The sequence below is a fragment of the Sciurus carolinensis genome, chromosome X (assembly GCF_902686445.1).
Source record: "Sciurus carolinensis chromosome X, mSciCar1.2, whole genome shotgun sequence".
NCBI classification, from domain to species: Eukaryota; Metazoa; Chordata; class Mammalia; order Rodentia; family Sciuridae; genus Sciurus; species Sciurus carolinensis.
Window position 1 is genome coordinate 56,126,651 of NC_062232.1, and position 144,179 is coordinate 56,270,829.

The following is a 144,179-nucleotide window of genomic DNA, read 5'->3' on the forward strand; positions in this document are numbered from 1 at the left end:
TGACTGTTGTCTGTTGCTCTGAGGTCTGAACCCTTCATTGGATGCCTTATGAGAACAAATCCTGAGCTAATTTAGGGCCTGACAAAGACAAGGCCCTTTCCCTGCTCTGTGCTCAAAATTCCCCTGAAAACGCTAACGTGAGTCACTTTCCCCCCTTGAGCGGGATTCCTCACAGGTGCAATGGCAAGCATAATGCTTTGCTCTCAGAGCTGTTGTGAGTTTGTATGTGCTTAGCACAGAGGGAGCCCAGAGTAAGTACGAGGTGCTGACTCTCCCTCCTGTGTCACCGGTCCCTCAAAAGTAGGGCCTGGGTCTAATTCCTTTCCCTCCTTTGACTCTTCTTGTCCAGATTGGCTTCGGTTTCCCCCGCTGTAAAATTCACCACGGACTAGAATTGCACTGGCTCTCTGACAGCCAAGGTTGTCCGGCATGGATGTTTGTTCTGGCCACCAATAGGGCTCAAAGAGGAAACCCGAGCTGCTGTTCACACACTGAATAATTTCACTTAGAAATCCAGCACCCCGTCTTCCCTTGAAACAAGCAGTTGGTTGGGCCACAATGAGCCCACCTTCTTGTGCGGCAGCCCTTGGCTAGGGCCAAGCAGCGCTTGCCCCTTAGGTAGAGCATGCACTCTCACTTGGCCAGAGCCCGCACTCTCACCTGGCCAGAGCCCGTCTGGCCTCTGCTCTACTCGTTTACCCCACCTGCCTGATCCTGAAGGCACGGTGATTCGTGGCCCTCCGGACTACTGGAAACAGGCTCTGCCAGGCAGAGGGTGGGCACTTCGTCGCCCACTGAACAAATTTGCTACTCCTTCCCCTCTGCCATCCCCTTGTCTAGCCTTGTGAACACCCAGCTCTCGAGTGAAGGTGACTCTCACTTTCAAATGTGAACTGAACCAGTCCATTAGCGTCAGGATAGTCTAGGTTATACTGTGGTAACAAACAACCCATATTTCTCAGTGCCTTACAACAACAAGGGTTTATTATTTGTTCACACACACAAACCTAGACGCAAAGTGAAAACATCTTCCTGTTTCCACATGCATGGGTGCGTACATGGGTGCACAGGTATGTGCACAATCACAAGACACATGAAAACACTGGCATATGAACCCACTCAGAACCCCACTGACAGACTGATTGCACAATCCTGTTTTTATGGGACACATAAAAAGGCCCCAGCATCCACAGGAATAAGGGATGGAGGTACAAGAATATCCAACCTCAGTCAAAGAGTTGCCCCACATCATAAAAAGGGTCTGAAAGCTTATAAAACACCTGAAGGCTTAAAAAAAGACGTTAAGCATTTTGAACATTAAACATTTTGCACATTCAGAAACAGGATACCCAAATAGGCAGTGCTGTGGCGAGGCCTCCTCCTCGGGGCTCTTAGGTCAAGAGGGAGATGCACCCCAGATGTCCGATAGGCAGTGAAACCGAGCTGGCCGGCCTGGGTCGCAGAGGGGGGCTGGGAGGCTGGAGTCCTCTATCTCCCGCAGGAGCTTCAGAGGGAAAGGAAGGGGGCGGGGCAGGTCACATGCGGGTCTGCTCCCAGCTCTCCCCTCCCTTTCTGCCCAACCCGATCAAAGATGGGCCTCGGGGACCCTGGCACTGGCCCCTCTTGGTCTGATTTCCCGACCTCCAGTCTCGCCGCCCACCACATCCCACCGTCACAGCCCCCACATCTCTTTGGGGTGAGCATGGGGTGTCCGAGTATGCCCCTCCCAAGGTCAGAAACAGTGCCTGGCCACTCTGCGCTGGCCACACTCCCAAGTCCAGCCTGCCAGACCTGTGTGATCGACAACCTCTCCAACTCCACAGCCTCCCCCCCGCCCACCCACCCCATTCCAGCACTTCCCCCTCCAGGGTCACTTCTTCACTCTCACACCGTTTTTGTGCAGCATTGCCCAGCCTTCCCTCCCAGGCTCCCTAGGTGTTTAACCCTCCTCTGCGCTTCTCCAGCCCTTCCTCTCTGGAGCATGTCATTGATATTCTGCCACAAAACACAGCTTGGGCAGGCATCCGGTCTCCATGTCCAGGCTGGCATTCCCTGAAGTCAGGGACCAGATCTCCTTCCAGATGAGAGGCCCTTGTCACCTCTGTATGCCCTCCTCCCCAGACCAAGGCACACTGCAGGGGAGTGCGGAGAGGACCTTGGGCTGGGAGGCAACAGACCCGAGCCTCCACTTGATATGCCGAACATCAAGGCAAACCCCTGCCTGCCACCCTCAGGGCCTAGGTGCTCCTATCTCCTGACATCAAGGCTGTGACCATTTTCCGAGGAGCAACAAAACAAAACGAAACAAAACAATACAAAAAAATTCTCCTTCGCCTGAAGACTCACGGGGCAACCCTCGAGCACCTTCTCAGGCTTCAGACTGGGGCGCTTGGGTTCCTGGCCCCAGGGACATTCGACCCACCAACCCCGCCTTCCCAGTTAGAACAAGCTCGCCACAACGTGGCCCCAGCTCCATTTCCCAAGGGTGCCCACCTCGTGTTCACCCTTCAAGGAGCAAGCTACCTGGTGGGCTGCAGGGCTGGTGCAGGGAGATCGATTCCGGGGGGTCCCAAGAAGAGTTTTTCAGGGCCAGCAGAGCCTCGGCAGCCTCCAGCTTCCGCTGCCACTCTAAGGCGGCAGAAACCGAAGCCTGGTCGGAGGCATTGGGGACCTGCAAAGGAGAGGGTGTGAGAGCAGGGGGACTGGGAAGCCACACCTCCTCCCACCGGGACAAGCGCCCCTTCAGCCCCCAGTTCCCTCCAGCCCCACCCCCACCCCCAAGGCCTTCTGCCCTTCCCCTCCACTAAGCTCGGCCCCTCCCAGGGTTCTGGACCCCACTTCTTTCCCAGGACCTGTGACTGCAGTAGAAGAGGGTCAGGGGTGGCACAGGGCTGGAGGATCAGACTTGAGCATCTGGAAACAAGGAGAGGAGAGGCCAGGGGATTAAACCCTCTGGCGGACACGCACCACCAGTTGACAGAGAGGGCAGGACTTTGCAATATTGGCATGTGGGAATCTGAACGACTGCGGGGGCCATGGGTCCTCGTGGCTTGGGCAAGTCCTTTCTCCTGCTTGGCCTGTTTTCCTTCCCGCACGCCCTTTTCCCCAGTCACAAACTCCTACGGGCCTTTTCCCCCCAGGGCCACAGTGAAGGTGGCTGGGCATCTCAGGTGTCTGCGTTTTCACGTGCAAAGCAGCTGGGGAGAAGGGATTACTGTTCCTTTTCAGGCGGGGGCTGGCTCTTGCCTCCACCACACAGCAATCCCCATGGGTCTCCAAGGGCAATCTTGGCTCATCTCCAGGAAGGCTTCTCTACTGGCCTCTGGACTTGCCCCTGGGCTTCTGCGGCCCTCACCATCACGGCCCCCGTTTTCTGGCCAGTGGACCGGCTCTCCCACCCGTCTGTTTCACGTGGAACCGCAGTCCTGCATCTTGCAGGCCTACCGTGTGGCAGGTCTCGGGCTAGTCCTCTTTTCAATGCTATGGGTGTGGGGCATTTTCCCAGTATGCCCACTGGGAAACGGAGGCTCCAAGCCACAGTGTCACTTTCCCAAAGTGTCACAAATAGGAAATGGCAAGTCTGGGGGAGTCCTGACCTTGCCGGTCAGCCTGAGAGTCTGCCTTCCCCTTCTCCCCCTTCCCCTCCCCACTGCCCTCCTCCTTTCTCACCCTCCTCCTCCTCCTCCTGCCTCCCATGGCACGAAGCACGACTTTGGGCACACGACAACACAAGGCACGGCTGGCTCCGTGGCCCTTGGTCTACTCACATGCCGGGCAGGACAGTGGGCCCGTGGGGCTCCCCCGACAGAGAACCCGTCAGCTGCTGGTCCAAGGTTGCTGCAGCGTAGGGCACAGACGAAGGTTCTGGGGGCCCGCTGAGTGGCAGAGGCCCTTGGGAGCTCTCCTGCAGGGGCAGTGATCACAGGAGGGAATCAGGCACCAGGCCGGCCATGGGGAGAGGAGGTATGGGCATGTTTGGGGACAGAGACAGGAGCCCAGCATGTCAGGGCTCCAGAGACCTTGAAACACCAGCCCATCTTACCTTACGTGTTACCACAGGGGATACTGAGGCCCGGGGACTAGTGATTTTTCCCAAGGTCACACAGCAAGTCAGTGGTAGAGCTGGAGATGGAACCCACGGCCTCGGGACCCAGCGGTGGCTGGGTGGGGGGCTCCCTGACTGGCGACAGCCTCTCCTTACCTCCTGCGGGGGCGTGAAGGGACGAGCCTCAGGAGGGGTCATAGAGTTCTCCTTCCCAGCTATAAAAGACAAGGGACGGCTTTGATGAGCTGGCCAGACCCACCACTACCCTGGGCAGACCCCGATATGCCCCAGCCCCCCTCTGAGGTCACCTCTCGCCATGGGCCTTCTCCATCCACCAGACCTGCCCTTCCTACAAACACCCGGCAGATGACGTGGATGGGTCTTATCCTCAGACCAGCGAAGGCCCAGGGACTCCCCGCCCCAGGTCACGCTGTGATTTGGTGATAGGACTGGCCACCCAGCTGCTCGTGCTTCCTCCACCCAAACTCAGACCCCCCTCCCTGGCCGGAGACACCACTCACCGGGGATGCCTGCTTCGAGGGACAACTTCTTGACGTGGAGGTGGGATCTGGGGGCTGCAGCCATGGTCTTGATCAGTCCTTGAGCCAGGTGCCTCTTTAGCCGTGCCCCCCGCTCCCTCTTCAAGGCACTCAGAGCAGGCAAGGCCCTGCGCTGTTCCCTAGAGTGGGGGATAGAAGGCCGAGGGTTAGTCGCATGCAGAGGAGGCCTGACCCCTCCCCTTGTCAGACACCATACTCACGAGAAGAAGGCACAATTGTGACACTCGCAGGCCCGGAAGAGGCAGAAATGCTTTTCGCCCCTGATTTTGGTAGTGATGCCATGGTTGTGGCAGCGGTCACAGCGACCTATAGCTCTTCTGGGGCCAAGTTCAATCCCCCATGGGGCTCCGGTCTCACGCCCTGTGGTACATTTGGAGTCGGAGGGGCAGCAGGGCACAGCAGGTATGTCTTTGGGTTCCATGGTTCTAGGGTCAGGAGCGGAGGTCAGAATGGCCACACCACCCCCTATCCCTGATGTACTCGCTCTGCCCTGGGAGAACCCCGTCTGAGGTGGCTGGATTCTTCTTCTCCATCCTGCTCACTGCTCGAATCACTTTGCCCTCCCTTCTTTCCCCATGGAACTCTCCAACCTTCACCCTGACCTCCTTACTCACACAGCCTCCTCCCCAGGAAGCCCCACTCACATGTCGCCTCCTCTCTGCAACCTCTTGGCACGGGTCCCTGACGTGCTCAGTCTGATCATGAGTGTCCTTTCTTACCTTCACTCCGCCATGCATCCCGTTTTCAGGCACACACATGCACACCCATATCCCCTCTCGGGACAGTTACTGCAGCCCCTTTTTATGCATCGTCCATCCTGCGCTCTGCCAATCCCAACCCACAGGATTCCTGAACCCATCCACCGCAACCACCAGTTGTCTTCCTAACCTCCTGTCTTCTTCATTCCCTCCCCACACAGGACCTTACACCCCCTGCGCTCAACGCATAGACTCGTGGATGCCCAACGTTCAGTTTCCCCCTCCCCCGGACCCCATTCTGGTTTTTCTTGCACCCCACCTTAATCTTAATTATTCCCCTGCTCACCCTTTAAACTGATCACCCCCTTGTGCCCCACGAAGTCATGTCGTTCTCCTGAACCCCTGACCCTCTTTCGACTGTCATTTTCCTATACCCTTCATTCATTCCCAACCTTCTTCATTCAACAGATGTTTGCTGAACCCTCCGTGGGGTGCCAGGTCCTGATCCAGCCCACAGGCAGCCCCTCTGGGCACTAATGGTCCTCTTGCACCCACACAACCGCTCTGCTTTCATTCAAACCCATGCCGGCCTTCCACAGCCCCCCACCAATCTTCCACTCCCCTCTCCACAATTCAACAGTGGTGCTCCAGCCCACAGTCTTCTCCTCCCTGCCTCCCTACTTGCCCACTCTGGTCTCTTCAGAGAGCACCATCGCCTCACCAGCCCGATCATTCTGTCCCACCTCAGAATCAAAGGCACCTGGCGTTCGCCCTGCCCCAGGGGACCAGATTTCGGGGATGGGGTGCTGGGACAAGGGATCCCCCCCAAATGGGTTCTGCCGGGGGTTTGCGTGGATGGTATTTCGGCAGCCGATGGGTTACCACCCGCTGCTCCCCGCTGAGGTGGAGGAAAGGGGAAGGAATTGGTGATCTCGAGCAGCAGGGAGTGAGAGGAGGGAAATATAGAAGCAGCATGGAGGGGGAGGGCCATATTCCTGATGCCAGCCTGTGGTTACCCGAGGCTCCAGAAGGTCTGGACCGATCAGATGTGACAAGAGCACTGAGGGAAGACGCAGGCCCCTCTGCTGCTCCAGCTCCCTCTGCGTTCCCGCCCTTCCACAAAGGCCAATGAGCTTCCAGCAGTGCCTTCTGCCTCCCACCCCTGTGGCCGCCGGCCAATGAGCTTCGAGATCCACTGATGTTCCCACTCCACCCACCCACCGCGGTCGCGCACCCTCGCCTCCTAGTGGCTTCTTGCACTCACTTCACCAGGCGGACCAGTCGCTCCCGTGCTGGGGTTGACCTTTGTGCTCCCTGTGGCTGTTTCCCAGACTAGCCTCCCTTTGGATGTGACACAGGTTGTGTGCATGCATTTTTAACTCGTCTGCTTGTCATGCTGTGATTCCCTGTCTGAGAATGCGGCACGTGAGCTTGACAGTCGCCCACATTCCCTTGTCAGCTTTTCTCCAATCCAGAGCCATTCGTACGCCCCCTGGGAACATTTGCCAATGCCTGGAGACTTCGGGATCCATGCCGTGCGTCTCTGATTCCAAGCATTCTGTTCTGTCCCATAGAGGAACGTGCCTAGTCCTGTGCCAGTACTACACTGTCCTGATTCTTTTGTCACTTCATCCCGCGACTCGTCCGCTAGGGCAAGAACCCACATCTTATCCATCATGTCCAAACACATCTTTGCTGGTCTTTGTCTTTTGCTCTTCTATGGAAATACAAGCCAAGCTCTGCCTGTCAGGCTCCCCTGGCACCATCGATCTGGATTACATTTTGACAGAATCTAGGGATCAACTAAGGGGGAGCGGAGAATCTGTAGGATATCCATCCTTTCCACTCATCAACCGGGATGGTTTCTCCTCTTATGTGGGTCTTCAACCTTTTCATCGTTCAGGCTCCTTTCAATTTTACCTTTTGTACATTCACATCTCTTGCATCATTTATTGTATTTGTCCCCAGGATGCTCTAGAGCGTTGCCGTTCTGGTGTTTGGTACCTGTTTACAGTGACGATTATTTTTTTGGATCGAGATGGTAGAAATGCATCTGAATTTTTAACAAGCATATTGATCTTAAAGTCAACCACCATACTAAACTCTATTGAATCTCAAAGTTCCGGTAGAGGTGTTCTGGGATGTCCCAGGAATATGTGAGTAGTGGGAATTCAATTAAGCCTGTGGGCTTCCTACACTACCGGCTTTGTCACCCGGAACAACATCTAACAGAGATGACAGATTTGGGCTTCTACAGATTGGTCCAGATTTTACAGATAACATTGCCAGTGTTGTCATATAGCAACAGTCTGCCTTTGTTTCCCTCTTCATTAGGTCATTCTTGTCACTCTTCCTTCCTTCCTTCCTTCCTTCCTTCTTTTGTCCCTCCCTCCCTCCCTCCCTCTCTCCATTCCTTCCTTTTTTTGCCTCCATTTCTTTCCCTTCACCACATTCAGGAATGTTCCTTTCATTCCTCAGTTCAAAGTTTCATCCTAAAACTCGAGTAGATCCTGCCTGTATGGAAATCACCGAAGCAGTAGTCATTTAATTCATGAATACCTGGACTGACATGGATAGGTTTCTTTCCCCAACCTGAAGCAAAATCTCCCTTACGTTTGACAAAAGTACAAACACCATAAGGGTATATCAAGTGAGTTTTCAAACACTTAGATGTATGCATCTAATTAGCATCTAGAGCAAGCAACCCAATGACTGCATTAGCAATGCAGACCTCTCTTATGCCCCCCTACTTCCATCTCTACTGTCCTAATGTTGTGCCAGCTTTGCACACGTAGGATAAAATGTCACTCGGCTATGCCTACATTATCTTTGGTATACGCTGGGTGGCTCAGTTTGCTAAAATCTTGCTTAGGATTTTTGTGTCTTTTGCTCATGATCGATGTGGAATTTCTGTCTCTCATACTACCTTTGTCTGGTTCCAGAGTCAAGGTTTCAGTCTCAGAGACTGAGTTGGGGAATAATCCCTCTTCTCCATCTGAAAGAGAGAGAGAGTGTGTGTATGTATGTGTGTGTGCGTGTGTTTACATTTGGGGTTAACTATTTTGAAACTTTACTAAGAATTGTTCTGTAACACATCTGGGTTTTGTTTCCTTTACGTAGAAGCTTATGTTCTTTTAATTTCAAGCATATGTAAATAGAAGGTATACATGCCCTACAGACAATCTCCAGGTTCACTGCACTAGACCAGTCATCCTGGAACATGAGTCTGCATCGGATTTGCCTACAAAGCTTGTCAAAAAACAGATCACAGCAGGGTGTGGTGCCACACACCTGTAATCCAACCCAGCAACTCAGGAGGCTGAGGCAGGAGGATGGCAATTTCAAAGCCGGCCTGAGCAACTCAGTGAGGTCCTCAGCAACAAAGTGAGACCCTGTCTCTAAATAAAATATTACAAAGGGCTGGGGGTGTGGCTCAGTAGTAAAGCACCCCTTGGGTTCAAACCCCAAAACAACAACAAAAAAAAAATAGGAAAAGAAACACACTAACTAAAAACAGAGATCACTGAGATTCGTATTGGTAGTCTCAGATGGCAAGAACTAGGGTGGGACCCAGAACTCATTCTTTTAACCATGTCTCTGCTTCTCTGCTGCGGGATCATATAAAGAGTCACTGCACAAGAGAGGACAATATAAGAAATTTTCCATTACCTAGCTCTCAACTGCAACCATGAATTACTCAGGGCCGATCTCAGCTCAGATAGAATCTTGCCCCTCCTCCTCCTCCACCTCCTCCTGATTATTTTCAAGCAAATACCAGGCACTACCTTATATGATTTGTAAATGCTTCAGTATGTAACTCTTAACATAAGATAAATTTTTTTCAACTTCTCATTTGAAAACACACAAAGCTGAAGGGGGAATACAGCGAACATGCTTCACCTGCATTCCCATCATCCTATTGCTTTCTCTCTCAATTTTGTTGTTCTAATTGTTGTTTTGCTTAACTATTCAACATTTCCAAACACTTCACCCAAATACTTCGACATGCATCTCGTAAGGACTACGGCACGCTCGTACGCAACCACAGCACCGTTATCGCGTTGAAGAAATTTAACAATGATATGGTGATATTATCCAAGACCATATAAGGTTCATATTTAAATTTCCCTAACTGTCCCAGTAGCATTTTTGAGACATTATTTTGAGGCTCAATGATGGATCAGGCAGCACACATTTCACTCGGTTGTCACGTCTCTTCAAAGATGATGGCGAAATAAAGGTATTTCTTGATAATGGACATACTCATAGAAATTATTGTGGGCCGATCTTCCCTGTGAGAAATATCAAAGGGAAATCTCAGAAAAAATAGTAACTCAATTTGCTCCCCGTGATGCAATGAGAGCAACCACTGAAGGAAACTGTGTCAACATTAATAAAAGGCAGTATGAATGCACTGTGCTTGGTAATGCTTTTCTTCCTGCATGGTTTAAAGGGCAATTGTTGCATAAAGCAGTTGTTATATGAAACCGTCTGGATGGGCTTTATGTGAATGGAGAAGTAATTTTGTGCCAACAACAGCAGAAGGGGCCAGGAGGGTCTGGAGCTTTATCGGATCCAGGTTTTGTAGAATATTGAGATTAAGTGGGCATTAATCGGAACCAGATTCGTTTCAGCTAAACTCTGAGTTGACACCTGTGGGGCAATCATTAAGAAAATAACTCAAAATTATGCAATAAGGAAAACAACCAGGAAATTAAAAGCAGATTCTGAGAAGATGCCTGATAAGGACAAAAGAATGCCTGGGCAGTGGGATGGAGGAAGACAGAACATAAGGTAGAAAATACAAACCTGGCAGGCTTAAGTCCTACTGAATTGGTAACTACTCTAAATATAAACATACTGCAGACCACGGTATCAAACAAACTGCATAAAAGACATGATGGGTCTGTGTACTATTCACAACAAATCCATTTTACGTTCACAGATACAAGCAGCTGGGCTGCTGAAGGCTGGAATAATGTAGACTATGATACTATTATGTTACTTGACATGAGGAACCTAAAAGCTGTGAATTCATAGGAGCAACATGCACCACACTGGCTCCCAGGGGCTGGGGAATGAAGAGATATTATTCAAAGGTTACAGACTACCAGGTATGAGGAGAATTTAAGGGTGACGGACTAACTGATCTGGCGCAGGAAATTATGAGGTAGTATGGCGTTCAGGCAGTGTCGTGGCTTATCGCTGGTGACTTTTAACCAAGCGTATTGTCACCATGAAGAGCAGAAAGGATAGCGGAAAGATTTGAAAAACCTGCAGTTTGTGCAGAACAGTGAGCACAAAACCAGGGCTAAGAGATTGCAGACACTAAAGAAATGCTAAATACTTGACCCAGAAATGATAGGAAAGAAGGCTCGAGGGCAGCTCAGGAATTGGCAAGACCACACCCTTCTCAGGCTCAAGAGTATACGAGAAAAATTTCCTTTGAGAAGGTATGATGGTGACACCCTGCTTGCACAGGAGGGCACAGGAAGATTATATTTTACCATGCTGAGCTGCACAGGCACTGAGTGGCTGTTGCAGACTTGATCCCAGGAGGCTTGGCTACTAGACCTTGGCCATGACCACCGTGGTGCAGGTTATGCAGAAATGCAGGATGCTGGAGTTTGGGGTTCTCGGAGGCTAACACTGAGATTTCAAAGGAAGGCCTGGGGGGGTGAGGTAAAATGTAGAGGGTCAGAGTCCCTGCTGTCATCCCCAGAAAGGGCCACGGGTGAAGATTTTAGAAGGACACCAAAGCTGCAATGGAGACCCCGAGTTTAAGAGATTTGCCAGTAACATGGGACATCAACCAAGAAAACCATCAGAAATCGAGCAGAAACAAGCCTAGAGAGCAGTCAAGTGGACGGCAAGGAGCAAAGCCATCAGGGTGGAGCCACACAAGCCCTTTAGAGAGAACATCAGGAAGCCACATGCCGCACATGCCAGACTCAAAGCTACAGGACTTGATCATCCGGCTGGATTTCAGTCTTGCTCGGGTCCCATTCCTTTCTTCTATGCCCTTATTTCTCCCTCGTGGAATGGAAATGTTCACTCTGTGCCATTATATATTGGATATATGTAACTTGCTTTTGATCTTTACTCTCACAACTAAGAGGATGCCTCACACCCCAGATGTGATTTGAGGCCTGGGCTTTTGGGTAACGCTGGAGCCCTTAAGACTGTGGGGACACCTGTAAACGGACTAAAGACAACGTGCATTGTGAGATGGGCATGAACTTCTGGGGGCCGGGATCAAACGCTATGGTTTAGATATGAAGTGTTCCCCAAAAGCTCACATGTGAGACAATGCAAGAACGTTCAGAGGTGAAAAGATGAGATCTGAGATCGTGAGAGCTATAACATGCTCAGTATATGAATGCACTGATATGGAGTAACTGGGTGGTAACCACCGACACGCAGGGTGTGCCTGGGGGAAATAGGTCCTTGGGGGCTGTGACTTTGGGGTTCATATTTTGTCCGTGGTGAGCAGAGCTCTCTCTGCTTCCTGGTGGCCATATACGAGCTGTCTGCCTTCCCCCTGCCCTTCTGCCATCATGTTCTGCCTCACCTCCAGCTCAGAGACACGGAGGCAGTTGACCAGGGACTGAGTCCCTGAAACCATGAGCCAAAATACACCTTTCCTCCCCTTAAGTTGTCCTTGTTGGGTCTTCTGGTCACAACAACGAACAAGCTGCCTGAAACACAGTAGGTGGTGTCATTAATAAATAACGTGTATGGAAATTGAGGTACATCTATTATTGGGTATCATTCAGCCTTTCGAAAAGAGATTCTGTGTTTGGGACAGTAAGCGTATGCCCGGATGGCATCATGCTAAGGGAAATAGGCCGATACAGAAAGAAAGATACTGCATGGTTTCACTTTAGTGTGGCATCTGAAAATGGTCAAGTACATAGAGGCAGCAAGTAGAATGTTGGTTACCAGGGACAGGGAAGTCAGGAGAAATGGGAGATACTGGCAAAGCATACACAGTCGCAGTTCTCAAGAATGAATAAGTCTAGAGGTCTAATGTACTGCTCGAAGACTACAGTTAATAGTAATATCTACTAGAATCGTACCAAGACAGTACTGCCAGGTGCTCACATCACACACATGAGAAACCCTAACTGTGTGGAGTTTACTTTCTTGCCTGAAATAATCAGTTCACTGTGTACATGAATGCCTGATGTATACCTTAAATGTATACAATTATTTTTCAAATGAACAAAATGAATGCTCTCTCACACCCACAGGCACAATGACATCTGGGCTAGAGTTCAAATCATGTCAGTGATTGCCTTGGTGCTTCCTCATGCCAACCGATCACATATTTCATGTCCGCCACTCTTTCTGGGTACTAGGGATACATGAGCAGAAGAAAGAACGAAAAGCAGACAGGGTCTCTTCCCTCGCACCGTTCACACTCTACAGAGGGTAGGTCTAGCATTTTCTCATCTAGAATAGTTGTTTGCAAGGCCATGGTGAGGACTGGGCTTGTACTAAACACCAATCTCATCAAGAATAGGGACTGTGTCTTCCTTCAACAAACTGTTTTGAGTGCCTACTATGTGCTGGCACCAGGCCAAGACAACAAAGAAACAAAAATTAGCAAGGGGTCCTCATGGATCTTTCTGTATAGGCCGGACTCAGGCTGGGGATGTGCTAACATTGGTAAGTGCTTGCCAAATCCCTGGCACTCCCTCATTGTACGTGACGTTTTACGTACGCCAGACACGATATTAATATAATTTTGACAATACTCAAAACAATAACCCACGAGGAAAGAAACTCTCATTGCTCGTATCTTCCAGATGGAAGCAAGAGAAGGAAGGTGAAATGCCTCACCCGACGCACAGCGCTACCTGGTGTGAAGCTGAGATCAGAACCCAGGCAGGCTGCCTCTGATTCCCCAAGCTCAACCGTCAACATCCTGTTTCCTCACGAAGCTCCATGGCGAGTTCCAATGCTTCACACATGCCTGGAATGTAACTGGTACTTAAAGAGTGCTAATCTCCAGTCAATAGTAAAATCACAGCTCCACAAGCAAAAATTAAGTATGAGAAAGGTTTTATGTTTCATGTGTGTTTCTCCAAGGACAGGGGGACCCTTTACACCCAGCTAATGTGCTGCAATCCTACCTCATTCTGCCTTCCTAGGGTGTGCCAGTATGCACATTTTTAAACTCAACCTGTTAAGAGGGCGGAGGAGAGGGAAGCAGGGTCTCTCACAGCTCCATGACACTGGACCCCGGCAGCAGGAATACTGCTTCTCTGGGAGGTGGGTGATAAAGGGACTTCATTGATACTCAATATTGGACAGAGAGCCATGGAGACTGGAAAATTTGGGGTAAATCAGACAAGGAAAAAGAACAAAATTGGAGCTGAGCTCCCGGCGGTACCAGGGGACATTAGTACACAAGGTCAGAAAATGCTGCAAAGTGCTATGCACTATCTTGGCATGGAAAATCCTGGGAGTGGAGGGGCAGCCCGCCCTGGGCCGAGCAAGAGGCCATTCGGCTCATTAAAGTGGTGCACGAAAGACACCCCGGGTCTGCCAGTTGTACCAGGAGAGCCGAAGCAGGAGCCATTTGGGGACATCCCTGTTGCAGCAGCACCAACAGAGATCGGGAGCTCAGATCCGTGAGTTCTGGGCTGAGCCCAGTACAGGAATCCAGCAGATGCCAACTGCGGGATATAGACTGAGCCCTGGAAATCTGGAGAAATTCTGGCACAGACAGAATTTTCCTTGGGGGTAATATAGGTTGGAGAGACCTGAGAGAGCCCGCCTCCCTCCCCACCTGTGGGTCCAGCAGCCCGAGAATTCAGATGGGCAGGTGATAGTGATGGAGCTTGGGCTTAGACCCTGGGAGACCAGAAAGGGCCATATCTGGGAACAAAAGCCTCAGCAATGGATTGGCTTCCCAGTCCCACCTTGGAGCCCTGAAGAGACTCCTGGGGTGCGGTCCTGCAAGTGCACTGATTTAATAATGCCTGAAAATTCCCCAGGCAATAAAACACCTGGGGCCACACTAGACCTAAGGCCTGCCTCCAGGAACTTCATCTACAGAAACTTGTCTCACACAACCCAGCAGCATCTATCCCCTGAGAGTGGAGGACATAGCACTTTCCACTCTTCTCCACCCCACAGCATTCTGCGGGGAAGGGAAGCAAAGAAACGGAAAGACAGTTTGGCACAGACAGTGAGCATATACTCTCATTGACTTGTTGGGTTTTTTTTTTTTTTCGTTGTTGTTATTTTGAAGGTGGTGGTTTGATTGATTGTTTTTGACTGATTGTGTACTGGCCAATACATGGACATTTATACATGGACATATTTACTTCTGCTTTCTCATTTGTAGCATTTGTTAATGGTATTTATTTTTCTTCAATCAGTTTTTGAAGGTTCAGGTTTTTGATTAGTATATTTGTTTTTTTTTTTTTGCATGTGTGCTGTCTGTTTCACAACTGTTTCCCCTGTTTCTCTCTCTCTTTTCTCTTACAGCCAAACTCTAATGTTCTCTTTTTCACTCTTCCTTCATATTTTACTCCTATTTCCTCCTCCCACCTCATAAACAACACATCCTTTGTCACCTCTGCATCTGCACTATTCGCCTCTTGAAACTACAAACCCTTTTTCACCCTCCAATCTCTTCTTCTTTCCTCTTAATTAACTCTGTTCTTACCTTCTTTTAACAGTAATTGGTTTGTAAAACCCCACTACTAATGTTATAGCAACAATTAATACAGCAGAAGTCATAGCTAACACATAGTGTCCAATTTTATGCCAGACGTAATTCATGGTAACTTGCTGCCTTTATCGATACAAATCGCTGATCCTAACATTTCTGTTTATTATGTCAATGAACATTGTAGATGTCATGATAGCAACTAAGTACTTCATTTAGTACTATGCCTTGCATGCAGAGTCGGTTGCTGTTATTTGACTTCCCCTAGTCTGTGAGGCACGGGAAAGATACAGGATCACCAAAAGCTCATAGAGTAGAAGCCCCGCTGCTTCAGATCCATTGAAATAGATGGGTAGGCACACAAACAATGTAAAGGAGCAAAGGAACGAACCAACCCAAATAAGCCAGAATGACTCAAACACAGACTCCACGGACACCACAGTGGAGGAAATGTCAGAGGAGAAACGTAGAAAGTTTGTAGTCAAACTGATCTACGGGATAAAAGATGATGTAAGGAGTGACAACAGAGAGAAAATACAAGAAGTGAAAGATCACTTCAATAAGGAAATAGAAATTGTGAAGAAGAATCATTCAGAAATTCACAAAATGAAGGAGTCAATAAGCCAAAGTAAAAGTTCAATGGAAAGCATCACAAATAGGCTAGACCATCCAGAAGATAGATTTCTTTCCTGCAAGGAAGACAAAGTACATGATGGGGAAATAGAGTTGGTAATGGAGAAAAGATGTTAAGAGACCATGAACACAATTTTCAAGAAATACGTGGTAACATTAAAAGGCCAAATCTAAGATTCGGGGGCGGGGGTAGATGAAGGCTCTGAAGTACAGACTAAAAGAGTGCACAATCCCTTCTAAGAAATAATAACAGAAAATTTTCCACAGCATAGGAATTAAATGGAAAATCAAATACAGGAAGCTTATAGGACTCCAAATATACAAAAATACAACACGCCCACTCCTGGACACATCATCATGCCAATGCCTAACATACAGAAAAAGCATACAATTTGAAAGGCTGCTAGAGAACATGGCTGGTCACATTTAGGAGCAAATCAATCCAGACCTCAGCTGATTTTTTAACCCTGACACTAAAAACTAGGAGGTCTTGGAATAATATATATCAGACTCTGGAAGAAAATGGATGCCATCCCAGTAAGCTTCAGATTTGAAGAAGAGGTAAAAACTATTTACGATAAACAAAAGTTAAGAGAATTCACAACTAGAAAGCCGGCACGACCACACATACCCAATGAAACATTTCATGAAGAAGAAGTGGAGAATACCATGAAATGAAAACCAGCAGAGGGCAAAACTACACTAGAAGAATGATAGATCAAAGGAGAATCTAATTTGACGTAAAAAACTAGAAATAAATCAAAAGGACCAGAAATAAAAATCATCTCTTGATAATACCCCTGAATGTTAGTAGACTCAACTCATCAATTGAAAGACATAGGCTGGCAGAGTGGATTAAAAACAAGACCCAACAACATGCTCTCTTCGTGACACTCACCTCATAGGCAAAGACCTCCACAGACTGAAGATGAAAGGATGGGAACAAAGACTCATCATTCACATGGATCTTGTAAACAAGCAGGGGTTCCTATCGTCATATCAGATAAAGTGGATTTCATACCAAAGTTAATCAGAAAGACAAAGATGACCATTTCATAGTGCTTAAGGGAGTTCTACAACAACAAGAAATAGCTGTCGTCAATATCTATACCCCAAACAATGGAGCATCTACATAAATCAAACAAACCCTCTTCGATATCAAGAATCAAACAGACCACAACAAAATACTCCTGGGTGACTTAACCCACCACTCTCATCACTAGGCAGATCATCCAAACAAAAATAAAGAAGCTACAAAACTAAAAATTAGAATTAATAATTTAGAGTTAACAGATAGCAATTCGTAGCAAAAAAAAAAAAATACTAGGAAAGAAAAAATAAAAGAAACAGATAAGCTGTTGTTCCAGAAATCTCTGAAGGGATTCTTCCTGTCTTAGGGTGGCAACCAAGTGACGTGCTTCTATTTGAAGTGAAGTCAACAAATGCTTTTAACTGCACTTCAGAAGAGACTGAAATGATACAGAGTGTGTTCTCTGACCATGACAGACGTACATGAAAAAACTGACACCACAAATATTTCTGAAAACCCAAAACTGTTTGGAAATTTAAAAAGGAACATTTTAAATGGCTCATTGGTCAAAAATAAATCACAGCTGGGAATGGTGGTACACACTGGTAATCCTAGAGGCTCGAGAGCCTGAGTCAGGAGGATCATAAGTTCAAAGCCAGCCTGCCTCATCATTAAAAGAAAAATGTAAAAGGGCTAGGAATGTGACTCAGTGGTTAAATGCCCTCGGATCAATCCCTGGTATAGGAAGGAAGGAAGGAAGGAAGGAAGGAAGGAAGGAAGGAAGGAAGGAAGGAAGGAAGCAAGGAGCAAAGAAAGAACCAATCCAAAAAGAAAGAAAGCATAAAAGGAAGAATGAAAGAAAAGAGAAATCATGAGGGAACATAGGCCATACTTTAATCTGAATAAAAGTGACAACACAGCATCACAATTTGTGGGAGGCAAGAGCAGTAGCTCAGAAGAAATTATTTAATGTATCAATTCCTTTAAATGACTTAATTAAAAAGAGCAAAATGCTCAACTCAATGGCAACTCTCCAAGTTTAAAAGTCAACAAAGAATGAATAGCAGGGTAAGACCAAAGGGAGCAGAAGGGAAAGGATAAGTATGAGCAGAAACCAACATGATGGTAACTGGACAAACCGTAAAGAGAACCATCGAAATAAAAAAGTGTTTCTCTGAAAAGATGAAAACTGCTGAAACAACTCTAGATAGACTAATCAAAAATGAAGAAGTCACTCTCATTATCAAAAGTAAAAGTGTGTCCATCAAGATGGCTCCTACAGACACTGAAAGGATAGTACTGGAAGGCAGGTGAGGTGGTATGTGACTGGAGTCCCAGCATCTCGGGAGCTTGAGGCAGGAGGACCACTAGAGCCCAGGAGTGGGGCCGCATAGGAAGACTCCTGTCTCCAACTGCAAACAATCACACAAAAGTGTGATCATGGATTACTCTGAAAAGCCTTAATCTCGGACAGTTCAACAACCTGGGTGCACAGGTTGGGCAGACTTCTTAACAAGCACCAAAGAGCAAAATGGAAGAAAGGAAAAGTAAAATCTCTACAAGGTCTTCTATGTATTAAAAATGTAATGTGTGATCATGAGGAAGATTAGTTTAATGGCAGTCTAGGATACTCAAACTCTCGTTATCTCATGGAAACCTCAAGGCAGAAAACCCAGTCCCCAGCTGGAAAATCTTTGTAGGAGGACTGGAAAGCAGTCAAAGAGCTACAACAACCAAGAGAATGCCCAAGTCAGAAAAAGTCAGCGTTGGAGCTGGGGCTGTAGCTCAGTGGTTGAGCACTTGCCTAGCACACAAGGGGCAATGGATTCAGTCCTCAGCACCACATAAAGGTACATAAATAAAATAAAGGTATTGTGTGCCTCTACAAGTAAAAATAAAACAAAATTAAATAGCCACCTTGTAAACTGCAGGACATTAAATGGGATGGACTTTTTATCTCAGCTGCCCCTATTCTCCCAAGAATGGCATGGGGCGGTGCTGAGGAAAAGACCCAGGTAAGACTGGAGAAGAAGTGTGGAAAGCTTCATCTGCAAGATCCTAGCCTCTCTGTGGGCTCTGTCTTGCCTGACTCAGGGCTCAAACCCAAAAGAGGAGCATTTGACTCTCAGAATGGTTGGCGTGGAAGGTAGAGGAAGGGCCCAGGTGTAAGAAAATGGCCAGGGGACAGCAAAGTCAGGGATGCCTGGAGGAAAGGGACTAAGTGCACAATATCCATGATCCCCAAAGAAGCTCCTAGGAGTCTCTTTGGAAAAAAAGATTTCTTTGTTACAAAGAAATCACACTCTTCTAATAACTCTGTGTAATTAAATGATGATCATCTCTAAACACCTTGCTAAAGTTAAACACAGAAAGGTCATTAAAAGATCTCTAAAACTGAGTTGTAATTCCAAACCTCCCCATAAAGAAAACTGGATCCTGGATGGCCACACTGGTGCACAGTATCTGACACTGAAACAGAAAGTCCTAATGGTCTGACAAGAACTTTTTCAGAAAATACAAGAGGGAATACATCCCAATCCTTTTTATGAGGTCAGCATTACTTTCATGCAAAAACAAAAGAACTGGAAGAAGACACAAGAAGATAAAAGTTTGACCACCTAACATTCCTAGTGAATATACATGCAAAGCTCTCTAATGAAAAAAAATTTAGCCATTTCAATCCCTCAGAATAAGAAATATTCGATCCATTTCCAAGTTCAGTTTATCCTAGGGATGCAAGGTCATTTGACCATCAATGAATATGATCATATTAGTGGAATAAAAGATCATCAATTTACCATCAATGCATTTGATCATGTTAGTGGGATAAAAGTAAAGACCAGTAATCATCGAATGGTGTGCCCAGAAAGTCATTGAACAACATAGAACACCCTTTCTTCATTAACATACTGATAAAAGATGTGATGACACTGGAACATAAAGGAGCATCCTCAAGTTTATGCAGCACTTCTATAAGCGATCTGCCTCTGGCATCATATTCGGTGGAGAAAGACTGAACGTTCCTGTTGTAAGATTAGAAAGAAGGCAGAATGTCTCTCTGCTTAGACTCTTGTCATCTGTATGCAACATCATACTCGAGGCCCTAGCTAGCGCAAGGAGGCAAGAGAAAGAAATAAATGGGCTTGCAGAGTGAAAAGGACAAAGAGACTGCCTTCATCTGCAAATGGTAAGAGAGTTTACATAGAAATACTATGTATTCCAGAAAAACAGAGTCTACCACATGCCACAAATGATTTAGCAAGTCACAGGATAGAAAGACAGTCCCCAAGAAACAAGCAAGTAGACCACTCTCTTCTCTCTTACTAGGAACAAGCCATTGGATGTGAAATTTGGTTTCAATGTCATTTTCTGTACCAGTGAAGTGAAATGTCTGTTGAGAAATTTAATGTAATGTATGGAAGATCTGCTTGGAGACAGCTTTAAGAGATTACTGAGAGACTTTAAGGATCCAGATAAATGGAGACAGATGACATTCATTGATCAGAAGACTCGCAAAGATAAAGGTGTCAATCAATCCTCTGGTAGTCGATCTATAGTGTCACCATCATCGTATTTACAAGGAGAATCCATCTCTCAAAGCTCCATGGAAATGCACAGAACCTCGGATAGCCAAAGACATTTTGGAAGAGAACAAAGAGGGAGGACTTACAATCCCCAAATACCCGATATGACATAAAGGGATGGTAAAGACAGCAGCATGGTTTTCCCTCAGGACGAGGTCTATGGATTGACGCATGAAATGGAAAGTCTAGAGATAGACCTACGCATACACAGTAAGTTGAATGCTGACAAAGGCAATAAAATAATTCAGATCACTAGTGGCCCTAGAAGAAGTGTACCTCCTTAAGGTAAAAGGTGAACAAACCTCAATACCTCACACTAGGTCCAAACACAAAGTCAGAGGAAATCAGAGGTCTAAGTAAAAATGGCAAAATTTGCAGACCCACAGAATCCATAGGAGAAATTCCTTGTGTCACGGGAGTAGGCCAGACTGACTCAGTTGGGACGCAAAAGCATGAATCACAGTGGTAAAACAGTCAATTCACCATTATCACAACTGAAAACCATGAGCTTTTTCTGCTCAAGCATCAGGGGTCAGCATCTCTGTTGTAACCCTCTATGGGAACTTTGTGACTGACATTGACTTGTCTCAGCTTCTGGGACAGGAGACTGGGTGTGCTTACTGTCAGGTGGAAAATCTCACCACATCATCCTGTGTTCTACCCGCGATACTCTCCCTTTCTTCCTTCCTTGGCCAACGTCCTTCTTCGTCCATTGGAGGCATGCCTACCCTGGGAAACCTTCAGAGCTGACTCCATTTCAACTCCCAGGGACGAGGTGGCGGCCCCTTCTCAGTCCTCACATAGCCCCGTATACTTCCTTCCACCACTCTCTGCTACACACATGCCTTTCTTGACTTCTCCCTACAGAATGACTTCAGGTCATAACTGAGTCTCATTTGGACATGGTCGAGAGAAGAGAAGCTCACGGACCAGATCAGTCCTGTATCCTCAGGGTGAGGTGACAGACGCCTTTCTAAAGAGCATCACTACTTGAAGAAACACCCAAAGGCTCGGGAGGCCACACACTTCCCACTTGCACTCAGGGTACCCTTCGCAGGGAGTACAAGGGAGGATCAATGGGGAAGAGGCAGAAGGGCTGGGGGTCAGTGGTGCAGACCCCAAAGATAGGGTTGGCAAGCAGGGCATATAACTTGGCAGCATCTCCCGAAACCCAAGCTTCATAGATGGAGTTTGATAGAGTAGGATTAGGCAACAGGAAGCTTTCACTTCTGTGGTTGCGTCTTCAAACGCTGGCCCGTGCCCTCCATCTCTCACATTTGGCAAGCCCTCCAGGCCCCCAGCAACTACCCACCATCCTTCCACCAGCTCACGACGGACAATCTCATAGCATCTCACATAACCCTGGAGAGGAAAACGTCCACTGTCAGACTGGATTCTGCATGAGGTCACCCAGCTCACCCTCCTTGTTTGACGACCAATTTGGAAGATACTCCTCCTGAGGACCATGAGGTACTTCATCTTCTGAATCGACCTGGTGGGGGGCACGGGAACACTCCTGTCTCTGACATCCCAACCAAAGGGGAACTCACCAGCAGCCTGAATACCTCTGCAATTTCTGCTCAGCCAGCGGTAACCTGCCTCAAGCGTGCTGCGAGGCCAGAGAGAAGAAGAAAAGGAAAGAAAGAGAAATTGAAGAGGTGGGAGTAAGGGACACAGGGGACGGACGTCACATGTGAGAAATGTATCCAGTGCTTGAGCACAGTGTACTGGGCAGTGGAAGGGAGGAACATTGGGGCAGAGGCAGAGGGGCTGGGGACCAGGAGGGGGTGGGCCCGTGTTCTCTCTGCACCCAGCAACACAGGAGCTTAGCGGGTCTCTCCAAGGAAGACCTGTCGTTCCCCTCAGACACATCACACGCTCCTGGAAGCATGAACTTCACTCCCTTTCTCCCACCTGCTGACCTGGTGAGTCTGATTTCCCTTCAATGTGTGGAGTGCCCTCTGAGGGGCACTGCAACTGTGGGAAACTGAGGCAGTGTGGAGGTGGTGCAGGTCCCTGCTGTGGTCCCAGCACCTGGAAGGGGGTTGGGGCAGCACATCACAGTTGCTAAAGGAGGTAACAGACGCCAGCGATGGCAGGGACGTTTGGGATGAGGTGGTGGGCACTATTTTGCAGAATGTGAAAGGCCCACGAAAAAGTCTGCGGGGAACTCATCTTATCTGACACCATGGAGAACCCATCCCATGACCCAGGCAGGTCCAGGGATCCAGCTCTTACTTGTGGGTCCTCCGGTTCCACAGACTGCTGGCGTTTGTGACCAAGTCTTTCAGCAGAGAGCTCAGACACGTGCCCTGCCTCTCTGGCTGCTCATAGTCAAGCCCCCTGTCTGCTCTGTCTCTTTTCCTCTCCCACCCTGACAACTCCAGTTGAGACCTGGGATCCCCAGGTCTGAGTTCCAAAGGGGCCACTTGTCACTCTGCTTTTCTTCCTAGAGGGGGATACCAGATACTGCAAAACTGAGAACACAGAAGCTGCAGAAACAGAGCCATGATTGGTGACCTAGCTCCCTCTGCTGTCCCCACCCCGCCCCTGCTCTCCAGGTTCTTTGGTCACCAGGCCTGAAATAAATGCTGGCACTCTTGACTGGTTTTGCTTCCTGGTATTTGCTCCGTCACTTTCAACACTGACGCCAGCCTTGGGTGCCCTGGGGTGTTGGCTTTGGTGGGAGTGGGTCGTGGAGGGAGAGAGCGAGCATCTTCCTCAGCCCCGTGAATCTGTCCACGCTGCTCCTTGGGGCATTGCTGCGTGCTCCTCCCTGGGTCCTGGTTGGAATGCTTGGAGGCCAATCCACAGTGAATTTCCCACAGCTGGTAGTTCCGACCTCCGGGGGCACTTGCATGGAGGAATGAGGAGGCAGTAACATGGCTCTTTCCCCTGCAGTGCACACCATCTTCACATCCCAGGAAACCTGGGCAGTGATTATACATGGGAGGGGCAGAGACAGGTGTTGGAAGAACCTGTGGATCCTTTTGACCCTTAACCTTACTACATGGTGGTAGCCCTGCTAGAATATGCAGCTTCAGGAATCTCCAGGCCAATGCACCAACAAATGGGATGTGCGTTCTCTTCTAAACAGCCTAATGGGACAGAGGAGCATTGAAACATCCTTCCGCCTATTTCATTCAGCCCTTTCACAAAGCCAAGAGAGTGACAAATGTTTGACCATGGTCTTCTTTCTGAACTCATTGTCTTGTCTTGCTCAGAGGGCCAGTGTCGTTAGGCACTAATGACGTGAAGGTGATGGTCAGGCAGGCAGCTGCAATTCAAGCCCCATAACCCTCTTCCTATGTCTGGAGGGCAGCCAGGGTGGAGCCCACAGAGGACAGACAAAGCTGTTGATCCCAGTGTGGTCTGTTGCTCTAGATATGCTGTCTTGGCAATATTTTTCGTGGCCCAAGCATCACCCATCTCCCTGCAAGCCTTCTGTTCTGGGCCGGGCCCTACGTCAGTGGGGAAGCTCAGCTCCATGTCCCTGCTCTGCTAAAAGTGGCTGGATTCTCACATTTTAAGGCCAAACCCTGGTCAAAAGAGGACCAGAACATTGACTCCCAGGGTCCAAGGAGCCTGTCAGGTGGCTCATAGCTTCTGCCCCATTGCATGATCTCAGTCACTGCCCTCAGCTGGGCATGTCAGGGAGAGTCATGCTTGAGTGTTTTTGGATGCAGGTACTTGTGCATGTGAATGTCTGTGTGTATGTGTGTGTGTGTGTTCCTGCGCTTAGGGTGGGAATATTTGTTGAATCAAGGAGTCTTATGATGACATATGATGGAACATCCTAGGGTATGACTCCTCGGCCCCACCGGAAACCCAGCGGTGGTGATGGGATTTAATGCAGAAGGACTGGGCTGGAAGGAGCCTGCACCACCCCTCCTCCCCCATGGCACCACTCACCCTGTCCAGTGTTCTGCAATATGTTCCTAGCCATGCCCAAGCCAGACACCCCTGCCCACTGCCCACCAAAGGCAAACTGGTACCAAATGGCACTACACAGCTTCTGAAAAGAGTGCCTCTGCTGCTGCTGCTGTTCTGACTTCTATCTCTCATCATGCAGCACAGGCCTCCTTGGCTTTTTTTTTTTTTCCTTTATGATGTTTATTTTTTTTCCTTCCCCCCACCCTTCCCACCCCTCTTTTCCCTCTACACAGTCCTTCTTTCCTTCATTCTTACCGCTCTCTTTATCCCTAACCCTAAACCTAACCCTAAACCTAATGCTAACCCCTCCCACCCCCCATTATATGTCCTCATCCGCTTATCAGCGAGATCATTCGTCCTTTAGTTTTTCGAGATTGGCTTACCTCACTTAGCATGATATTCTCTAATTTCGTCCATTTGCCTGCAAATGCCTTAATTTTATCATTCTTCATTGTGGAGTAATATTCCATTGTATATATATGCCACAGTTTCTTTATCCATTCATCAACTGAAGGGCATCTAGGTTGGTTTCACAATCTGGCTATGGCGAATTGAGCAGCAATGAACATTGATGTGGCTGTATCTCTGTAGTATGCTGATTTTAAGTCCTTTGGGTATAGGCCAAGGAGTGGGATAGCTGGGTCAAATGGTGTTTCCATTCCAAGCTTTCGGAGGAATCTCCACACTGCTTTCCAGAGTGGTTGTACTAATTTGCAACCCCACCAGCAATGTATGAGTGTTCCTTTTTCACCACATCCTCGCCAACACCTATTGTTGCTTGTGTTCTTGATAATCGCCATTCTAATTGGGGTGAGATGAAACCTTAGGGTAGTTTTGATTTGCATTTCCCTTATTACTAGGGATGTTGAACATTTTTTCATATATCTGTTGATTACTTGTGCATTGTCTTCTGTGAAGTGTCTGTTCATTTCCTTAGCCCATTTGTTGATTGGATTCTTTGTATTCTTCGTGTAGAGTTTTTTGTGTTCTTTATAGATTCTGGAAATTAGCGCTCTATCTGAGGTATGGTTGGCAAAGATATTCTCCACTCTGTAGGCCATCTCTTCACATTTCTGATAGTTTCCTTTGCTGAGAGAAAGCTTTTTAGTTTGAATCTATCCCAGTTGTTGATTCTTGCTTTTATCTCTTGTGCTATGGGAGTCCTGTTAAGGAAGTCTGATCCTAAGCCAACAAGTTGAAGGTTTGGACCTACTTTTTCTTCTATAAGATGCAAGGTCTCTGGTCTGATTCCGAGGTCCTTGATCCATTTTGAGTTGAGTTTTGTGTAGGGTGAGAGATAGGGGTTTAATTTCATTCTATTGCATATGGTTTTCCAGTTTTCCCAGGACCATTTGTTGAAGAGGTTATCTTTTCTCCATTGCATATTTTTGGAAACTTTGTCTAGTATGAGAAAATTGTATTTATTTGGGTTTTTGTCCATGTCCTCTATTCTGTACCATTGATCTACCTGTCTATTTTGGTACCAATACCATGCCGTTTTTGTTACTATTGCTTTGTAGTAGAGTTGAAGATCTGGTATTGCAATACCCCCTGCTTCGCTCTTGCTACTGAGGATTGCTTTAGCTATTCTAGGTTTTTTATTCTTCCAGATGAATTTCATAATTGCTTGCTCTATTTCTGCAAGGTACATCATTGGGATTTTAATTTGAATTGCATTGAATCTGTATAGCACTTAGGTAGTATGGCCATTTTGACAATATTAATTCTGCCTATCCAGGAACATGGGAGATCTTTCCATCTTCTAAGGTTTTCTTGAATTTCTTTCTTTAGTGTTCTGTAGTTTTCATTGTAGAGGTCTTTCACCTCTTTTGTGAGATTGATTCCCAAGTATTTTATTTTTTTCGATGCTATTGTGAATGAGGTAGTTTTCCTAATTTCTCTTTCTGAAGATTCATCACTTATGTATAAAAATGCATTGGATTTATGAGCATTGATCTTGTAACCTGCTACTTTACTGAATTCACTTATGAGTTCTAAAAGTTTTCTGGTGGAATTTCCAGGTTCCTCTAAATATATAATCATGTCATCAGCGAACAGGGATAGTTTGAGTTCTTCTTTTCCTATTCGTATCCCTTTAATTTCTTTGGTTTTTCTGATTGCTCTGGCTAGAGTCTCAAGGACGATGTTGAATAGAAGTGGTGAAAGAGGGCATCCCTGCCTTGTTCCAGTTTTTAGGGGGAACGCTTTCAGTTTTTCACCATTTAGAACGATATTAGCCATGGGCTTAGTGTAGATGGCCTTTATAATGTTAAGGAATGTTCCCACTACCCCAATTTTTTCTAGTGTTTTGAGCATGAAGGGATTCTGTATTTTATCGAATGCTTTTTCTGCATCTATTGAAATAATCATGTGATTCTTAACTTTAAGTCTGTTGATATGGTGAATGACATTTATTGATTTCCGAATGTTGAACCAACCTTGCATCCCTGGGATAAAACCCACTTGATCGTGGTGCACTATCTTTTTAATATATATTTGTATGCGATTTGCTAAAATTTTGTTGAGAATTTTTGCGTCGATGTTCATTAAGGATATTGGTCTGAAATTTTCTTTCCTCGATGTGTCTCTGTCTGGTTTAGGTATCAGGGTGATATTGGCTTCATAGAACGAGTTTGGGAGGGTTCCCTCCTCTTCTATTTCATGGAATAGTTTGAGGACTATTGGAATGAGCTCTTCTTTAAAGGTTTTGTAGAACTCGGCTGAGCTCAAAGACTTGGCTTTCTGAAAGCTTTGGTTGTACCTAGCACAGTGATGGTCACTGACAGTAAAGACCGAATATTAATATTGGTAAAGACCAAATATTAAGCAAGATTCATCATAGCACATTATGCTATCTTTTATGAAATATGATTGTTTTTCTTTCTAATAAGAGATATTAGGTTGTTAAATAAGTGACATAATAGTCTTAAAAGCTGTTAATGCATATCTTTGTAAAGAAGTCTTTGTAGATGCTTAATAGTCATCTGAAATTTAATAAATACCTCTTAAGACAAAGATGAAAAAAATTCAATGTAGACTGAGTCAGGAATACCACAAGTTCTAATCCAGCCTTAACAACTTTTTGAGGGACCCCAGCAACTTACTGAAACCCTGTCTCAAATTAAAATATAAAAAGGGCTGGAAATCTGACTCAGAGGATAAGCATACCTAGGTTTACTCCTTGGTACAAACAATTTATCATGTGTCATAGTAATATTTTCCCATTTTTACCTCATCTTGCAGTTTTCAGAGGTTGTATCTTATTTGATTTTCATTTTTGTCATCTTATGAATGGTCAGATACATATTCAATGCTCTAAATTTTTTGGTAAATTCAAATGGGAGGATTGCATAACAGTAAAAAATTCCAGCCTTCCTGTAATGGTTAATTTGAATTATCAACTAGGTTAGATTAAAAGATGAAGATGATTAAGAGGATTTGGGTGTGTCCATGAGGGCATGTATAAGAATGATTGGAATGTGGGATAGTTAACTGAAGTGGAGATGCTCCCTTAGCATGGGCAGAAATACCCAATAGGATGGTAGTTTGGATGGAATAAAAGTTGGAAGAACAAGGAAGCAAGTTTGACTCATCCTGAATGAGTTCTTGATTGTGGCTTCAGTTGTCTGAGGATATTGGACACTTGCTTCTTACTCTTCCAAAGTGGACTCTGCCAGCAATTCTCCAGGTAGTTTCCAGAGCCTTGGTCTCAAACTAGGATAGCACTGTTGCTCCCTCATGTTCTGGGACTTCCACGCCTTGGACTGCACAGCTACAGGTTCTTCCAGCTCTCCAACCCACAAAGACCAGGTTTCTGTAGTTCTCCAACATCACATCTCTGTATATTTTCTACTGAGCCAGGCCCAGGCATTCCCATTCCTCCTGAGAGAAATCAATGGCCACATCCCGGAATGTCAATGGTATCATTTCCTGCTCTTCACTCTGCCCCGCGTTCTTCCTCTGAGTCTCTCCTTCCCTGTGTCACACAGAAACTTGGGGTTTCTGAGCACAGGAGGAAAAGCCAGAAGTGGATCCCGAGAATGGAGGCCTCCTTGACTTTGATGAACAAATGGAGGACTTCCTCCCTTTCATCTTGCACAGGTCCTAGGCTTCTGCAGTCTCATAATAGAAGATATTTTCCTTCAGTGCTTGCGTGCACACACTCACGTCAATACACAACACACGCACACGCGCGCGCGCGCACACACACACACACACACGGAATTCGTTGTATGCTAGCCAGTAACTTTGCTTTTCTCTCCAACTTGGGGACATCGAGGTCTAGGCCTGACTCAGGGCAAGCACTGACCCTTCTTAGGCTCAACACTTGAGGAATTTCTACCAGAGTTCTAGGAAAGTCATCTCCTCTTGTGTGTGTGGGTGTTTTACCCACAGCTTTCTTGAGACATAACTGCCAAATACAAATCTTACATACTCAAGGTGTCTGTTAGCATGATTGAATACAGGATGCACTGTGAAATGATTGCCATGATCAAAGTACATAACAAACATATCACCTCACAGAATCACCACTGACTGTGTGTGGCGACAACACCTAAGGTGTACACTCTGGCAAATTGCAAGGATCTAATTAATATTAACCAAATGGACGTAGGTACACATACATATACATGCGTGGGTGTGTATATTTGTATCCGTGTTATATACATATTTATATGTGTAATTTATGTATGAACATATCCTCCACATTTTACGTCATTCATTCTATTTATCTATAAACTCTATTATTCATAAGGCAGAGAGTATACATTACATAGATCAGGTCAAGTGGCTGTAAAATATACAACTAGATACAATCTAAAGCACCGTACCCAACGCTGTATATTAAATTCTCATGCCCTATTCATCTTCTAAATCAAAGTTTGCACACTTTGACCAGTGTCTCCCCATTTGCCTCACCCCACATCCTCGGTCCCTGGCAAACTCTGTCATCTACTCTCCTTCTCTGCTTGGGGGCTCTTTTAGATTTCACATGGAAGTCTAATAATAGAGTATTTGCCTTTCTGCTTGTAGCTCATTGCACTTGGCCTAATGCCATGCATGTGGCTGCAAATGGGAAGAAATGGAAAACAGGATATCCTTAGTTTTGGTGCCTGAATAATCTTCCACGTGTGCATGTCTGTGTGCATGTGTACAGACATGAGGGATGAACACTTTCGTGGGAAGGAATGTATCTCTTGAACTCCTGATTTGATTCCATTTGGGTACTTATCCAGAACGGGGATTTCTGCACATGTGGTAGTTCTGATTTTCATTTTCTCAGGGGCTTCTATATCATTTCCCACAGCGATGGCACCAATTCACATTTCCACCAACAGTGTGCGAGGCTTCCTTTTACTCCACATTCTAACCGCTTCTTCTCTTGACCCTTTGGATTGTAGCCATCCTGACAGGTGATATCTCATTTTGATTTTCATCTGCATGTCCCTGAGGACTAGTTGTTGAGTGCCCCTTCCCATACCTGTTGACCATTCGTAGGTCATCTTTTGAATAATGTCCATGCAGGTCCTTACCAGTGTGTAAGTTGGGTTGTCTGTGGACCTCTGAACGGTTGAGATGTGTGAGTTTTTTGCATCATTGAAAGTCCATCCCTTCTCAGATATATGTATGAAAATCACAATGATACTGACCACACCTGCAAAGTGAGGAGGATTGCCACAGGTATATCATATCCCCTTCCCTTGTGTCTCAGCTGAGATCAAACACTCACCCTCGCCCCCAACACTTGCAGCAGCAGCTCAGAACTGTTGTTCCTCATTCAGAGCAGCAGCCAGGAGAGAGTCAGTTACCCATCTGAAGTCACAGTGGGTGGTGCGTCTGGTCCTGACCCCCCAGATCTCCTGACATTATTATGGTGCTCTGATCCACAAGCAGGCCCATATTCATGATCCCCCTTCAGTAATAACTCATCCTGTGCAGTGAGTCGTAAGCACAACCCTCCACGCATGGAACGGGGCTAGTTTTGCTATGTACTTCATTGTTTCTAAGCCTGGGAGGGGACAGGTTTTAGGGGACTTAATGTTGGCCTGCAGTGTACCATGGGCCCACTAGGGGCATAGCATTGCGGCCTACCTCGAGATGTTAGGCTGCAATCCGAGGGCAGATCCCTGCACTGGCTCGCAGCCTTGATTTCCACGTTTGAAAACAAGGGTAAATCTGAACGATCTGACATGGTTTGGTGATGACTGAAAGAAGCCACGTGTCACACTGAATGAAGTGACCACACAAGAAGATACAGGAAACCAATGGCAAACAGAAGCTAGAGACAGGGAGCAAACAAGTTCTTCAATTGATTCAGACTAAAGAGTCATATGTGCAACGTAGCAAGGTCTCTGAAGAGACAACTCAGGAAACATACATAAGAACAAACAAAGAACAGGAAAGTTGATGAAGAATGAGAGCGAGACATTTGTAGAAAAGTGGTGGCCAGTGCACCAGGAGTAGGAGCGCCATGGCACACATTGTAATGGAAATGCAGCAATGATCAGACTCCAGGTTCCAACTATGAATTGGCACTCCTCTTGGATGTGTCTAATGGTGGCAACGGGGCAGCACATACCGGAGTTCTGCTCTTGGTGTTGTAAGTTGGTGCAGATCCTACGGACTGCAATTGAGCAGGGGTTAATGGGGCTGAAAACATTTACCATACGGTGCACCTCCAAAGTCTCTCTCCCTTCTGCTCCACATGAGAACCAGAAGCAGGGTGGTGAAAGCTGATGCGCCTGCACCTGAGCCCCAGGTCTCAGATGTCTCTGCCTCAAGACCATTGCTGGGTTCTACAAAGCTTACTTCCAGCGCCATTCGTGCCAGGGGGCATCCTCAAGGTCAGGACCTCGGAGAGTTCCCAGGAGCTGAGCCTGTGCCCTGACTGAGGAGCCCGATGCAAGAATGACAGTGAAGGGCCTCAGGGTCTCTGTGACACACAGGTTTCTACAACTCTGCTTCCTTCTACTCATACACGGGAGAGAACCCCGCACCGTGACTGTGGATCCCTTGCGGAGTTGGCGCTCTACTCATTAGGAACTTAGGGGCCATTTCAGGAATCATGCAGAGCCTCTCTGTCTGCTCACTGAGTTTGTGGACCTGAGGATGGAGCTGGGGAGTGGAAAGTTATCACTGGCGAGTAATTGGGTTTGAATTTCAGGAAAGCTTAACGTCAGCAGTGTGCAAAACTGTTTGCCCTAAGGCTTCAGGCTTGTATATTCACCAACAGTGCAACGTAGACACGAGAAACCATTGTGTCCAACTAGTCACCTGGTCATCTCCATTAGAGTGGTATGACGAGGCAGGAAACCCGGTTAGAATGGACTCGTGGCAGGGTGGGGGAGAGGAAGGGAAACAATGACATTACTCAGTGAGGCATCTCGGTGCTTGCAGTTGTCACTCAGCATTATCAACTGCTTGAACAGAGTGTACTCATCTGCAGTACATGTGGTGGGAATCTAGGCCAGGGACGAGGGGACGGAAGTTTCAAAGGGGGCAGGTCCATAGCCTCTTTTGACCCAGTGGAATGAAGAGCTCTGCTGGCCTCTGACAATAAGTCCTTTCTGATAGTACACGCACGTCACACTGCTAGCAGATACCAAGTTCTCTGGCACCCTGCCGCTGCTGAATCCTGGCCTTCCTGCATGAAGAAAGCTGTGTGTCACTGGAGCCCTCGGGTGGCATTGCTCGGTGGGCAGCTCGGACTTTCATCCTTACCAGGGGAGAGCCAACTTGAGGGCCTGTGGAGTCTGACTTCCCTCCAGTGTGACAGATCACTGACCTTGTGGGCGGCTGAATCTAGGTGTCTGGAGGTCACTGCTCAATCCAGCAAACCTAGATCTCAGCCCTCTGTGCACGTAGTAGGTCCTCAATAAACACTTGAGGAATGACAAACAGTGCCAGGGCTAGCCATGGTGGATTTTCTCCATTTTCCCAGAGGAGGACTGGCTCAGAAGATGACAATGCCCTTCATTTATTGTCATCATCACAGAGAACCCTCCCATTGACCCAGGCAGGACCAGGGACCCTGTTCTTCTGAGGGTCTTGGAAGAATGGCTTCCAGAGTTGCTGCCATTTGAATAAAGGCCTTCAGAGGAGAACCCGGGGCCAACCTCTGCTTCACTCCCTGCTTCCGGCCAAGCCCAGCCTGCTGCCCCCTTCCTTTCCTACCGAGTAAACCCCAGGTCAAGCCTGAAGTCCTCAGGGCTCCCGGTGTTCCACTTGTCACTCTTCTTTCCTTCCTAGGGGAGGATCCTGGACAGGCAGAAATCAAGACCATGGGAGCCAGAGAGTCAGCGACTTTGAACCAGCCCCTTCTACTGCCCCAGTTCCTTTCTTTCCCCATATCTCATCCTCTGGGCAAGAGATAAATGTGGCCACAAAACTCTGCTTCTCTTTTGTACTCCTTGTCCCTTTCCCCAGGAATAGCCACGTGCAGTGCCTTGCGGTTTGTGGGCTTGGGTGGAGGTGGCAGGGAGAGAGGGGGTCATTAGGCAGGCAGAGCACCACCACAGTAGTTAGCCATCAGCGTCAGGACCCCTGGTCAGGGGAAGAGCACTGCAGATCCTGAGTCTCTGCTGCTCCACAGCCCACTGAGCTCATCCCTGTGCTCAGGGGATGGCAAACCTTCTGGTTTCAAACATTTCCTGCAGAGTGGCTGATGGGTGTGCACTGGTTATATCTGTAGTGTTGGGGAAGAGGGTCGTGGGTTGAGGGACAGGGAGGTGGGGTCAGAAGGATGAAGGGTGTTCCAGAATCGAGAGGTAAAGCTGTGGAGGAATGAAGTTTATTCTGACCACAACAACCCCCACCCCACCCTGGGAGAGACACCAGCCAGCACATGGAGTCACCCGTCACCTCAGGTTGTTGATCCCGTTTTAAGATACCATGCCCCTTGCCTTTATATGTCGCCCTTGTTGTTTATCCCAACAAAACACCCGACTCTGCCTCCTGGTGCTGAGCAAAGCCCAGGCTTCCCCCCGACTTCTTGTCTGCTCCTGGCTAAGGCCATCCAAGGGATGCCACCCTTTGGTCGCCTTGGCTCACGTGCCCAGTGGATCTGCTGGATTCCCGGGAAACTCCCCAGTCCAGCATGCCCCTAGGCTTGAGGCACTTTGGCCCGGAGATCCACCAGGGAAACGGGGCGGGGGGCAGTGGCATTTCCGGCCCCGCCTTCTCTTCTGCTTCCACTCCGAGAAGAGGATTTTTCTTCTGTGATATTTAAAAATCCACAGCCAAACCAAGAGAATAATAGCAGCCTCCCTCCACCCCTTTAAAATAACACCTTACTACAGACGTGCTTCAGATCTCCTGTAATTTTCAGTGAAGTAGTATGGAGACACATAAAGCATCTCTAATCTGTACTTGCTCCTCTCCTCCTTACTGGAGGTCCCCCAGCAAGGGTGTCTGAGTACTCCCAAAGGGGCCCAGCAATCATTTGCTGCATCGAGATGGTGCACACCTGACGGGCTCCCCGTACCCTGGAGGGTGTGGGAGCAGGAGTGACAGGCAGTCTTCTGCAATGCTCCCAATGGTCCCCGCCTCCTGGCTCTCATGCCCCTGTGAAATGGACTGGACCTCGTGGTGTGCTTCTAACCCGGGCCTCTGGCAACGGCGACGGCATGCCATTTCCATCCGAGTTTAGGCTGTACCAAGACTGTGACTTCCCTCTTGTGGGCCTCCATTCTCTCTCTGGCTCTTCCTGCGTGCATGCCTGACGGAGAAGGCCAGCTGGCAGGGAGCTGGTGGCAGTCTCCCTTCCTTCGCCAGGCAGAGAGGAACCGAGGCACTCATCCTACACAAAACCTGTTAGAGGCTGCTGACATCACACGAATCCTTCCTCATCTGGGCCGACACCTTGACGGCAGCACCTTGTAAGTGACTGGGAAGTAAGGGCCCCGGATAAGCCGTGCCTGGGCCCCTGATCCAGAAATCTCTGAGGGAAAATCTGTCCATTGTTGGAAGCTGCTGTTTGGGGGATGATTTGCTAGGCGCCAGTCAATGGTATCCAGGGCAGCAGGAGTACAAGGGGAGGGGGCGCACACTGTGCAAGAGATGGAAGGCCCAACTCAGGCTAGGTGGTGCCCTTGGGTGCCAGTTGGCACAGGGTGCGCCCAACTTTTAGACTCAGTGTCAAGTCCCAGCTTTCTTGCCAATCATCTGTTTGACTTTGAACAAAGCACCCGAGTCCTCTGGACTTGCACAGCGCTTCTTAGAAGCTTGATGGGCACTGCACAAGCAAGACGGACTTTTTTAACATAAGCACCCGTTTGTGTAATTCACACGACAGTTTCTGGCAGCCAGAATATAGCAGCCGTGCCTATGAATGTAGTTGATCTGGAACCCCGAACCGTCTCTTGGGAAATTCCCAGGGACTCAGGAGGCTTCTAGTGCTCAGCAAGTACATGCTGCCAAAATATGTTCTAGCGAGTGTCGTGAAAGCATTTGTTCTCCGGGAGGGAGGCATATCAGAGTGCACCCTTGTGTGAAGATTTCTGGTGTGAGCGAGGCAGCCCCGGCGGGATGGGGTATGCTGCCATATCGTTTCTGCAAAGACCAGATGCACGTTTCTCCCTTCTTCCTTTCCTCCCTCTTTCTCCTTCCCTCTGGACCTCCCTTCCTTCCTCTTTTCACGCCCTCTTTCACATTATCTCTCCCAGGATCTCCAGTCCAAAATCCTTCCACAATTCTCCCTCTTGTCCTTCATTTCATGCATGCGTGCTAGAAACCCAGCCGTTCCTGGGCTCTCTTCTACAGAAAGCCTTGTAAATGTTGCCATCATGCACTGGTCCCCATCCCTGCCCCCAAGCCCACAGAGGATGCTATATGGGCATAACCTTCTGAGGGAACCGCTTGGGTGGGCATCACCCCAGCATTGCCATTATGCCCCAGAGACAGTACATTTAGACAGTCCAGGGCAGGCACAGGGACAGGGGTCCAGGACGACTTACCCTGGAGACTTCCTTCTGCATGAACCACATCATCAGGAGATCATTCTGTAAGAGCGCCTCCCTGTCTGGGACTTTGTGTCTCCTGCCTCACACCTTCCATCTGAACGTCTTGACTCCCCCTCTCCTACAGCCTCAGTCCTCTCCACTGCACGCTTAAACTCTGCCCCCGTTCCCCCAATCCTGCCCTGCCGCAGGGCCTTTCCATTTGTGACTCTTCTCTGGAGTCACCGTTTCCTGACTCGGCCTTTCCCTTTTCCTTTCGGTTTCTGATGTCCCCCCAGATCACCCCAGCCCTTGGGCACATGCTCGTCCCTCTGCCGTGCACACACACATACCGTGTACTCTTCTCCATCACAGCTTTTTCCACGCTGAACTGTCACTTCTGATGAGATCATTGTCATGGCCGCCCCCACTCAGACTCCTCACTGGGGCAGGAGCTCTGCCTTGTTCATCCTGGAACAACCGGTCCCTGACACAGGGCTCCACGTACCAAATATTTGTTAGGAAAGCGAGTCACGAGCATGCGTCCACAGAGGTTGCGAAGCACCTGGACTCTCTGGTCTGGGACAAGGTTGAGCAGTATCCTTTTGTGTCCCCTACTTGGAGCCCACAGACTCCCACCCAGCAGGAACTGGATGTTTCCAGAGTCAGAGCAGGAACAGCCATCCTGGAGGCTCCTCTGCATTCCAGAAGTGAATCTGGGATGGCCAAATACAGGTAGGACAAGGGGCATGACTCTGCGCGGGACACAGACATGGAAAATTCTGCCAGTGTTGCTTAAGAAGTCTAGGCCCTGGGAAGAAGGTGTCGCGGCTGGTTGGATCCCTCCTTCCCTTCAGGACCGTGCTCAGAGGGAGGCCACTTGCCCATGATGGCACCACCCTGCAACCAATGAGATGGGTAAGGGGAGGCATGACATGGCACACACCAATAGAACCTCAAGTGACAGGGAAGAGGTTGAATGGAGCAGGTTGTGGTGACAAGGAGCTGTCTCCTCAATAGCACACACACACAGGCCAGGCCCAGAACCCCTCACTCCCTACACAGCAGTGGCTGAATACACAACGACACAGCCCAACACACAATGTCCTTAGTGGAACTTCGTGCTGAGGCTTTGGGCCCTGGCCGCCACGACGTTCCTCAGACTCTCTTTGCCATGATGACACATTTGCTCAGGCCCTTTGTTTCTGGTCCCTTTCAGCTCCAGCACTAGACACGCTTCATCTGTCAGTCACAGTGCTAATCACAGTGTCTCACTGGACTGTCTTACCGGAAGGGTACATGTCATCTCTGAGACCTTGAGGAAGTTGGCATACCTGTCTGAACTTCCATATTGCCTTCTATAAAATGAAATCTTTGAGTGATCACCTACACGTTCAGTGACCCCATGCCTCAAGGGACAGGTACACTCACAGGTAAATGCTGCCAGCCCACTGCCTAGTGTCAATTCCCCCAGGGCACTGCTGCCCTTAGGGCCATGTCCCGACCCACATCCTATTCCATCTCCTAAGTCACTGCCTGACACCACTGTCCTCTCATTCTGACCAAAGCTGTGTCCTTTCACAGCCCAGAACTACAAAATCGGTGGGCTGACTAGAATCCCATGGCCCAGGGCCTTGGGGGACAATATCACTACCTTAAGACCCAGGACAGACTCCACAGGCTCCAGATCATCCTGTGCACACCCGGGAAGATGCTTGAGACCTGGACACTGGGACACGCAACTAGTTTCCCATGGAGTTTCCTCCCTCTGGAGATCCAGGACAGCAGTGATCAACTATCTGTGGGACACAGCTTTATGTCCCGGTGTCCCGGGCTGCCTCCCGGGAGCCAAGCTTAACTTCTGCCACTGCATAGAACAGAAGCTGGGCTCTGCTTCTTTGCAGTGACCAAGTCCCCACGCTTGCCTGGTCTCATGCTCCTTCCCTCTGCCCCTTTGCCAGTCTCCCTTCACTCCTTAATCCTCCCAGGAACACTTCCCTGGCTCCACTCTAATCTCCAGGGCTGGCGGGCAAGACCTCAGACTGAGCACTGTCACAGCCCTGAGTCTTCTCTCCTGTCACTGTCACTCTCACTGAACTTGTGCCTTTCCTGGCCTCTCCCCAACACAGACCTGGAGACCACCTCTGAGTACAGGCTCTCAGGAATGACCAGCCTTGGGCCCTCACTGCTTACAAAATGGATTCACTTACACAGCACCTCTCGTATTTCAGCCCTCAGGTGGGCCAATGTTTAGGGCACCAAACACATCGCGTGCCATGGTGGAGGACAACAATAGGATCCTGTGCTGCTACTGTGGATTTTTGCCCCCTCCTTGGAGACCCACTCATGGGTGGTTACTCAATGTTTAACGGCATGTTGGATTTTGACCCAAATTCCACTTCCGGGTACTATTTCGAGGGAAACACGGCTCCTGGCAACAAGGATACTAAAGAAACATTTGAAAATGTTGAAAAGCATAAAGAAAAAGTAATAAACCTGCACGAAGATCCTTTTGTGTGGAAATAATCACAGTGAGGGAGACGTGGAAAGGGCTCAGGCGGCCGAGGCAAGATGGCGATTGAGGGGGCAGGGCCAGAACAAAGGAGCATGAAGAGGGTCTTGTAAGGAGGTCAACTTCCTGGTTGACAAGAAGTGCTTGTGCACACGGTGAGACAGACACTTTGTGCCCGTTCTCTTAGGCAGGAGATCCAACAGAAAAACTCAAACACATGGGTAGACAGAGGGGGCATCCATCAATAACGGTGAGGAGAGTGTGGACAGGGCAGGGGGGAAGGAAAGGAATAAATTCCAAAGATCACACAAAGAAGAAGCAAAAGTGCCCCCCGGCATTTCTGGCTCTGGGGCTCCTTCACCTCAGAGAAGTCTGTCTCTGTTGCTTTTGCAATCAACCTGCTGCTTGCTCACTATCTCTATGTCTTGTTCTTCGGTCCTTTGCGGAATGGAGACATTGAGCCCAGCACCCCTACAGGGTAACAATGGCACTTTGTTGAGAATGCTGTGCACAAGTTAAAAGTGATGGGATAGTTCTCCAGGAACTGATGGGAAAGGTTCACCTGGACATCCTGCAAAAGCCAAGGTGCAACTTCCCACACTACATGCGGCATGATCCTTAGATGTATGTGAACACTCAATTGGGGAATTCTTGAAGAAACACACTAGGCTGATCGTCAGGGGAGTGGTGATGGAGTGGGGTGGACAAGGAAGACCACCGTTTCATCTGTGTTCTTTAGTGGCGTTGGGGGAGATTGCATGCAGGGGTTATTTTGTGTAAGCAAGACAATATTAAAAATGTATGGCAGGTCTGTAAAGAGTAGTTGTGTTATAAAAGGAAACTGTTACTATTGTCAATAATAAGAACCACAACCCACTTTGAAGAGTTTCTGAGAAACTGCTTGCAAGACAACAGAGTTTTATTGAGACCCTCCCACGTACCTAGTGCTTCCCCGTAGATCATTACCTGCAGTTCACCCTGCGGATTCTCAGGGCTGACGGGATCCGGCTGGGCCCTTCACCCTGTAACGTGCTCTCCAAATGAAAGTTCCAATTTCCATCCCTACGTTCTTTGCATTTCTGCACCTTATGAGGTTGGGGGCTGTCGTGGTAAGTGCTTCTTGATGTGAATCCCACCCACAGTGCAAGAGTCTGCTCAAGGATGCTCGTGGACCCACCCGCACCCTCCTGGTCCATTGGAGGCACTTGCAGAGAGGCAGTTTATGTTCTCCAGGAGATTCAGGAAGAACAGGAAACCCAAAGAGGTTGGGCGGGGTTGTCAGCCTCACCCCACACTGGATTCTGGGGCAATGGGCTGCCTGACCACCGCGAGCAGCCCCAGACTCATTGTTAGTGAAATCCCAAGTGGCTGCCATAGTCTGCTCCAGCTGCCTCAACAAAATAGCACAGACCGGGTGACTGCAACAACAAAAATTTATTTTCCCAAAATTAAGCAGGTTGGCGACAGCAAGGTCAAGGAGGTTGGCAGCTTGGTCTCAGGCTTTGCCTCCTTGCTAAGTCATCGTGTGACCTTCCCACCATGGGTGCGTGCATGTGCAGAGACACACAGCTAATTCTCTAGGGTCTCTCTGTAGAATGACATTAATCCTATCATGTCAGGGTTCGCCCTTTAGGACCTCATTGAACCTTACTCGCCCCTAAAGGCTCTGCCTCCAAATGCAGTCACACTGGGAGTGAGGGCTTCACCACATGAATCACATGAATTGGGGTGGGGCGGGGACATGTGATTCAGTGCATAGCAGGTGGGACACTTTCTAGTGTCCCTGCTCCCCTGCCATCCAGATCACAGATGTCACTTCCTTGAGATACTGAGAGATACACCTGGTCCCTCATTCAACCTTGAAAGCAGCCAACTACTGCTGACCAGTGTCATCAGTGGAGTGGGGGAGTGAGTAACCCTGCCCACGCATCGCCACTGCCTTTAGCACCACCAGTGATGACAGAAACCATGGACCTGGCCCTGGGCACAACCTAGAGCATCTCAGAGGACAAGACCTGGGGATGGATCCCCAGGACTGATCCCAGGCCCTGAGAAAACTCACTCAGAAACTGCAGCATAAAGGGGCTCAGGGGCTCTGTGGGGGGAGAGGGGTGTTTTCTGGTCTTCTTCTGCCACCTGGTGGTTCCTCAGTATGTTGACATGGGCACAAAAGGAAACCTGGAGTTGGACTTTGGATCCTGCACAGAATGGGGCCTTTCTCCCTGGGAGGTAAGGGATCCATCTGCCCAGGAACTAGGAAGAAACTCCCCACTTACCAGTCCAGTTTCCTCACATGAAGATTAAAGTTATGCTGGGAAATGACAGTGTAGTGATTTGGGTCTTGGTTTCTATCCATTATCTTTTAAAATAGCAATTTAAAGCAAGCTTGCTCTTTAGCACGTAAACACAACTCACACAATGTGACTCTATTCACATAGCTAGATGCAGACACAGTAAGAAACATCTCTTTCACTTGTTCACTGGTTCCCGTTCCACAAACGCCACCATTTCCATGAAGTGCAGTAGGAGCAAGCCTCATTGGACTGGATTCACGGAAAGGGAGGTGTGGAGGACAGACAGGGAGACCATTCACTTCAGGGAGGAGTTTCTGAGCATTTGGCACAACTTGCCCAGAGACTCCCAAGGTTTTGGTCAAAAGTTGTGTGTAAATCAGGTACTCACGTACATGACAGCCCAGGGCTCTTGTCCGTCTGATTTGCACAAGATCCCATGGAGGACAGAGCTGCCTGGTTCCGTTGGCACCCTCCTCTCTAGGCCATCCCCTTTGCATTAGGGCTTGGTCAACACCTCTAATGTTGCTAATGATCTCCTTTTCAAGCCAGTGACCGCCCCCTGGTGGAAGGAGTTCTGGACGTGAAATCCCACCTGCAGTTTCAGGGAGAAGTCTGGCTAGCATGCTTTCAGAATCCTTCCCCAACCCAATCTCTAGTACTCTGGATCCGTCTAGGATACTGATGTGACATACCACAAACAGAGGTGCTGGCTGAGGTCCCACCAGGTTTGCAGTTGATAGGTATTCGGGGGGAAAATAAATCTCCCAGCAGTTACCTCTGCTCTTTGAAGGTGTACACAGCCTGAGCTACCCGTCCACTACTTACAAATGACTCATTTTATACATCAGAAACACATCATCCATGAGGCTCAGCTGTTAAGTGCGTGGAAACCTACGTAGAATAAAACGACAATAGTGCTTGCATGAAGTCAGGTGACCGGGAACACCCAGCTTGCCTCGTACTGAAGGATCTTCCAGGACATAGTACTGGCAGTAAGAAAAGCGCAGTGGTCTGGGACAGTGAATTACCACTGTGCACAGGGGAAGGTACTTTGTCAAACATGGTGAAGTATCCCTAGATGTCTGCACATCCTCTTCTCCCAGGGGGCCCCTCCTTGCTTTTCTGCCCAAGCAGCAGAAACCTGGCTTGGGCCTGTTGGGATGGCCAGGGGAGATAAGGAAAGGAAGCAAAGACAGATTGGAGGGCTGGGAGTAAGGGATACAGGAACACAGGGGATGTCACATGCGAGAAATGTATCCAGTGCTTAGCACGGTGTACTGGGCAATGGAAGGGAGGAACAATGGGGCAGAGGCAGAGGGGCTGGGGGTCAAGTAGGGGACAGGTCTTTGTTCTCTTTGCACCTAGCCAGGAGAGGAGCTCAGCAGGTCTCTAAAAGGCTTGGTTCCTCCAGGTACATCACACACTTCTGGAAGCATGATCTTCACTCCCTTTCTCCCACCTGCTGACCTGGTGAGTCTGATTTCCCTCCAATGTGTGGAGTGCCCTCTGAGGGGCTGGGGGTAGGGTGGTGCAGGTCCCTGCTGTGGTCCCAGCACCTGGAAGGGGGTTGGGGCAGCACATCACAGTTGCTAAAGGAGGTAACAGAGCCAGCGATGGCATGGACGTTTGGGATGAGGTGGTGGGCTCTATTTTGCAGACTGTGAAAGGCCCACATAAAACCTCTGGGAAACAAGTTCCGTATGAAAATGTGCAGAGCCCATCCAATGGCCCAGGTTGTCCAAGGGATCCTGCTCTTGCACGCAGGCCTTGGAAGAGCCAGTTCCACAGACTGCTGGCATTTGTGACCACGTCTTTCAGGTGAGAGCTCAGAGCCCGCCCCTGGATATGGCTGCTGGCAGCCACGCCTAGCTGTCTCTTTTCCTCTCCCATCCTGACAACTCCAGGGCAGGCCTGAGTTCCAAAGGGGCCACTTGTCACTCTGCTTTCCTTCCTAGAGGGGGATACCAGATACTGCAAAACTGAGAACACAGAAGCTGCAGAAACAGAGCCATGATTGGTGACCTAGCTCCCTCTGCTGCCCCCACCCCGCCCCTGCTCTCCAGGTTCTTTGGTCACCAGGCCTGAAATAAATGCTGGCACTCTTGACTGGTTTTGCTTCGTGGTATTTGCTTCGTCACTTTCAACATTGACGCCAGCCTTGGGTGCCCTGGGGTGTTGGCTTCGGTGGGAGTGGGTCGTGGAGGGACAGAGCGAGCATCTTCCTCAGCCCTGTGAGTCTGTCCACGCTGCTCCTTGAGGCAGTGCTGCGTGCTCCTCCCTGGGTCCTGGTTGGAATGCTTGGAGGCCAATCCACAGTGAATTTCCCACAGCTGGTAGTTCCGACCTCCAGGGGGCACTTGCATGGAGGAATGAGGAGGCAGTAACATGGCTCTTTCCCCTGCAGTGCACACCATCTTCACATCCCAGGAAACCTGGGCAGTGATTTTATATGGGAGGGGCAGGGACAGGTGTTGGAAAAAATCTGTGGATCCCGAGATAAGGTGTCAAAGTCCTGTGCTTCTAAACTGCTCCCAAGCACTCCCTGCCCCTCAAGACAGAGCCCCTCCCACAGAGAACCTCTTCTGTGAGTGGACTGTTCTTTGTCATATGATGAGATACATTAGTCTTCCTGAGGTGGCCTTGATGTGTCCTGTAACCTATTATCCTCCAGGCAAACATATAAGGGAGGTCGGAGCATCATTGTCCTTTGAATCTAGCAGAGTGTTTGAGGCCATGATTGGAACTGGGACACCAAGAATCACTAGTCTAGCAGAGGGCCAGTGGGTCCTGTGGACTCACTGGAATGTGAGATTGGATGTCACAGAGGCCCCATCGGATCTCGTTCATCTGTTTTCTTACTGAATGGGGAGTTGGATCTTTGGGGCTCCTGGGGCGGGTCCCTCGGCCTCCCAAGGTCAGCAGCTTCACTGTCTCTACCTCCTCCAGGGAGAACCCCACTCTGGAGCAGCCTCCCCCAGCTGCCTGACCCTCCTCCCTGCTGCCACATGCTCTGGCTTTCTCATGGTTCCCTCCCATTAAGAAGAAATCAATCTAGAAATATTTGTTGACTTTTGCAGCATTGACTTTCCTACTCCTCCCCAGAAGGACATTCATTTCATTGGCATGAGAATGGCTTCTGGGGAAGGGGAGGAGCTTGAGAGCTAGCCACGTGGTTGGACCTACACACTTGGTCCTTGTCAAGCAACAGCAATGCTTCCCCTATGTACCTGTTAGGGTACTATGGCCTGCAGATATTGCTTTTCCACAGATGTCTTGTAATGACTTTGAGGACAATCCAGTGTAAGAATGAGCAAAGGTATTCTCTCTCCCCTATGGTGCCCTCATGTCTGACGGTGGTTGTGGGCTGCAGAGGGGGAGTAGGTGCCTTGGGAACCTGAGGAAAGGCCTTAGATCGATGTACGCCCAATCGGCCTCAACCAACCACGCCTCAAAGGAACACACAGCGCTCCCCAAACACTCCTCCCCTTTCCTGCAGACTGCACGCTCACGTATATGACCCCTCACCCCCACCAGCCTCTCCTTGACGTCAGCAGAAGAAAGCGAGCAAGGGGTTAGAGTGCAGTGTCCTCTTGACTCTATGTGTCCTAGAGGAGGCCCTGAAAATACTGGTGCCAGATCCCATGCCCTATGTGTCTAGGGCCAGAAGGCTTCCCAAGGCCCACAAGCGGGTATGTAGAATGTGCACATCAACCTCAAGGACCGAAGATAACACAGGCCAATTTTTATGATCACTGTAGCCACCAGGCACCATTCTAAGGCATGGAAAACACCCATCCTGGAAAAACCATGCTATGTTGGCCATTGTAAGTTTGGCAGGGCTGTGCTTTCGTCAGATCCCCCTGCGCAACAGCCCTCTGTGGCATCCACGGTCAACCAAACGGGGTTTAAGTTCCTGGGTCTGACCGTCAGGGCTCTTGCTGGCTGCACTGCAGGCTGGTATAGAATGTTCCCTCACCCCTCCCAACAGTTTTCCTGGGACATCAAGGGGATCCCTTATTGCATCCACACACCCAGGCCTTTGGTGCTTTAGAAACATAGCTGTAATTGTGCCAACGCCTTCATTATGCTCTGAGCTCCAGCCCTCCCAGAATATAGGGGAGAACCTCTAAGCTCAGCAGTTTCTGGGGAACAGCTCTCATGAGTGGACCCTCACCCCTCACCTGTCACTCCTTAGGGATGAAGAATCAAAAGCACTCGGTGTGTGCAGTGTGCAACCTACACAGGGACCGGAGTCCAGACCTGCTGCAGCTGGAGTCTTCTCCCTGGCTCATCTCAGAGCCAGGAGCAGCTGCTTTCCAACAAGTCTTTTTCCACTCGGAGTTCTTCTCTCGGTCCTAAGGTCCGCCAACTGAGCATCCTGGCTCCTCACTCCCAGATCATCTCTCTCACTTTCCTCAAATTCTACCCTTCCAGTTCCACCCAAGAACATGGAATCCTCCCAGTGCCTGCAGGGACTTTGTATTTACTGTACTACTCCTCTAAGTGTTTCCAATCTCACATGGCACCTCATGACAAGGAAGCCCCCTGCCTCCCAGGTGCCCACCTCCCGGGGTTAAATTTCTCTCCTCTGGGTTCCCTCACCAGCTGGTTCACATCCTCATCCCAGCATTTCATACACCAAACTGCCACATCTGACTGCTTCACTTCTGTGACAGCCCCATCTAGACTCTCAGATGTGGGACACAGGCCCGGTCTGGTGTATTCTTGTGTCTCCGGTGCCCAGCACAGTGCCTCACATATCATAAGCGGTCAGTAACTGCATGTTGAATAAATGAGTCCATGAGCAAGGTGTCTCATTCATGAAATTTTTATTTTCCCCTACATTCCAGAAAACTGTGCAGATACATGTAAATATCAGTTGTTTTGTGTACGTCAGACGCTGACCAGTTCTTTATTTTATCTTTTTATATTTGGACGGGGAATCATTGTACTGTCAATCCTTCCAACTTTCAAACTACGGCTTATTCCAGCACTCTAATATGTTCCAGACATACAATGTTTATAGTCTCTCACTTTCTTTCACACAACAGCAAATCTCTCCTAAAACTGGAATGAAGAAGAGGAAAACATTTGAACCCAGATGCTCAACTTAAATGCTCGATGGAATGTCCAGAAAACCAAGGATTTTGAAAGACTGGTTATGTCTGACTTTCGTTTCAACCGTGGTCTAACGTTTTCATCCTTTAGGTGTTTTGGCTTTTGCTGTGGGGGTGGGGACGGTACCCCAGACCTGGCGCATGCTAGGAAAGTGCTTCCCCATCCAGCTACATCCCCAGCCTTTATCATTTAACTTGAACCAATTTGTGCCTGTCGGATATTTATCAATAGAAAGGGTGGGCACTAAAGCAAACAGAACTTTGAAATGTGCAAACTGAAAGCTCAGTCACCAAGAACCACAAATAGAACTGGAACACAATTGCCACGGGCACTTTGTCCTCCCTGACTCCACTCTACCCCTGGACTCTTTGCAAGTCAGAGCCCGGTTCTTTTTCTGCTCCAGGGTCTCTTTTTCTACCCACAACAAAACAGAGCAAAGACTTGGCCTGGGCCTTCCCTGGGGGCAGCAGAAGCCTCTGATGCTAGCCTGAGAATGGGACCTTCACTGGCACTGTCCCCGGTACTGATCATTGCTCCCGCCATGGCTCTAGCCCTGGCACTGGCACTTGCTTGTATCGGTACTGGTGCTGATGCTTCCTTGCTTCAGCCATGGCATAGGCCCTGGCTCTGGAACTGGCACTAACACTGGCACTTGTCACATCGCCACCAGCAGCTGTGTCTCGGGCACGGGGTATCTCCTCCTCTTCTTTCAACGCCTCATTTACTGCCACGGAAAGGATCTGGGGTAGGTGTCATTCACCTTGGCCACAAACTCCAGGACTTCCATCTGTCTTGTTTCCTTTGAGAGCCCCACAAGAACACCGAGCACAGGGGCCTGCTGTTGCACACCTACTTGCGCACCACGTACTCTCGTGTTGCACACAAGCTTTGGTGACCAGCTTTGGCGACGGCTCCCCACGGATGAAATGCTTTCTAGGCGAATAAACCTGCAACACCCTCAACACCTCCCAGAACACCTCCTCAGGGACACTTTTTCTCGCCTGCATGAAGATCAGTCCAGGGTAATCATCAGAAGCCCAGTCTGTGGTGGGCCCTGGTCGCCTGTCAGGCCCCAAAGCAGGGCAGCATCGGTTTTCCTGATCAGGACATAGGAGTGCTCTGTCGCATCAAGTTCCTTCACCTAGGACCCAAAGACTAACTCGGGGAGGTCAGAGGCTCTCTTGAAAATCTCGGGGAAGAAGCTCCTGCACCTCTGGATGACACACTTCAGCATGTCTGCCCTTTTGATCGGCACCGTCTTCGCGTTCTGAACCAGCAGGTACTGCACCAGCAGCTCAGCTACTTTCTAGCTCCCGGGGTCTCTGGGCATGCGCACCAGGGATGTTGGGGCCCGCGGGGTACTCGGCGCGGGGGACCCTAGGGGTTGCTGGGGTCCACAAAAGCAACTTGCCGAAGCACCTGGGCGGGGGCTACGTGCCTCAGAAGAAGTGCTCTCGGGGCTGCGGGGAGCAGAGCACTTAGCGGCCCGCTGCAGGCGCCCCCGTGGGGATCTCTTGGGCAAGGAGGAGAGGAGGAGGAGGAGGAGGAGGAGGAGGAGGAGGAGGAGGAGGAGGAGGAGGAGGAGGCCAGGGGGCCTCTGAGACCCGCAGGCCCTGGGTGTCACCTCTACCGCGGACGTTCTCACCTGCGGCTTTGGCTGGCCCAGGAAGCAGGAACTCTGGGAAGAGATGCGCGTCCACGGGCATTCGGCAGCCGGCCGGAGCGCAGTGTGTGAGGCCGCGAGGACTGTGACGTCGCCGCAGATGCTGCGGCCGCCGCCGAGAAGACCCGGAGCCCCAGGGTCTGCAGTCGGACGGAGGCCGCCGCCCTCAGACCCCGAGGACCAGGCGGCGGGGAGGGGAGGGGGCCAAGCCTCCTCTGCCCGGGTCCTCCCGGAGCTGTGGGAACGCGCGGCCTCCGCCCCGCAGTGCCTCTGCCGGCAGGGGACGGTACTGCAGGCTGGGGCCGGAGGGATGCGGGGGCGCTGCTGCCAGAGGTGGGCTGGCCGGTGCGAGGATTGCAGGAGACCGGGAGCCTCGAGGCCAGGCCCGCAGTAAACCCCCAATAACTTGCTCTCGGCTCCTGGGAAGAGTCGGATCCTTCTGGAGGATCGTCGCCTCGCTCTTCCCTTGTGGAGAAGGCTCCCTTGGAGTCGTCTCACGTCCCCACAGTAGTGTTTTCTCCAGCAGTGGCCCCTGACCCTTCAGCTCCAGGTAACCTACCTGAAGTCCCAGACGTTGTTCAGTGCCTGTCCCCTGGTAAGCCCTTAGCAACGTTGCTTTGCCTGCGTTTCATTATTAGAGCCTACACCGTGCCCACACGGCCTGGACCCTGTGGTCACCCAGATGGAGAGGAAAGACCTGGGTAACAAGCGACCTTGGTGCAGAACTGCAGGCTAGTTCTTTTTCTTGGTGAGTAGTGACTCTTTGGAGGAAGTTAGCAGTTCTTTTGCGTATTGTTTCTCTCCTAGTCAGTGCAGGCAGTCACTGTCAATGAGAATCTCACTTTCTCAGTTAATCACCATTCATCACGACGCTTTCTTACCTGTTACTTGTTCCTCTTTCTCCCGTCTTACTGGACCTCGTTCTTCCTCAAGGAACTGCTTTCTTCCACATTGCCTTTCATCTGAGCCTCAGGAACCGGACCGTCAGTAAACTCCTGGCTCTGAGGTCAGCCCCTAGGAATCCCACAAATAACAAGAAGATTTCTCCACCCCAGCAAGTGCGTCCATTTATTATCCTGTCCTGCAGCACGATTGAGCATTCCTGTTTTTCACCCTATCCTTTCTAGACAGCATCTGGTGGAGCCTCCTTCCATATACCTGAACAGTCTCTTTTACTGCAGCGGTTTTTATACCTCAGTATGACATTTACTAAATTTCCGTACTACTGCTTCAGGGCTTTCAGGTTTTCCTCCATTGGTCAAAATTCAATTGCCGCTCATTCCACTATAGAGATTCAAAAATTGTTCTTATGTTAAATCCCCTCTCGTTTTTCTCCCCTTTCAAAAGTTCTTCAAGCACTGTGGTGGCCAACTCCACTAAACCCAGTGAAGATTGGAGGCTGAGACAGGAGGGTGGCAAGTTCTAGGGCAGCCTGAATGACTTAGTGAGACCCTGTCTCAGAATAAAAAAAATAAATAGAACTGGGTATATGGTTCAGTGGCAAAGTGCCCCTGGGCTTGTTGCTCAGCACACACACACACACACATACACACACACACAAACACACAAAGGTAGGGAAATTTTTCAAATATTGTCTCTATATGAATGTCAGGTCAGAATCATTATTTCAAGTTCAAGAAAATCCTTGGCTTGAATTTTAATTTGAACTGTTTAGGATATACCATTGCCTCTGAGGAGAATTAACATTCTTCAATTATGGAGGTTTCTCATGCAAAATATCACATATTCTTTCATTGATTCTGATTGGTAATCAGAATACTTTGTTTTCTCTTTTGTAGTTTGCCTTTTATAGCTTTCTTATGTTGGTCGACAGACTTTTTAATTTCGTTGTTGGTATGAATTAGAGGGTTTCCCATTGTATCTTCTAATTATTTCTGCTATATAGGAAGCCCAGAGGTTTTGCATATTTTGTCTGGTATCCAGCCATCTTAATAAAACTTCTCCATAATTAATAGTACTGCTTCAGTGGATTCTTTTGCACATTCTTGGTAGACAGTCCCGTTGCATATTACCATTACGGTCCTCACTTTCCTCTTTCTTATTCCATTGACAGGACTTTGGTGCCATGTGCACTAATAGGGGTCATGTGCCACTTGCTTTTTGAGAGTTTCTGCTTTTAGTGGAAAGGACTCTATGGGTTTGGGGCTAATAGCTGTATGCTGTGGGTTTCTGGTGCCACTCACACCAGTTATCCACTTATTGTCTGTCAGACCCAGAGCAATCCTTCCTTGTCCTGCCTTGTGATGCTTGCTCAAGCTGATCCCTGTTAACCTTTCTCCTATGCCAGCTAACCGAATGTCAGATGTTGTCCAAAGAGCAGTGGAGTGACCTGACAGATCCCAGCAGGAAAGTACTTCCTGTCTAACTGCAGTCTCCCACTTTTGCTGACTCAGTGCAGGAGGTCAGAGGCCAAAACAGACAAGCTCCAGCACCCCTTCAGGCTGTGCTGTCTCCCTACCGTGGCTGCCATCAACATCCTCCCCCATCCTATAGCGGCGGCCTCTTCTCCAGAGAGGTGCAAGACCCCAGCCCCTGGCACCCACTGGCCGGCTGCATGTCCTTTTGGTTGGAGGAGGTCTGATTCTCAGCTTGGAAGGAAGTGTGGACATCCCTACTCCTCTCTTGGCTGCTCTTTCTCAACCTGCAGGAAGGAGCTCCTTTCTTGTACCCCCTATTTCTGGACCCTTAAAATTCCTCTTTCACTCCTTTCAGCAGTGTCTGCTTTCTGCTTAGCAATTCTTTGCATCCAGTGTTCTCCATCCAGAGAGCCAGGATAGTTTCTGCCTCCTGGTTGGACCCTGACACACCTACCGATTATCAACCTAGACATATTGTCGTTTAAACCAAACCTTCCAGGGGTTTCTTGTTCCATTGGGAAGTACGTTTAAAATGCTATCCAAAGACTTTTCATCTTCTGTCAAGTTATCCACATGACTTTTCTCCCACAACAACTTTCTAACTGTAAAGAAGCAGCCTAGGATAAACACAGAAAGCATGGGCAAAGAGAGCAGCGTTAGAAACCTTTGCAAGTGGGAGGGGACAATACAACTTTCTTTAAAGCTGTCCCTGGTAAATCAGTCACTGTACACTCTCATTAATACACTGCAAGTACCATGCATCACTCTCTTCATCACCCCCTAATCCCAGGCCATTGGCCAGGTGGACGGTCTAGTCAGTGAATTGGAGGAGAACTCTGTTCCCTGAAACATTGCCCACCTGCATTGTGAAACTCACTCTCAGTCCTTCTCTGCTGTCCTCGGGACAAACTCACCCTACCTTTCCCAAAGGCAGAGCCAGACCAGTGACGGTGTCTCCGGGGCAAGATATTGGGGAAATCCCACACCAAAATGTTTCCTGTGTCAGAATAGGCACCACCAGAAAATAACCCAGGCCCAGCTCAGTCTGATGCTGGGCACGCTGGGCTGGGGGTGGGGAGATGCAGTCAACCTGTGTTCCTGCTCACCGCATCTCTGGGCAGCCCCTGGGCCTAGGAGACCTAGTCCTCCACTGGCCCACTCACTGCCGGTGCTGGCCTGCTCTAGAAGACCAAAGAAATTGGGTAAAGGGAAAATCGGATAAGCACACTCCCCCAGTCAGAAATTCAAACAAAAGTAAGAACATCTTCAACTGCTCAGCCCCACTAACAATTCGGGACACATATATGAAAACAACAAACAGAACAAGGTTGTACCCCACAGACTGGCCAAAATTATTTAAACAGATTAATGTTAACATGTTAGGAGACTGGAAACAGGTAAGCCACGTTTATTAAAATTTTAAATGTCCTTGCGTTTGCATTCTGTCACTGTGGCAAAACACCTGAGGAAAACGACTTCAAGGAGGAAGATTTATTTTGGCTCGTGACTTCAGAGGTTTCAGCCAATGGTCACTTGGCTCCACTGATTCTGGTCCTGTGGTGAAGGAGAACATCAGAGTGGGGTCGGTGTGGTGGCACAAAGCTGATCACAACTTGGCCACTCTAAAGCAGGGCAAAAGAGAAAGAGCACAGGTCAGGTAGACCCTCTCGGTCACACCCACAGCAGATTTATCCACCGATGAGGTTAAAGCCCTCCTGACGCAATCACTTCCCCCAGAGCCCCACCTCTAGACATTGCTGTCCTGGAGTCCAAGCCTTCAACGCGAGAGCCTGTGGAGGACATTCCAGATCTGAACCATGACAGCCCTTGACGATAAGAATTCATTTGTGGATGTTCACCCTGAGTATGGTTGCAGGAAAAAATACAGGACACCCAGTTCAACTTGAATTTCGGATCAACAGCAAATATTTTCTTGGTGAAGTGTTCCTCGGCCATGTTTGAGACATTACCCTAAGATAAAGCAATCACAAAATTCTAAACAATTACTCAATCTTTATGTGAAACTCAAATTTAACTAGACAGCCTCTATTATGATTTGCTCACTGTGGCAACCCGAATTCTAGAGACCCATCCAAACCCATGCACAAAGAGATGTACATGAGAATTGTTGTGGATATGTTGTTTATGATAACGAACCATAGTGAAAATGATACAAATATTCACATAGCAGAGTGCTTTAAAATCTATGCAGTGACTGAATACCACCAGAATCTAAAATATCAGGGCATCATTATATTTACTGATACTAAAAAATCCACTCTTGGGTCAAATTTTTAGAATTTGATGTGACTTAGTGAAACCTTAAAGCAAAATAAATGATGCATTCATGTAGTAAAAATTCTGTCATGTAAATGTAAAGGTCTAAGAGGATACTCATCAGCCTGTCAAGAGTGATTGCCTTTGGAGCAATGCTTTCAATTTCGGGGATTGGGCATGCACTTCCTATGGAATAGCCATCATTTCAAGGGTGACTCCAACTGCACATGAATTTTAATGTCACCAAATTATATAAATGCCAGGGTCTATCTCTGGGCTTTGTGATCTTTCCTGTTGATGTATTAATCTTGTCTTGAGCCAATACAATGTTGTTCTAATCAGTACATCTTTAACATAAGCATACCTTATATTATGCCAAGTTCCTCTGTGAATTCTGTAAGGGTAGCTCTATGCACACTGTTGTTTTGCCACAAGAAAGTTTAGTTTCAGTTTGGTTGGAGAAGAAGGACCCTCTATCTGCCTCCATTCCCTTGTGACCATATGCTCCACCTGCTGTTCAGTGAAGCTTCCAAATGGCTACGATCCCTGACTTATGGGCTGTCCACAGCTGACGAAATAAAATGGCATATATAAGTCCTACCGGAAAATAAATCTAGTAAATTTAATTATAGCTCTACTAGACTCACCAGTGAAAGGAGATTCTCAGGTTGGAATTTAAAAATAAGAATCAGTGCTGGGGTTGTATTGAGTGGTAGAGTAAACAGTTACATGTGCAAGGTCCTGGGTTCAGTCTCCAGATCCGTGGAAAAAAATCAGGAGTCACAAATGAATTGAGAATTAAAAGTGTGTAAAACAACATAAAATCCATCACAATTTTTTTGCAAGGGGTATACTTTCTTTTTGATCCTTGCAGCACTTACATTTAAAATTACTCACAGTAAAATACGCAAATCCAGATGGTGAGAGTGGGGATGGCTGGTCTTATGAAACATCCACCTGTGCAGCTTTCACACAGATCAGGATAGCCCATGACCTCAATCACCCCCCGATTGTTTCCTGGTGTTCCTTTGTAATCAATATCCACCTCTCCCCTGGAAGCAACCACAGTTTTATCTCTATCACCACAGAACCCTTTTGCCTATTCTGGACCTTTAACTAAGTTGAGCCACTAGATGGATGTGCTCTCTTTTTTCTGGGTTCTGTTTCTCCACATGGTGTTTTTGAGATTCATCCATCTTCTCATGGGAATCTGCAATTTTTTTTCTTATTGCTGAGTGGTATGCCAGCAGATGAATATGTCACTGTTTGTTGAATCTCTGATCAGTGATTGGTGCACCTGACCTGGTCAGCTGTCATTTTGCATGCTCCCTCCCACTTAAAGGTACATATCTATGTGGAAACCCACTATACACCAGTTCTGCCAATCATCTCAAGTAATTCAAAGTTTTTTAAATCACTCGGGAATATTCAACGTGAGGAGAGTCCCTGGAGGAGGGAGGGTTGGGGAATAAGTAAGTGAGAGGACCATCCTGTGAGACTTTTGACCAGTGCTGAAGCAAGTCCTTGTTTCAGTGTGGCACAGAGGCAGACAAAGGGCAGGGTGCAGGTGAGGTGGCTAAGAGTGAGTTTAGGAAGGTGTGACATCAGGTGGGAATTACCTTGGAGTGGGTCACATGTGAGGTATTTCCCACCAGGTCTTCTAATCGCTCAAGTTCCTTTAACATCCGACTGAGAGGAGGTACCTGGTTATAACTTGCAGGCACAGGAAGCCAAACACGGGTGCTTGCTTTTGAATAGGTGCCTGACCTAAGCTCACATGCCTGGGGCTAGACCTGCTAATGTCAATGTCACACTGATTTGGTCCTAAATTGCATGTGGCAAATCCCAAAGGCTTAAACCAGCAGGCTTTGGTGTGGATGATTTTTGGGGCATGTTTCCTGAACTTCGGTTCAGCTATCATGAGGCCAATAAGGGGGCGGTGTGTTCTTTGGTGCCAAATGTAGGCCTGGTGTCGTGTGAGGCCCAGGTGTTCAGCTATAGCTGCAGCCCTGTATATATCAGTCAGCAGAGGGAGGAACCATAAGCAGTATTCTTGCCTCAGGAAGCACAAGATGGTACATTTTAGCCCCAGTGGGAATGGAATTTGTTCTCCTGGGTGGGTATGGGAATTTCTGGTGAGGATCATCACAAAAGTGAGGTTTATGGTGCACAGAGTGGGGCACCGGGGAGGAAAAGGATAAAAGCCAGCAGTCTAGAATGTGGATGCTGTCTGGGCTGTGGCCAACCTTCAAGATATGAGGGTCGGATGGGAGGCAGTCATCATCTCTGATGTGGTGATGGGCTCCCAAAGGCCAGACTGGCTTTGAGCCAGATCCAGGACATGGAGGACATCGGTCAAGGTCAGAAAGTCTATCATCATAACTGTGCTACTGATGATTCAAGGGTGTACTATGAGCCCAGGGACACATAATTTCTTGTTCATCTTGGAACTGTTCAGCCTAAAGTAATGGCCCATGGTGTTGCAGAGGAACAATTGAACACTACAGATAGGGATGATACCATGGGTGCAATATTGCCCTGGTGGCCTAGCATCATGTGGGGGAAACTATGTCCAGATCCAAGACTTCAGCCACAATCAGGCATCGTCAGGCTTGTGACAGAAAAGTTCCACAGAAACGTTTTCAAGGTTGTAGGGGTTGTTCTGGACATTGGGATCTATCTGCTCATAGCAGTGTTCCAGGGCTGTGACAGGCTGCCCAGACTTTAGCTTTGCATGGTGGTGAAGAGGTAGCCTCAGGCACGTTGTTTTAGAATATTGGCTTCAAGGCCCGGCTTGGGATATTCCTTGCCTTCCTTCAAGATCTGCATGGTGATAAGCAATGTTTTGTGTGCCCATACCCCTTTTTCGTGTCAGGAAGAGCCTAAAATTAGCTGATCTTTAAATACACCATGACTGGCCAGAGTTTTAGGGGCTAGTAGTGCCTGCTTTCCAGAAGTGTGGGAAAGTAATGTTGAATATGAAACTGTTCCATCTATGGACAGTAGTTTCCAGTTCATTATCTGCAGTTGGTCCAGGGTGATTATCCATGGATCCAAAAAGCACAGGGGAATGACGTATAGTGGGTAGCTTCAGAGCTGGGAGTCATTGTTGGGCACGTGTGACTTGGAGTCCAAATGTGTTCATATGGCAACTTTTGCCAATGTGGGAAATTCCATGGGGTTCTTTTGGCTTGCACAACATTTTGAGTTTGAATTAACTTGTCATTCTTTGGATCAGGGCATCCACTGACCACTTATAGGGGTAGCGGGTTTAATGGGTCCGAGACCACAATGAAATCAAATAGAATAATGGGCTCAATGGGGTAAGTCAGGGGAGTTGTATGCCCTTTCTTATGTTGCCTGTAATCCCTCTTAGGGGAATGGAGCCCCCGTGTGAATTGGGATGGACCCCTAGGGATTCAAGCTTCCTGAGAGCCTGTATTGATTCACCCACAAAATGTTGAGTATTATGAGGGATGAATGGACTGCCAAGTTTCTATTTGGCCATGTGACCCTGGAGGGTGAAAGGGGTACCAAGTACAACCAAGTGCATATATTTTATGTTGAGCTAGATGTTATTACTGAGAAAATGGGGGGGCAGGGATCTAGAAATGATATTTATTGGGACAGCCACTGGGAAGTCATGGCCCAAGGTTTGCCCCAGGAATGGGTACCTCGTGGGTCATCTAAATGGTCCATTCTTGGATGCACTCTAGATCTGAGAGAGTTTCCCCTGACATGACATGATTGCAGTAGCCCAAATCTAGATGTATCTAACACCTGAGAGTCCATTCTGGGTCTTGGATGATTTGGGATTTGGGAGGTTTTATCATTTGCCTCATGGGAAGTATTTTGCTTAAAGACCTTATTTTGTTCTTGAATGTGGTGGACCATGGAATCCAGGTGGTCTCATGGCTGACCAGTAGATGTGAGCCTTCCAGGTCCTCTTTCACAGTAGCTATTATTCCAATAGGGGAAGTCTTAGTGATACCCTGCTCTTTAACGAATGGTCCTAGGAAATAGGTGCTTTGTATCAGCATCTAAGGGCCATGCTTGGAGCTAGGAAGGACATTCTTTCCTTCCAGATGTGTACTGAAATATTACATCCATTGGAACTAAAAGAATCATGCACGACTCTGTCTTTCCTCTTCAACTGAGGCCCAGCTGCCAAGGATCCTATCATTAAGTACAACATTGAAATGGTGGGCAATCCACAAGCCTATAAAAACTAAATGTAGGAGTGGAAAGCATAGGGTCCTTCTTTGCAGAATGTTGCATTCTCAGAGAGTCCTTTGAAGAGATCTGGTGGGACCCTCAATGGGTTGTCGAGAGAGAGATCTCATGAAATGCAATCTGATAGACCTCAGTATGGGACAAATTTGGCTCAAATTTAGTGTTGAAGAGGCATAATACCGAAACAGACCCCTTTAGTCACTGGGTTTCCTGGAATACTACATTAAAATTTCAATTTTAAATTAAGATCTGGGAGTTAATTTTTCAAGATTTTAAAAATCAACACAAAATAATTGTCCAAATTTATGGGGTACAGAGTAGTACCCCATATATACATTGTATAAGTAGTACCACTTATATACATTGTATGAGGATCAAATTGCACTAAGTAGCAGTTCCATCTCTTAGGCACTTAATATCTCTTTATCTCAGGAAACTTCAAACTTCTTTATAAAGTAGGTAAGAGTGTTGTGAACTGTAGTCACCCTACCATGTGGAAGAACATTAGAACTTATCCCCACATGTGACTCTATTTTGGAACTCATTGTCCACCCGACCCTGTCCCCCTCCATTCTTTGCCCTTGAATCATGGCTTAGTGTGTGATTACTGTGTGTCTTAGTTAATGTAATCCAACAAATTATCAAACTGGAGAAGAAAAACAAAATGATCGTGTCGATCATGCTGCATGAATCGCTGAGAAAATTTAATATTTACATATGAATAAAAACTCTCAACAACCTAAGAATGTAAGGGAACTTTCTCAAACCAATAACTTTTTTTTACAAAAAGTAAAACAAACAAAAAAAGAAACAAAAAAAAACAACTCATGAAATGTAAGAAGTGCTAATTGAAGCTTTGTCAAAATGAAAATCCTTTGCTCTTGGCAGGACCCTGCTAAATCAATTAAAAGTCTGGGAGGAAATATTGGCAAAGCCTGTATTTGATCAAGGATTTGTATCTAAAGAACTCTCAGTATAAGAAAAGAAGCAACCCAATGAGAAATTGAGCACATTATTTGAAGAAACCCTTGACCAAAGAAGATATAAGGATGTCAGGTGAGCAGAGGACATGGTGCTCATTAAGTAAACACTAACTCAAACAGCAGTGAGCTTCTAGGATGCAGAGGAAGTGAAATTATCCTATATTGCTGGTGGGGATGTAAAACGGTACAACCAATTTAGGAAGCAGTCTTCCAGTTTTTTTGTTTTGTTTTGTTTGTTTTTGGGTGGGCAGAGACTCATATGCTGGACCAGCTGGCCTCGAACTCCTGGGATCAGGCGACCCTCTTGTTTCAGCCTCCTGAGTAGATAGAGCTAAACATGCACACCATTGCACCTGACTGAGCAGGGAAGTTTCTTAAAAATTGGGCACACATTACCAACACACAATTCAACCGTTCTGCTCCTAGGCGATTGCCCAAGAAAAATTATGGCAAATCTCTACACAATAAGTGATTTGTGATTGTTCATAGCTGCTTTATTTGTTGTGGTTCATTTTCACATATAGTACAGCCTTATTTCCATCTAATTGTAGTCATTTAATCATCATCCTTCCCTTTGCCCACCCTAATTTTAACAGTAGCCAATCACATAGATTGTACTATTGAGTCCTCCAATCAGGGTGAAGGGCAGTGCTGCATTAGGTACATAAACAGGAAGACTGCCTATCCAGGTGCAGTTGTTAGTCCGGTTCTGTAGCTCGGCCTTCTTTCACAAGTAAATGTTGGCCAAGCTCGAGCACTTTTGATCATGTTTGATTCTAGCAGCACCTTGGTATTTCTAACATTGAAATGACCAAAAAACAGTAAGAACTTATTACTGACATGCCTCCCATTTTCCAACGTGGATATTCTCTTTTGTTTGAACTAGGAATACACCAATTTTGTTTAGAACTACAGGAGGCCTTCTGCTGACGCTTCTCTGGAAAGTCTTCACGCAAACAGGATTTCGACCAGGATTCCACTTGTGAATCCACTTGTGGGACTCAACTCAGTAAAAGTGTGTATGCCTGAGAGCCCCTGTGTCTCACCAACCAGGAGCCAGACCAAGCCACCTGATTCTGTGCAAATGAAACTTGTAAGGGTGCCATCTTATTCATGGCTGGTGGAAAATTCATACTGAAATCAATTCTAATATTCTATTGAATCCCTTCCTCCTTAGTTTCATTTTATTTCCTTAGGAATTGGGTCCCTTAGTTTTATGGTTTAGATATTAGGTGTCCCCCAAAAGCTCACATGTGAGACAATGCAAGAACCTTCAAAGATAAAATGATTGGATCAGGAAAGCCTTAAACTAATCAGGCAATTAATCCCCTAATAGGGATTAACTGAGTGCTAACTGAAGGCAGGTAGGGTGTGGTTGGAGGAGGTGGGCAGTGGGGGCATGCCTTTGTGGTATATATTTTGTATCTAGTGAGTAGAGCGTCTCTCTCTTTCTCTCTCTCTCTCTCTCTCTCTCTCTCTCTCTCTCTCTCTCTCTCTCTCTCTCTCTCTCTCCCTCTCCCTCTGCTTCCTGATCATCTTGTGAGCTGCTTCCCTGTGCCACACTCTTCTGCCATGATGTTCTGCCTCACTTTGAGCCCCAGGAATGGAGGCAGCTGTCTAGGGACTGAGACCTGTGAAACCATGAGCCCCCAGATAAACTTTGCCTCCCCTAAAATTGTTCTCGTCAGGTCTTTTAGTCACAGCAGTTAAAAAGGTACCTTAAACATTTGGGAATTATTGATTAATAATCAGATTTGTGTTCTTCCTCAGTGAATTTATTTTCTGGCCTTCTAACAGCTGTTCTTATGATGAGTCTGTGCTTCTAGAGTCCTTGGTGTCATCTGTCTATAAGATGATCCATCAATGAGGGAGGATAGATATACCCTCAGTAAGTCTGTCCTCCGGCCATGTGTGGTGGTACACACCTGTAATCCCAGCAGCTCAGGAGGCTAAGGCAGGAGATTATAAATTCTAAGCCAGCCTCCGCAACGGTGAAGCACTAAGCAACTCAGTGAGACCCTGTCTCTAAATAAAATACAAAATAGGACTGGGTGTGTCTCTCAGTGGTCCAGTGCCCCTGCGTTCAGTCCCCAGTACAACCCCATCAAAAAAAAAGTCTGTCCTGGGGCTAAGGAGCTCCAAGGGATCCTAAGACCAGTGTCTTTTTCTAAGGACTTTTTTTTTTTAATTGTAAACAAATGGGATACCTGTTGTTTCTCTATTTGTACATGGAGTCAAGGCATACCATTTGTGTAATCATAAATTTACATAGGGTAATGTTGTTTGATTCATTCTGTTATCTATTTCCCTTCCCCCCACCCCTCCCATCCCTCTTTTCCCTCTATACAGTCCTTCCTTCCTCCATTCTTACCACCCTCCTTATCCCTAACCCTAAACCTAACCCTAACCCTAACTCTAACCCCTCCCACCACCCATTATATGTCCTCATCCACTTATCAGCGAGATCATTCGTCCTCTAAGGACTTCTTGAGTCTTGTATCATATCCCTGAACACAGGTTTGTTTAGATTCACTTGCCCAGAATGTGCTAGTTTTGTCTCTCCTGATTGGTGACAACTGGTCTCTCACCAAATTCCACAGTCACTAAATTACAGAAGAAGTATTTATATGGATTAATTGTTCTCATGGGGTCATCTTAATCAAATCTGCCCTTCTTCCAAGACAAATGCCTGTTTTCTTCAGTTTGGTCATCACAATGAGAACATGGGTACTGGTTCCAGACTGACACAGTTTCATGAGGGACAATTTTGAATTGTGCAGCCATTTGAGGAATATTTTGACATAAAATATATTTTTCATTTCAGAGATGAATCAAAACAAGAAGTGAGTAAATCCTCATATGGAGATGGGTTTCCCTGATTTTCTAAAAGGGAGATGATCTTTTGTAATAGAGGAAGCAATCCTTTCCTCATATCTGTCCCTTGGGAGCTTAATCTATATTGTCTTTTTAATTCATAGGCCGTGAGACAATTGTCAAGGTCTGGAGTCTTATAGTGCCACCATTCTCAAGACAGTGTGTTTATCAAAACATTTCTCCATATCTTAACATGTTTTTCTCATTGTGCAGGAACCACTACCAAATGGGTGTAAAACCTGAGAAACTTGAAATGCTTTGCTATTGTCCAAGGAGAAGGGCCATAACAAAAGCCAAGTGTGACCAAAATAAAAATGCTTCATGATACATCTCACAGCATATTGAACCTACATTGATCAAGTAATTTAATGACACTGCCAAGGGTATCTCCAATGCATATCCTACCTGTCAAAGACACCATCTCAGCAAGACTACATAGGTAAGAGATAGAGAGGAACCAAACCCTTGAGGCCCCTTGGAGCACCTGCACAAGGATTTTATACAATCGTTTCCAGCAACAACCTGTAACGATGTTATGATTCTTATTTTTCATTCTTTGGATGGGTGCTCTCTCTTTGCTGGAAAACTAGGGCTTTTAAGGTTTTCTAAAAGACTTTATCTTCTCCAAATTAGGAGAGTCGTAAATATGTACACCTATGTCACCAATAATGGTACCATTATTAAAATAGCAAATGAACACCCATGACTGAAGATTCCACCATCCTTAGTACCTACAGATTTAAGTTTAATAGAGCAAATGGAATCCTCACGTGTAAGGATCAAAGCTCTCAGAAATCCTCAAACTTCCAAGAACCAAGCTATTGCCATTGGCCCTGATGTGATAAGATGCTACACTCAATCTCCGCTAGGAAGCACAAGTTGCTTCCTCCTGAGCTAACATACATTTGGAAATGACTTCCAGCCCTGCATTCAACCACAGGACAGGCTACTGTATCTCAATATCAGACATCATGTGATGCTTCCAGAGGTCTCACCCATTATAGGCTTTGTTTGCAAACCCCTCTTAAACAGCTTCTGCACAGTCTTAGGAAGTGGCACAAGAACATCAAAGAAAAAGAACTCATGGGGTACTTACTGCTCAGAACTAGCACAATAATAAAACAAAGAGGTGTTGAACCTTGGAAACATACTTTCCAATTAGGAAGTCATGCAAAATTTTGCTCTGATGACTGGATGTCCTTTAATGGGGAAACCTCAAACTGAGGATCTTCGAGAATCTCCACGGGAGCTGAAGAGAGAAGTGGACATATTCTGGCTGCCAACGACTGCAGAAGAAGCAATCTACTTTAGAAGTGGCAGCATCTGCCCCAAACTAGGAGACGTGATGAATTTCTTATTTTTCTTCACTCTTTTTCTCTCCATTTATTCTGCTCCCAGTGTTACCTATTCAATTTGGTCACCCTCTACCACACTAATATGTTCTGCCTTCATTCAGCTTATCTTATTTCTGACACAGAAGGAAAAGACAGAAGTCTTTGTACCTTTTTGCCACACTATCACTATCACTCTGAAGTTAATTGATTACTGGATGTATAGCTCCTCTCTTTCCTTAAAAGTCAAAATGTAATAACTGTTTCATGACACAGTTCAGAAGGTAGGTTTCCTTTTACACACCCTCCTTCCCCGCGTAAATGTTCTTCTCCGTAAGCTTCAGTCTTGTAAAACAGACCTAGACTACACATCAACACAATGCTTCTGCTGAGTTCAATATGGTCTTGTCTGCAAAGCCTAGACCTTTGAGATCAGGAATAAGTGGTCTATCCAGAGTCACTGCAGCTGCTTTGTAGGAAATATCAAGTTCCTCTCAAGGAATGTGCCCATATCGAGAAACAAAATATTTGCTCAGTCCCACTGTGGCACGTGATGCTCAGACTCCCAGGGTAGTCTGGACCCCAGTGGGATACTACTTGTATGGACTTCGAGGTTACCCTCATCTGCCTCTGAGTCTGGGGGTTCTCAAAACCGGCAGAGACTATGAGATAGTTATTTCACTGCCTTCCCATGTATTCCTGGGGAAATATCCCAGAAACCCTCACAACAAGGCAAGCACAGGTGCTTGTGAGAATTCCCAAGAGAGACAACTGCCTACCTGTTTTGACACCCTCTACTCACTCTAATTCCCACAGCAGACACAATACAAGGGGAGAACGTGGTCCCAAACACTTCCCTGGCCTCCAGAAGTCACAGATGGCATAATGTCAGCTGTAGAAGCCCCCACACCTCTAACGCCCTGTTGCTGACTTGCTCCATAGTTCCCGTTAGGATGCATCCTCCCTAATACCAGCAGCAACAATCCAACTTTGTTCAACTAAACATATTCCTGGCGACTGTTGGCTGGTGGGCACTGATCTATTGTGAATATCTGTTGGCTTGCCTCCCATTCTCCCCCATGCCCTAGCCTGTGACCTTCTTCAGGGCAGGGAGTGTGGTTTACTTCACCTTTACTCCCCAGTGTAGGTGGTGAGTGAATGCAAGGGGGATAGGTGGGTGGGTGGGTGGATGGATGGATGGAGAAAGGAGAGAGAAAGGAAAACACAGAAGTGAAAGGAAGAAAATAGGAGGGAGAGAGAAACAGTGAGGGAGGGAGGGAGTGAAGAGTAACTCAGGGCTTCCAGCTCTATTCCTTGGCTCCTGTGCACGCTCACTTATTTTGTACATTTTTTCCTGTGGGATCCTGTCACTGGATGCCTGCTGAGACGAGATTTTATTTGAAGGCAGTCTCAAGTCCTCTTGATCCCCCACACTTGCTGTCCACACTTGTTTCTCTAGTCTTCCTCCCTTGTTTGTCTAATGGCTTCTCCCAGCTTTCAGCAGATGCCTTCCAGTCTTTGCCTGGAACCACAGCCTCTTCCCAAAGCTGCAGATCTACGTTTCTGTTTGGACCACGTGGTGGCGCTCAAGCAGAGGGAAACGTGGACTTTCTTTTCCTTTAAGAACTCTCCCATGTTTGTACATGAATGCAGGAGCAGTGTAACTCCCTGTGACGTTCAACCATAGGAATGGGATCCTAATTAGAATAAGGTAGACTCCATGTGTGCCTAATATGTCAACATACACTTTACTGCCTTGTGTATCTTAAAATAACAACAACAACACAAAAGAATTGGAAAACAAGTTCTGGACATTCAAGCCTCATTCCCACTTTTGTCTTCTGCAGTTTTGTCTTACTACACTTCCTGGTTTTGTTCTCCATAGGCAACTGTCATGAGTCACGTACCTCAGAGCAGGAGAGGTTTCTCTACATGGATGGAGGACTCACCATCTGAAAGTAACAACAACCATAAAAACAATAGTAATATACCTGTGGAAAGTTTCCATCTGTGTTAGACCGTTACACATGACCTCATTTACGCTTCGTCCTCTCAACAACTGCAGTAGAATAGGTTTGTTGTCCTTGTCTATGATGGAGGGAACAAACTTAGAAATGTGACAGTTGAGGGCTATCTCAGTGGAAGAGCGCTTGCATAGCATGCACATTGCCCTGCGTTCAATCTGAAAAGAAAAAAAGATAGTAAAAAGAAAGGTGACAGTTGCCCAGATTACACAGATGGTAAGTGGAAACACCAAAATTTGAAACCAAATCTGCTGCTATAGAGCAGGTGTTATTAACTGCTGCATTGAATTAATCTGGGAAACAAAGAATAATGTCTCTGCCCCCAAGTCTACAAACCACATGGGTTATGACCACAAGAGAATCCTCTACTGGAAAACCAGCACTACAGGGCAATAGTGACTTGGGGCAAAAATGGGCAATGATACAAATTTGTCTTCCATTGCTGCAATTGAGACAAAGAGTTAAAGCAAAGACTGCTGTAGAATGCAGCACAGTGCACTCAAGAAGGGATGGATTGGACAGAGTTGGATATGGAGAAGAAAGGAGGCAAAAAAAAGAGACCATCTATTTCATTCCTCTGGAGCAATATCTGAGAATAACAGAACCATGAAGCTAGGTGTCATCTGCCAGCCTCAAGTTACCTAAGAGGAAACTCTGGTTCAAATTGGCCTGTGCTGGTGAAGCAACGTTCTGGAAGGTGTTGGCAGCCTAATGGTGGCAGGTAGGTGGCCATAGCGGAGGCCACAGCTCAGGGTTTAAAAGTAAACTTGAGTGAAAATTTGTATTTCCGCCCTCTGTGAAAGGGGCATCCTGGTTGTGGGGCAGTATTTCAGACATGGGGGCACAAACTCTGGCTGCTATTCCTGTTGCTATATTGTTTTGGATATGTTTGGGGAAGGTACCATACTCATAGATCATTTTGCTTTGCAGTGCCCCTGAAAACAAAAGCCAGAGCATTTACCAGAATGCTCCAAATTAAAGTTTGCAAGATCCCATTTGTGACTGCGGCAGGGAGCCAGTGTGTTTTGGTTTGGATGTGAGGTGTCCTCCAAAAGCTCCTGCATGAAAAAATGCAAGAAGGTTTAGAGGAGAATCGTTTGGGTTATGAGAACCTTAGCCCCATCAGAGTGAGTTCGCTGATGGGATTAACTGAGTGGCAACTGAAGGTGGGTAGGGTGTGGCTGGAGGAGGTGGGACTTGGGGGCATGCCTTTGGGGTGTATATTCTGTATCTGCTGAGTAGAGTCTCTCTCTCTGCCCCTGATCATCATGTGAGCCACTTCCCTCCACCACACTCTTCCTCCATCATGTTGTGCCTCGTATGGAGCCCAGGGCAATGGAGCCTGCTGTCTGTGGACGGAGACCTCTGATACCATGAACTCCCAAATAAACTTTTCCTCCTCTAAAGTTGTTCTGGTCATGTCTTTTAGTCACAGCAGTGAAAAAACTGACTAATACAAGGTGAGATATAACCCTCAAGGATGGTGAATGTATCCTCCCTACTTAGGCTGAGGGTATAGAATACTTATGAGAAAGTAAACCACAGGAGACAACCGACCTCTGAGAGCAGGTCACTGGCTGGATGTGGGATTGGGGAGCAGCATGTGAGCACATTTTCTCAGACATAGCATTGCTTAGGAGAGGAGCTGCTTTGGAGTTATAGCAGAAAACAATCTTTATTTCTCCTAGAAATCTCTGCTTTTTGCTCTAGAATATACTGGGTAGAACTGGCCTAGGCAGCTCCAGTCCCAACAGGGCCAGAGCATTGCCTCTAGGCTCTCATATCTAGGAAGAGAAATTATGGAGGTTGGCGTTTACTCAGTGGTAGAGTGCTTGGGTTTGATCCCCAGCACTAAAAAGAAAGAAAGGAAGGAAGGAAGGAAGGAAGGAAGGAAGGAAGGAAGGAAGGAAGGAAGGAAGGAAGGAAGGAAAGAAGGAAGGAAGGAGGGAAGGAAGGAAGGAAGGAAAAATGACAAATTTGTGTACCCACTCCAAAATAATGGGGGACAAAGAGGCCCTACAGGTTAGAGGACATAATGACCATTTGAAAGAACAGGAGACTTCTCCATACCTACTCTTTATTAGACCCACTTCCTGCCCCAGTTTCCTTGGCCTTAGACTGCAGGGAGGGACTTGGATGTGCAGCAGAGACTGACTGACTACTGAGGTGAGATATGGAATTGCAACCTTATCATCGGCTTGCACCAAGGTTGTGTTTCTAAGTGTTCCACCAGAAGATGATTTTCATTTTGAATTGGATCTCTGGATTCAAACTGCCTGGGTGCAAGTTCTACTTCCATCGTGTGTGTGTGTGTGTGTGTGTGTGTGTGTGTGTGTGTCTGTGTGTGTGTGTGTGTGTGTGTGTGTGATTAATCTCTGTTTCTCAGTATCTTCCTCTGTAAGATGAGAATAATCATAGCAGTGATAGCACTCTTTATAGGATTATAAAATTAAATACATTAATATGCTCAGTTCAGGTTATATTCCAAACCTAGTATACAAAATATGCTCAATACAGTTAGCTAACACAATGATGATCTGGAGAAAGAAACACGTGATACCCTGCCACTCCATGCCCTCCACTGTACTGACCAGCAGAGGCATGTAAAGAAACTACCCTGGCTGGGCAAGAGACACTCAAAGTGGTTGGTAGTAATAGTGTGTGGTGTCCAAAGAAAGCCAGGAGTGGTGTCTATCCTCACAAGCCAGAGTGGAAGCCTTGATAATTCTCAGGGCAAGTTAGAAGATCCTGTGAAAGACCTTGCGTGTCTACTGGAAAAGAATGAGCCCCAGGGTCAACCCAGCTTCCATTAAAAGCAAGACTTGGAATATCAAGCCTTTTGCAAGTACATGAACTATATCCTATAATAACGCTCATGGAAAGTTATAGAATACAAAGGAATTCACCACTCATCAGTATGAAATTCACCATGTCTTGGAATTCAATCAAAATGCAGAAGAAATACAAAGAAGTAGAAAAAGATGACAATAAGGAGGAGAAAAATCAATCCATGGAAAGCGAACTGGAACTGACATAGGTGTTTGAATTAGAAAGGAACATTAAAAGTGAGACAAACTATAGTCCTCGTGTCTAAAAGTTGTCAGCACTTGGAAGGATGCAAAATCAACCCTTTGGAAATAATGTCTTCTACCTCTCAGATGGAAAATACAGCAGATGGGTGTTGGGAGAAATACTGGTTTTTGGCTCGCAGCAGTTAATGTCTCAAGTGTGTAAACTTGCAGGGAGGAGCATTCTGCTCCTCCTACCTAGGAAAGTAAACAACTGCTCCAAATTGACCTGGTGTTACCAAGGGAACCTGAATAGGAACTGGTGGTCCGATTCCCTATAGCACATTGTGATTGGGCAAGTAACTTATAAAATGTATTCCCGTTCCCACAATAAATGAGATTGCAGGCTGCTGGTCACAAGCCTGCTTCTACCCAGCTCCCGGCGTCTGGGGGTCTTGACTCTGCAGCCCTTACCTGCGCCTGAGCTAGGCTGGCACCCCTACAGATGGAATTGACAGTAGATTTACATTGAATAAAGACTAGTGAACTTGAATACAGAGCAATGTAAACTGTACATTAGGAAACAGAGAGAAAGAAAATTTAAGAAAAATCAGCAGGGCAACAGAAAAGTAAAGGACAATATCAGGAAGCCAAATCCATATACAGTTGGTGCCACTGAAGGAGAGAAAATAAAGGACAGAGTAAATTATTTGAAGGAACAGTAGCTGAAAACCATCTACAACTGAGAAAAACTCTCAGCCCACACACAGATCCCTGAAGTTCAACAACCACAAAGCACAAGAAACAAGAGGAAAGCTACATGGAGGCATACCAAAGATAAATTTCACCAAACCAAGGGAAATGAGAAAATCTTAATAGTAAACAGGGAGGGGAGGGCACACACATTATATACAGAGAAACTGAGATGGGGCGTTAGCAGATTTCTCACTAGAAAAAATGCAAATGAACACACTGTCCTTTCCCTGTTTTATGTCCTTGACACTTATTGAAAAACAATTGACCATAAATGCATGAATTTATTTCTGGGTTGTCTATTCTGTTCCTTTGGCCTACGAGTCTGTTTTCATGCCAGCACCATGCTGCTTTGATTGCTACAGCTTTGCAGTGCATTTTAAAATCCGGTGGTGTGATACCTCCAATTTTGTTCATTTTGCTCAAGATTTCTTTGATTATGAGGAGGTTTTTATGGTTCTATTTGAATTTCAGGGTTCTTTTCCTGTTTCAGTGAAAAATGTTACTCATTTTTGTATGGATACTATTGAACCTGTAGATCACCTCAGGTAGTATGGACAATTTAATGATATTAATTCTTCTAATATCTATATATTTCTGTCCTCTTCAGTTTATTCCATCAATGTTTCATAGTTTTCAGCAGCAGAACTTCTATAAACCTAGGTGAGTTTGCCCCTACGTGTTATTTTGAAGCTCTTATAAATGGCATTGTTTTCTCAACTTATTTTGCATAGTTCATTGTTAGTGTATGGAAATGCTATGGGTATTTGTTGATCATGCAGCCTGCAACTTTGCTGAATTCATTGAACCTGCTGATATTTGGTGGAATCTTAGAGGAACTCTGTATGTAAGATGTTGTCAACTGAGGAACAGACCCAATCGACCTTTCCTTCTGATTTGGATGTCTTTTATTTCTTTTTGTCTGCTCATTGCTCTGGCTAGGACTCGTAGTGCTATGCTGAATAGAAGTGGTAGGAGTAAGAATCATTGCCTTGTCCCCTAATCTTAGAGGGAAATCTTTCAATGTGTCGCCATTGAGTATGGTGCTAGCAATTGAGTACAATGCCAGCAATGGGCTTGTCACATGTGCCCTTTACTGTGTTGAGGTACATTTGTTCTACAGCTATGTAGTTGAGAGTTTCATCACTAAACCATGTTGTTTTCTCAAATGCTTTTTGGTCGTCATTCTCTTTTCAAAGTTTATTTGTTCTAACTAGTTGTACATGACAGTAGAATGCATTTCAGCACATTATGCATAAATGAAGTGTAACTTCTCATTCTTCTGGTTGTACATGATGTTGAGTTACCTGGGTCATGGAATCATATAAGCACATAGAGTGATAATGTCCCATTCATTCTACTATTCTTGCTACACCCATATTCTCTCCATTCTTCATTCATTTAATATGATGTGGTGAATCACATTTATTAATATGCATTATGTTGAACAGGGATATAAGGCATTCCCCTAGATCATGATACATTTTCCTTCTAGAGGATTATTGAATTTGGCTTGCAAGTATTTCATTGAGGATTTTGCATTTGTGTCATTAGGGATATTTGTCTGTCATTTTCCTATAGTGTCCCTGTCTGACTTTGGTATCAGAATAAATTTGGCCTCATAAAAGGAGTTTGGAAGTGTTCTCTCCTCTTCAAGTTCTTGGAAGACTTTGAGAAGGATTGTTACAAGATTTTATTTCAGGTTTGGTAGAATCTAACAGGGAGGCCATGAGGTACTGGGCTTTTCTTTTTCTATTTTTTTTATTTGCTTTTTTAATATTATGTTTTAGTTGTACTGTATTCTGTGGAATGGTGCGATAAATTCATACTGTACACAGTGTATAATGATCGAAGCAGGGTAATAAACATTTCAATCTCCTTGAACACTTGAAAAATCTTTTTGAGTCAGGTGAGCTGGCACATACCTATAATTCCAGCAGCTCAGGAGGCTGAGTCAGGAGGATGCAAATTCAAAGTCAGCCTCAAGCAACTTCTAGAGGCCCTAAGCAACTTAGTGAGACCCTGTCTCAAGATAAAGAATAAAAAGGGCTGGGGATGTGTCTAAGTGATTAATTGCCCCATGCTCCTGGTTTCAATCCCCTGTACTAGAAGAAAAAAGAAAAATTGTTTTGCCTAGCATGTAGTAATTGTACAAGTTTATGGGGCACACTTAGATATCAACACATCTGTTGATTATGTACTGATCAGAGAAGGGTAGTTAGCATTCCCATCTCCTTATCATTACTTTTTCTTTTCAGCCTTCAAGCTCCTCTCTTGTAGTCATTCATAAAACATGTAACAGATTATTGTGGACTCTAGACACTGACTCTTCTGTAGAGCAACAGAACTAACTCATTCTACCTAACTCTCTTTGGTTATGCATTATCTAACCTCTCACTATCTCCCCCGAGTCCTCCCCTCTGGGCCAGGAGCAATCACCTTTATTCACATTCCAATTGATTTTTTTAAAATATCCACCTATTGAAAGACAATATGTAGATGTTTTCTTTCTGCATCACACACATTTCCCTTCTCATAATGATCTCCAGTTTCATCCGTGTGGCTGCAAGTCATAGGACATCATCGGGGTAGGGACTCTGATCAAAGCCTGGGCTTCATGCATGCCAGGCAAGGGACATAGCACTGAGCTGCACTCCCGGCCTGGGATATCATTTGGTAAAGCAGGACAATATTTGTGTGTGTATAATATTTTCATTATCATTTCATCCATCAATAAACACCCAGGTTGTTTCCATATCTTAGCTATTATGAATAGAGCAGCAACAAACATGGCCATGCAGGTGTCTCTCTGATACACAGACTTCATTTATTTGGATGATATACCTGGAAGTGGAACACCTGGATCCTATGGTAGATCTATTTTTAGCTTTTGGAGGAACCTCTGTGCCATTCTCCATCATGGCACAAATAATGTACATTCCCACCAACAGCATATGAGAGTTCTCTTTTTCCATATCCTCACCAGCATTTTGTATTTTTCACCTTGTTCATAATAGCCATTATATCGAGGGTCATATGATATCTCATTTTGGTTTTAACCTGTTTCTGGGATTTTCATTGATTGGAGAATATGTTTTTATTTATTTATTTCTGCAGTATTTGTGATTGAGTCCTCGGACACTCTATCATTTAGCTACTTTCCAGGTCATTTTTATTTTTTATTTTTGAGACAGGGTCTCACTAAATTACTGAGGTTGATCTCAAACTTATGATCCTCTTGTCTCCACCACTTGAGTAGTTGGGATTACAGGTGTGCACCACCATGCTCAGTGACAGAAGATTTTATTACTGATTCCACGTCTTTACTTCTGATTTGTCTGCTCAGATTTTCTAGTTTTTTCAAGATTCTGTCAAAGCGGGTTCTGTAATTCTAGAAGTTTATCCAAATATTCCAAGTTATGAAGTTTATAATTGTTCTTATTTTCGTGATATTAGTTTTAATGCCACTTTTTTCTTTCTCGTTTTGTTTATTTGACTCTTCTCTTGTTTTTTTCATGGTTAGTCTAGCTAAATGTTAATCTTTAAAAAACAAACTTCTAGTCAGAAAAAGCAACTCTTATCTTTGTGCATCTTTTGCATCTTTTTCTGCTGTGATCTTATTGATTCTTCCCTCCAGCAACCTTTGGGCTTGGTTTATTAGTTCTCAAGTTTCTTGAGTTGCAGCATTACAGTGTTTATTTGCGATCTCTCTTCTTTTATAGTGTGGGTGTTTATTACTATGAACTTCCCTCTGAGAACCACTGCATCCCATAGGTTTTCTTATGTCGTGTTTCTATGTGTCCCAAGGTATTTCTAACATCTTTGTTTTTTGTACCAGGGATTTAAACCAGGGCAGTTAAATGATTGAGCCATATCCTCACCCATTTTTTATTTTGAGGCAGAGTCTCACAAATTTGCAGAAGGCCTTGCCAAGTTGCTGAGGCTGGCTTTGAACTTCCTATCCTCCTGCCTCTGCCTCCTGTGCCTTTGGGATTACAGGTGTTTGCCGCCAAGCCCAGCAACATCTCTTTTAGTTTCTACATTGTTCAATGTCTTCTTAGGAGCATGTTTCTTAATTTGCTGACATTTGTGATTTTATTCCAATCACTTCTGTTTGTGATATCCAGTTTTATTCCACCATGGTCGTAATTGATGCTTAATACAATTTCAGACTTCTCAAATTGTTAAGATTTTTTGAGGGCTAACATATGACCTATACAGAAAAATGGTCCATGTGTGGTTGAGAGGAGATGTGTATTCTACTGCAGTTGAATAGAATGTCCTATGTCCATTAGATGCATTTTGTTTAAAGCACAGTTCCAGTCCAAGGTTCCCATATTGGTTGGAGGTCTGGATGATCTGTAATTGTTGAAAGTAGATTGCTGAAGTCTGCTATGATTGGAATGTTTATGTCCCTCCAAAATTTATGTTGAAACTGAATCCCCGTGAAATAGTTTAAGAGGTGAGGTCTTTGGGACATTAGACCATGAGACCTCTACCCACATAGATGGGATTAGTGCCCTATAAGAGGGCTTGAGGGAGCCTGCTTGTCCCTTTGGCTATGAGGATGTAGCTATAGTGCATCATCTATGAAGCAGAGAGAGCCTTCACCAGACACCAAGTCTCCAGATGCTTTAGTCTTAGACTTACCAGCTTGCACAACTGTGAGAAATAAATTATTCAGACCCAGGTGTTTTCTTATGCAGCCTAACAGACTAAGATAAAGTTCCCTACTCTTAAGTCACTGCTGTTTGTCGCTCTCTTCACCTCTATTAATATTTGCTTATACAGGTACCCTGATGTTGGAGATCCAGATAAATAGAGAGATGTGCACATTTGTTATATCTTCTTGAAGAATTGACTCCATTATCATTATATAGTGACTTCTCTACCTTCTGTGACAGATTTTGAGTTGCAGTCTGCTTTGTCTGATGTTAATACAGCTACACTTGTACTCTTTTGACTTTGATTTGCATGGATTACCTTTCTCCATCTCTTCACTTTCAGTCTCCACTTGTCCTTAAGGGTAACAAGAGTTTGTTTCAGGCCACATGTAGAAGAGTCTTGTTTGGTTTTTAATGCATTGAGCCACTCCCTGTCTTCTGATTGGAAATATAGTCTATTTACATTCCAAGTAAATATCAAGAGGAGATCCAAGTTGGCGATTAGAGGGAGTCTGCATTTCTCCTTGCTCAGTAACTGAGGATTCAAGCACAGGAAATGCTGTTTCTCTGCCAGGCAGTCCTCGCTGCCCACTGATCCCTGCTGTTCACCCCATTACTCCACCAGGATCACCTGCCCTCTGCCAGTATATCACCTGCTTTTTAAGTGCAGATCGCTCACTGACTAAAGTAAATATCAATATGTAAGCCCTTAATATTGCTTTTTCGTTTATTGTTTTCTTAGTTTCTTGTGGTTCCTTCCTCATTCTTTTGCTTCCTGCATTGTCATGTTTATATATTTTGTATTTTGTAGTCATGTCCTTTGATTCTTTTCTCTTTTGTGAGTCTACTCATGGATTTTAAATTGTGGTTAACATGGGGTTTGCATAAAACACCTTGTAGTTTTAATATTCTACTTTAACATCATAATGACTCAATTCCACAAGCAAACTGCACACTTTTAGTCCTCACACCCATACACTTTATGCTGTTGATATCACACTTTATTTCTGATATTTGGGTACACAGGTGATAAAACGTTTTGGACATAGATTGTGGCGATGGGTGCATAACATTGTGGATGGAATTATGTCACTGAATTTCACACCTGAGATATATAAACTGTCATACTCTGTATTATGCCATTTTACCACAATGAAAATTTCAAAAACAAAAGGGAAAGGGAAAGGAAGAAATCCAGGACCAGGAAGTACATTCTTGGAGTATACCTCCCTGCCTCCATCTTTTAGAATGTCACAAGTGGAACCCAGGACAGTTCTGGGAAACCTTAAGCCCATTAAGAAGCCACACTTGGCAGAAAGCATTTTACAGTCGCTGAGTCAGCCTGTACTTTTCCTCTCTCCCTCCTCTACTTCCTTGGTTACAACATTACCCTAACAACCTCCATTTCCTGCCCTGCTAGCATGCTGGAAGTTTTTCAACAATAACAGCCCTTGTGTAAATCCCCTGCCTACCTTTATGCCTCAATCTACTGGCCAATCTATGGTCTAGAAGAGATCACTTAGCCCTGTTCCTCTTTAAGTCCCACCCCCAGCTTGACAGTACTGTTTGGTCAGTGTCTGAATGATGGTGATTGACTCAGGCGCTTGACATTAAGCACATAATTTGCCTTTATCTTGGCTCTGCATGTGACAACCAACCTGCCATGAAAGGCACCATCCTGAGTTCAACCTTGTCATCACTAAGATAAGAATGGCATTATCTTCCCACAGGAGCTGTTTCATTAGTGTTAAGACTGAAACATGGAACAATTGAGTACACAAATCATCTAGGTAAAGTGCAACCTTCTCCTTCTCCATAACATGTCAGCAAAATAAACTGGGATGTGTGGGTAGGTGTAGCCTGTATTTCTAACATTTTGAGGATGACATCAAGGGTGTAACCTTATCTTCAGACATGCTGCTATTCATTCCTCCACCAAGCACCAATCCTGAGAGAAGGAGAGGATGGGCTTGCCTTGTTATCTCAAGTTTGTTCTTCTGCAATAAAACCTTTCCTATTTAGAAACCCCTCTTGTGAATAATTTCACCAATTAGCTACTTGATAGTTTGAAACAAACTTAGATCTTTTCAGTAAAGCTGAGTTTTCTTATATTTTGTATATTCAACTTGCATAGAGTGAGACCCAGCTCTCCATTAAAGGACAACAGTATTGACAATGCGGAATTATCCTTTGTCCAAAGAGTCATTCGTTCATTCAAGTATCTATACATTTCTTATGTACCACTATGGGCCATTCCTGGGGATACACAGATTTGGAAAACACACACATGACTCCTATTCTATTGGAGTTCAGAGTCTAGTAAGGGAGATAGACAAATCATTAGACAATCAACACAGTGCCCTAAGTGCCATGATTGAGGGGAATTTTAAGGACATGGCTAAAGGAGATGACACTGGAGTAGTCTTGAAATTCATGAAAGAAATACAAGAATACACCCTATGCTTATGATTAGAACTTTTTCAAAGGTTCTTTCTATGTATGCAAGTTCAAAGAAACTGGAAGGATGACACCAAACCTAACATTCTTAAAAATCAAATTTATGATTACATGGGAACATAGCATCATAAAAATCACGCATTGGATGATTTCATGCACATATACCGTGTATAATTCTTCAATCTGACCAAGCGTATCTGTCTCCTCAAAATGGATAATTTCATTGTTAAAAGTTTTTCGAAAAATTTCCTTCATTTTGGATTTCACAGTGTGTTATTGGTTTTTTGTTTGTTTTTTAAATATAATTTATTTATTTTGATTTATTGTAAACAAATGGGGTTCAACTTGTTTCTCTGGTTGTACATGAAGTAGAGTCATACCATTTGTGTAATCATACATGTACGTGGGGTAATGATGTTTGTCTCATTCTGTTATTTTTCCTTCCCCCCACCCCTTTCACCCCTCTTTTTCCTCTATGTAATCCATCCTTCCTCTATTCTTGCCTCCCTCCCACTTCCAATTGTGGATCATCATCTGCTTATCAGAGAGATCATTCAGCTTTTGTTTTTCTGTGATTGACTTACCTCACTTAGCATGATATTCTTCAAATTCATCCATTTGCCTGCAAATGCCATAATTTTATTCTTCTGTATGACTGAATAATATTCCATTGTGTATACATATCACAGTTTCTTTATCCATTCCTCAATTGAAGTGTATCTAGGTTGGTTCTACAATCTAGCTATTGTGAATTGAGCAGCTATGAACATTGATGTGGCTGCATCACTGTAGTATACTTATTTTAAGTCCTTTGGGCATAGGCCAAAGAGTGGGATAGCTGGGTCAAATGGTGGTTCCATTTCAAGCTTTCTAAGGAATCTCCATACTGCTTTCCAGATTGGCTGCACTGATTTGCAACCCCACCAGCAATACATGAGTGTACCTTTTTCCCCACATCCTCACTAACACCTATTATTGCCTGTATTCTTGATAATCGCCATTATAATTGGGGTGAGATGGAATCTTAGGGTAGTTTTGATTTGCATTTCTCTTATTACTAGAGATGTTGAACATTTTTTCATGTATCTGTTGATTGCTTGTAGATCGTCTTCTGTGAAGTGTCTGCTCATTTCCTTAACCCATTTGTTGACTGGGTTATTTGTATTCTTGGTGTAAAGATTTTTGTGTTCTTTATAGATTCTGGAGATTAGTGCTCTATCTGAAGTATGAGTGGCAAAGATTTTCTCCCACTCTGTAGGCTCTCTCTTCACGTTTCTGATAGTTTCCATTGCAGAGAAAAAGCTTTTTTAGTTTGAATCTATTCCAATTATTGATTTCTGCTTTTATCTCTTGTGCTTTGGGAGTTACATTAAGGAAGTCTTATCCTAAGCCGACATGATAAAGATTTGGACCTACTTTTTCTTCTGTAAGGTGCAGGGTCTCTGGTCTGATTCTAAGGTCCTTGATTCATTTTGAATTGAGTTTTGTGCAGGGTGAGAGATAGGGTTTTAATTTCATTCTGCTGCATATGGATTTCCAGTTTTCCCAGCACCATTTGTTGAACAGGCTATCTTTTCCCCATTGCATGTGTTTGGCATCTTTGTCTAGTATGAGAAAATTGCATTTATTTGGGTTTGTCTCTGTGTCCTCTATTCTGTACCATGATCTACCAGTCTATTTTGGTACCAATACCATGCAATTTTTGTTAGTATTGCTCTGTAGTACAGTTGAAGTTCTGGTATTGTGATACCCCCTGCTTCACTCTTCCTGCTAAGGATTGTGTTAGCTATTCTGGGTCTCTTATTTTTCCAAGTGAATTTCATGATTGCTTGCTCTATTTCTGTGAGGTATGTCATTGGGATTTTAATTGGAATTGCATTGAATTTTTATAGAACTTTTGGTAGTATAGCCATTTTGACAATATTAATTCTGCCTATCCAAGAACATGGGAGATCTTTCCATCTTCTAAGGTTTTCTATAATTTCTTTCTTTAGTGTTCTGTAGTTCTCATTGTAGAGGACTTTCACCTCTTTTGTGAGATTGATTCCAAAGTTTTTTTTTTTTTTTGAGGCTATCGTGAATGGGGTAGTTTTCCTAAATTCTCTTTCAGAGGATTCATCAAATATGAATAAAAATGCATTAGATTTATGAGCATTGATTTTATATCCTGATATTTTACTGAATTCATTTATGAGTTCTAGAAGTTTTCTGGTGGAATTTTTCAGCTCCTGTAAATATAGAATCATGTCTTTTGCATATAGGGATAGTTTGAGTTCTTTTTTCCTATTCAAGTCCCTTTAATTTCTTTGGTCTCTCTAATTGCTCTGGCTAGATTTTCAAGGACGATGTTGAATAGAAGTGGTGAAAGAGGATATCCCTGCCATGTTCCCATTTTTAGGAGGAATGCTTTCAGTTTTTCTCCATTTAGAATGATATTGACCGTGGGCTTAGTAGAGATAGCCTTTTCAATGTTGAGGAATGTTCCCATTATCCCTATTTTTTCTGGTGTTTTGAGCATGAAGGGATGCTGTATTTTATCAAATGCTTTTTCTGCATCTTTGAAATAATCATGTGGTTCTTAACTTTAAGTCTGTTGATATGGTGAATTACATTTATTGATTTTCAGATGTCGATCCAACCTTGCATCCTTAGGATAAAACCCACTTGATCATGGTGCACTATCTTTTTAATATGTTTTTGTATGTGATTTGCTAAAATTTTGTTAAGAATTTTTGCATCTATATTTATTAGGGATATTGGTCTAAAATTTTCTTTCCTCAATGTGTCTCTGTCTGGTTTTGGTATCAGGATGATATTAGCTTCATAGAATGAGTTTGGAAGGGTTCCCTCCTCTTCTATTTCATGGAATACAATGGGGAGTATTGGAATGAGCTCTTCTTTGAAGGTCTTGTAGAACGTGGCTGAGAATCCATCTGGTCCCAGACTTTTCTTTGTTGGTAGGCATTGATGACTTCTTCTATTTCATTGCTTGAAATTGATCTATTGAAATGGTGTATGTCCTCCTGATTCAGTTTGGGTGGATCATATGTCTCTAGAAACACATCATAAGTTTTAATGTCTTTGAGATTTTCTGGGTTTTTGGAGTATAGATTTTCAAAATAGCTTCTAATTATGTTTTGTATTTCAATAGTGTCTGTCATGATATTTCCTTTTCATCTCAAATTTTAGTAATTTGAGTTTCCTTTCTCCTTTTCTTTGTTAGTGTGGCTAAGCATTTATCAGTTTTGTTTCTTTATTTTTTTTTTGAAGAACCAACTTTTTATTTTTTCTATTTTTTCAATTGTTTCTTTTCTTTAAATTTCATTGATTTCAGCTCTGATTTTAACTGTTTACTCTCTTCTACTTCTTTTGGTGTTGATCTTTTCTTCCTTTTCTAGGGCTTCGAGATGAAGTGTTAGGTCATTTATTTGTTGATTTTTTCTTCTTTTATTGAATGCGCTCCATGAAATGAATTTTCCTCTTAGTACTGCTTTCATACTGTCCCAGAGATTTTGATATGTTGTATCTTTGATCTCGTTTACTTCTAAGAATTTTTATTATTTCCCCCTTGATGTCTTCTGTTATGCATGCAACATTCAATAGCACATTATTTAATCTTCAAGTGTTGGAGTAGTTTCTGGTTTTTTTTGTCATTGATTTCTAATTTCATTCCATTATGATCTGATAGAATACAAGGTAGTATCTCTATCTTTTTGTATTTGCTAAGAGTAGCTTTATGGCATCACATATGGTCTATTTTAGAGAAGGATTCGTGTGCTGCTGAGAAGAAAGTGTATTAACTCATTGATGGTATATTCTATATATGTCTGTTAAGTCTAAATTATCGATTGTGTTATTGAGATCTATGGTTTCTTTGTTCAATTTTTGTTTGGAAGATATCTCCAGTGGTGAGAGAGGTGTGTTAAAGTCACCTAATATTATTGTGTTGTGGTCTACTTGGTTCCTGGAATTGAGAAGGATTTGTTTGATGTACATGAATGAGCCAAAGTTTGGGGCATAGATATTTATGATTGTTATGTCTTGCTGATTTATGCTTCCCTTAAGCAGTATGAAATGTCCTTCTTTATCCCTTCTGCCTAACTTTGAATTGAAGTCCACTTTATCTGACATGTGAATGGATACGCCCACTTTTTTGCTGAGTCCATGTGCGTGGTATGATTTTTCCCATCCTTTCATCTTTAATCTGTGGGTATCTTTTTCTATGAGATGAGTCTCTTGAAGGCAGCATATTGTTGGGTCTTTCTTTTTATTCCAATCTGCCAGTCTGTGTCTTTGATTGATGAGTTGAGGTCATTAACATTCAGGGTTATTATTGACATATGGTTTGTATTCCTGGTCATTTTAGCTTATTTTTGGTTTTTGACTTCACTTGGTTTCTCCTTTATTTGGCTATTCCTTTAGGGTAGTTCCTCCCTTTGCGGACTTACATTGTTGTTTTTCATTTCTTCCTCATGGAATATTTTGCTGAGAATGTTCTATAGTGCTGGCTTTCTATTGTATATTCTTTTAGCTTCTGTTTATCATGGAAGGTTTTTATTTTATCATCAAATCTGAAAGTAAGTTTTGCTGGGTATAAGATTCTTGGTTGGCATCCATTTTCTTTCAGAGCTTGAAAAATGTTGTTCCAGGCCTTTCTAGTTTTTTGGGTCTGGGTTGAGAAATCTGCTGATATCTATATTGGTTTCCCCCTGAATGTAATTTAATTTTTTTTCTCTCACAGTCTTAAAATTCTATGTTTATTTTGTATGTTAGGTATTTTCATTATAATGTGACTTGATATGGGTCTGTTGTAATTTTGTATATTTGGTGTCCCAAAAGCCTCTTGTGTTTGATTTTCCATTTCATCCTTCAGATTTGGGAAATTTTCTGATATTATTTTATTGAATAGATTGTTCATTCCTTTGGTTTGTTTCTTTGTGCCTTCCTCAATCCTAATAATTCTTAAATTTGGTCTTTCCATGATGTCCCATAATTCTTGCAGATTCTGTTCATGATTTCTTACCATCTTCTTGGTTTGGTCAACTTTGCTTTCAAGATTAAATATTTTTTCTTCAGTGTTTGAGGTTCTGTCTTCTATGTGTTTTATTCTATTGTTTATGTTTCTATGAAGTTTTTAATTTAGTTTATTTTTCCTTCATTTCAAGAATTTGATTTTATTCAGAATCTTTGTCTATTTATTGAAATGATCCTTTGCTTTCTGCATTTGCTCTTTTAACTGTCTATTAGTGCAATCATTCAATGCCTGCATTTGCTCTCTTATCTCATTGTTTGCTTTTCTGATCATTTTAATTATGTACATTCTGAACTCCCTCTCAGACATTTCTTCTGCCATGCTGTCATTGGATTTTATTGATGCAGCATGTAGGTTTGTTTGGGACACTTTCTTCCCTTGTTTTCTCATATTACTCATGTATCTTCCCCACTAGGAATGCAAATCTGAGGTATTGCAGTTCCCCCCTATAGACTTATAGTGGCCCTGCAGGTTTCCAATAACTCACCTCCTAGTCTTCTGTAGCCTGAAGTCTTGGAGGAACTTCATAATGCAGTGACCCAAAAAGGATGCTGCCCCTCTAGGGATGGTGGCCTCCAGGTGGGGTATATTCCCTGCTAGTGGGCAGAGGTGCATCGACATGTTGACAGAAGGTCAACCGCAGGGGCACTAGACTGCGGGTTGGGTCCAGGCTGGTCTGGTCTGGGTCTACCTCCCACACAGTGTGTTATTGTTAACTACACTCACCCTACTGCATAATAGCACATCAGAACTTCGTGTGCCCATCTATCTGTAACTTAGTTCCCACTGGTCATCCTTTCTCTATCCCCTCCCCACCTCTTGTCTCCCAATTCTATGCTCAACTTCGTTAAAATTTCACAAAGACCACATGGCACTTGTTTTTCTGGGCGTGCCTTATTTCACTTAACACAATGATTTCCAGTTCCATCTGTGTTTTGCAAATGACAGGATTTCATCCTTTTCCTGACTGAATAGTCCTCCTTTTTGGTTATGTACCACATCTTCCTTATCCATTTTTCTCTTTGTTAAGTTTCTCTGTCAGGGACTGTATTATTTCTCTGTGTTTTCTTCAATCTCATTTAACTTCCTTAAAATGACTGTTGTAAATTCTCTTCTGAGTTATCTCCTATGCTAATACTCTCTTGACAACTCCTTTGTTAATTGTAATTGGTATGCAACATCGTCTGGGCATGGAGAGATTTGATATATCTACAAGTAGTGCTATTCTGGTTTTGTGCCTTTCTTTGCAGAAGTTCTAAGCAGGCTGCCTATTTTCTCTGAGCCTATTTCAGGGCTGGATGGCATGTGGGTCCTGTTTGGTGGGAACTTGCCACTGGTGCATTATCACTGTTTCCACAGTAGAGGGAGATCCAAGACCAGGTTTGTCCCCTGACCAGAGTTGTGTGGTTCAGAAAGAACCAGCATCACATAGAAGAGTAGTGTATCGCCTCTTGCTCTCCGTGGTGTGGGGCCAGGGTACACCCAGATACCACATCCACAGTTGGGTCAGGCACTCCATGATTCTGCCTGCACTGGGCACAGTCACACTGGATGAACCAGTCCCAGGCTCACAAGCCATGCCTGTGGCTCAGTTGACCTCAAACCATAAGCCCAGAGCCCATCAAGACCAACACAGCCCTGGGGAAGAACCAAGGCCCACATTGCTATGGTCTGCCTATTGCTAAGGTGGGCTAGCAGCCTAAGACAGCTGCAACCAGACACAGGTGATGCTAGATGGAATGGAAGTTCAGGATATTAGAACTGCCTGTTACTGGAGCTGTTCCAGAATCTCAAGCAGACCTAGGATGGAGACCATGAAGATCTGCTCATTGCTAGTTTCCACCAGCCCAGCACTGAGTGAATTCCAGGGCAAGGTTCTGAGCTTACGTCCCTCTCTTTACTAGAGTGAATTAGCTCTTGCTCTATGCTATGTTACCTGAGATTGGGGTAGTACTGATGAAAACAGATCCATGCTCACAAAGAGTGATGCTAGGCCCATGCCCAAATTTCACAGCTGTAAGGATCTTCACATTTTGAAGTGCATACTGTGTCCCATGCCACAGGTTGCCCTGATACAGGCCAAAACACAGCTCTGTACAAGCACAGTGCAGGTCTCTTTCTTGTGCCAGGGTAGTTCTAGAGCTCCATCTGGGAGCCCTGACATGATGATACGTGTGGAGTTGGTGGTTGGGGCATGAGTGGTGGAGATAGGAACTTGGCACACCAAAGTGGATGCTTAGCTGGATCCTCACCTGAGTCTCACAATTGAAGGGACCAGTACGGTACTGGGGAGGGTTGTGTGTGCCACAGGTCCCGTTCAAGGTTGGCAATGATGTAGCTGAAGCAGAGACTATTCAACTGGCATGCAGGACTCTGCCTGACATAGGGTCATGTCTAGAGGCTCCATCTGTGAGCCCTGGCCTACATATGGGGCCTCTGGTTTCTACCCAGTGCTGGGTCTCACCATATCAGGCCTGGCACTGAGCTCCAAGACAAAGACCTATGCTAACTTTCATGCCCTATTCCCCAACAGAAAGAGTCTTGTTCCTAGCTCTGTAGCCCAAGGTTGGAGGGGATGCGTTGGAGGCAATTGGCCTTCTTGTGCTCATGGCTCCAGTGGCTCAGTCCATAGGTATTGCCTGGTGGTGATCTGTCCTGGAGCAGCTTTCACTGTGGTGGACCTGAAACTGAGTTTCAAGCCTTACCCCTGAGCTTAATTCTCTCTTGGTTCCCCAAGGAGTGGAATGATGTTTGGAGTAGAGGGGGCGCTGATGTGGGCAACTCCTCTCTGCTTTCTTCAGTGGATTTTGTTTCTTTTTGATGTGCCAAAAGCAGGCAATATACACACTCCCCTGGCTTCCTTAGCCCTTGTGAAATTTACTGGGTGGAAGCTGTTCAACTTCGTTTATTTGTAAGACTAGGAACACTGGGAATCTTAGATGCCATCTTGCTCTGCCCTGATCTGAACATTTATTCAACAAATGTTTTCGGAATGCCTACCACATGCCAAGTGCTATTCTAGGCACTTGTGATACATGACTGAATATAACAGACTGAGATCCTTGCCCCACTTGGGGTTTTTATTTTATCAGGGGGAAAACATACACAACGTCTCTCTCTTTCTCTCTCTCTCTCTCTCTCTCTCTCTCTCTGTGTATGTATGTATTCTGGATGACTAGAGGTGGAAGGATCACTGCAGGATTTTGAGATGAGAAATTATGTATTATCTAATATTTTAATATGATAAGATTTAATGTTCCATCATTCTGGCTCCTGGATACCAGTGTGTCCTGGTGGAAAAGAGATAAGTGTGGAATCTTGAACCCCAGTTAAAAGGTAATAGAAATGACAGATGGAATTGGTTTGAAGCAAGGTGATATCAATAAAGGTAATAAAAAGCTTGTTTCTTGACATATTTGAATTTTAAGTGGCCAGGTTTCTGAAGAATTTGTGCATGGGTGGGAGATAAAGAGAGCAGACAAACTGACACCGAGAATTTTGGCTTGAATAATTCAAGAATGGTGTCACCATCAACTTCAATGAGAACTCTGTGTATAGGGCAGGTTCGAGGAGGGTAGATCAGGAGTTGAATTTTGAGTGAACTAAATTTGAGATGTCTATTTCACTTTCAGGACGGGAAGACAAGTAAGACATTGAATGTATGTTCTGGAATTTGAGATAGGTCTCTTCTGCAATAATACATCTGGAAATTGTCGCCAAATGGATGATAGTATCTAACATCTGAGATAGAATGGGAGTACCAGGCCACAGATTGCTCTAGTTAGAGAAGAAATAAATGATTCCAAGTGTAAGGACTAGTTCACTTCAACTTTAGGAGTTTGGGGCAAAGAGGAGAGACGAACATAGGAGAATAAGAAAGACAACTGCTGTGTAATTGGAGGAAAATCAGGATTGTTTGGAATTCTGGACGTTGAGTGAAGAAATTAAATCAAAGAATGGGTGATGAAGTGCAGCTGTCAAAGACTCCTGATATGTCAGGTAGGATGATGACTGAGATGACTACTAGATTTAACAGGCTTAACCATGTAGACTGGGTAAAAGGAAATGCTCTAGGAAGAGGGAGTAAGCAGCTTGAGAATGCACAGTAGTTTCAGGCAACTGCAAGAGAGTGAAAGCAGGATCATAGCAGGAGCTAGAGTAAATGCCTCCAGATGTATATATCCCATGTCTTAATTAGGGTTTTGAATGTATCTTAAACGTCACAAAAATCCATGTGAGAAATGGAAACTCAGGAGGTGCATAGCCTCATTTACATTGAAAAATCAATTTGGCAGCAGAATGAAAGATGGGGAAAAATATGAAGGCAAGGAGACTAGTTAAGAGGCTGTTAGGATAGTCTGGGGAGATGCTAAGGCAGTGACATGTGGACCAAGGGGAGAGGATGGGGACTGGGGATGTGCCTCAGAGACAGCATGTATGCTTAGCATGTGTGAGAACCTGGGTTAGATCCCCAGCACCAACAAAAGAAAGCAAAAACTTGAAGAGGAAAAGAAAAATGATGAGATGATGGATGTGATAAATATTAAGAAGTAGAGTCTTTAGAACTTGGTGGCAGCTTCGACATGTTGGAAGGAGGTGTTAGAGAGAGGCAGGAGTTCAGGATGATCAGGTTGTGGTGTGGGCATGTGTGTAGGGACCGGTGCCATTCAGAGAGTGGGGCAAGAGCATGGTTGATCTGAAATAATCACACACTCACAAGAGGTGAAGACCGTAGCCCAGCACCTTATGCTTATACCATATATCACACACAGGTTTGCTTTCTAATCTGTTAATTAGGGAGGTGGAAGAAAACAGGCTCTGGGCTGGGATTGTGGCTCAGTGCTTGAGCACTTGCCTCAAATGTGTTAGGCACTGGGTTTGATCCTCAGTGCCACATAAAATAAATAAAAAAAAATAGGCATTGTGTCCATCTACAACTAAAAAATATTTTTAAAAACTTTTTAGAAAAAGAAAACAGGCTCAGAGAGATCAGATGATTCACTCAAGATTGTAAAGCCAGCATGTGAGAGTCTTGACCAGAACTCCATTCCCTGATTCACGCTCACCATTCATTCCACCTCTCCAAAGCTGCTGTGCCAAAGTCTTTGGGGCAAAGAGAAAGAGTATTTTCCAAAAGCACATGAAGGCCAGTAGGTGTGGAAAAGATAGACCATCCAATTTTTAGGACAGGTTTCCCAAATGCAGTTTTCTTTGAGCCTGTGTGGCAGATAACAAATACATTTATCAGCAACCTAGTTGGTTTATTAATTTGAATGATATGTAATGTAGGGAAGGCCACAACCTGGTACTTTTCCCTAACCTCTAGGTGCCTTGTTCTCAGCATCCTGGGTTTTTCTACAACTGCTGCAGGGCACGGGGCTAGTGCCAAATGGGCTGGGTTGTGGCAGTGCTCAAGTACAGTGAGGGAGAAAAACACATAATTATAATACGGGGTGTCCATAATGTCAGTCAACATAACTTGGTCTTGGGGATAATTTTGGGTTCACAGAAATGTTGAAGAGGTAATAGAAGGAACTGGGCATTCCTTGCTCAGTGCCAGTTTCCCCTAATGTTAGCCTCATACATCAAGGTAGTATATTTATCAACATTAACATATACCATCTTAGGTATATGACCATTAACTACAACCCTGACTTGATTTGCACTTCACCAGCGTTTCTGTTCAGACCCCTTTTCTGTTTTAGTATCTAATCCTGGGTTCCCTTTTGCCTCTGATCTGTGGTAGTTTCTTAGTCTTTTCTAGTTTTGCTGGAAACAGAATTTTTAAAAATATTCCATATAATAAATGTCATATTACATCTAGTTCACAGATTAAACCTCCTCCATTGCCCTTGCTCAGGTGTGCTGATGGCACAAGTAATTCAGTCAAAATAAGACACAAAACAACTGAGACTATGCATATCAGACAAGGAATGTGCAGGAACTGCTGGCTATGCCGCATTGGTGCAGCGTGCTCATTGAAATTCTGCAGAGGGCACCGAACTGTACCTATTGCCAATGGAAAAAACATTCAACATATCATGAATTATAATGCAATGCCAATAAACCATTACTATGTGCCGTTGTCTATTTTTCTGAATTTCAATGCTATCCTGTACATTATGGTACTTTATAAACTTGAAATCATCTCAGTAAGAATGTCAACAGAGACTAGTTTTTAATTAAACACACTAGCTTTGCATTCACCTGAAAAATAAATTTCAAAAACAGCTAGGAACTCCTGAAAAGGAAAAATAGCAGTGGGAAATCTATGAGAAATTAAAACATTTTGAAGCTTCAATAATTGAAAACAAAGAGTAATGGAAAATAAATAGACATGCAGATCAATTAAGTAGACTAGAGAGGTCATGATTAGAAACAGAGAAATATTAAAGTTTAGGATATGATGAAAATGGCATCACACATCCGTGGAGAAAGGAAGGACAAGTTCAATAAACAAATTCCCCAACTTGGGTATCCATGTGACAAAATAAAATAGATTTCTACTCACACTCTATTCCATGAACTGTAAATGAATCAAAGAGTTGAATATTAAACAATTAAATAGCGAAGGACACTAGAAGAATACATGGGAGAATTACTTTCTAACCTTGGACTTTCAGGAAAAGTTTTCATAAATATGATTCAAGATCCAAATGCCATAAAGAAGCCCTAGAATTCAATAAAAGATCAACTAACGAAAGGAAGAAATGGGTTAATCTCATGGACACACAAATGACAGAAAAGAAAGTATAAACAACCCTTAATGATGCTAAAATATAACTACAAAAGTGACACTCTTCCAAATGATAACACACTTTAATAGCAATGCTGTAGGATACTAGAGACTCTCATACATTCCCCACAAAAGGCAATCTGGTGATACATGTCAAAATTATGAACACTTTTTCCATCGAACTCGTGATTCCACTTCCAAACATTTACCAACATACCTGAATACGTAGAAAATAAAATAGGCACAAGGTTAATTGCAACTTTCTATAATAACACAAGATTGTAAACAATGCAAGTATCTATCAACAGGGTAGGGTTAGATAAATCAAGGATCATGCAAACAACAGAATTCTATGACTTATACAAGAATGAGGAATCTTTATTTGTACTAACATGTAAAGATGTACTACTAAGTGAAAAGATCAAGGTACCAGACAGATTGTGCAGTATTCTCCACTTTGTAAGAAAGGAGGTAAAATAAGTGTCTATATTTATCACCCTGTAAAGAACTCAGGAAGTCTGGCACAATGGCACATGCCTGTCGTCCCAGCAACTTGGGAGGCTGAGGCAGGAGGATTGCTAATTCAAGGCCAGCCTAAGCAATTTAGCAAGGTCCTGAGAAACTTATTAAGACTCTGTTTCAGAATTAAAAAATGAATAAATAAGAGGCTGGGGATGTGGCTCACTGGTTAACTGTCCCTGGGTTCAATCCCAGGTAGCAAAAAGAAAAAAGAAAGATCTCTGGAAAAACATGTATTTATTGAGATTAACTAAAGGTAAAGATGGGAAGGAATGGGGGCAAGACTTTTCACTATATATGTTTTAACTATTTGGGTTTTTGAATGATATAACTACATTATCGATTCAAGAAAAAATACAATAAAGATGAAATTAAAATTCCAGGAAACAATAGCAGGATGAAAAAATGATGGGTTGATTGGTGAGTTGATAAACCACATCAGAAAACTTTGCGTGTTTGGAGGAACAATAAAAAATACTAGGTTTTTTCACTTGTGTTAAAACACTTTATAGCTGAGAATACACATTAAAATCTAAAGTCAGGGTGGGCAGAGTGGAGCATACCTGTAATCCCATCGACTTGGGAGGATGAGGCAGCAAGATCTCAAGCTGGAGACAAGCCTAGGCAACTTAGCAAGACCCTGTCTCAAAAACAAAATAAAACAAAAACGCCCCTAAGTGCAACCATCAAAAGAACAGAAATGCAAACTGTAGTTTCTAAGTCCACACAGGGAGAAATGCAAAAAAATAAAAAACTATCAATTTAAGAGAAGGAAGCGGGGAAGAATGATAAAAAGAAAATACAAAACAATCCTCCAAAAATGACAATCATCTTTGTTCTAATCAGAGTTTTTACCACTGTGATCAATAGACTGGAGAAGAACAATTTTAGAGGAGGAAAATTTGTGTCTCATGGCTTCAGACGTCTCAGTCCACATGTGGCTGAATCCATTGCTCTGTGCTTGAGGTGTGGCCAACCACCATGGTGGAAGACTGTGGTGAAGGGAAGTGTCTAAGGACATGGCTACCAGGAAGCAGGGAGAATGACTCTACTCACAAGGTACAAAATGTAGAGCCCAGACACGTGCTCCCAATGACAAAACTCCTTCAGCCACACCCTGCCAGCCTACAGTTACCACCCAGTAAATCCCTATTAGAGGATTAATGCAATCAGACTGACAAAAGAAATTAAAGGGATATGAATAGGAAAAGAAGAACTCAAACTATCACTATTTGCTAAAAATATGATTCTATATTTAGAAGATGCAAAATGTCCCACCAGAAAATATCTAGAACTCAAACAAATTCAGGAAAGTAGCAGGATATAAAATCAATACCCATAAATCAAATGCATTTCTATACATAAGCAATGAATCCAAGAGAAATTAGGAGAAATACCCCATTCACAATAGTCTCAAAAAAAATACTTGGGAATCAATCTAACAAATGAGGTGAAAGACCTCTACAATGAGAACTACAGAGCACTAAAGAAAGAAATTAAAGAAGATCTTAGAAGATTGAAGTATCCCCATGTTCTTGGATAGGCAAAATTAATATTGTCAAAATGGCCATACTACCAAAAGTGTTATACAGACTCAATGCAATTCCCATTAAAATTCCAATGGCATTCTTCATAGAAATAGAAAAATCTATCATGAAATTCATTTGGAAAAATAAGAGATCCAGAATAGCCAAGGCAATCTTTGGCAAGAAGAGTGAAGCAGGAGGCATCACGTTACCAGATCTTAAACTAAACTACAGAGGAATAGTAACAAAAATTGCATGGTATTGGCACCAAAATAGACATGTAGATCAATGGTACAAAATAGAAGACACAGAGACAAACTCACATAAATAAGGTTATCTCATAGTATGCAAAGATGCCGAGAATATACATTGAAGAAAAGACAGTATATTCAACAAATGGTTCTGGGATAACTGGAAATTCATGTGTAATGAAACAAAATTAAATTTCTATCTCACACCCTGTACAAAAATCAACTCAAAGTGAATCAAAGACTTAGGCACTAAAACAGAGACCCTCCACCTAATAGAAGAAAAAGTAGGCCCAAATCTTCATCATGTCAGTTTAGGATCTGACTTCTTTAACAAGACTCCTAAAACCCAAGATGTAAAATTAAGAATCAATAAATGAGATGGATTCAAACTAAAAAGCTTCTTCTTAGCAAAGGAAATAATAAATAATGTGAAGAGAGACCCTACAGAATGAGAAAAAATCTTTACCACATGCACCCCAGTTAGATCACTAATCTCCAAGATATACAAATAACTCAAAAAACTTAACACCAAAAAAAGAACAACCCAGGACCCACAAGCAGCCTCTGGGATCAGGGCAGGGCAGCCAGAGACTTCTCCAGGCGACCTTGCCCCCTCTCCGGCTGTAGGCTCTTTCAACGGGGCGATCCAAGATGGCAGACTAGAAGGTGACTGCATCTCCAGTTGCTCCAGAACCCAGGATTCAAGAAGGGGAGGCATTGAGAGACTCGGACTAAAATAGAGCCATGGGGTGAGTCTCCCCTACCGGGTGAAGATCGGCCTGGGTGGCAGGCCTGGACAGAGGTGGCTTATCTGAGTAGGGCAGGGCAGCTAGAGTCTTCCCCAGGCAGCCCTGCCTACTTCAGCGGTGGGGTCTTCCCACATGGCCAGCTTCTCCAGCTTCTCGGAACAGGCCCCCCAGTGAGAGCCTTTCTGAACAGAACTAGCTCCAAGTCCCGGAGCCAGCACAGCGAGCTCTGGCCTGCAAGCAGCTTCAGGGACCAGGACAGGGCAGTCAGGGACTTCCCCAAGCAGCCCAGCCCCCTCCGGTGGGAGGCGCCTTTCAAGGCTAGCTTCTCGGAGCAGACCACCCAGTGAGAGCCTTTCTACACAGAGCCAGCCACAAGTCCCCTAGCCAACGGAGAGCTCCGACCTGCAGGCAGCCTCTGGGATCAGGGCAGAGCAGCCAGAGACTTCTCCAGGCAGCCCTGCCCCCTCCGACCACAGGCTCTTTCCAACGGGGCGATCCAAGATGGCGGACTAGAGGGTGACTGCATCTCCAGTCGCTCCAGAACACAGAATTCAAGAAGGGGAGGCATTGAGAGACTCGGACTAAAATAGAGCCATGGGGTGAGTCTCCCCAACCGGGTGAAGCTCGGCCTGGGCAACAGGTCTGGATAGGGGCGGCTTCTCAGAGCAGGGCAGGGCAGCTAGAGTCTTCCCCAGGTAGCCCTGCACACTCCGGCGGTGGGCTCCTCCCACACGGCCAACTTCTCAGAGCAGGCCCTCCAGTGAGAACCTTTCTGCACAGAGCCAGCTCCAAGTCCTGGAACCAGTAGCGGTATAGGGGCAGCTTTCTTCGGAAGCACTGCATTATCAAGTTCCTCCAAGACTTCAGGCAACTGAAGGCTGGGAGGTGATACACTGGAAATCTACAGAGACACTATAAGCCAATAGAGGAAATCTGCAATATCTAAGAGTCCCACTGACGTCTAACCAATATGAGAAACAAGGGAAGAAAATGTCCCAAACAAACCTAGATACTCTATCAATAAAACCCAATGACAGCACAGCATAAGAAATGTCAGAAAGGGAGTTCAGAATGTACATAATTAAAACAATCAGGGAAGCAAATGAGGAGATGAAAGAGCAAATACAGGCATTGAAGGAGGAGATGAAAGAGCAAATGCAGGCATTAAATGATTGCATGAATCAACAGTTAAAAGAGCAAATACGGGAAGCAAGAGATCATTTCAATAAAGAGTTAGAGAAACTGAAAAAAAAACAAACAGAAATCCTTGAAATGAAGGAAACAATAAACCAAGTTAAAAACACCATAGAAAGCATAACCAATAGGATAGAACACTTGGAAAACAGAACCTCAGACATTGAAGAAAAAATATTTAATCTTTAAAACAAAGTTGGCCAAACAGAGAAGATGGTAAGAAATCATGAACAGAATCTACAAGAATTATGGGATATCATGAAAAGGCCAAATTTAAGAATTATTGGGATTGAGGAAGGCTTAGAGAAACAAACCAAAGGAATGAACAATCTATTCAATGAAATAATATCAGAAAATACCTGAAGAATGAAATGGAAAACCAAGTACAAGAGGCTTATAGGACTCCAAATACACAAAATTACAACAGACCAACACCAAGGCACATTATTATGAAAATACCTAACATACAAAATAAAGACAGAATTTTAAAGGCCGTGAGAGAAAAGAATCAAATTACATTCAGGGGGAAACCAATAAGAATATCAGCAGATTTTTCAATCCAGACCCTGAAAGCTAGAAATGCCTGGAACAACATTTACCAAGCCCTGAAAGAAAATGGATGACAACCAAGAATCTTATATCCAGCAAAACTTACTTTCAGATTTGATGATGAAATAAGATCCTTCCATGATAAACAGAAGCTAAAGGAATTTACAAAAAGAAAGCTGGCATTACAGAACATTCTCAGCAAAATATTCCATGAGGAAGAGATGAAAAACAACGATGCAAATCAGCAACGGGAGGAACTAGCCTAAAGGAATAGCCAAATAAAGGAGAAACCAAATCATGTCAAAAAGCAAAAATGAGTCAAATAACTGGGAATACAAATCATATCACAATAATAACCCTGAATGTTAATGGCCTGAACTCATCAATCAAAAGACATAGACTGGCATATTGGATTAAAAAGAAAAATCCAACAATATGCTGCCTGCAAGAGACTCATCTCATAGAAAGAGATACCCATAGACTAAAGGTGAAAGGATGGGAAAAAACATACCATGCACATGGACACAGCAAAAAGCTGGAGTATCCATCCTCATTTCAGATAATGTGGACTTTGAGCCAAAATTAGTGAGAAGGGATAAAGAAGGACATTACATGCTGCTTCAGGAAAGCATAAATCAGCAAGACATAACAATCATAAATATCTATGCCCCGAACATTGGCTCATCCATGTATGTCAAACAAATCCTTCTCAATTCCAGAAATCAAATAGACCACAACACAATAAAACTAGGCGATTTTAACACACCTCTCTCACCACTGGATAGATCTTCCAAACAAAAATTGAATAAAGAAACCATAGATCTCAATAACACAATCAACAATTTAGACTTAACAGACATATATAGAATATACCATCCAACAAAGAATGAATACACTTTCTTCTCAGCAGCACATGGATCCTTCTCTAAAATGGACCATATTTTATGCCACAAAGCTACTGTTAGCAAATACAAGAAGATAGAGATACTACCTTTTACTCTATCTGACCATAATGGATTGAAATTAGAAATAAATGACAGAATAAAAAACAGAAACTTCTCCAATACCTGAATATTAAATAATACACTACTATATGATGAATGGATAACAGAAGACATCAGGAGGGAAATAAAAAAATTCTTAGAAGTAAACAAGAAAAAAGACACACCATATCAAAATCTCTGGGACACTATGAAAGCAGTACTTAGAGGAAGATTTATTTCATGGGGCGCATTCAACAAAAGAAGTATAAATCAACAAGTAAACGACTTAACACTACAGCTCAAAGCCCTAGAAAAAGAAGAGCAGACCAACACCAAAAGAAGTAGAAGACAGGAAATAGTTAAAATCAGAGCCAAAATCAACAAAATTGAAACAAAAGAAACAATTGGAAAAATTAACAAAATAAATAGTTGGTTTTTTGAAAAAATAAACAAAATTGATAAAACCTTAGCCACACTAACAAAGAGAAAGAGGGAGAAAACTCAAATTACTAAAATTCAGAATGAACAAGGAAGTATCACAACAGACACGAGTGAAATACAAAACATAACTAGAAGCTATTTTGAAAATCTATACTCCAACAAAACAGAAAACCTCGAAGACATCAACAAGTTTCTAGAGACATATGAATTACCTAAACTGAACAAGGAGGACATACACAACTTAAATAAATCAATTTCAAGCAATGAAATAGAAGAGGTCATCAAAAGCCTACCAACAAAGAAAAGTCCGGGACCAGATGGGTTCTCCACTGAGTTCTACAAAACCTTTAAAGAAGAGCTCATTCCAATACTTCTCAAAGTATTCCATGAAATAGAAGAGAAGGGAACCCTCCCAAACTCGTTCTATGAAGCCAATATCACCCTGATACCTAAACCAGACAGAGACACATCAAGGAAAGAAGATTTCAGACCAATATCCTTAATGAACATTGACGCAAAAATTCTCAACAAAATTTTAGCAAATCACATACGAAAATATATTAAAAAGATAGTGCACACGATCAAGTGGGTTTTATCCCAGGGGTGCAAGGTTGGTTCCACATCTGCAAATCAATAAATGTCATTCACCATATCAACAGACTTAAAGTTAAGAATCACATGATTATTTCAATAGATGCAGAAAAAGCATTCGATAAAATACAGCATCCCTTCATGCTCAAAACACTAGAAAAAATTAGGGTGGTGGGAACATTCCTTAACATTATAAAGGCCATCTACACTAAGCCCATGGCTAATATCATTCTAAATGGTGAAAAACTGAAAGCATTCCCCCTAAAATCTGGAACAAGTCAGGGATGCCTTCTTTCACCACTTCTATTCAACATCATCCTTGAAACTGTAGCCAGAGCAATTAGACAGACCAAAGAAATTAAAAGGATACAAATTGGAAAAGAAGAACTCAAACTATCCCTGTTCACTGATGACATGATTATATATTTAGAGGAACCTGGAAATTCCACCAGAAAACTTTTAGAACTCATAAGTGAATTCAGTAAAGTAGCAGGTTACAAGATCAATGCTCATAAATCCAATGCATTTTTATACATAAGTGATGAATCTTCAGAAAGAGATATTAGGAAATCTACCCCATTCACAATAGCATCGAAAAAAATAAAATACTTGGGAATCAATCTCACTAAAGAGGTGAAAGACCTCTACAATGAGAACTACAGAACACTAAAGAAAGAAATTAAAGAAAACCTTAGAAGATGGAAAGATCTCCCATGTTCTTGGATAGGAAGAATTAATATTGTCAAAATGGCCATAGTACCAAAAGTGCTATACAGATTCAATGCAATTCCAATTAAAATCCCAATGATGTACCTTGCAGAAATAGAGCAAGCAATTATGAAATTCATCTGGAAGAATAAAAAACCCAGAATAGCTAAAGCAATCCTCAGTAGAAAGAGCGAAGCAGGGGGTATTGCAATACCAGATCTTCAACTCTACTACAAAGCAATAGTAACAAAAACAGCATGGTATTGGTACCAAAATAGACAGGTAGATCAATGGTACAGAGTAGAGGACATGGACACAAACCCAAATAAATACAATTTTCTCATACTAGATGAAGGTGCCAAAAATATGCAATGGAGAAAAGATAGCCTCTTCAACAAATGGTGCTGGGAAAACTGGAAAACCATATGCAACAGAATGAAATTAAACCCCTATCTCTCACCCTGCACAAAACTCAACTCAAAATGGATCAAGGACCTCGGAATCAGACCTGAGACCCTGCATCTTATGGAAGAAAAAATAGGTCCAAACCTTCAACTTGTTGGCTTAGGATCAGACTTCCTTAACAGGACTCCCATAGCACAAGATTTAAAAGCAAGAATCAACAACTGGGATAGATTCAAACTAAAAAGCTTTCTCTCAGTGAAGGAAACTATCAGTAATGCGAAGAGAGAACCTACAGAGTGGGAGAATATCTTTGCCACTCGTATTTCAGATAGAGCACTAATTTCCAGAATCTATAAAGAACTCAAAAAACTCTCCACCAAGAATTCAAATAATCCAATCAACAAATGGGCTAAGGAAATGAACAGACACTTCACAGAAGGAGATATACAAGCAATCAACAGATATATGAAAAAATGTTCAACATCTCTAGTAATAAGAAAATGAAAATCAAAACTTCCCTAAGATTTCATCTCACCCCAATTAGAATGGCGATTATCAAGAACACAAGCAACAATAGGTGTTGGCGAGGATGTGGCAAAAAAGGTACACTCATACATTGCTGGTGGGGTTGCAAATTAGTGCAGCCACTCTGGAAAGCAGTGTGGAGATTCCTCAGAAAGCTTGGAATGGGACCACCATTTGACCCAGCTGTCCCACTCCTTGGCCTATACCCAAAGGACTTAAAATCAGCATACTACAGAGATACAGCCACATCAATGTTCATAGTTGCTCAATTCACCATAGCCAGATTGTGGAACCAACCTAGATGCCCTTCAGTTGATGAATGGATAAAGAAACTGTGGCATATATATACAATGGGATATTACTCAGCTATAAAGAATGATAAAATTATGGCATTTGCAGGCAAATGGATTAAATTGGAGAATATTATGTTAAATGAGATAAGCCAATCTCCAAAAACTAAAGGATGAATGATCTCGCTGATAAGTGGATGAGGACATATAATGGGGGGTGGGAGGGGTTAGCATTAGGGTTAGGGTTAGGGTTAGGTTTAGGATTAGGGAGAAGGAGGGTGGTAAGAATGGAGGAAGGAAGGACTGTATAGAGGGAAAAGAGGGGTGGGAGGGGTGGGAAGGGTGGGGGGAAGGGAAAAAAATAACAGAATGAATGAAACAACATTGCCCTATGTAAATTTATGATTACACAAATGGTATGCCTTGACTCCATGTACAAACAGAGAAACAACATGTATCCCATTTGTTTACAATAAAAAAAGAATAACCCAATCAATAAATGGACTAAGGAACCAAACAGACACTTCATAGAAGAAGAAATACAATTGATCAACACACATATGAAAAAGTTTTCATCATCTCTTGCAATTAGAGAAATGCAAATTCAAACTGCCCTAAGATTTCATCTGATTCCAGTCTGAATGACGATTAACAAAAATACAAGCAATAATAAGTGTTGGCAAGGATGTAGGGGAAATGGTACACTCATACATTGTTGGTGGGACTGCAGATTGATGCAACCACTTTGGAAAGCAGTATGGAGATTCTTAAGAAAACTTGGAATGGAACTACCATTTGACCCAGCTATCCCATTCCTCCTTAGCCAAAGGATTTAAAGTCAGCATACTACAGTGATATAGCCACATCAATGTTTATAGCAGCTCAATTCACAGTAGCTAAACTATGGAACCAACCTAGATGCCCTTCGACAGATGAATGGATAAAGAAAATGTAGTACATATACACAATGGATTATTACTCAGCCTTAAAGAAGAATGAAATTATGACATTTGCTGGTAAATGGATGGAACTGGAGAAGATCATGCTAAGTGAATTATGTCAATCCCAAAAAAACAAAGGTTGTTTTATCTGGGATAAGTGGATGCTGATCCATAGTGTGGGGTGGGTAGGGAAGAATAAAGGAACTTTGGATTATGCAGAGGGGAGTGAGGGGAGGAGTGGGGTGGTGGGGATGGGAAAGATGGTCGAATGAGACAGACATTATTACCCTATGTATATGTATGAAAATTTTAAAATAAATTAATAAATATTAGAAAAAAAAGAATTGTTCATGAAAGGAGTGACATCAGACAGCTGGTAGTTGAAGAGTTCTCATCTCTCATCTTTGACCAACAAAAAAAATGATTTAACAACTACCCACTGGTGAAAGTAGCTCTTAGAGAGACCTGGTGTACAATTAAGAAGTTTCACTATCCCATTCACTATCCCACTGGAGCATAACAAACAGAAGATGGCTACTTGGAAAAGTGTCAGAAGCATATTATCTGTTACCTCATCTTCCCTCCTGTCACAGCTGAGTACCAAGAGGAATCCCTTCATCTCAGTCTCCTCTTAATGGGTAAAAGATGATAAGGAGGATTTCAGCAGTCCTTGTTGCCACTGGGGACACCGCAACTTTCAGCACACAGGATTTCTGCAGTCTTTGATAATACCTATCCAAGCTGAAGGAATTGCATGGATCCATGCTACTACACCACCCTGGGGCTTGGGCCACTGCTCTCCAATGTCCCACAAACCCAATTGTCACTGTCCATGTGTCTGTACTTGAACCCTGATACCAAAAGAGATCCCCTCACCTGCAACTTCCCAAAGGGTAAAAGTGGAAAATAGGAGGAACCCAATAGACTTTGCTGTTGAGAATGATTACACTTTTCACTGATGGTGATCTCAGCTGATGGATATACCTGGAATTCATGCCATTTCACCCTCCACCAGGAATCAGAGTTGCCACACTACCAAAGTGGTATCCTTGCGTATACAATTAGGTGAAGGTCTTTCCCCATCAAAGAATGAAAACTCTTGAAGAGATGACTGCTTCTTCAAATGCTAAGAAACCAATGCAAAACTACAAGGAACATGAAAAATCAGGGAATATGACAACCAAATATCCAGTAATCAACCAACCAGAAATCTTATTTAAAGAAATAACAACTGGAAAATTTCTAAATTCTGGGATGGACATTCACATACGGATTCATGAGCTACAAAGATATGAAGTAGGATTAACCCAAAGAAATCTACACTAAGACATTTTAATCAAATTGCCAAAGTCAAAGGCAAAGTGGGAATAAGTATAGAAAGAAGAAAGTGACTTACTACATACAAAAGAACGCTGATAAAACTATCAGAAAAGTCTCAGCTAAAACTTTGCATACTAGAAGAGAATGAGATGGCATAGTCAAGGTACTTACAGAAAAAAAATCATCAGCCAAGAATACATTCATGCACCACATGATGACATTTTGGTTAATGAGGGACTATATATAAGGTAGTGGTCCCATAAGACTATAATGATGCTGAAAAATTCCTATTGTCAAACGATATGATGGTTGTCATAATGTCACAGCCCAACCCATTACTGATTTGTGGTGATGCTCATATAAAAATACCTACTGTGCTGCCAGTCACACACATAAAAGTTTAACGAATAAAATAATACACAGTGCATAACACTTAATAATTATACTAAGTAACTGTTTTCTGGTTTATGTACATATTGTACTGTATGTTTTATCATTAATTTAGAGTAAACACCTAATAAAAATGAGTTTACTGTAAATAGTATACTGTGTCATACTAGCAGCAGCTTCATACATCTTGTGTTGACTGTGACTCTTGATTGCATTAAGACATCATGTAGAGTAATTGACATGTACCATCTGGGTTTGTGTAAGAACATCTTATGATAGTTACACAAAGATGATGTCACCTAATGACACATTTCTCAGAATGTATCCTTTTCATTAACCAATATGTGACTGTACTATACCAGGCAAATTATCTTTATAAAATTGTAGAAGGGATAATGTCTTTCCCAGACAAAAACTGAGTGAGATTTTCACCATTAGAACTGCCTTATAAGGAGCCGGGACCTGTGGCAATCGCCTGTAATCCCAGGGGTTTGGGAGGCCAAGGTAGAAGGATCAAAAATTCAAAGCCAGCTTTAGCAACTTAGCGAGGTCCTAAGCAACTCAGCTAGATCCTGTCTCTAATGTCTCTAAATAAAATACAAAAAAAGCGCTGGGAATGTGGCTCAGTGGTTAAGCACCCCTGGTTTCAATTCCCAATAAAAAAAAAAAAAAAGAACTGCCTTACAAGGAATACTCAAGGGAGAACTTCAAATTGAAATTAAACTTCCCTAAGCAGTAATGCAGAAGTATATGCTTGCAAGGTAAAGGTAAATAATGCAAAATAATATAGAACTATAAAAACTATAAAACTATAAATATATAAATATAATACAATATAAATAAAGTAATATAAAATAATATAAATACAATATAAAATAATATATAATATAATATAAAACTATAAATATATAAAAATATAAAAATATAAAATAACAACTGCAGAATAATATGAAACTGTAATCTTGGTGAATAAATTACTTTTAACCCTGATATAGAAGTTGAAATTTGCAAATTTAGTAATGGATGCACAATATAAAACTAGAAAACTCTGACTGTAAGAACATAAAAATCTGTGTGGGTGAAGGGAAGTCAAAGCATAAAGTTTTATATGCAATTAATGTTGTTATCAATTTAAAATGAATGATCATAAATACATGATATTTTATACAATTCTTTAGCTAACCTCAAATAAAAATCTATAATACATAAAAGTTAAAGAAAAAAATCAAAGAAAATCACTACAAAAATCAAACAAAATGAAGTTTGTGTCTTGAGACAGTATCTGCAATCTCACGTTTATTATAAGTCACAGTGACCAAGATATATAAATAACATTAGTGTCCATTGATATATAAATGGATAAAGGAAAAAATGGAATATTATTCAACCTTCGAAATAGAAGTAAATTCCAAAATTGTGATAGTATTGGTAAACTTGGACGACATTATGCTAAGTGAAATAAGCCTGACACAGACAAATACCATAGTTTTACTTATAAATAGAATTTAAAATAATCAAACTCATAGAAGCAGAAAGTAGAATGGTGGTTTACAGGGGCTGAAGAGATAAGGAAATGCAGAGATGTCATTCAAAGTGTTCAAAGTTCTAGTCATGTAAGAGAAATAAATTCTGGAAACCCAATGATAAGCAGTGTGATTATAGTTAATAGTGCTGTATCATATACTTGAAATTTTCTAAGAGAGCAGACTTAAGCCTTCTTACTACACACAAATCCACAAAAAAGTGATGAATCTGTGAGGTGATGATATGTTAATTATATTGGTTGTGCCATATTTATATCAAAATGCCAAACCTTTCACCATAACTATATACAACTTTAATTTGTCAATTATTCCTCAGTAATGATGATAAAAGAATGTGTTGTTTAATTTCCACTTATCAATTTCCAATTTTACTTCTTTTATTGATTTCTAGCTTTTTCCCAATTACCTGGAGAAGATACTTTTTATAATTTCAGTTTTTTAAAATTTATTGAGACTTGATTTTGAGCTTACATATAATCTGTCCTGGAGAATATTCAATGTGCATTGGAGAAGAATGTGTATTCTACAATTTGTTGTAGTGTTCTATATTTCTATTAAGTCTAGATGTAATACAGTGTTATTCAAGCCCTTTATATCCTTAATTATCTTCTTTTCTAAAAAATTATTTTTAGTTGTGGATGGACACAATACCTTTATTTTATTTATTGATTTTTATGTGGTGCGGAGGAGCAAAACCTCTGCCTTTACCACTGAACTACAACCCCACCCCCATTCTTAATAATCTTCTAACTAGGATAATCGGGTATTGAAATTTCCAACTATTATTGTAAAATTGCCTATTTCTCTCTTTAATTTTGTCAGTTTTTACAACAAATTGAAGTTCTTTTCTTTGGTGCATATTTTTTATTTGTTGTTATTAGATATTCATGACAGTAAGGTATATTTTGACATATCATACATGTATGGGGTGCAACCCATTACAATATTGATCACATTCTTGAGGTTGAACAGGATGTGGAGTTATGCTGGTCATGTATTCATATATGAACATAGGAATGTTACGTCTGCTTCATTCTACTGTCTTTTCTATTCCCATGCCCCCTCCGTTTATTCCCCTTTGTTTAATCCAGTGAACTTAGAGCATTAATCTCCAGGATATAAAAAGAACTCAAAAAACTTAACACCAAAAAAGCAAATAACCCAATCAATAAATGGGCTAAGGAACTGAAGAAGTACTTCACAGAAGAAATAAAATAGTCAAAAAATATATGAAAAAAATGTTCATCTCTAATAATTAGAAAAATCCAAATTAAAACTACACTGAGATTCTATCTCACTCCAGTCAGAATGGCAATTATCAAGAATACAAGTAACAATAAATGGTGCATATGTTTTTAATGGATATATTTTCTTGGTTGATTGACACCTTTAACAACATATAATGACCATCTTCATTTCTTGTGGGAGTTTTGTACTGGAAGTCTATTTTGTCTGATTTTAGTACAGATCCTCCTCAATTTACAATGGGGTTACATTTCAATAAAATCATCCTAAATCAAAAATGCATTTAGTACACCTAACCTACCAAACATCATAACTTAGTAACAAAGTACATTATACGGTATTGATTGTTTACACTCATGACTGCATAGCTCACTGGATACGTGGCTTGCTGCTGCTGCCCAACATTTGAGAGAGTATTGTATTGCCATCCTGAGAAAAGATCAAAATTCAAAATTGAAAAGTATTATTTCTACTGAATGTATATAACATTCTCACCATTATAAAGTCAAAAAAATATAAGTCAAATTTTGTAAAATGGAGAATGTTTGTATAGTTACCTTAACTCCCTTTTGCTTAAAATTTGCATGAAACATCTTTTTCCATCTTTTCATTTTTAATCTATTTGTCTTTAGATTTAAAGTGAGTCTTATAGGATAGCATGTTATTATATCATGTTTTCTATTATGCCAATATCTCCTTCTTGATTGATCTGTTTACATTTAAAATAGCTAGTAAAACAACTTTTTCCTGCCATCTTCTTATGTGTTCTTCATATGTCATTTATTTTTGCCCCCTTATTTGACTCTTATTTATTCCATTACTAGTTTCTTCTTTATATATATATTTGTGGTGAATCAGTTAATATCATTTCCTTTTTTGATGCAATCTTTAGATATTTGCTTGTTTGTTACCATGGGAATTATCATTAACGTGAAATTTTAGCAATATAATTTGAATAAATATCAATTTATTTTCATAACATTAGAAAACTCTGCTCCTATACAGTTCTTCCTCTTATATTGTTGTCATCATGAATTATATCTAGTTATAGTTTCATGTCATATCTTTCAACTGCAAGGATACCCCTTATAATTTTTCACAAGTAACAAACTTAGTTAACTATTATTTATCTGAGAATAGCTTGCTTTTACTCTCAATTTTGATATATATAAAATTCTTGGTTTATAGTATTTTATTTTAGTACTTTAAATAGGTCACCCCTTCCTTACCCCTGTGGGTTATTTTTTTTTTTTTACCCCTGTGGGTTCTTAACAAGAAATTGGTTGTTGATCTTATTGAGAATTCCTTGCTATGATGAGTTACTTCTCTCTTGATGCTTCCAATGTTTTATCTTTGTCTGATTTTTGATGATCTGTTTATAATGTGTCTTAGTTTGGTTATTTTGAATTTATCCTGTTTGGAGGTTGGTAAATTACTGCAGATACATATCTTTTATCAAATTTCAGAAGCTATTGAATGTTATTTTCCCCAAAGTTCTTTATATCCCTTCTCTCTCTCTCTCTCTCTCTCTCTCTCTCTCTCTCTCTCTCTTTCTCTGTCTCTGTCTGTCTTTCTCTCTCTCATTCTCTTTCTCTCTGTCTCCTCCTATTAAAATTTCCATAATACATATATCATTCCACTTGATCATGTCACACTGGTTCTTTTATCTCTATTTACATTTTTTGTTCTTTTTTAAAAATCTTTGCTTTCCAGATTGGATAATTCCATTGGCACTATCTTCAAGTTTGTAGATTACTTTTTTTAACCTGTTAATATCAGTTATTACAATATTCTAATAAAATTTTCACTGCAGTTACTATAATTTTATCATCAGAATTTATGTTTGTTTCCTTTTTATAATTTCTAGGTCTTCATTAATAATTTCATTTTTTTCATAAATCATTTTCCTAATTTCCTTTAGTTCTTTATCCATGTTTTCCTTTATCCCTTGGATCATATTTAAGACATTTTTTATAAAATTTCGATGTATGATACCCAAGGTTTGGGCTTCCTTAGGGATATTTACTGTCAATTTGTTTTCTTACTTTTAGTGGGTCATGATTTCTTCTTTCACCATATACTTTCTGAAGTTTTATTGAAAAGTGGACATTTGAGTATTAAAATGTGCTAATTCCAAAAATCAGATTATTTATTTCTCCCTCCAGGTTTTCCTGCCTTTGGATTGTAGAAGTATTTATTCATCCATTTTTTAGTGATTTTTCTAAACTCTTTTGGCAAAGAATATTCTTTTTTTTTTCAATTTGGTCAGTTATGTCTGTGTTCTTTTATCTTCTGTTCAGCTAGTATTTTGTCAGAGATTTCTTGGATGCCAGGAGCTAAAAATTACACATACAAACAAAGCATAGCTATATGTATTTACAGATTGGTTCTGTGCTGGTGTATTCATTCATGTTTTAGCCAGGCTGTATACCACTCTGCTTTAGTTTATATTTATGTTTGCATTGAGCCTAGTGTGCAGCCAAAGTTGAAAGGACAGTGTCCTCCCATATCTTGTTTAGCCCGAATGCAGTGGCTTCCTAATTTCTCCAGTGTATGCAAGCATTATTTTTTTTTTTTTGTGGTACTAGGGATTGAACCCGAGACCTTGCGCATGTGAAGCAAGCACTCTACCAACTGAGCTATGTCCCTAGCCCAATATGCAAGTATTTTTAAACTCCCAATATCCTAAAGAAACTCCACAGCTTTTCTCTTTCTTTTTCTATTTTGTTTTTGTTTTTAGTTGGTGGTGCTGGGATTGAACCCAGGGCCTCACACACACTAGGCACATGCTATACCACTGAGCTGTACCCACAGTCCCTTCTCCTCAGATTTTCCACCCTCAGCTTTAGGCTATTATTTTTCCCAACCATATATTACAAACATCAGAATTTCCTTTGCCTCATAATATTTTTGAGCAATGCTCATCATTTTCTACCCTGAATTATTCTGAATTAGGCAAACAGATAAAAAGTACCTTGTATCAGTCCTTCAGGTATCCCTAGACAGGTTAGAAGAGATAAATACGGTAAATTATTAAAAGGTCTCATCTGCTCTGTCAATAATCAGAGACAAAACATGCTACTATCTTTTTAAATTTTTTATTGCAATGTTGGCGATTAAATCCAGGACCTCACTCATGCTGGGTAAATGCTCTACTACTGAGCCACATTCCCAGCCCATGCTACCTACCATCTTTAAGACTGCCACCAAGACAGAGAAGGAGTGAGGCAAGGAAGGGCAAATAAAAATGTCACAAAATTTTCCTATAGCTTTTAATTTGAATTGCCTTTTCCTTGGTTTGACACCCATTTGGTAGCTACAAAACTTGAATTTGCCTGTTTTCAGGAGATCTGAAACAGTTGTCTTTGTTGATGTTTCTGTGGAGGACAAGAAGTGAGATCTGACTACTCTGCAATTTTGCTATTCCTTTCAGCCAGCTGCTTGTGTTGCACATTCCCATAAGTTGCCAAAAGTCATCACTTAGCTCCTACTTGGCAGGCTGCATTCTGATTTGTTAACATTGTTTTGGTTAACATTTATTTGATCTAAGTTAATCTATGCACTCCCCAATCATTTTCAGATATTTCGTTTCTTTTGTCAATTACTTCTTTGTGTCCTTTGCTCAATTTCTTACCAGTGTAGCCATATTTTTTATTTGAAAGATCACTATATTGTAATGTTATAATTATATGCTCCAAATACATTTCCTAGGTTGATTTCTAATTAGTGTTAGAGGTTGACACAAGAAGCAAGGCAAGGGCTGGGGATATGGCTCAGTTGGTAGAGTGCATGCCTGTCAAACATGAGGCCCTGGGTTCAATTCCCAGCACCACAAAAAAAAAAAAAAAAGAAGCAAGGCAAGCATGTGCTGAAAACTGCACACTTCCCAGTGGACTTGGAGTAGTTTTAAGTTGCTTCAGGGCCTAATGGTGGTGGAGATTAAAGGTGGTGGAATCGGGAGCGACTGGGTAAACGTGAAACACATTTATGGGAGTGGAGGGTAAGCAGGGTTGAGATAGGGAGCAGAAAGTAAAAGCTATGTGGCAGAGCCAACTTTTTCACTGCAGTGTATCCACGTCATTAGCAGCCTCCCTCACCTCTATACTAAACAGTAATAGACATTCCAGTTCTTTGATTAACAGACAGATAGCATTTATTCTTAATCTGTTATTATTGTCTATTTGTTCTTTTCCTTTGGTTTATTGCCTTTTTCTATTCTTGGCTCAGATTTTCTCTTTGAAATAGCTCACTTTTTTACATTATGTCTGCCATATGTTTTGCAAATATTTCCATACTTTTTTCTTTGCTTTCTTCTGACATGTGCAAAATCATAAAGACAGGGATGAGTTAGGCTGTGCAAATAAAAGCGAGTGGATGACTGAAGCTGTGTGTGTGTGGTTGCTGGTGTGTGTAGATAGGGATTTTTCAACCTTGGCACTCTTGACATTTTGGGACAGATAATTCTTTGCTTTGAGTGAAAACCTGTGCATTGAGAAATGTTTAGCAGCATCACTTGTCTCTAACCACTACACTCCAGTAATTTATTGCCTCCATTTTGATAACCAAAAATGTCAGATATTGCCAAATGCCCTCCAGGGAACAAAAATTTCCTCAGTTGAGATCCTCTGGTGTAGAAGAGTAGATATATCATGTATAAAGATGTATGAAGAAATAGTATTATGAGATTTGGTGGGTAAGCAGGGGACAAACTTGGTATAAGTGTTAAAAAGAAAAGTTTTAAGGGTTTCAATAAAATAGAGCCTCACAAACACTTTTTTACAGAGCTGGTGAACCAGTGCTACTTTGTACAATTTTGTACAACTTTGGGTAGTTTCCTTTATATCTCTGGGTCTCAGTTTCCCATTTGCAAAACCAAATAACTGGACGTAGTAACAAATGACACCATATCCAGCTGTCACAATTCCGTTGTCCTGCAACTATGTGACATTGAAAAATTTGCAACTCCTGTTGTGCCCTTGTGAAATACAATTTTTAATCCTATGCTGTTAACTACCTTGACCTAGAAAATGAACAGAAATGAAGCCTGAGTTTGGTTAATTGCACTTTCAGACACTCATGTTATTTTTTTGAGCAAGTAGATTCTGAAAGAAAAGAAATTTCCCATCAGATAGAGCAAGGCTACCAGCATTCCCTGCAAAAGGCTAGGGAGTGAGAATGACCTGGCATAATTGATAATTCAGGGAATTGTTTCTTGGCAAGATCTCAAAATTAGCAAAATTGTCCAGTACTATACTGATATTTCTGGTATCCCCACTCCCCTACTGACAAAATGCCCCTTTATTATCACAGATGTCGCCATCTTGAGAAAATGAAAGATAAAATTTGCCTCTCCTCCTGCAAAAAGCTTCCTCTTGCTGCAAGATACAAATAGGCAAAGAGGGACAGGGGTACCCCATCCCTTCTGAACATATTTCTCTACATTTAAACAGCACCACCAAATTGAGAACCCTGAACACAAGCCCTAGACATACCCCTGGGACATCCTAGAGGGTAGGATCTTGGGAAGCTTCCCAAGAGCTGAGTCCAACCCCAAGTGAACTCCGGAAAACTGAAGCAAAATGTATTCAAATTCTTTATGGGGTCATATTCTAATTCTGTACTGTTGCCTGATGGTAGAGCTTTACTTCCACAAGTGTACAAAACTAACACTCAGGAACATGCAGGCTTTCTTCCCTGAAAATGTGAACATTTTTTGGTGGTTTAGAAGAGACTAATTGAGTTTATGAATATTAAAACAGAGGTTGTGCAGGTGGAAGCCAGTGTGAAGATGTTTTAGTTTATTCATCACTGTGACCAAAAGATCTGACAAGAACAATGTAGAGGAGGAAGTTAATTTTGGCTCACAGTTTTAAGGATTTGGTCCATGACCAACTGACTCCATAGCTTGGGCTCAAGGTGAGGCAGAACATCATGGCAGAAGGAAAGTACCTTAGGACATGATCACCAAGTAGAGAGAGCTCCACTCAACAAGGAGAAAATATAAACCCCAAAGGTACACTCCCAGTGACCTACTTTCTCCAGCCAAACCCTACCTGCCTATAGTTACTGCTCAGTTAATCTATATCAGGGGATTAATTCACTAATTAGGTTACATTTCTCATAATCTAATAATTTCACCTCTTAAAATTCTTGCATTCTTACATGGTCTTACACATGAGCTTTGGAGGGACATCTCATATTTAAACCATAACAGAAGTTATATGGGATTTATATGTGTATGTGTGTATATGACTTTAATTCTTCAAGTTTCAATTGAAAGCCTTGATTTTCTTAAGTTGTGATGCAACTTATAAAACCTATAATTTTATGTAAATATCTAGTCATACATGAAATCAAGAAAATCCAATATCATTTGTTCTTTAGCTATTGGTCAATCAACTCCTAACTCTCAGTGGAGTGATAGGGAAATAGATAGGAATGGGTTTAAGGGGATACAGGAGGAAAGGAAAAGGAGGAAGTGTTTTTAGACAATGTGTAGGGGATCACATTGGGACTTCCACTGAATCACACTAAGATGGTTTAGTCAGTGATCACTGCTGATCAGATCTTTTAGTCACAGCTAAAAAAAACCAAAAAAGCTTATTTGGGTGCTCACAGTTTCAGAGGTCTCAGTCCATAGATAGCCAGCTCTATTCCTCAGGGCTCAAGGTGAATTTGGACATCTTTGCATAAGAGTGTGGCTAAGGGAAGCTGCTCACATGATGATCAGAAAGCAGAGAGAGAGGTTCCACTCACGAGATACAGAATATATACCCATAGCCACTTCCCCAATGACCTACCTCCTTCAGCCATACCCTTCGTGCCCTCAGTTACCACTCAGTTAATCCCCATCAGGGGATTAATTAACTAATTGGATTAAAGCTCTTATAATCCAAAAAATTTTCCTCAAAATTCTTGCATTGTCTCACACATAAACTTTTGGGGGACACCTCACATCCAAACCATTACAGATGGTGTACATATAGTATGACTGGAGGATGAATCTCACTGGGTACTAAATGGGACCTTCAGCTGTGCAGGGTGAGTGGCTCTAATGTCTCAGCTTGTCAAGGGGAGAACATAATCTTGAGTACCCACTTCAATCCCACTTCAATAAGAGCCTTACCTATCCTCTCTGCACTGATTACTTTGGAGGAACTGAGCTTCCCTGTGAGACCAGTAGATCAGTCTGTAGGACCTCTTTTGTCTCTTTACCTGAGGAGCTGGGTGAGTCTTTTCATAAGTGTGATCAGAGATCAATGACTCTACTTGGAGGGGGGTGAAGAGAAATTTCAAATTGAAAACAGCACATTTAACCTTTCACTAAGTAGTTCCTCTCACAGATAGACTATGCTACAGTGTATGCCCAAGGATATTTATGGCAGTAATATCAGAAAATTCAAACATTTTAAATCAACAGACATCTCAAGTAAATTTTAGCATATCCCTATTATGAAACACTATACAACTCTTAAAAAGAATGAGATATATGTACAGGAAATGACATCATAGGATGTCTAAGATATATGAAATGAAAAGAACAAATTTTAAAAGGCAGTAAGAAGTAATTATTTTAATAAAAAGAATATACACACTATTAAAATGTTTATAAGAAACTGTGAACAGAAATCTTTCTGTTTAATTTTGGATAAGAGGATAAAAGTCATTACTTGTCCTGATATGTGCTGATGTCACACACAACTGTTTTGAGACCCATCTTTCAGCATGGATGCAGGCTAAATTACCTGGATGCATCCCATACCATGTTCTACAAAAATTCACAGCATGTGGCTGCATGTTCTACTACTTTCTCACTGATACTTATAAAAGTCATGTTGAATTTCTTCTTCTTTCTCAAATTCAGTGAGTATGAAAACCCTAACCTCCATAAGTCATTAAATTCTCAGTGATGCCATCCCTGACTACCTTGCTAAAATTATATTCACATCAAGGGGCACATATACACCTACACTATGAAAAATCACTGTATACTAATAGTCCTGCTTTGTTTTAATTTTCCAACCCAGAACGAAGTACATTTCAATATACAATTTAATTAATTCATTTTATGGATTGTCTCCCTCCCATCATTAATGTAAGCTTCTATTTGTTGAGGAAAACCTTTAAACAATGAAACCACTCACAACTTGTCTTTCCTCTGTAGATCATTTGTAGGTCCAGTAGGGAAAGCTTTGGGGGTGGGGTGAGGTTTGTGCATTGACAGTTATAGTCCTGTAGTTTCAGAATATGGATAGACCCTTTGCCTGGTTCCCAGGGACAAACTTGAATGATGCCAAGGCATTTTGCATCACGAGCTGCAGTACAAGGCTGCAGGCTGTCTTTTAGACCTTCCCATATCCCTCTAGTTGAGTGCAGAAGGCATTGGCAGGGTTCAGAACCACTGGTTGCTATGTATCTGGAGCATCAGAGCCAAGGTGAAAACTTTCCCAGATTTGATTCACTGATGTAGGTGGAACTGGAGTTTTGTAGCAATGTCTAAAGTCCGAAGGTTGTGACTTGTAAGAGGACCCCCTCTAGTTCACATCAGATGAACACAGTTGTGGGTGGGAGCTAGGGTTGCCAGCAGCTGAGTTCCTGGAGCTGTGGGACTGGAGCTGGAGCCCTCCCAACTCCTAATGCATAGACATGTGTGAAACCAGGATCTTTCAGCAGTGGTCATCATCTCAAGGATATAGGGTAGGAAGAGAACTTCCCCTAGATAATCCTGTGAGAGCACAGGTACTGGTTGGTGATGGCTGAGACCACCAGCAGCTGAGCTTCCCAAACCATAAAAGTTGGGCAGGACTTCTTCCAGCCCTAGATAAACAGGCATGGGTGAAATCAGGATTTTACAGTAGTAGATATAGTCCCAAAATTGTGGTCTGGAGAGGAGATCCTCTCCAACTCCTGGGATGTGGTTTTGGGTGGGCATCGGGTTTGTAACTATGGCAGCTACTGATCTCAAAGCTACAGGACACTAAGGGTGCTAATTTTTGGCCAGTAAAGTGTGTACTGACCCAGGTTTCCAGCATGGTCCATATTCAGTTGATAATCATTAAGCCAATAAATATAGCAATGACTTTTCAGTGGTTTGAGCTCTGGGAATTTGGAGAGACACAAAATGTGTACCTTCTTTGGATAAGAGGAGACATTTTAACATCAAATATTCATCCTAGGTTTACAACTTATAAGTACCATGGATTTCTCCTAGAGTTAGGACTGCTGGTCTGTCAGGGCCTTATATGGTCAGGCTTTTCTCAAGGCCTTATCATATTCCTCTGCCCATAATCTCTTACTCCCAGGGACATATCTTTCTTTAGTCCGCCTGCAATTCACATGTGCCACAGTATCTGCCACTGCTTTCAGTGGCCTCCAAACTGCTATTCAAACTGTTACCATCCCATTAGTGCTCCAGGCCAAGCAAGACAGTACCTCAGATAGTCCCCAAGCCAGTTGGAATGTTGCAACAAGTTTCACTCTTTCCCCTCCATCCCAAAGGAGGAACTGGCAATTGGGAGGTCCCCTACTGCCCATGTTGTACTGCACCAGGGACATGGTGGGACATAGGGGTTTGTAAGAACAGTAGTGAAATGCAATTGTCAAGTAGGTTCCAGAGGCAGATTCTCACTAAATTTACAGAGCAAAATTGCCACTGATTTTTCTACTATTTTGAATGTGACTTTTTTTTTTTTGGTTGAAGATTCATTTCGTTACTGCAGGTCCTTAACTGGTTCCTGGAGTTCCTAAAAAATTACTTTGGTTTATATTTTTTCTATGGGGGAGCAGGAGTCTGGAACTTCCTAGTATGGCCTCCTGCTGACATCACACTTTCAGGAAGATCCCACTTTTAGAACCCTATTTAAGTCCATTTGATTTTTCATTGCAGATTAAAAGCACACTGTCTTTACAAAATGCAAAGCATTCTGATCCCCCCCCCAAAAAAGATATGTAATAATCATATAGGGTTTTCACATTGATGGTTCTCTTCATTGTCTCACCACACTGCTGCCTTAAACCATTCAAATAAAACATATACCTTGTGACCAAATAGGCAAGACCTCAAGGAGCTTTATGAAGATACTCTTCTCTACCTCCAAAAGACTAAATATTCTCTTTCCTCCATATCACTGATCACCTTCTTTAAACTAGTTAATTTACTGATTTATTTTGTTTGTGATTTCTTCGACACATTAAAATGTAAGACCCATGAGTTCAGTGTTATGTGCCTATTGCTTTGTTCCCTACTCTACCTCAAGTGCCAGAAGAATGCCTGAAATATAGAATGCCTAAAAATATTTGTTGTATTAAGCTGGACTGATTTCCTGATGTCCAAGATCATCCTAAGTAAAAGTCTTATAAGTAGGTTCTTCCTTTCCTCTCAGTGCTGTAACAGCTATTTTTTTCTAGTTTCAGTATTACCAACTAGGTAATATTAATACATGATATATATTTATGAAATCACTGCATGAAAGAACATTTGGAAATCATGAATGCTAAATCACTTGACTAACACACAAAGGGGGGAGGGAAATCACATGTATGTGTCTATAATGAGGCCATAACATTTTTATATCATTCTAGTAAGCACTATATACTTATATATTAATTTCAACCAACCTCCCAGAAATTCTTGGAGGGAAGTAATATTATTATCTTTATTTTGGTGATAAAGAAATAGAAGAGTAGAGAATTAAGTAACTTGCCAAGCCACACAGTTGGTAAGTGGCAGATTCTAGCATTTCTGCACAAGTAGCCCAGCTTCAGTGTTTGTGCATCTAAATATTGTATTGCAGTTTCTCTCTGGAAAACATCCAGTGGTTAATCCTAAAGAAACTCTCAAGCGATCAGGTAGGTTATCAGGATGGAAATACTTCCCAGAATCTACGGGCTAACATTCTTCCAAATTATGAAATGCTGAGTGTATTTTTGTTAAAACTTTCTAAATGAGAATACTTGTATTGTTGCTCTTTTCAACATTATTTGAATGTATAGCCTTGGGTTCTACCAGCAGTTTCAAATCATGTCACTTTCCCTCTGACCACACTGGATCATGCACTTAAGTATGAAATCCCACTTAATACCACCTCTTGCAGATGGTGACAATGGAGGTCCCATATGTCTTTCTGGACTGATAGATTTCTTCTAGTTGCCACTCAGACTCATTTACCCTTCAAGTAGACCACTACATGCAGTCAGAAAGTCCTTTAGATAATTTCTGGCTCAGACATTTATTACAGATTGACCAGGCAAGCTGCTTCATAAAGATGAACCTCAGCATCCTGATTAAGAGAATATGGATACTAATGCCTTCTAGATTGGGTTGTGAAGAGTAAGTGAGTTAATGCAAGAAAAGAAGATCACACATTGCTTGGCACACAGCAGGCAGCTGATGCAAAACTATTAGTTTGAAGCAACATCAGAGTAGATGGAATCTACACTCAACACCATGTAACATGTTTCACTCCTTCTTTTCACATATGCATTTTAATAAGGAAAACCAAAGTTTGGGAATCTGATTCTGCTTTGACATATACAGAAATTTGGTGCATATTCACATTTACAGTTGAATCTTCACTTTAAGGAAAGGTTGGTACAACCTGTTTGAGACTGGGTTGCCTTTTATCTGGAAGAGAATGAAATAAAATAGTCATTCAGTCTATTGTGAGATATACTGGGCAATCATGTATATGCCTTGTGAGGAGAGCTGGAACAGAAAGAAAGAGTCAGGAAGGCTCATTAAACTGGGTTCCTTTAAAACAGGTCTGTCTTGGGTTTCAATCCTAGTGCCTGATAGAGGAACAGGTATAATGTTAATATATTTTACTTCACTTTTTTTAGCTTATATTCTCAAGTGCTCTCTATTAACTCTGGAATTTAATTCAGAAAAATTATGTTTTATTATATCTTTATGGGAGATACAAGACAGAACTGGAAAGGAACAACATTTCATGAAGGCCAATTGTGTGTGAGACACTTTACTTAGCAATACGTTGAGAGAAAGTAAACAGGTTATATGTAGAAGATCAATTATGTGGGGGTGTCACTGTATCATCTTTGCCTATTGGTATAGTTCTAATTGAGATACTGGCTTCAGGAATATATCACCTACAGAGGAAGATTTCCATAAAAATTCCATGTTACTATGTTGGAGAAAAGATACTTTTTAACAAATGGTGCTTGGAAAACTATATGTAGAAGAATGAAGATTGACCCCTATTTCAGCTCAAAGTGGATCAAAGACATAGGAATTAGACCAGAAACTCTGCAACTGCTAGAACAATATGCAGGCCCAACACTCCAACATATCGGCACAGGCATCAACTTCCTTAACAAGACTCCTAAAGCACAAGAAATAAAATTTTAAAAATTAGTAAGTAGTATAGCATAAAATTAAGAAATTTCTGCACAGCAAAGAAAATAATTAAAGGCATGAGGAGACAGTCTACAGAGTGGGAGAAGATATTTTCCATCTGCTCCTCAGACGGGGGATTAATATCCAGATAAATAAAGAACTCAAAAAACTTAATACCAATGGAACAAATAACCTGGTCTATAAATGGGCAAAAGAACTAAACAGACACTTCTTTTCTTTTCAAACTAGTATTTTATTAAATACAGTATCATTTAGCTACATTTATCTCTATAAAACTAACTTCCTTTATTGGTAAAAATAACCCCAAACTGCTGACCCTTTCTAGGCAGTCCTTGAGATTCTGTGGCTGGCTCTTGGCCTTGCCATCATCCCCCACCCCCAAAGCTAAGCTTGTTCTGCTGGAAAATCTCCTGGGGTTAGGTGCAACCTTGGATGAGTAGGGCTGGCTGGATCCATCATGCCTGCTGTAGAACAGCAAGGCATAGGGCAACAGATGTGAGAACTTCCCTCCAGCAACCACACCTGTGTCAGAGCTGATGGGGGACAACTTCTTTCCTTCCCACATGCACTATCAGGTCATCAGTTGGGCAGCATGCCCATTAGAAAAACAGACACTTCTTAAAAGAAGAAATACAAAAGACCAATAAATATATGAACAAATGTTCAACATCTCTAGCAATCAGGGAAATGCAAATCAAAACTACATTGAGATTTCATCTCACTCCAGTCAGAATGGAAATTATTAAACACACAAATAAGTGTTGGTGAGGATGTGGGGCAAAAGGTTCATTCATACATTATTTATGGGACTGCAAATTGTGCAACCACTCTGGAGAACAGTATGGAGATTCCTCAAAACACTAAGAATGGAACCACCATATGACCCAGCTATCCCGCTCCTTGGTATATATCCAAGATTTTTAAATTAGCATAATATAAGATACAGCCACATCAATGTTTATTCCAGCATAATTCATAATAGCCAAGCTATGGAACCAAACTAGGTGCCTGTCAACTGATGACTGGATAAAGAAAATGTGATATTATACACACATATACATTATACACATACACATACATAATGGAGTATTACTCAGACTTAAAGAATAAAATTATGGCATTTGTCATTAAATGGATGGAACTGGAGACCATCATACTAAGTGAAATAAGCCAGGTACAGAAAGTCAAGGGGAAAAAGGAAAAGAAAAGGGAGAATTCTCTCAAAATAGTGGAAAGATCAGTGGAGTAGAGGAAAGGAATTGAGGGGGAGAGAGGAGGGATAGAATAAGAGAAGAACAGTGGAATAAATTCTACCTAGCTTTGCTATGTACATATATGAATATACCACAGTGAGTCTCACCATTATGTGTCTCCATGAAGCACTAATTTAAAAAAGAAAACTATAAGTAAATAGGAGAAATATCAGTAGAGTGGAATGAAGGGAACAGGGCAGGGAGGAGGGAGGGAAAGAGAAAATACTGGGGAAGAATTAGAGGAACTATATTCCATGCTTTTATAATTGTGTCAAAATGAATCCTAATGTTAAATATAACTAGAAAGAACTAATAAAATTTCATGTTGCCACAGAATTTACTTCCACTTGACAAGCTACTGGGGAATAGTTATTATGAACACAAATGCGTATATAGATATGTATTTTGTCAGAGTACCTCGAAACTGAATAATGTAGACACATAAGGCAGGAACAAAAGGACTTGATATATCAGAATCCTGTGATACAGCCAGTTGTGGTGGCATATGCCTGTAATCCCAGCAGCTCAGGAGGATTGCAAGTAAAAACTAGCCTCAGCAAATTAATGAGGCCCTAAGGACTTAATGAGACCCAGTCTCAAAATTTTTTTAAAAATATATTTAAAAAAGAACTGGGAATCTGACTCAGTGGTTAAACAACCCTTGATTCAATCCCCAGTACAAAAAAAAATCCTGTGTCACAGACACAACCCTACAGTGAAATATGTAAGAAATGAATAAGTCCTGTGTTCCATCAATATACCTAGTCTATTATTTTTTTTGTTGATGGTGAATGCATTTGACTTTCATTCCCTTTTATAAACACAGACTTTCCCAAAGGGACTCTCTTTATGCCTCACTATATTTCTAGGTGTGTGGTAGAGAAACATATTATTCTGTTACAGAGGCAATCAGGACAAAGGGTACAACTGAACCAAGACCATAATATTAACATAAGGTCTGGCACAGAGATCCACATCTTCTGAGAATTACTGCTGTGTCTTCTCCAGAAGTCCTACTATGATGCAATGTTCTTCTACAGCCAATGAGGAGCAGGCAGATTGGAGCCAGGGAATCTCAGACATGTTGAGGAAATGGAGACATCGGCCATCTCTGAGGAGAGGGGCATGGGGTAAGTATGAAAACAACAGAATTGTTTTAAATTTTATTAAAGGAATACTTAAACCCCCAGATCCATTCTGTGACCCACTCAGCCATACATGTTCTTCCTTGAAGCCAACAGAACAGAACAGGGGAAGTTTAGCTTTTGTACATATTTGTTTATGAAAGCTATAAATTTGGGTATACTATACACAGAGAACAGTATATGTGAAAATGTCCCAAAGGAATTAGGTGAAATTCAGAACTCTAAATGTTTACTAGAGACCATACCAGACCACACAGCCCTTCAGCTGCCAGAAAATGCACTGATATCTAACATCTAGGCAGAGACATCTGTTTTAATGATGCTGTCTTGTCAACCTATGAACCATGTCTGATCTTCCAGAAAGTCTTGGGATTAGTCAATGATTTCTTGGGTACATGTTACCAGAACTAGTTTAAAGTAAAGGTGATCCAGAAACATTTTCAAGCCTCAGCAGGACTGACACAGAGAGATATAAGCAGTATAGTCAGTAGGCCACACTTCTTAAATGACCTTTCTAATACTCAAATCCTATCATTAATATACAAATTACATTTTCCCTTTTATTAGAAAAACATCAAAAAGTTTAAATAGGAATATACAAATCACCTATTCATCCTCCCCAACATATGTGAAAAATGAATTGCCATAAAGATATTGGCACGCTTTCTTCTTTCTGGTGTGCACCTATAAAAACTGAGATCTTAATTATTTAAAAAATGTTTTGATTGTGATTCTTATTCAAGTTCATATAAGGATATTGAGAAGTCACCTTAATTTTCCCAAAACAGTTATTATAAAACCACTCACTGAAATAATACTGACCCTCCCACTGATTTAAAGTATGTTATTTATCATTTCACTAATATTTGTGTGACTTTGCTGCAGTTTCCTGTATTTCGTTTCTATTAACAGGCCTTGTGCCAAGATTAGTGTACGTTTATGTATAACAATGTAAGGATGGCAAACCAATTCCTCTTGAAGTTAGTTGAAAGAGCTAGCTGATGTGATACTTTTTTTTTATGTAAGATGCTGTGGTTTGTGATCAGCTGTGCTTTGGGAAATTCCATCTCTTGACTTTGACCGTATTTTCTGGCTAGTAGACTTATTTTTATACTCTTCATTTTCTTGACTTGCTAGTGCTCACGTACAAAATAGGAGGTAATATTGAGGGACAAAAAAGGCACATACCATTAAAAGAAAAGGGGTGCTGGCTTTCTTAATTAGTATCTTGTGTTTCAGGAGCTGGAGGGAGAGGATTTCCGCGCAATTCATGGACCTCCAAGGTAGAAAAGGTTAAAGAATGGGATAGAAGAGCACAAGACTAAACTGTGTTCTTTCTGTTTTAACTTAGGATGTGGTGTTTTATTATTTTTATTCATGGCAATTTTTCCTTTCATATTTTGTGATCTGGATTTTGCAGTTTTGGACTTATTCTATCAGTGGATGAGAGAAATAGAAGAATAGAACCATTCTCCATTTTCTCCTTTTCATTAATTTTTTGAAGAAAAATGGCACATTGTTGTTTTAATACAAGATGAACTTTGGGATCTAGCTAAGTAAATTCCCTAAAATCATGGAGATTCCTTGTGTGGACAGAAAGAAATGGAATAGTCATAGACCTACAGCCTACAAAGTAAAACGATGGCAACTGGATGGCCCAAGATCAGCAGTTTCCATGTAGTTCTGTTCAGGATACACCTTAAGTGGATCAGAGATTATCAATTGAACCAATGATGTTAGATCATTTAAAGAACTCTGAGATGTGTAGGTGAATATTCTTTAACAATGATTTATTTTTATCATCACATTAATGTGTTTGTTTGGTGGACAGACCCCACAATTGTTACAGAAATCAGTGTTTCTACTTATTTTTCAGATAGGATCTGTGCCAAGGGAAATAGCATAAGGACTTTTCCTATTAAAAGTATAGAAATAGGGTTAAATTATTGAATGTGGTAATTAGATTGTCACTTATGAGATTAGGCTTAGTGAGTACAGCACTGTCTAGATTGTTTTCTAAAGATAATTTTTAACTAAAATAACCCAATCTCCAATGGGAGTGAACTCTCCTAGCTCAAGGACCTGGTGTTGATAGGGTATTGAGAGGGAACTATTCCTACCTTAGTTCCTATCACAGGATTCAGAAACCCTTACTTAACCAGATCTGTTTCACACAGTAGAGCTTTTCTGAGGGAAAGATCCTGAGAATACTTCCAAGGGATAGATGAAGAGGAAAATGACAGACCTGATAGGGACTACTAAAGTAAGGAAATTTCCTTTCTTTCTACAGTCAATCAATGACCTGGATGATGAACCTGTAGCCTTTGTTGTCTTGATTGATATTATGCAGAACCAATTTGAAGACAGTGGCATACCAAGCCAAACTGCTGCTCCCCGTGAGCCTTGGAAGTCCCCATTTAGAAGAATCCTGGATTGTTTTGTAAGATGCTTTGGGTAAGAACTAGTCTCCAATTTTTTCACCTTCTGATTTTCCCCTCCAAATTATTTCCCCTTCCTGATGAACCAGAACTAATTCAGAGTTCTCCCAGGATAAGCTGACCCTTTGCTTTTCTTTGTAGGAGAAATTCCATGTCCTGAGACCATGCATGCTTCAAACACAGAGCCATGAATGGATATAAACACCCCATCCACTACAACATTTCCCCCTTTGTTGTTACTCTGTTGATTGTTTTATAATAAATGCTTGGATGCTTGCTTATTTTTGTAGTGCCTATGCACACAGGCAGAAACCTTGGATGGGATGGAGATTGTTAGGGTTAGTAGGGGTGGGGGATTCACCAGAGGAAACTACCACTTTACTTAACCCTATGAGGCTGTAATACCACTATCCAGGTGGAGATTGCCTCTTTTTTTAATCTTATTATATATTTATTCCCACATCTTATTCATGCATTATAGTTGTACATAATGAAGAGATTTGTTGTTGCATATTCATACATGCACACAATACAACAATATAATTTGGGATTGAATACTGCCTCTTAAATAGGACTATCACCAATAGACAGTGTTATTTTTCCACACAGATGTTGGCACTTACCCTGAGAGGAATTATTTCACGTGGGAATTGAGAAGACACAATCTCTTTCCCTAACCCTCAGCTCTCTAATACCAACACCTCATATAGAAGGCAGATGAGCAGTGACTTGAGGGCAGTATTAGAAGTGAAGTTGTTTCAGAATCCTAGAGAAAGGCCTTAATCTTATTATAATCAACTCACAACTATTATCATTCTACCTTCAACAACACAGCATCCCTCCCTCTGTATCTTGTTGGTCTTTCTCATATTACATGATTTTCCTCTCCTTATTACCCTGATGGGTAAAGGAATATAATATTTTCCAAGAAAGAGGAAGCATTTTTGATCATGACTGATTGACCCTAAATGCCACACACCTGAGTGAGGCCTCTGGAGAATTTGTTTTAGGAATCTTTAGAATACCCCAGAGTGAACATGTATTATTTACTAATTAATATTATCAAAAGGCATTCAACAACAATTGGAAGTCTAGGTAAACATCACTGCTTGCAATACCTTTTTTAAAATCAAAGTCTATTTCTTCTGATCTCTGACAAGAGGTAAGTAAACCAAAAGCAGATGCCCAAATCAGTCACTTGTTATGTACAAATTCATAAATGAAAGAATATTTTACAAAATTTGGAGAACAAGGAATAAATCCTTTGTAAAATCTGATGAAATCATGAATGTTGCTGAAATATTCTTAGGCATCCCATAATATTTTGCATGGAATTTTACTAATGAATTCAATCAATATATTGCATAAAATAAAACCAATCATACAAAAGCATTATGAGAAAATAGAGGAGGGAACACATCTTCAATCACTTTATGAGGCCATTATTACCTTGATAACAAAATTAACAAAGATATTAAAAGAAAGCTACAGATCAATATTGCTTATTAACATAGATACAAAAATTCTTAACAAATTATTATCAAATTGAATTCAATATTACATAAAAAGAATAATACACTGTGAACAAGTAAACGTTAGCCCAGAATGCAAGATTAGCTTAACATTAAAAATCAATCAAAATAGAAAACTTTAGCTCTACAAAGGACCCTATGATGAGGATGAAAATAAATAGGCTGAGAAAAAAGATTTGCAACACATATCTGAAAAAGGACTAATATCTAAAATATATTTAAAACTCTCAATGATCAATAATAAAAAATACTCCATTTAAAAATGTACAAAAGACATACACACACATTTCACAGAAGAGGATATACAGATGACAAAAAAACATCTGTATGGTTTATGACATCTTGCTTTATGTTAACTATGAAGATGTCCAACTTCATTAGTTATAAGGAAAATGCAAATTAAAACCACAGTGAGATCCCACTGCACATTCTTTCAGTGGTAAAAACAAAAATTTTAACAATGACAAATGCTGACAAAAAACAGGGAAACTGGATCACTCATATATTGCTGGTGGGAACATAAAATGGTACAGTAAATCTCAGCTACTGAGACAGATAGATTACCCATCGGCAGCCAGGAAAAGGGTCTCAGAGAAGGAAAGGAGGAACAGAGGATTTGGAAATTAAGCTTCTGACCCAAGTTGGTCCTAGCCACAAGGACAGTTCCGTAACAGCCCCTAGACATGACCAACTGCAAAAGGTACTTCCTCTTGTGCCAGCAGACCCTTTCGCTCACACTTGAGCTGATAAAGGGCTAGAAATCACTTTTCTCCAGATTTGCTGAAGAAGACAAAATAGAGACAGTTGATTGGCCCTTTGTGAATCCTATCAGTTCACAAAGCAATTATAGGGACAGATCAAGCTAGACACTTGTTGGAATCCCTTGCTTGGGACCCCTCCCTCTTCGGGAGCTCTGCTTTCTTTCTCTTACTCTAACAAATCCTGTTACTTTGTTCTCTCTCACCCTTGTATTTGTGCATTTTATTCTTCAAATTTACAAGACAACTCACCTAATATTCACCCTCCATATTACAATATCATATGACCCCCAACAAATGCTCTCTTGGGCATTTATCTGAGACAAATGGAAATTTATGTTCAAAATTTATGACAAAGTTATTGAAATGGAGAACAACTTAATGTTTGCCGGTGGTTAGTGGTGGAATAGGGGATAGGGAAGTCGGTGTTGACTGTAAAAGGGTAACATGTGGAATCCTTGTGATGATATAAATATTCTGCATCATGACTTTGGTGGTGGATACATGTACCTGCATAGATGACAAAATTGAATAAAACGAAAAAAATTACAGACATATTTAGACACACATATGGAGATAAAACTGAAGAAATCTGTGCAAGATCAGTCAATTGTGTTAAAGCCAATACCCTGGCTATGATATTGTACTATAGTTTTACAGAATGTTACCACTGAGAGAAACTAAGCAAAGGACATACAAGCTATTTCTGTATTCTTTCCTACAACTGCATCTGAATCTATATTTAATCTCAAAATTTAAAAAATTAATTAACAAAAAGTTGCCATTAAAAGATCACCTTAATCCCTATCAGGCATTAAAATGTTGCTATTTTATGGCTTGTATATGAGGTGTCCCCAAATAAGATCATGAATGAGACAATGCAAAAAAAAGCTTAGAGGTGAAATGATTGTGTTGGAGAGACTTAACTTAATGAGTGTGTTAATCCACTGTTAGGGATTAACGAAGTGGTAACTATAGGCAGGTATGGTGTGACTGGAGGAGGTGAGACTTTGGGGGCATGCCTTTGGGGTTTATATTTTGTCCTGATTAGGGGAGTTCTTTCTCTGCTTCTTGATTGTAATGTCCTAATCTGCCTTCCTCTGCCACACTCTTCTACCATTATGTTCTGCCTCATCTCAGGCAAAGAGCAATGGAATTGGCTGCCTATGAACTAAGATCTGTGAAACCGTAAGTCCCAAAATAAGAACAAAGAAGCCAGGGCCCAGTCAAGGCTGCAAGGACAGTATAAGCACCACAAAAATTTCCCCAAAGCATAGGACATAAACAAATTTGGAAAGGAGGTACTGAGAAAACAGCATGAAACAGCTAGTGAGTGCAGACAGTCTAAGTCTACGTTTTAAACTATTTCCCACAGTGGCAGAGCAGAGGAGACAGATGAGTCCTCGGAAAGTTTACAGTTTTTTCACCAAAAATGGAACTGGAGACAACAAGCAGGGAAGGAGCCACACGTTTGCACAGAGTGTAGGTAAAGATTGAGCCCTATATCAATCCTCATCATACAGCCCAGGGGCCGCTAAGGGAAGAGGCCCTAACCCCACAGAGTGTGAGAGAAGTTTCACATAGGTGACATGAGGGCAAAGCTTTGGCTGAAACAGATTTGGGCAGGGCTTGGACTTTACCTTTTCAGGAATGGTAACCAGCAATTAAGCACAATATCCATAGTCAGTGGCACAGACCTTCATCCCCAGCTCTAAGGGTTAGTAAGATGTCACTGACAAGAAGAGACAAAGACTCTAGATGTGATGGCTAAATGTTGTGTGGGATCCTGGATGGGGTTCTGAATTGGAAAAGGTAGAACTAAGGGAATCCAAAGAAAAAACAGTCTTTAGCTCATAATAGCATGTCAAGATTTATGCATTATGACAAATGATATCAGATGTTTATAATCCAACTGATAGACCTCATGTAAAATGTTAACAGAGGAAACTAGGTTGAGGTTATATGGAAATCTATGTGCTTCCTTTCCAATTTCTTTATAAATATAATACTAGAATAAAATTTTAAAATGGCTCTATTTTTTCAATAACTTGTTTAATTATTCAAGCTGTTAGTCATTAGTAATTGGCTACTTAACTAGTCCTTTTTTTCAATAAACATAACTGTCACACAAAACCTAAATAGTGTAAACTAAGCAATTCTAGGTAAGTGTCCCTTTTACATATTTTATGTTGAAGGAATAACATACATACATTTTTTTCTTATTCTGTGACTATGTGCTAGTTTGCTTTCTACAATGCTGGTCACCTTAGAGAAAAATGTCAATTTGGAGACCCAATTTCAATTTTCAGCTGAACATTTGCAAAAATGACTTCATAAAAATATATTCCAGGGGCAAACTGACTCGTGACTAAATTACATTTTCCAAAGAATCCTTCTTTTCATTTGTTTCTATGCATACCTCTTAGCAGCAAGAGGCAGAAACAAATATTTGCCACTAGAGAAAATTATTCAAAGGAAAGAAAAATGTAAACAGAAATTGTGATCACAACTATTCAGTGTTTCATCACAATGCTTTCTAATACAAAAAAGTTTTTTTAAATATATATATTTTTAGTTGTAAGTGGACACAATACCTTTATTTTATTTTCATGTGGTGCTGAGGATCAAACCCAGGGCTTCATGCATGCAAGGCAAGTGCTCTACCACTGAGCCACAACCCCAGTCCTACAGAAGAGTTTAATATGGGATTAGAAGTCAATTTCCTCAATGATGTTTTACAGAAAGTAGTGAAACTAGAGAAAGAAAGAGACAGCATAGATTGTGAGTGGGTTTTTTTTTTTTTGATGTTGCTACATTTTATAGGAAAATATAATTCACCTTTTAGAGATCACGAAGGATTACTGGAAGTCCAAACTTTCCAATGCTTCCACATTTGGTTGATCTTTTAAGGAATTTCATTGTCAATATAACTAGTTATGAAGCTAATGATAAAAAGATGTGTACCTTCTTTGCATGATCAATTAGAAAATGAGGAATGCTGCTAGGAAAGCATTTTAGACACAAATACAATTCAGAATATCAGGATGAAATATTCTCATTTTAATGAGTTGTGTGACAAAACTAAGCCATCATAGGGGCTGTGGTTGGAGCTCAGTGGTAGAGCACTTGCCTAGCATGTGTGAGGCACAGGTTTGACACTCAGCACCACATAAAAATAAATAAATATAAATATAATGAAGGCATATAAAAATGTTAACACCTGTTTTTTTTTTAAAAAGGAAGCCATCAAAAACATATGTGGCACATCATAAAGTATATTCACATGAAACACAGTGTCATAACAACAGAAGAAAGCTGTATTGCCTTTCAAAGAAAAGAAACTGGTATGGTCTAGTTTAGGAAATTACCAATTGATTGCAAATATATCATACAGACATAACAATGTTCCTGAAAGACAAGACTATTAAACAAATATGGCAGCTGTAGGAAAAGCTAAAGGCTTTATGGTGATCTCCTCAAAGATATTAAATGAAATCCATACTCTGATCAGTCCACAATCTTACTATGTTGAATTTTTGCTTCTATTAATTCAAACATGATAACCTTTAAAATACAGTAGAAATCAAACTTCTTGCAAATTAAACAAACATGAGATAGTCTCGACTCTGTTCTAAAAATACTTGGTAAAGATGTGGTGGCACAGACATTATAACATGCAGTCAGGGCATTTCCCACACAATGTAACATCTACTAAATACTATGTGTCCTATACAATCTGAAAAGAAGAAATTCAAATCAGTGGAATTGAAACGACTCTGGTACTTCTTGCAATGATATTTTGAACAGAGGGAGGTAGTTAATAAGACTTCCTCCCATTTTCTGACAATATATAAAGCACCATGCTTATTAGAAGGCTCATCCCTTTGTGGGCAAGAAATGAGAGAAGTAACTTTCTGAGGCATGTAAAACTATAGTAAAACATGTGAACGTGACTTCTAAATTTGAAAAAAAAAAGGAAAAAGCAATATTGTCTCCTTAACATGAGGAAATTCACTGCTAGTAAATGTATTTGATTTACAAAAATCAGCTACTCAGTAGTCTCTTACATATTCTAATGATTTGAGTCTTGAAGAAATTTCATCCCAAATGATGAAATATCAAGGCATCATAAAATATCAATAGTTGGAATGAAAAACATCACCATCCTATTTCTATCTTTAAAGTCCCATTTGGAAATTTTGTATAGAGTAATCTTATCCAAATTTGGAAGAGGTCGTGGGGGGGGGGGTTGTGCCTATATATAACAACATAAGCTCTTAAAAGAATGCCCCTCACAGTTGGGTACTTTCAAAAGCATTTTTTTGTTTTTTCATTTTCAAACCGGAGCCTCCTGTGTGGTAGGCAAGTGCTCTACCACTGAGTTACAGCCCAAGCCCTCGAAGACATCTGATTGAGCAAAAAATAATGAAAAATCACTTAAAAGATTATAAGAGACTCTCAAACAATTCTCTCCTTGAAAAAGAAGGTAAACCAAGAAATACACTATTAAAATATTATAATGAAAAGTAGCAGACATAGAAAGGATTCAGAATTCTGTAGAAAACTAGAAAGTGAGGGGAAATTGAGAGTCACTCGTGAGAAACCTATTGCATCCAAGTGGAAACCCAGAGGATACAGGTGATTGCCTAGTGAACACACACCTTAAGGACTCTAAAGGAAGGAAACTACAAACAGAAACTTTATCAGGGACTTGGAGAGGCTGCTTTACTGTAAAGAGTGACTCTTCATTTACGTCCAAAGATGCCTGATTTGGAACTAAAAGCAGGGTAAAACTTGGCATCCCTGTCTTTGTTTTGTGTCTGTCTCCTTTATTACCTTCAGGTTTTTGTGACTTGCTCAGCTCTGCGTGCAGGTATGTTGAACCTGTAAATAGTGTTGATCTACAAACTAGTAATGCAAGGTGTATTAGCCCTCACTTTACCTGAACCTGTCTCCTCCTTTCAAGACTGAGGCAAGAGTGTCAGGGCATTTAGAGCATTCTGTTTCAGGCCCCTGGAGTGGCACTTTTAGAAGTCTCCATTCATTGTCCCACACCATCCAGGAAAAATGGAGCCTTGCAGGCACATCACACCAGATGATACCCTCTCCCTAAGCAGAAACAATCATCTTCTGGAGCCTGGATTTCTCCCTTCCAGGATCCTGTCTGGAGGTAAACAACCTGAGCAGCAAAATGGAGATTGTCCATTGGAGAGATAGGGACTGTTTCCAGAGGCACCTCAGAGAACCAGAACTGAAATAAAGATCAACTTGACCACAGTTTGACCAAGACCGCTTAATTATGAATACCTCTCTCTCACTGGCCAGTTCTCCCTCTAAACCCATGGCTCATGCCAGATTCCTAAAGACAGGGCTGAAAGGCTTGATCTCACTTTGCCTTTCCAATATGGCCATATTGATTCAAGCGATCTTCCTGCTTTTCACCACTACCATTTCTGCTTCTTGGTTGTCAGAGCGAGTGGCTGGAACAGGTTTATGGGAACCCAAGAATAAGGATTCTGGTAACACAATTAGCAGAGGAACACTTGGAAGGATGCTTAGAGACCTTGTATTCAAAAACACCCTAGGGGCATAGGGTTTCCCCACCTGCGTGTTACCTGACCTGTAACAAGTTTAGTTTTTATTTAAAATGGTCACAATCTAGAAGGAACAGAGAAGTATCCTTCCTCGATTATTACTTGGTAGATGTATCAAAGCCTGATAGAGTCAAGACATTTCACCTGATGTGAAATATCAGTCAGTGTGCATGCAACAGATCCCATGTGGTGTGCTCTTTACAAACACACTGCTAACTGAACTGTGACTTTCTCAACAAAATCACTGATGATGGTTTTCCTTCTGTGAAAGCCAGAGAATAAATTTTTAATAAATTCTGGCTTTGGAAGAAAGAAAGAATATATTAAAATCCCTGAGACCTTTACTAAACCTACTTTTTAGACTTTCCAATTTTTTTTCTCCTGCTTTAACCCTATAAACAACCAAACCATTAAAATCCATGGAAAATCTTCTAAAGCTGTGCATTGGTTCTTTTTTTTTTCTTGCAAATCATTTCTTCCCTCTTTTTTAATTTTTTTAATTTATTTTTATTATAAACAAAATGGATACATCTTGTTTCTCTGTTTGTACAAAAAGTAGATTCATACCAATTGTGTAATCATACATTTAGAGAGAGTAATGGTGTTTGATTCATTCTCTTTTTTTTTCCTTCCTCCCCACCACTTCCACCCTCCCTTTCTCTCTATGCAGTTCCTCCTTCCTCCATTCTTGCCTCCCTCCCTCCCACCCCCCCATTATGTGTCATCATCCGCTTATCAGTGAGATCATTCATCCTTTGGTTTTTAGAGATTGGCTCATCTCATTTAGCATGATATTCTCCTATTTCCTCCATTTCTCTGCAAATGCCATAATTTCATTATTCTTTATGGCTGAGTAATATTCCATTGTATATATATACACTACACTTTCTTTATCCATTCATCAATTGACAGACATCTAGGTTGGTTAAACAATCTGGCTATTGTGAATTGAGCAGTTATAAACATTGATGTGGCTGCATCTCTGTAGTATGCTGATTTTAAGTCCTTTGGGTATAGGCCAAGGAGTGGGATAGCTGGGTCAAATGGTGGTTCCATTCCAAGCTTTCTAAGGAATCTCCACACTGCTTTCCATAGTGACTGCACCAATTTGCAGCCCCACCAGCAATGTATGAGTGTACATTTTTCCCCACATTCTCGCCAACACCTATTGTTGCTTGTATTCTTAATAATCGCCATTCTAATTGGGGTGAGATGGAGTCTTAGGGTATTTTGATTTGCATTTCTCTTATTACTAGAGATGCTGAACATTTTTTCATATATTTGTTGATTGCTTGTAGGTCTTCTTCTGTGAATGTTAATTTCCTTAGCCCATTTGTTGACTGGGTTATTTGTATTTTTCGTGTAGAATTTTTTAGTTCTTTATGGAATCTGGAAATTACTGCTCTATCTGAAGTATAAGTGGCAAAGATTTTCTCCAACTCTGTAGGTTCTCTCTTAATGTTGTTTTTTCCTTTCCCGAGAGAAAGCATTTTAGTTTGAATCTATCACAGTTATTGATTCTTGCTTTTATTTCTTGTGCTATGGAAGTCCTGTTAAGGAAGTCTGATCCTAAGCTGACATGTTGAAGATTTGGATCTACTTTTTCTTCTATAACATGCAGGGTCTCTGGTCGGATTCCAAGGTCCTTGATCCATTGTGAGTTGAGTTTTGTGCAGGGTGGGAGATAGGGGTTTAATTTCATTCTGCTGCATGTGGATTTCCAGTTTTCCCAGCACAATTTTTTGAAGAGGCTATCTTTTCTCCATTGCATATTTTTGGCACCTTCGTCTAGTATGAGAAAATTGTATTTATTTGGGTTTGTGTCTATCGTCTATTCTGTACCATTGATCTACCTGTATATTTTTGTACCAATACCATGCCATTTTTGTTACTATTGCTTTGTAGTATAGTTGAAGTTCTGGTATTGTGATACTCCCTGCTTCCTGCTAAGGATTGCTTTAGCTATTCTGGTTTTCTTATTCTTCCAGATAAATTTCATAATTGCTTGCTCTATTTCTGCAAGGTACATCATTGGGATTTTAATTGGAATTGCATTGAATCTGTATAGCACTTTAGGTAGTATGGCCATTTTGACAATATTAATTCTGCCTATCCAAGAACATGGGAGATCTTTTCGTCTTCTAAGGTTTTCTTTAATTTCTTTCTTCAGTGTTCTGTAGTTCTCATTGTAGAGGTCTTTCACCTCTTTTGTGAGATTGATTCCCAAGTATTTTACTTTTTTTGAGGCTATTGTGAATGGGGTAGTTTTCCTAACTTCTCTTTCTGAAGATTCATCACTTATGTAGAAAAATGCATTAGATTTATGAGCATTGATCTTGTAACCTGCTACTTTACTGAATTCACTTATGAGTTCTAAAAGTTTTCTGGTGGAATTTCCAGGTTCCTCTAAATATATAATCATTTCATTAGCTATAGTGATAGTTTGAGTTCTTCTTTTCCTATTCATATCCCTTTAATTTCTTTGGTCTGTCTAATTGCTCTGGCTAGAGTTTCAAGGACAATGTTGAATAGAAGTGGTGAAAGAGGACATCCCTGCCTTGTTCCAGTTTTTAGGGGGAATGCTTTCAGTTTTTTCACGGTTTAGAATGATATTGGCCATGGACTTAGCATAGATGATCTTTACAATGTTAAGGAATGTTCCCACTACCCCTATTTTTTCCAGTGTTTTGAGCATGAAGGGATGCTGTATTTTATCAAATGCTTTTTCTGTATTTATCGAAATAATCATGTGATTCTTGACTTTAAGTTTGTTGATATGGTGAATTACATTTATTGATTTCCAGATGTTGAACCAACCTTGCATCCCTGGGATAAAACCCACTTGATTGTGGTGCACTATCCTTTTAATATATTTTTGTATGTGATTTCTTCAATTTTTTCGAGAATTTTTGTGTGGATGTTCATTAAGGATATTGGTCTGCAATTTTCTTTCCTCGATGTGTCTCTGTCTGGTTTAGGTATCAGGATGATATCGGCTTCAAAGAATGAGTTTGGAAGGGTTCCCTCCTCTTCTATTTCATGAATTACTTTGAGAAGTATTGGAATGAGCTCTTCTTTAAAGGTTTTGTAGAACTCAGCTGAGAACCCATCTGGCCCTGGATTTTTCTTTGCTGGTAAACTTTTGATGACTTCTTCTCTTTCATTACTTGAAATTAATCTATTTAAATTGTGTATGTCCTCCTGGTTCAGTTTAGGAAATTCATGTCTCTAGAAACCTGTTGATGTCTTTGGGATTTTCTATGTTGTTGGAGTGTAGATTTTCAAAATAGTTTCTAATTATGTTTTGTATTTTAATGGTGTCTGTCATATTTCCATTTTCATCCCGAATTTTAGTAATTTGAGTTTTCTCTCTTCTTCTCTTTGTTAGTGTAGTAAGGGTTTATCAATTTTGTTTATTTTTTCAAAGAACCAATTTTCATTTAGCCAATTTTTTCAATTGTTTCTTTGTTTCAATTTCATTGATTTCAGGTCTGATTTTAACTTTTTCCTGTCTTCTACTACTTTTGGTGTTGGTCTGTTCTTCTTTTTCTAGGGCTTTGAGCTGTAGTATTAGGTCATTTATTTGTTGATTTTTTCTTTCTTTTATTGAATGCTCTCCATGAAATAAATTTTCCTCTAAGTACTGCTTTCATAGTGTCCCAGAGATTTTGATATGTTGTATCTTTATTCTCCTTTACCTCTAAGAATTTTTTATTTCTGCCCTGATGTCTTCTGTTATCCATTCATCATTCAATATCATATTATTTAATCTCCAGGTATTGGAGTAGTTTCTGTTTTTTATTCTGTCATTTATTTCTACTTTCAATCCATTATGATCTGATAGAGTACAAGGTAGTATCTCTATCTTCTTGTATTTGCTAACATTAGCTTTGTGGCATAAAATATGGTCTATTTTAGAGAAGGAGCTATGTGCTGCTGAGAAGAAAGTGTATTCATTCTTTGTTGGATGATATATTCTATAAATGTCTGTTAAGTCTAAATTATTGATTGTGTTATTAAGATCTATGGTTTCTTCAATTTTTGTTTGGAAGATATGTCCAGTGGGGAGAGAGGTATGTTAAAATCACCTAGTATTGTTGTGTTGTGGTCTATTTGATTTCTGGAATTGAGAAGGATTTGTTAGACGTACATGGATGAGCCAATGTTTGGGGCATAGATATTTATAATTGTTATGCCTTGCTGATTTATGCTTCTCTTAAGCAGTATGAAATGTCCTTCTTTATCCCTTCTGACTAACTTTGGCTTGAAGTCCACATTATCTGATATGAGGATTGATACCCCTGCTTTTTTGCTGAGTTCATGTGCATGGTATGTTTTCCCATCCTTTCACCTTTAGTCTGTGGGTATCTCTTTCTTGCAGGCGGCCTATTGTTGGATCTTTCATTTAATCCAATCTGCCAGTCTATGTCTTTTGATTGATGAGTTCAGGCCATTGACATTCAGGGTTATTATTGAGATATGATTTGTATTCCTGGTCATTTGGCTCATTCTTGTTTTTTGACATGACTTGGTTTCTCCTTTATTTGGTTGTTCCTTTAGAGTAGTTCCTTCCTTTGCTGATTTACATCGTTGTTTTTCATCTCTTCCTCATGAAATATTTTGCTGAGAATGTTCTGTAATGCCAGCTCTCTTTTTGTAAATTCTTTTAGCTTTTGTTTATCATGGAAGGATTTTATTTCGTTGTCAAATCTGAAAGTAAGTTTTGCTGGGTATAAGATTCTTGGTTGGCATCCATTTTCTTTCAGAGCTTGAAAAATGGTGTTCCAGGCCCTTCTAGCCTTTAGGGTCTGGATTGAAAAATCTGCTGATATTCATATTGGTTTCCCCCTGAATGTAATTTGATTCTTTTCTCTCACAGCCTTTAAAATTCTGTCTTTATTTTGTATGTTAGGTATTTTCATAATAATGTGCCTTGGTGTTGGTCTGTTGTAACTTTGTATATTTGGAGTCCTATAAGCCTCTTGTACTTGGTTTTCCATTTCATTCTTCAGGTTTGGGAAATTTTCTGATATTATTTCATTGAATAGGTTCTTCATTCCTTTGGTTTGTTTCTCTAAGCCTTCCTCAATCCCAATAATTCTTAAATTTGGTCTTTTCATGATATCACATAATTCTCGTAGATTCCGTTTATGATTTCTTACCATCTTCTCTGTTTGGTCAACTTTGTTTTCAAGATCAAATATTTTGTCTTTGGTGTCTGAGGTTCTGTCTTCCAGATGTTGTATCCTAATGGTTATGCTTTCTATGGAGTTTTTGATTTAGTTTATTGTTTCCTTCATTTCAAGAATTTCTGTTTGGTATTTTTTCAGTATCTCTAACTCTTTATTGAAATGATCTTTTGCTTTCTGCATTTGTTCTGTTAATTGTTGAGTGGTACGATCATTCAAAGCCTGCATTTGCTTTTTCATCTCATCTATTGCTTCTCTCATCATTTTAATTATGTACATTCTGAACTCCCTTTCTGACATTTCTTCTACCTTACTGTCATTGGATTTTATTGATGTAGCATCTAGGTTTGTTTGGGACATTTTCTTCCCTTGTTTTCTAATATTGCTCAGGTATCTACCCCTCTGGTAGTGAAACTCTGAGATATTGCAGATTTCCTCTATTGACATACTGTCCCTGTAGATTTCCAATAACTCACTTCCTAGTCTTTAGTAGTCTGAAGTCTTGGAGGAACTTGATAATGCAGTGCTCCACAAGGAAGCTGCTCCTCTAGGGGTGGTGGCCTTCAGGTGGGGTATATTTCCTGCTGGTGAAGAGGCACCTCCACTTGTTGACTGATAGTCAGTCAAAATGGGCTGGGGCATGGCTAGTCTGGGCCTGTGTCTCTGGTTGCACTGCCCTGGTGGGAAAGCCTCGCCTGGCGGGGATGACTCACCCGGTGGGGAAGTGTCACTGGGCAGCTCTCCTCCAAGAAGTTTCCTTCAATCCAGAACTACCACCTGGGCTAGGAAGCCCTCCTCTGTGATGTTTCCAGGGGTACGGACCTGCCTTCTGGGCCAGGTAGCCTCGCCCTGTGAGTGAGACTCTCTCTGGGAAGCCCTCCTCTGCGATGTTCCCTGGGGTCCAGAACTACTGCCTGGGCCAGGGACCCTCACACTGCACCAGAGCTGACTCATTGGTGCCCATCACAACTTTCCCACGAACTGTTAGGGAACAGAAAGACGTAAATGTTGGGAACACAAGGTTAAGAGAATACTTCTATAAAATGGGCCCACTGTGCTGATCCCCATATGTTTTCTTTGCCAAAAAGCAATTTACCTGCAGCCCTACCTGGCCTAAGTGGACAGGATATGTCACAGTTCTGTTATCTGCAAGGAAAGGCAAGCAGGAAATTACCTGCATAAGAGGAACCCAAGTTACTTTGAAGGGAGATACTTTTGTGAAACTTTTAAAAGACCAGATCCCAGAAGAAAAGGATAATTCCTCCTAACCATAAAACATGCAAGAATACTTAACTGAGAATCCAATTAGAACCTGTCAGGATGGGCCAAGGTGACACAGATTTGTCATGGTGACAGGTATTTGAACGCATGATGTCACCCTGCTGTCAGTCAAAAGTCAAGAGTTGGACATGGACGGAGCGCTCTGGGATCTCCAATAGAACTGCAGTGCAGGAGAGGCACATTGTCCCTCTCCTGAGATGACACACTTTCTCCCTTGAGAATCTCCCTGCTTCCTTTTCCAGTCCCTTCAATCAATGCAGTCCTATTACTCTGAGTGACATGTTTGAAATCTATCTAACTTGACTGCAAGAATCGGGGTTTGATAAGGGGGGGCTCTTACACTGACTCAGTTTCCTGGAAGGCCCCAGCTGTATAAGCATTGAGACACTCAAAGGTGTCTCAATGCTTCTCCTTCCTCTGTACCATGATTTCCCAAGGAAAAAAGATATGAGTCATCAAAGTCTCAGGGAAGGGATGCGTTTTTAGAATAAATCTTGCAAAGAATATGAGAAAATGAGGAATACAACAGCTCTGCATAGGCTTCTGGGAGCCAAGGTCCTGCCACCTGGTGGTGGAATCAGACACTCTGCTTGCACAGCCCTCACCTAGAAGGCTCCTTGGAACATCAGAATATACACTTACCTGAGATTCCCTGGGATTCTGGGCAGAGGAATCCAGCTCTCTGATCAGGCAGCCCTCACCGTGGAGGCTCCTGAGAGTTGAAAAGCCTAGGATTCTAGATAACAGAATGTGAACTTGGACTTTATTTTGAATTTGATTTTGAATTTGACCATGAACTCAACCAGGAATTTGACTTTAAATTTGAGCTTGAGCTTGAAGTACCATGTAGACCCCAAACAATCCTTCTTCCTCAGCTCCGTGAGTCTGGCTTCAGCACAGGATCCTGAGACCCTTCAGACCATTCACTGCTCCTCAACTCCATGGTACCCTGGTCATGGAAGGCTCAGGTAGAGTAAAGATGATGGATGATGAATGCCCAGGATAAAACCAATCCCTCACAGCAAGCTGCCTGGTGTCTTCTAACAGCAACAGAAAACGGGAACCTCCTGCCTGAACCCACTTCATCCACAGAAGACAGGAGAGGTAATCGAGGCACCCTGTGGGGCCATAGGAGACCCCCCTCCAAAGGAAACTGAACCTTCTTTGGGATCATGAGCCCCCACCGAAGGCGCTGCACACACCATACCCTCTGTCATTGAAGTGCTTTCCACAGAGATGACCCAGGGCACCACACCATCACCTCCAAGTCTGGATAAACACTGGCGGGTGCAATGTTTATGCACAGAAGGGCTGGGTGCCTGTAACTAGGAAGACAATTCAGGGACCCATCCCAACCCTTTGTGCTGCTCAGCCTATTTACTCCCTGCTCAGCCTCTTGACAGTTGTTACAAGGCCTCCAGGAAAGAGGGGGTCTTTCTCAAGTACCAGGTGCCCACTTTTACACCTCAAAATATATTTTCAGAGAGCAATCAAAGAAAACAGAATCCCTGTTGACAGAGAAAATGTGTTTAGCTCATTAAACTGCAGCCACATGATGAAGGGGCTGCCCCTTCCAACAGAGTAGAGGGAGGCATAGGGACACCAAGAGGGCAGACCCTGGAGGAGAGATCACCCACAGACACTTTTCCTTCCCCTCAAAATGCCCTGCCCAGGGAGAATGGAATGGAAGTCTATGCAGTGGGAAACTAGCATGGAAGGTCTAATGAGACCCTCCCCCAGGCTCTTGTCTGCACCTGGCCTGTTGGAACACAGCAGACATGCAAATGTGTCATTCAGGGTATAATCATGGGTCACGATGCCACCAGGAGACCCAGGGGTTTAGGAGTGGCCAGGCACTAAATAGTGCCACCAGTAAAGGAACTCAATAGCCAGCTAGCACTCTAAGGACAGTCAGGTACCAGAGGTTCTGGCACATGGCAGAGGATGCCGTCAACTGTACAGAAGCACATAGTGAGAACACAGGTTGACACAGATGGTGTAGGCAGGCGGCCCCAATGTTTGCCCCTCACACTGAACATTTCCCACAGTAGCAAAGCAGCACAGAGTGATGCAGATGAGATAGATGTTGAGAAAGTTTGCATGTTTTTTCTATCAAAAATGGAAATGGTGAATTGAGCAGCAATGAACATTGATGTGGCTGTATCTCTGTAGTATGCTGATTTTAAGTCCTTTGGGTATAGGCCAAGGAGTGGGATAGCTGGGTCAAATGGTAGTTCCATTCCAAGTTTTTTAAGGACGAAATTGGAGAATATCATGCTAAGTGAGATAAGCCAATCTCAAAAAACCAAAGGAAGAATGATCTCGCTGATAAGTGGATGATGATACATAATGGGGTGTGGGAGGGGTTAGTTTTAGGGTTAGAGTGAGGGTTAGGGAGGGGGGCAAGAATGGGGGAAGGAAGGACTGTATAGAGGGAAAAGAGGGATGGGAGGGGTGGGGGGAAGGGGAAAAAAATAACAGAATGAATCAACCAACATCACCCTATGTAAACGTATGATTACACAAATGGTATGCCTTTACTCTATGTACAAACAGTGAAAGAACATGTATCCCATTTGTTCACAATAAAAAAAAAAAAAAGAAAAAAAAAAAAAAAAAAAAAAAAAAAAAAAAAAATGGAAATGGTCGGGTGAGGTGGCACACACCTGCAATCCCAGTAGCTTGGGAGGCTGAGACAGGAGGATCAGGAGTTCAAAGCCAGCCTCAGCAATGGCAAGGCACTATGCAACTCAGTGAAATCCTGCCTCTAAATAAAATACAAAGTAGGGCCGAGGGCGTGGCTCAGTGGTTGAGTGCCCGAGTTCAATTTCTAGTATCTGCCCCCACCAAAAAAAATTGAAAAGGAGGTGTACACAGGAGAGGGGCCACATGTGTTCCAGAAACGTGGGCAAGGAAGTAGTCATGAGTCAAACCTCATCCTAGGCAGAAGGGACACATGGGGAGAAGCCCTGGGCTTGTACGGAGCGTGAGACAGGCTTCACGCAGAATGCACACGTGCACAGCTTGGACTGAAGTGGATGAGGGTAGGGCTTGGGATCTATGTTTGTGGGAAGGGTGAGTAAGTCCTCACTGATGGAACCGCATCTCAACAAGCATTGGGCAAACCTGGAGACAGACTGCACTCCCCAGCTCTATGTGTGTATCAGAGAAATTCTACCGACCCCTCATATTCCTCTACAGTGCAGAGACCAAAATTAACTGATTCAGAAAATGCTCCACCTTGTGACAAGGGATGCAGTAGAAAAGTGGGGAAACGATCCTTAAAATTCAGTAGATGTTCAGTTCTGGGAGAAGCCACAAGTGACCCCCTCGTTCTCCCACATGATACCCTTGTTTTCCATATGATCACCTCGTTTACCTGGCATCCTTTGAGAAGAAATTCTGTCTCTGTACATGTCCAAGTTCAAGTCATGTGCCATATTTCCCCTGTTATCACTGAAGGCACAAGGTCCAGGAGGCCAGAGAGAACTCCTACCCTCAGCTGAAGACTCCACAGGAATTCAGTCCCCAGAAAGTCACAATCCTGCAGTCCCATTGGTTAGCCCATTGGAGAATCAATTCCTGGCCCCACACAGATAAACCTAGGTCTCAACACAGAGTTGGATCAGGGAAGGGGGAACCCTATCCTCCTGGGAAATGTGAGTTCTTCTACATCCCGCCATTGCCTGGTTCCAACCTAGGCTTCTCCTGGATCCTCTCCTGGTTTCCTCCAAGCCCTGTAGCCTCAGAGGTGAGACACAGTCATGGATGATGTTTGTGCATGTATGTCTGAGCCTGCATGTTGAGTGTGCTTATGAGATTTATGTACGTGTGGGTGTGTGCATGCATATGTCATGGAGTGTGTATCTGTGTCAGTTGGGGTAGGGCTGCAACGGGCCTGTGTACGCCTATACGACTGCTCCCGGCTAAAACACTCTTCAGTGCAATAAGGTAAGGCCCCTAAGGAATGCTGTAAGAAAGAAAATGCTGAGGGGAAACTGTCCCCTTCCCCTATCTGCAATCTCTAGGTGAGACTCAAAACAGAGTGCCCTTGGTTGTAAACTAAAAGAATACTCAAAACATCTAAAGAAATTCACCTGAATATGTGTGTGTATATTACATTAGGTTATATTATGTTATCTTACATATTCATATATATTCTCCGTTTGTACGCACGCAGCGGTCTTACATTGCATGTCGGCCAGCTGCATCAAGGAAACGTGAGTAACAAACTGTCCAAACATTCTCTGCTGAGTCCTCGAGCTCTTTTTCTTGGATTGGTAAACAGCATGCTTGGAGCATTCACAGTTTTAGGGCTGACACCTGCATGCGTGTGTATATGCGTATTGGTGTTTGTAGGTGTGGGTGTGTAGGCTTCGGGGTGCCACACAGGAAAGGAATGCCTCTCACTCCTCCAGGGGAAATCCAGATACTCGCCTACCTACAGAAAAACAAAAATGAAAGAAACACCTTCCTCTTCTAAAAAGATCATGAAGGAAACAGCGATGTGTCGTTTTTAATGAAATCCAGACCCCATCTTTTAGGGTCCGGTCGACCTGATGGTGGGCCCAGGCCCCCTCCCACAGGCCTGGGAAGGACGCTTCCTCCCCTAAAACTTGCCCTCCCTTTCCTGCACTCATGGGGTGAGTTGGAACCAGACCTTCCTTTCCCAACCCAGCAGAAATAGGACTCAAATGTGCTGAGAAATATTTGAGCAGAAAGAGAGGCACAGGAGTAGGCAAAACCCAGACATTTGGGGCCATGGGCTTTGCTGCCTGTAGAGGGAGAGCTCAGACTTTGGTCTTGGATGTGGTGTTTGTTACTGAGGTGAGAACAGGGCTCTAAGACTGAGAAGTCCCTGGGGCAAGATAATGAAGGGTCCAGACTCAGAAGAGAGCCCTGAGGTGCTCGAAGCCAGTCAGTTTACCTCTGATCCTCACCCCTATCCCTGACCTATGGAAGCTCCCACCATCCTGGTGGTCTTAGAACCAAATGTTCTAAATGCTGCACTCACATTCTTTGGTCTCTTCCCCTGATGCAAGTACTTATTTCTCCATGATTGCCCTCGGTTTCAAATTCACAATAGTCCTCTCATGGTTCCCTGGCTGTCATGAGCAAGGTGACTAGGGAGAAATGAATGTTTTTCCTAAAGAGACAGTCAGTGTTTTCATTTCCCAGGACTATTGTAATGAAGTACTACAAACTGTGTGACGGATGAGAAAGAAGGGATCTTAAAGTTCTGGAGTGAGATATCTGGAATTAAGGTACATACAGGGCCATGCTCCCTCTGAAAATTATTAGGGAGGGCTTCTTTTGCCTCTTCCAGTGTCAGGTGTATTTCTGAATATCTTTATTGCTCCTCAGCTTGTAGTGTTAGACAGAAAAATTATTCAGTGGTGCTTATTAAACTGAGGCAGGAGAAATGGTTGAAATGAGTAGGCAGGGAACTTGGGCTCCTTTGAGAGCAGGTCTCTCTGCAGCAAAAGCTGAGAAACTATGGGTCCAAGTCAGGCTTCATCAAGGTTAGGACAATTCCTGTGTAAGCAGAGAACAAAAGAAAAGAGAAGAACTAAATGATAGGGAGACATGTACTGCCAGCAACCCGGAACCCCACCAATTACGGCACGGTGGCCTGATGAGACCAATGAGTGCGTGAGGAGCACGTGGACACTGAGTGCCTTACCCGAGATTGGGTGGGGGCTAACTCCCTTAACCCTGGACATCTGTATCAACTCCTAGACAATAGCTACCCTCTGGCATCCCTTTGTTGTGAGCCTTCTTTTTGGGAGCTCTGTTTTCTTCCTTCCTTCCTTCCTTCCTTCCTCCCTTCCTCCCTTCCTTCCTTCCTTCCTTCCTTCCTTCCTTCCTCCCTTCCTCCCTTCCTCCCTTCCTCCCTTCCTTCCTCCCTCCCCTCCTCCCTCCCTTCCTTCCTTCCTCCCTTCCTTCCTTCCTCCCTTCCTTCCTTCCTCCCTCCCTCCCTTCCTTCCTCCCTTCCTCCCTTCCTCCCTTCCTCCCTTCCTTCCTTCCTTCCTTTCTCCCTTCCTTCCTCCCTTCCTCCCTCCCTCCCTTCCTTCCTTCCCTCCTTCCCTCCCTCCCTCCCTCCCTTCCTTCCTTCCTCCCTCCCTTCCTTCCTCCCTCCCTTCCTTCCTTCTACTTGAGTAAATTCTGTACCTTTGCCCCCACCCTTGAGTCATGGATTTCATTCTTTCAAGAACCCAACCTCATTCTCCATGGTACACTGTCGGGACCTCATCTGGAGTCTAGAGATGAGTGAGTAAAATGGACCAATGTCTTTTCCAGTAGCCTTCAGTTCCATTCAAATGTTTAATCCTTTCTCTCTCAAACAAAACCTTGGTCTTCTCTCAGCCACTAAAGAGCAAATAGCAGGACTTCTGGTCTACAACACACCGCGAGCGGGCTTGCTGGACAGGCGGGTGGATACATTTGTGTGGACTTTGGCCACATTGGTCCTGACTAACTTCAGTTTTTTTCTGTGGGAGAAAGATGGGGCTTGATATATAGGAACACTTGAGACGACTGCCGGCAGCTGACCCCAGTGGTGCCCTGTGCTGGATGACGGTCTCGTGTCTGGAGTCCGACCCACAGAGACCTCGTGTGTACCAAAATTTGACCACTATCTGTGCTTCTGTTTCTGACGGGCTTGTCCCAAATGTGGGGGGCACCCTCAGCTAATGACTCTTGGACCTTGACTTAGATGGAGTCTTAGTATGATCTGAGGCCTGTGGGAAACAGGAGACCCATTAATCCGCAGAGCCTGAGCTGAGCAGTCTCTCTCCCTCTCCACTCGTACGCCACGTGTGCAGGCTGCTCCCAACGACTTACTCTCTACTTCCAGCCCCCCTCGATTCTTATACCTTCCTTTTCTTCTCAAGTGCACAATATGACTCTAGGGAACTCCAGGCTTTTGAATGCATTCTGACACCCAAACCCCAAGTCTCTTGCTGATACCCACCTCTGAATAAGGTACCCATTGAGAAGGATGACCAAGACAGAGCTCCCCTCGCTTTAAAATTAGACAAACTCTCTTGGCTCTCCCAAGACACCTTTTTCCTTTTTTTTTTTTTTTGGTACTCCTCCTTATCCTGCAGGGAAAAGACCAGAAGTTCTGTCTCACTTAATTAGAGTAAGCTACCCTACTACTATCTCCTACTTCAGGGGGCACAGTGACTTAATTTCTCGATTGGGAATGTCACCAAGAGCACTAACAGGCTTGCTTCTTCATTTATATTGGGGAGCATATTAAGAAACGCAGTCCTATGTGTATTAGAACTCAAAAGGACAAAGGAAATGTTTAAGAAAAATTTGAAAGGCACAGCTAGTTGACAGATGTCCTCCCTTAAATCAAATAGTTATCAGTAAGTTAGTCCCTTCATTCTGATTGAGACCCAGTTCCCTTCCCAGAAGTTTTTTTTTTTTTTTGACTAATGGTAGACTCAGCGAAGACAGACCAGCTTTTCTTGCAAGAGATCAGAAAGGCATCCAAGGGTTCCCACTTTCATAGTATTACAAGTCACACTGATAAGGATGGATAAGTCTGGAGGCTTGTACCTTTCATAGGGCTGCCTATGAGAGAGGAAGGAATACCAGGGGGCACCCTGACACAGTTGAGGCAAGGGAGATGACAGGAATGCCGGGTTCTCCTGTTCTTCTTTAGAGATGGGAAATACACTCTCTACAGCTGATACAACCTTGGACTATCTTTTGGAAAATTGGGATCAATTCAATCTGCAGATATGGAAAAGGAAACACTTGATATTTTTCTGCACCCAAACCTGGCCTCTTGGCCAGCTGGGGGATGGAAACGTGGCCGCCAGAGGAAAGCATCTTACAACTAAACTTGTTTTACAAAGGGGGAAACTGTTCAAAAGTGCCCTATGGATGTGTTTTTGCCTCCCCTGCCCAAAACATCAACTTTCCCTTCTCTTTAGCTGCCTGTCTGATACCCATCTGAATTGTAAGCTGCATAAACAAGTGCTCAAACCGATTCAAGATGAGAGGGACCAAAAAAGTGTCACTTTTAAATCCAAGCTGCTGCGGGACATAAAAGACTGTTATCTCCTTTCTTGCACCCTGGCGTCTTTCTCTCAATAAGTTCCTTCCTCAATGGTTTTCTCTTCTCTTCTGATGGGCACAGGGAAGAAAACAGGAAAGGTCCCATAGGTACAAGGTTTCTCTTTCTTGAACACATTTTTTCTGAGCACTTCATGGGATTCCACATTCCTTAAATATCTGGGCTGACTCCATTCTGATCCAAAAGTACACTTTGTTCTGATAAAGTTGTTCTATGTGCTACTTTTCTAGAATAAATACAGTTGTGTCATTTTTTCAAAGTCTTTATCTTATTCCAAGCTCAAGGTTTTCTGATGAATTTATCTTTGGTCCTGCATCAATGAGTCATGTTTTGTCTAACTGGAGTTCCTTGCCCCCTGCTTTCCTTTCTCTGGCTTTTATTTAGAGGCTAGTTATTCAAGGGTAAACTCTCAAATACTCTAGAAAAGGAAATAGATCTTTTCCCTCGAAGAGTCCTAAGCAGGGAGAATAACCAGTGGTAATGGTCGGAGTGGATCTGCCCCCGTGAAAGATGAGTGACCACCTGAACCTGTGATTTCGGCATCCCATGGATGACAGACCCTCTTCCTAATGTCCCCAGCTGCTCAGGCTCACTGCATGTCTCAGTCATACAGTAAACATCTGTGCCAAACTCTGTTTTACTTTCTAAGGAGTAAATCTGACAGTCTGTGTACTAAACAACAATAACTCCTTTGTCTCCTACCGGAAGTTCGATTTGTTGATTGTAAAGTTGACTGGGATCTCCAAAGAAACATTGGATGGAATGCCTAACGTAAAAAGTTTAGCGATTATAAAAATTGTGTTTCTGGGTTCAAAGCTATTGTACTAACTAAATATGTTTTTGCTCTTATTAATTTCATTTTGTGTCTACCTTGTCAAACTTGCCATTGCCTGTTAGTGTGTTACAGAATTACTGCTTCTAACGGAATAACCTGAGTCAATTAGAGACAATAAGCCATCACTTCTAGGACAGATAGGGTATGAGGCTGAATTCTGGTACTAATAATGAACCAAATTAAAAGGGAGAGGAAACTATAAAATTGTATATGTTAAAGATAAAACTCAGTACTCCCATGTCAGGATGGGTCAAATTGGCCTGCTGGATGTTGAGAACCAAACCTTGGAGCCCAAACCAAGAAAGCAAAAGGGTCAAGGAAAAATTAACCAATATGTTGACCCTTGTCCTCGAAGATCAGCCACAATTCAGAGAATGATAAAACTGCTTTGAGGGCCCTTCAACTCCTGTGAAGCCTACAAACTCCTAATGAGGAGGACAGCATGGATCCCAGAGAACAGAAAGCCAACCAGTGCACATTCTGCAAAGAAGAGGGTCACTGGAGAGGGAAACTTCCCTGGTGCTTCCAAAGGAAGCTACATGTGGTGAACAAGACTTGGCCATCCTGCAAGATGGCATGATGGTAGAGGAAAGATAAAGGCGTCTACAGGCTTCTCAAAGGTTCCAGGATTGATCACCGAGGAATCTCAGCTGACTCTTAACAGCAGATAGGAACAAGGTCAATTCTGACCAACTTTGTCTTAATGGCCTGGCCAAAGACTATAACCAAAACAGAGTGACACATGGACATTTTAAGGAAAAGATGGTGGTTCTTTTAACGTAACTTAAGATGTACACTTGAGTCAGTCTCTCAAGAGTAAGTTCTACTGGGGGGCAATAAAGGAAGGGTGCTCACGACTTGGAGTGGAACCACCATTTGGCCCAGTTATCCCACTCCTCAGCATATACTTCCAAAATTTAACATCGACATACTGTAGAGGTGCGACCACATCAATAATCGTAACAGTTCAAATCACAACAGCTAAGCTATGGAGCCAACCTAGGTGTCCATCAACAGAAGAAAGGATAAAGAAATGTGTGGTACATAAACACAATGGATGATTACTCAGCCATAAAGAAGAATGGAAATAAGTCATTTGCTGGTAAATGAATGGAGCTAGAAAATACAATGCTAAGTGAAATAAGCCATTTCCAAAAAACCAAAAGCTGAATGTTCTCACTGATATGTGAATGCTGACTCACAATAGCGTGGCAGGGAGAAGTGGAGGTTCATCAGAATGGACGGGGGAAGGGGGGAGAAAGGGTATGGAATGGGAAGAGAATGACAGTAGAATTAATCAGGCATAACATTTCTGTGTTCATATGCAAATTCACGACCTGAGTAACTCCGCATCCTGTACAACAAGAAGCGTGGGAAGTTATACTCCACGTATGTCTGATAGGCCAAAATATATTCTAGTGTCATGTACAACAAAAAAGAAAAAATGGAAAATAAATAAACATATGTGCCTGTTGCTACTTTAAAAATATATACTTAAAAATAAGGTTCTTACACAGAAATACCTGATAATACTGCAAACTATGCTGCCAGAGTCACAAGTTCCTTCCAAGTCAGGTTAATACCTACAGATTGTCCTAACCCACTTCATAGGCAAGTTCAATTTGTTTTATGCCTCAGATTGGTCTCAAAGGTGTAATAGGGCATACAATCTCTAACTTCCTTTACCAAGAGTACTGAGTGACATAACTAGAAGGATTCTTCTATGAACAGCAAGGCAATGGCAATGAGAAATCTTTTTTACAAAAATCGGATGGCATTCCACAGGTGGAGAAGAAACCTGGGCCACTATGCAAACTAAAGGCTGTGTATGTTAATAGCAACTCTGCTAATGTTTCTCAAGCCGAGAATGGTCTCCAGTCAAAACTCAATGACATGTCAGACCACACATTATGCTCTAATAAGTTAGAGTCTTCAAGGATTTCAGAGGCTGGTTGATATACTAATTGCATTTGTGCTCACTGTTTATAGAAAATGCTTTGCTGTACTTTTTATTGTCCTGGAACCTTCCCTGACCTATATGCACATCACCCAGTCTTCTGTCACCTGCCACCATGGACCTCTGGTCTGCCACGATGCATGAAGTACTCACCCTTGTGTCTGGGGATTTCATTCTTCGAATTTGTCAAACAGAGAACCCATCCTCAGGCCGGGAAGATAGCTCAGTTGGTAGAGTCCTTGCACAAGGCCCTGGGTTCAATCTCCAGCACTGCAAAAAATAAAAAATAAAAACTCAACTTCATAGTCCCTGCTACAATACATGAAAAGAGAATCACCAAAATAGATTTTAGGGCCCTTTGTAATGGGGTCTTGAAGTGGGGAAAGGAGATGGGGTTCGATGCCAAGTGTAGCATGAATAAATGGGAATTTAGATCCAAGGTGGGTGGCCCCTTAATGGGAGCTGTCAAGGGATGAAAAATGACTAAGGATCCTCAGGTGTGAGGTGATTCTGGCTAGACAACCTCACAAGGAATCCTGTTGAGACAGTCTGGTGTGATGAGACGTCACCTGTCCCATTGTGGATGCTAGAGGAAGCCTGATCAGAAAGGGACAGTCCCCAGACATCCTCCACAGAGGGGGTCCTTGCTAAACTGATCCTCCAAGTTCTTTGCCAATTCGGGACTTTACGAGGAGGTGTGCTGATGGGCTCAGAAGATGATCCAGGAGAATTAGTGAAGTTTGGCCAATCAAGAAATGAAAACACATTCTTCTCGCTTGTGGACAATTTCAGTCTATTTTCTCATTGGTCACTCTTTGTTTATCAGAAGCCAGCTGAGTCTTCTGTTGGACCTTGGTAACAGATGCTATCTGCTGGAGGATGCTACCAGTCAGGCATTCCAGGAGGACAAATTCCTAAGAAAATAAGGACAGCAAAAGTAATAGAAGGAACTTAACACAACTATGTATAGGACAAACTCCAAACCAACATTATATGGAGTGCAGAAATACTGAAAGCATTTACTCTAAAAACAGGAGTAAGACAAGGATGTCCACATTCACCACTCCTATTCAACATAGTTCTTGAAACTCCAGCCAAAGCAATCAGGCAAGAGAAAGAAATCAAAGGGACATAAATAGGAAAGGAAGAGATTAAATTATCTCCATTCGCTGACAACATGCTCCTATATTTAAGAGACCCCAAATCTCCACCAGAAGACTTCTAGAGTTCATAAATGAATTCAGCAAAGTGGCAGGATAGAAGATCAGCACACAAAATTTAATCGTATTCCTATATTCCTCTGATGAATCTGCTGAAAAAGAAATGAGAAAAATACCTCATTCAAAATAATTGCAAAAAAAACACAATACGTGGGAATCAGCCTAACCAAATAGGTAAAGGACCTCTACAATGGAAACTAGACATCACTAAAGAAATAAATTGAAGACGACCTTGGAAGATGGAAAGACCTCCCGGGTTCTTGGATAGGCAGAATTAATACTGTCAGAATGGCCATAGAATGAAAATCACTTTACAGATTCAAAGCAATTCCCTCCAAAATTCCAATGACATTCTTCACAGAATGAGAAGAAGCAGTTCTGAAATTCATTGGGAAAATGAAGAGACCCAGAGGAAACAAAGCTTTTCTTAGGGAAACAAGTGAGGCAGGCGAATCACAATACCACATTCAAATTGTACTACAGGGCTACAGCAAAACAACAGCATAGGACTGGCACCAAAACAGGTACGAAGACACATGGAGTAGAATAAAAGACACAGAGACAATACACATAAACACAGTTATCTGGTAATAGATGAAGGTGCCAAAAACATTCTTTGGAGAAATAATGTTGCTCGGAAACATGGAAATCACTAAGTAGAAGAATGAAATTGAACCCCTATCTCTCACCCTGCACAAAACTCAACTCAATGTGGATCAAAGACCTGGTAAGTAAGCCAGAAACTTGGAGCTCCTCAAGGAAAATATAGTCCCAGTACTCCAACCTATGAGTACTGGAATCACCTTCCCTTACAAGACTCCTAAAGTGCAAGAATTAAAATAAAAGTCAATAAGTGAGATGGCAACAAATTAAAAACCTGCACAGCGAAGGAAACAATG

At 42.7% G+C, this 144,179-nt stretch overlaps 1 protein-coding gene and 1 non-coding gene across 2 annotated transcripts; one reads left to right on the forward strand and one right to left on the reverse strand.

Moving 5' to 3' along the window:
* Positions 1-1,012: 1,012 nt before the first annotated feature.
* Dmrtc1 (DMRT like family C1) lies at positions 1,013-46,891 on the reverse strand. Its single transcript, XM_047536676.1, has 7 exons — positions 46,675-46,891; positions 4,567-4,724; positions 4,202-4,260; positions 3,768-3,904; positions 2,853-2,913; positions 2,524-2,671; positions 1,013-1,504 (listed from the first exon to the last, which is right to left on the reverse strand). Exons 2-7 carry the CDS (start codon positions 4,628-4,630, stop codon positions 1,392-1,394), a joined length of 582 nt encoding a protein of 193 aa, XP_047392632.1. The 5' UTR covers positions 4,631-4,724; positions 46,675-46,891; the 3' UTR covers positions 1,013-1,391.
* A 56,483-nt stretch (positions 46,892-103,374) lies between these two features.
* Trnad-guc (transfer RNA aspartic acid (anticodon GUC)) lies at positions 103,375-103,448 on the forward strand. Its single transcript has one exon. It is a non-coding gene; the product is annotated as a tRNA-Asp (tRNA).
* Positions 103,449-144,179: the final 40,731 nt, after the last annotated feature.

What these genes read in the sequence shown, in the direction of transcription:
- Dmrtc1 (XM_047536676.1), bottom strand. Translation starts at nt 4,630, where the DNA reads ATGGCTGCAGCCCCCAGATCCCACCTCCACGTCAAGAAGTTGTCCCTC. An exon ending in CCTCGAAGCAGGCATCCCCG is followed by an intron (nt 4,261 to 4,566) that starts GTGAGTGGTGTC and finishes TGTCTTTTATAG; the next exon opens with CTGGGAAGGAGAACTCTATG. An exon ending in CCCACTGTCCTGCCCGGCAT is followed by an intron (nt 2,914 to 3,767) that starts GTGAGTAGACCA and finishes CCTTGTTTCCAG; the next exon opens with ATGCTCAAGTCTGATCCTCC.